The sequence below is a fragment of the Clarias gariepinus genome, chromosome 6 (genome assembly GCF_024256425.1).
Source record: "Clarias gariepinus isolate MV-2021 ecotype Netherlands chromosome 6, CGAR_prim_01v2, whole genome shotgun sequence".
NCBI lineage: Eukaryota > Metazoa > Chordata > Actinopteri > Siluriformes > Clariidae > Clarias > Clarias gariepinus.
In genome coordinates this window covers 15,063,677-15,198,325 of record NC_071105.1, presented here as the reverse complement: position 1 = coordinate 15,198,325, position 134,649 = coordinate 15,063,677, and the positions used below count along the sequence as shown (strand labels likewise).

Below are 134,649 nucleotides of genomic sequence, written 5' to 3'. Positions count from 1 at the left end.
ACAAAGCTACCTGATTGACTCATTTTCTCAATATTCTTCAATAGCTATTTTATTTACAGTACTGTGAAAATGAAGAAGGCCATAAGCAAAGCCAAAGCAAAAAAGGCCTTTGAAAACATTTCTGCATAAAAAACTATAGGGGTCCATAAAGTGTAATAAAATTAACCCAGTCAGAGTTTGGTGTGCAAACCTCATAATCAGCATTGTTAGGTACAGGTTTGTGCAGTTTTAATAAGCATGCTGGAAAATCAGACAGTGTTCTTCTGGGAACTTTGTCACACTTGCTCCATTATATTTTCATGCAAAACCCAGGAGCCTACATTAGTTTTTTGGCCCTAGCAACATTTGGCATTATATTGTGTCAAGGGTCTTAGATAGGTTTTGGACTTAGAACAATAGTTTTTCTAAGGATTTTTTTCTCAGCATTTCGGGCATCCTAAGATGCTCTTTGTTATTTTTTTTATATTTGTTTTTTGGCAGCTCAATGTGGCCCAAAACCTTTCTAAGACCCTGTACACTATTTAGCCATGATATACTCTATTTAAAATGTGCTTTAGGTTTACATATATAACATTATACCATACATTATTTAAATGAAAAAAATTGTTAAAATGTGTTTTTTCATTCACATTTTTCCTAAAAAAAAAAAAAAAATGAATACAGTATTGTAAATGTTCTTCTCATTACATAATGACTGGCAGTGGCATTCCCCAAGTAACTCCTCAGCTAGTCCTGGAATGTGCTCATATTTGAAATATGTATGAGAATGCAGAAGTGGTATTGTTTTCACAAACTTGTTGCAGATCCTGAAGCTTTCATGCTATCATTACCTGCAAATAGAGTGTGCTGTCAACTTGCTGCCATTCCTCAAACTGCTCCAATATTTAATTAGCCCTTAATTCTACTTACTGTTACATTCAGTGAAGAACGTCTGTGACACGCTCACATAAAAGCTGACGATGACGCTGCCTACTGTTACATAAGCAGAGAAATGCCTATGACATGCCTGTGACAGAATGCAATATAACATGATATAGCAATATGCTGTAATAAAATAGGATTATGAGATTCATTTGGAAATCTTGGAAAGATTACCCTAGATATATACAGGTCCTTCTCAAAAAATTAGCATATTGTCATAAAGTTCATTATTTTCTGTAGTGTACTGATAAACATTAGACTTTCATATATTTCAGATTCATTACACACAACTGAAGTAGTTCAAGCCTTTTAATTGTTTTAATATTGATGATTTTGGCATACAGCTCATGAAAACCCAAAAGTCCTATCTTAAAAAATTAGCATATTTCATCCAACCAATAAAAGAAAGGTGTTTTTAATACAAAAAAAGTCAACCTTTAAATAATTATGTTCAGTTACGCACTCAATATTTGGTCGGGAATCCTTTTGCAGAAATGACTGCTTCAATGCGGCGTGGCATGGAGGCAATCAGCCTGTGGCACTACTGAGGTGTTATGGAGGCCCAGGATGCTTCGATAGCGGCCTTAAGCTCATCCAAAATGTTGGGTCTTGCGTCTCTCAACTTTCTCTTCACAATATCCCACAGATTCTCTATGGGGTTCAGGTCAGGAGAGTTGGCAGGCCAATTGAGCACAGTAATACCATGGTCAGTAAAATATGTCATATATATCATGAATTGAATTGAATTGAATTGAAGTCAGTAAACAATTTACTAGTGGTTTTGACACTGTGAGCAGGTGCCAGTTGTGCTGAAAAATGAAATCTTCATCTCCATAAAGCTTTTCAGCAGATGGAAGCATGAAGTGCTCCAAAATCTCCTGATAGATAGCTGCGTTGACCCTGCCCTTGATAAAACACAGTGGACCAACACCAGCAGCTGACATGGCACCCCAGACCTTCACTGACTGTGGGGACTTGACACTGGACTTCAGGCATTTTGGCATTTCCCTCTCCCCAGTCTTCCTCCAGACTCTGGCACCTTGATTTTCGAATGACATGCAAAATTTGCTTTCATCCGAAAAAAGTACTTTGGACCACTAAGCAACAGTCCAGTGCTGCTTCTCTGTAGCCCAGGTCAGGCGCTTCTGCCGCTGTTACTGGTTCAAAAGTGGCTTGATCTGAGGAATGCGGCACCTGTAGCCCACTTCCTGCACACGCCTATACACGGTGGCTGTGGATGTTTCTACTCCAGTCCACTTCTTCCGCAGGCCCCCAAGGTCTGGAATCGGTCCTTCTCCACAATCTTTCTCAGGGTCCGTTCACCACTTCTCGTTGTGCAGCGTTTTCACACTTTTTCCTTCCCACAGACTTCCCACTGAGGTGCCTTGATACAGCACTCTGGGAACAGCCTATTTGTTCAGAAATTTCTTTCTGTGTCTTACCCTCTTGCTTAAGGGTGTCAATGATGGCCTTCTGGACAGCAGTCAGGTTGGCAGTCTTACCCATGATTGCGGTTTTGAGTAATGAACCAGGCTGGGAGTTTTTAAAAGCCTCAGGAATCTTTTGTAGGTGTTTAGAGTTAATTAGTTGATTCAGATGATTAGGTTAATAGCTCGTTTAGAGAACCTTTTCATGATATGCTAATTTTTTGAGATAGGAATTTTGGGTTTTCATGAGGTGTATGCCAAAATCTTCAATATTAAAATAATTAAAAGGCTTAAACTACTTCAGTTGTGTGTAATGAATCTAAAATATATGAAAGTCTAATGTTTATCAGTACATTACAGAAAATAATGAACTTTATCACAATATGCAAATTTTTTGAGAAGGACCTGTATTTTACCTTTCATAATGTCATGATGTATATTAATGCACAAATAACATTGCCTTGGATTTTTTTATGTACATACAGTGCTGTAAAAAACTTTTGCCCCTACTGATTTATTTTTCTTTTTTTATTTGCATATTTATCACACAAATATGCAAATAAAAAGATTGAACAAAGTATTATAAATCATATAGAATTTGACATTAGATAAAATAAAGCTTGGCTATATTTGAATAGTTTTAGGTGTAGATCATTATTTCTGTCATACACTAATTAAAAGAATAAATAAAATGGCAGTATCACTACTCTTTATTTGAGATGAATAGTAGGCTCTCGACTGTGTATTTTATCATGCGAGAACATACCACAGATCCCTCAGGGGAAATCTGTGGTAAAAGGAATTGAGCGATGTTTTCTGCTCTTTAGCTGTGCAAACATAGTTATTAGCTGTCACATAGTGTTTCAGGTTGGTTACCACTTTATGGTTGACTGAACAAGGTCTCCAGTAAACTGTACAGTTTGCCATGTATTCCCTGCCAAAGACAGGATTGTATTTCTTTTCACAAACGGACACTACCTCAACAGGCCTTTACCTCTACTGTCTCTTGAATCTCATTGGAAAACATTCTCTGGTTTGGACAGAAACTGTGCTGATTGTGCAGCATTGCTTATGCCCAACTGGCAGCCGGATGGCAGATTTAAATCTAACTTTAAAAATGAATCTGACCCAATGCTGTCTGCAGCGTAAACAACATGCTAATCATAAAAGTTCTTGCCAAACTTGATTTCAAAACTGAGTTGGAGCTTAGTTAGAGGAGAGTCTCCTCCTAGGTATGTGGACAACCAAGCATCAGACACAGCTGAGCTGAAATCATTGTCACACTTTGCATGCAAGTGCATTACCTTGAATATATAGTCAAATTTAGGTTGCATTTTTATTATTTGATACAACAAACCAAAACTAAGATTATCAAGCCTATGTTTCCAATGATCATTTCAAACGCGAAATAGGCTTGTTCCTTTGGTAGATAATCGGGTTATTGTTTGTATTTATTTCTAAAAAGAAAAAAATCATTGTCCAATAAGACAAAACAGATCCTGAAATAAAAATGTCTATAAACAGCTTTAAAATAGTATATCTTAGGCTTCATTTTTACCTTATTGTCCAACAGTTTTTTATTGGGTTTAGGTCTGGAGATGACTCAAGGCCATGGCTCAAAAAAGCGAATACCATTGTCACATAGGCATCCACTAGTTTTTTAGTTAATTAGCACAACTCCTCAGAGAGATAGGGTAGAACTAATCAGTATAATCTGTATACACCTGTTTTACTCTTGTAATGCACCTGTTTTGTGTACAGCAACAGACTCTGTGAAAATTAACATAAAAAAATAAAAACTTTTTTAAGCATAAAAAATTGGTAAAAAAGCCCATTTTTCTTATACAACTTTATTTTATTACATTAAAAAATGAAAGCAAATCTTTTATTTTAACCAGTTTTCTGAAACGGCAGGGGATGGAATATACAGTTTTCTGAAGGAAGTCGTTTGAAAAGTCGAGAGAGATTTGGAGATTGCTGAGAACCTCCTAAATCTGTGCCTCCAAGTCCTCCAGTGTGCAAAGCTTTGTCCTGTACACCTCCTCCTTTACGTAGCCCCACAGGAAAAAATTGCTTGGAGTGAGTTCTGGGGTTCTTGGAGGCCATTCATGAGGTGTGTGCATTGTCCCAGCCAACATTCTAGAAAACGCGGGTGTAACCATGCATGCACAGTAATAGCAAAATGGCGTGGTGCATCATGGGGTGGTGGTCCAGTGATACTATAAGTTTTATAGATATTAAAGTTTGCTTATTTACCTTAGTATAATTTAATTTAGTTAGTTAATGGCAAAGGTTGTCTTCATTTTTTTAGGTTCATAATCTTATAGTGAAATACTGTATTGCTGCAAATGACTTGCATTTATTGCAATGCAACTAACTACACAAATAATTCCTACAAATATTAGTATTTGAGATTTCACTTATTCCTTACCCATGCACTTGTAATAAAGAAATAGCTTTGTGCTGTTTACCAAAATCAGGGTGAACATTTTATGAACCTGACTACTACAAAACACAGGTCACATACTTTTACCCATGCACATTTTTTTTCCAGAGAAGCTACTGTAAGGGTGTGCTACATACCTCAGTTACACATCTATTTTTGTGTATATACCATTTTTTCATAATTGGTGGAAAAAGACTAACTCGAAAAAGGAAAATATAATCTTTATCAACAGAATTGATAATGATTTACTCTAATGCTAACTCTGGGTGCGACAGAGGCACAGTAGTTGTTTGGAGCCCCAACATAAGTATACTAGCTCTCAAATACTTTTACCTATTTCAAAGACACCATGACATTCTGGTGTTGTAATGATCAGACACTACATCACTACATCAATCCCCAGGGAAAGTTGGACAGGGCTCTCTACTTTGCACAACATGTCTCAGAGAGGACCAAATGGGTTGAAAGGTGGGACATCCTCTAAAAGGTTACCTGTAGGTTTGGCCCAATACAGTGAAGAGCATGCTAAGAACTGTGACCCAGCAACCTTCTAGGGAAGGGCACAGAAAAAATTCTGCCGCATTGAAGACCCCGATGAGTACAGTGACCTCCATCATCCGTAAATGATGTGAGAGAGAAGAACCTTCCAGTAGAACAACCATCCCTGCAGCACTCCACCAAACAGGCCTGTATGGTAGAGTGGCCTAATGAAAGCCACTCCTCAGTAAAAGACTTGTGACAGTCTGCCTGGAGTTGCCAATGACACTTGAAGGACTCTAACAATTTTTTTTGTTGCAGCACCTTTGGCACCAATTACAGCCTCATGTCTTTTTAAATATGGTTGTTCTTCTGGAAGGTTCTCTTCTCTCCACAGAGAAGTGCAGGAGCTCTTTCAAACTAACCATCACCACCCTGATTAAGGCCCTTCTTACCCGGTTGCTCACTTTGGCCGGGCAGAGTCCTGGTGGTTTAAAACTTCTTCCATTTATGGATGATGGAGGCCACTGTACTCATCAGGGTCTTTAATGCTGCAGAAATTTTCTGTACCGTTTATTGGATCTGTTACACGATACAACCCTTCTCGGGGGTCTGCAGACAACTCCTTGGACTTCGTGGCTTGATTTGTGCTCTGACATGCACTGTTTAATGTGGGACCTTATATAGACATGTGTATGTCGTTTGAAATCACGTTCAATTAACTGAATTTACCACAGCCGGACTTATGTGAAGTTATAAAAACATCTTAGTGGAAACAGGATGCACCTGAGCTCAATTTTGTGTGTCATGGCAAAGGCTGTGAATACTTTTGTACTGTACATGTAATTTTTTAAATGTTTAATAAATTTTATTAAAAATATAAATCAATTTACAAAGATTTCAAACAAATTTCTTGCATGTTATCATTATGGGATTTTGTTTGTAGAATTTTGAGGAAAATAATGAATATGATCCATTTTGTAATAGGGCTGTAACATAAAATGTGGAATAAGTAAAAGAGCTGTGAATACTTTATGCTCTGTATATAAACTACAGTATGTTATATGGCCACTTTCCTTGCTGCTGGTTTTCACAGAACCAAAGTTACATATCTAACTAAGTTTATTAAAGATAATTGAATAAATCCTTATTCCAATTTTAAAGGAATACTTTGGCATAATTTATATGTATAAAGTTGGCCCCCTTACTCCCCTTATGTGATTATTGTAACAAATGTTTTTTGTATCTACTCTTAAACCTAATTTAATTGAATGTTTTCAGGCAAATTTATCAAGAAAAAAGTGGATTGTATTTATAATTAACTTAAATCCCTGCCATTTTATTTTCAGATTACCATGTAGTTCAACAATATTGATTGACTAAATTATAGGAAGATTTTTTGCTTGTGTTTATGAAACATAATATGGGTAAGAGGAGAAATAAAAAAGTAAATGTCAGCGATTTTGTGTCCCAAGGTAAAAAAAAACGTCTATTAATTAATGGGGTTTAGGCAAAACAGGGAGAGACTTTGATTCCCACCTCCGGTCTGCTCTGGGTCTACCCATGCTTGGTGGGTTTCCTCTGGGTGTAGTGTGTGAGTGAGTGTTTGCCCTGTGATGGATTGGCACCCCTATCACCTGGCATAGGCTCCAGGCCTTCTGTGCCCTTGTACAGCCAGGGTTTTCAACCTGGGGTCAGAAGATCCACACAGGGTCTATGTGCCCCTCAAAGGCACCAATTACACTTTTGGTATAATTAAAATTCTGCAAAGAGAACCATATAAAAAGATCAGTTTATTCTTTTTTTGTGTGTGTATGGGCTGGGCTTTTCTTGGATGTAAGCAGGAGGGCTCTAAGGTAACCACTGCTGTACAGGAAAAGCAGTGGAGAGAATGAGTAAGCAAGAATAATGTGGTTTATTTTATGATTCCCAGAAGCTAACCAGAATGAAGTACATTAAATCGCCTAATCTATAATATCATTTAATAATGCATACATTAAAGCGCAGTAGGGCTAGAAGGTATGGATATTCAGCAGTCAATTTAGCACATAATGTAATTATTTGATTATATGGCAATGTGTACAGGGGTTTAGTGGTTAGCACTTCCTGGCCAGGTTCGATTCCCGCCTCTTTGTGCATGAAGTTTGCATGTTCTCCCCGTGCTTGGTGGGTTTCCTTCGGGTACCATCCAAAGGCATGCGAATTAGGCTTATGGCATTCCCAAATTGCCCGTAGTGAATGTGTGTACCCCACCTAATGGCTTAAGTCTTCTGGGATAGGCTATAGGTCCCCCTGAATACAGAATTAAGCGGTATAGATGATGAGTGTGTACAGGTTATGTGAATTTACCCTATTAACCACAAGAGGGAAGCACATGCCATATAGTTGATTAGAAAAATTGTGTGGCTGTTGATGGGCAAGACTCAAATCAAGAGAAACCAACATGGTAAATGCTTTAGTTTATGAATTAATTAATTAGTTTGTTTGTTTAATAATCTTGGAATTGATTGTGTTCTGTAAACCAAGGTGTTACCATTGAGATGGGTTTGTAATAAAACGATAAGAAGTTTAAGAAGTCTAAGAGGTTTAATACCTCCTTTTATATTTGTATTTAGCGTGAGGTACCCGAGTGTAGTGCTTTTGTAATATGGATGTGGTCGGTGTGGGAGGAACTGCTCTTACCTGCAATGGCTTCACCACATCCTTCACTGCGTACAGTTCAGCTCTCAGTTTGTGTTTCCACCCTCCAGCAGGCCTGCAGGCTCTCATTCTCCATAAATGCACTCTATTTACTCGAACAGCTAACACTCTTGATTACCTTCAGGCTTAGGTTTTGGACTTGGACTCACACTCCTAATCCCGTCTCACGTAGATAAAGTGAATAAATGTCTAAATCTTATAACGGATAGAACTGTGATGTTAGCAAATTCAATTTATTTGTTCGAGATTAAGAAAAAAAGAGAAGGTTTTGAAAAGATGATCATAAATAAGATTGATACACAGAGAAGATCATAAAGTAAAAGCAGATGTTTCATGTTCAGGGCTTCATTGCATCTTGTCTTGTGTGTAGTTTTCACAAACTCTTCCACTGGCAGGTGATGAACCGGGACATGGTGCTGAGGAATACATATGTATGAGGAAGTGGAAGCTGATAGCAGCTCTTTGAATGTGTTCTCATCGACATTCAAACAGCAGCATATCAGGGTCCCCCCCCTTTTTTTTTTCACAAACACGGCATGTAGCTCCAATACAAAGTCTTCTGGCATGCCACCTCATTAGTGGCAAATCACGGCCTTGACATTTACTCTGTAAGCAGCCGAAGTGCATTTCCTTTTCCCCAGGAGCAAAGCAGAGCAGAACATTTCAGTCAGATTACATGAAAGATGTGGCAGAAAAGGAGGCAGGAGCATCATGAAGAAAATACACTCCAAACAAATCACATAAACAAATATAACCAGCAACAACACTCACACTTTAACAACCTAGAGATATTGTATTACTGAGCGGAACAAAAATGTCTTTCGCTGGCGGACTAGTTGCTAGAGGAAATTTATTGTCAACGCACTTGCGTAAACAAAACGCTCAATTATGCAAGGCTTATGTTGTTTTCGATGCTAATATGACATATTTTCCATCATAAATCTCTTTCTACCTTTTTTAGGAGTCAGATTTTCCATATTAGGCTGAACGGAGATGGAAAGGATGAAAGATTCTAAGCTGTTATTTCGACCATGACTGATAATCTATCCCTTTAGAGAAGATGGCCTTGGCGTACCCTGCATTATGTTTGATCCTGTTGGATTCAAATGCCTTTGCTGATAGTCGCCAGGCAAGGTCGCACATTATACCGTCAGCAGGCCTTGAAGCAAATCAGATGGCAATGACCGCAGAGTGACATTGTTATCACAACATACTTTGTAAGATCTGTTAATGATAAAATCTGTCCTTTTCCATCAAGAGAGTTTAACACAATATCTAAGATAAAAAAAGACTGAAAGTTGTTGATTTACACAATTTCACCACTAATGTAACAATTTTGATATTGGTCTTTAAGCTGCTCCTGGCAAGGGGTCACCACTGCGGAATATCCAGTCCGCACAACAACTTGGCACAGGTTTAACACCGGATGCATTTGCTGACACAACCCTCCCATTTTATCCGGGCTTGGGACCGGCACTGCAGTAGCTGGGGGGTTAGGGCTCTGGCTGGGAATCAAACCTGGGTCTTCTAATGTAACAATTTTGATATTTATCCAATAAGAAATATGAGTTCATGATGTTTACATTAACCAACAAATATAAATTAATAATAATAAAAAAGGGTTTCTTAATGGTTTGTAAATGCATACCAGTTTTGGTTCCCTAAAAGGGTCTTTTTGACCTTTTTTCTTTAGGTGAAACCCTATGTAGTAGAGCTTTACATAGAGCCTTGTCCAGAAAATGTCCACTCCCCCGGCGGCATGCTGGCTTAGTGGTTAGCGCTCCACGGTCTGGGTTTGATTCCTGCATGGAGTTTGCATGTTCTCCCTGTGCTTGGTGGGTTTGTTTCGGGTACACCAGTTTCCTTCCAAAGACATGCAGATTAGACTATATTGGCAGTTCCATATTGCCTGTAGTATGTGTTTACGTTTGAGCTCTGAGATGGATTGATACCCCTAGAATAGGCTCCAGGCCCTCAGCGATCCTCTATATAGGATAAAGTGGTATAAACAATGTGTGAGTGATCGTGCCCAAAAAAATAAATAAACTGTAAACATAATAAATTTTAGATTTAATAAACTGCATATTACTTAGAAGGCTGTAAGTGTGTTTTGATGGAAAAAAATATGATCGGTAAGCCTACGACCCTGGTAACATAGATACAGTGCCCTCAAACATTATTGATTAAAATAATTGTTCAATCTTCTTTATAAAAAGGTGTAAAAATTATTGCAGAAATTTAAACATTACACCCAATATTCGTGGTATAAACTTAAATACGCATTCACATGAACAAACCACAAACCAAAGAATACAAATAATTTGTTTATTCTGTATGGACAACTGAACCAAGATTCTTGTATAAGTGTCTCCACTGGTATTGTTTATATGATGTACATTGTGACATGATATGCTAGATTGCACCTTACTTGGAAGCTAAAAATGATGAAAAAAAAAAGATTGGTGAGCCCATGACCCCAAACCTGGCTTTGTGAACCTTTTCACAAGGTAAATTTTAACAAAAAATTTTGTGACATTCTTTATAAAAATAAACATTACAAACGTTCCTACAGAAAAAAAAACAATACAAGCACAAGCATAATTCAAATTTCCTCTTAAATAAGAGAAGAAAATATTTATTTTTGTTTTAAAATTTAAACTTGGTTATCACAATAATAATTATTACAATAATAGTATTTCTCTTAATAATGTGTAAAAATTATTTAAATAATTCACGAACAGTTAAAATAAATGAAAATAAACTATAAATTTTGATACAGCTATGTCTTTTTTTTATTTACTCTCAGTCCTCAAGCTGTCTGTTGTTTTATTTTTAATTTAGAGTCTGCTTTTTTGAGGTTGCATAAAAGGCAATATATATTTTTACACGGCAGACAAAGTACATGCGAACAAGTAAAAATGCATTACAGTTTTTTAACCCTTGCAGACCAAGTTACTCGCAATCCAAGGTTTTACTAAATATGAATTTTACATTTTAATAGAATCCTTAAATTTTAGGACACAACCATTAATTGACACCTTTATAACAACAAGCTGCTTGGATGTATTCTAAAATCCGATCCAGATAGAATATCACAAATCAGTGCCTGAACATACAGTAACACATCACTTGGTAGTAAAACTAAAAAAGGACCAGGGGTAGCTCAGTGGTTAAGGCATTGAACTACAGTTCAGAAGGTCTCAGGTTTAAATCCCACAACTACCAAGATGTCCCTGTTGGGCCCTTGAGCAAGGCCCTTAACCCTCAGATGTATAATGAGATAAAAATTTAAGTCGCTCTGGATAAGGGGATCTGCCAAATACCTTAATGTAAAAATGGCATTATGTGACACAATCAGACAAGACCAAAGTCAAATTTTGTAGTCAAGCACACGATCAGTATGTTTGGTAAAAAAAATCCCGCCTGACTTACAAAAACCCTTGAAACACTTTGTCTGTTTTTTGGCAATATTTTGGCAGGTGGTAAAAGATTTCTTCTCCAGGATAATTTGTTCTGATAAGGATGGTATTTTTAAGCCAAAAAATGCTTGTCTCTGCCAAGTGGTTTAAGCTTGTCCATATTTTATAGACAGAACTTTAAATGAGATGAGATGAGAACTTTAAATAAGTACTAGAGATACTATATAGATACAACAAGGCGACACAGAACCTTTTAAACAACACAATGTTAAACAATTTTTCATTTCAGTCATCTCATTCATCTCAGTTTTCTGAACCTTACTGAAACCCTGGTCTAAACTGAAGAACACATCCACATGCACAAACCACAAACCAAAGAATACAAATAATTTGTTCTGCATGGATGAGTAAACCAAGATTCTTCAACAAGTGTCTCCACAAGATTCTTTAACAAGTGTCTCCATTGTCTATAGCATGTACATCATGAAATAATAATAGTAACAAGCAGATAATTTGTTGTGGAAATTTCACATTGATTATTTTTCATTACATTAAATCAAACTTCAGCATCATCACAAATATATATTATTATTATTTTTTTTTTGGAAAAAAAATTCTATCTAAAGTGCCAACAATTACGGAGGGCCGTATATGTTTGTGGTTCTCTTGGATACAATGCTACTGTATATGGAGCATACATTTAAAAGAATAATCAAATGTGGCTAAAAGTGAATAAAAGCTAGTCATAGCAAATTGCATTACTTCATATATGCAAGTCTAATTGAAGGCCATTTCTGTACAGTTACATTCAGGCAAATTCTGACAAACTCCAAGAATTTATTCTTGGAAGAATTTATGCAAGAAAGGGCTTCCACCAATCAGAGTATGGCCCAGAGGTTGACTTGAAAAAAAAAAAAGTCAACACTGCATAATAGCAATATTAAAGGCAATAAAAGCCTTTGAAACTTATAAAATGCTTGTAAATATTTCAGTACACCATAGTAACATCTGACAAAAAGATTTAAAAGATACTAAAGCATCCCGCAGACTTTGTGAAAATTAATATTTTGTGTTATTCTGAAAAACATGGCCACAGCTGTATACATGTGCTTACAAAGAGCGACGCATTTTCTACACCAGCCTCCTGCTGATCTCTCAACGCTCAACTGCAGAGAAATGGTGTGAGCTTGCACGCGCCTTCCTAACAGGCCCCGCCCCCAAACGCGTGATTGAGTTTGAGGAGTCATTTTGCTTTCATGAGTCGATTCATTTGAACAAATACTCGTGAAAAGCAAGAGAAATAAGATCATATTAATTAGCTTGATTAATAATAATAATAATAATAATAATAATAATAATAATAATAATATAATAATAATCTGCATTTTAATCATCATTATATAACATTATATAGTGTAATGAGAAGTTAACGCTTAGGTTTTGTGCTATTATCTTTAAAAAAAAAATTACACATACTTGTATGAACAAAGGAAGCATATAAAAGACTGCAATAACAATAACAACAATATAAAAAAAAGGGCACATTTTTGGTCGTGGAGCTTTTTTTTCTTTTCTTTTCAAAGAGTCGTTTAAAAGGAAACGGTTCGTCGCGAGTCTCTAATAGCAACAAGCCCCGCCCCTGAATCCCATTCCCATCCTAGTAGCCCCGCCTCTCCATGGAGTTACACACTGCGCACGGGATAAAAGTTTTTGGGAGCTCTTGCTCACATTATTATCCCCAAATCTCGACAGCTCGTCGTACAGTAGATGACATTAATGCCCGGAGACCGCGGGATGCGCGTGTGACGCGGACATAAACTAAAGGAAACCGTTAACTCTGGCGTTGGGCTTTTTGCTCCTGCCGCGGCTCCAGAACTCCTTCTTCAACTTCAACCAGAAGTTTGTGCTGACTGTGAAGACTGGCTGGTATGTCAGTGTGTTCCTCGCACTAACAGTACGGTTAGGTGTTTTACAGCCGCGTGTATGTGTATGTGTGTGTGTGTGTTTCTGCATACTTCCCCGAACACCCGTAACTTCATTTGACAGATGCATCTCGCGCGCGCGAGCATCGCAGCGTTTTAGATTTCTAAGAAAATAACCCGTATCTCGCATGATCTTCAGGCAAAGCACGTTTACGATCATGCAGTACTTAGTTCCTTTGCTAATTATTATTTCAGTAATTCAATAACGACATGTTTGTACAGTAAAAGTTCTCAGAGCATCCCTATTTCAGGAACAAGTTTGCTTCATCTGATCTCGTTCTGAAATGCCCTAAGACCTTTGCTTCCCAGTGCTACCATGCACATCATGCTGTTTAACTTGCTAAATTGACCTTTAAACACGTGCAAACGAATGCATTGTAATGCGTTAGAGCGTGGTCCTGGAGTGCACATTTTACTGTTTCACCTGCTCCAACACACCTGAGTCAACACATCATCAGCTCAGTCAAGTGGGTGTGTGTTAGAGCAGGTACAACAATGAAGTGTCCAAGACTTCAGGACTAGGCATGGTAAACTGCATTAGAGTGTTAGATCAATGTTTTTATCTTATATACAGTATGTGTGTGTGTATGGATTTAGGATCAGTATAGGGAAACCCTGTACATGGGATATGTATAGCACTGAAGCCTTAAGGGTGCACATCTGGGTCTTGTAGACTTCATATGGTTTCTGATCATCATCATGCATTTCTTTGTTAGTTGGAGTGCTCCAGTAAGAAATCTTGTTAAGCCAATAAGTGAAGGGAGTTTAGAGATGCTTCCCGCAGCCATGCAGTGTGGATGATCCTGTGTATATAGATGCAAGTTTCTATCTGAATGGCTGTTTGCAACACCTGTTATATTCCCTGACAATGTCACAAAGCAAAGACGAACACAATGCATGAAATATTGAGCTAAATTAATGCACATCATGCACCAGATCTTGCATAGTGCATTCTGAATTCACGCTACTGATTCATTCTTGAGCGTGATGAGTAAATCATATTTGCAGAGCAAACAAGTAAAACTGATCTGTTCAAGTGCTTTTATTTGAGTAGATACTGCACAACTTTATTATTTATTGCACAAGTTTTCTAATTCATAGCATGAATATGTAGCAACCTATAACTGAAAATAGATTTGTTCTCAGCAAATGGTGTGTGTTAAAATGACAGGCTTTTTCTACACATGTTGAATGCGAATATTTGTTGAGTATTGATTCATGTATAGTTGTTATGTGTGGTGAGAGGAACTTCCATTTATGTGTGCATCATGCTTCTTTTTGTAATATATTATTCAGTGTAGTGATGCTAGGATGTTAGAGCCTGAAGTGGTTATATAAGATAAAACCAGTCGTTGATAGATATTTGACACAGAAGGTGTTTTTATTACGTGTACAGCACAGATGCCGGAGAAACAGAGTTTTGTTATGAGACATCTATGAGTCGTTACTGATTCAAGACCGTAATGGTGTAGATCAGGTGTTCAGATAGTGGAGATACTCCCTCAGGGAGTAGAAAGAAGTTTAGACACGCATTTCATGCTCACGCTTTGCCTCGTTACACAGCACAAAACTATGTCGCACAGTGACCGCAAAGTGTTAAACCAACTAGACTGCGAGATCAGCAATTCAGTGCCTTAACTATTGAGCCACCACTACCTTGTGATTTTTATCATTTTATTAAATGAATAATGAATTCGTACATCAGCATGAGTATGTGCTGTTAAGTGCACTTTCAGTATAAGTATCTTTATGTACTTCATATCTAATAAAACCTTATATACTTTTAAATAGGTAATGTTATAGAAGAGGAAGCATTAGTGCACCTTTAAAACATTAGTGCACCCTATTTAAATGAATAAGCTAAATCGCTTTAGCAATTTCACTTGTTTAATCCATTTCAGGAAATTGAAACTTGCAAGTGTGTAATTCATTTTATTCCATGCACAGGGGAAACACTGAGAATACTACAATGCTGCCGCATGCACTCACACTGGCTGATGTTTGTTTCCTCCTAAACCACTTCGCCTGTATGACTAAAACATGTGATTGATAAAGGTAGTTGGCTAAAAAAACGAATGCCTTATAACCATGCTGTCAAACGATGTCTGATGAGCGAGCAGAGAGCGAGTGTGAGATTAAAAGAAGGGAAGAAGGGGTTGTCATAGCTTGAAAGATCTACAGGTCAGTCACTCTGAGGCTTTTATTTCACCTTTAACATTTCAGTCTTTGTACCAGTTCACTAACTCTGGATTTCCATGTGATTAATGACTCAAACCGAGGCCTAGAAGTGCATTCGCATGCCGTTCGTGTTGGTGCATGTGTGCGCACACATGTTTTTTGTCCGTGTACATTGATGGGAAGTGACTAATAAATAGTGGTCATACAGAAACTTGCATTAAGATGTTCCATGTGTGAAGGTGATTATTTGTTAAGCATTGTGTACTCTGACTCCAGTGATCTCCTTTAGTGCAGATGTTTGTGTGTGTGTGATAATGTTTAATTGCATACGTGGAAGCAGTTTTCACCAGAGACCATTAAGTGACTGCAGCGTTCATCCAAGTTTGCATTTTACTTAACACATAGGTTTTTCTTGCAGCCAAGTCATCTTTAATCCTGATTTTACTCAGTTAACAGCCTGACTCATATGTGCAACTGTAAAGTCCTATAATGTACCCCCAGGTTTTATTAGTGTGTTTCACTCTCTTTCTACCACTTGGTGCTAATGTGAAAAGGGTGTGGCTGATCAGTGCCTGTCAGTCTTAGTCAACAGGGTGTAAACCCCATGTCTGTTATTTTCAGGAAAAGAGGTCTGGCCAAGAAGCAACCTCCGGTTTTAAATAAAACTAGTCCAACATAAAGTGCAAAAACATGCAGTTCCTTGAATGACCACTAGGACACACACGCTAGCTACAAAAGTGAATCGATCCATATAGCTTTCCCATTAAAGACAACTGTACAAGGGAAGAATTTTTTTTAGTAACACATAAGTTAAAATTACATTATGTTCTAAAATTATGCTTAATTAGGGGTGTGGTCGATTTGAGTGACAGCTGCCTTTTTGAGTGACAGGTGTCAAACTACTAGTTGTCTGTTGTGCATCACTTTAGCTAACCAGCTAGATGAAATGATTGTAGTTTAATTGAACTTAAGTAATGTTGGCATATAAATGAACATTAGCCACATTAGCGTTTTACCTAAGCTAATGCTAAGCTAGCTATCTCGTAGGCACTGAGGTAAGTAGGCATGTTTCAACCGACAGCCAATCACCGTTTGTTCTGCCCATGTGCCCCTTTACAAATGAACTAGGGTTTAGATGGAGTCAGCTCAGGCCAATATAACCAAAGCTCACACAGCTGAGCTTCAAAACCCCTCTGTGGGTGGCATCAATGACGGTTTGTCCATTTCTTATACAGTCTGTAGTCTGTTAGGTTTAGAGGTGTGTGTCAGTCTCAAGTGATGGAGGTGTGTGTCAGTCTCAGCAATGGAGGTGTGTGTCAGTCCCAAGTGATGGAGGTGTGTGTCAGTCCCAAGTGATGGAGGTGTGTGTCAGTCTCAGTGATGGAGGTGTGTGTCAGTCTCAGCAATGGAGGTGTGTGTCAGTCGCAGTGATGGAGTTGTGGCCACTGTGTATGTGTGATGTAAATCAGGCCTAAAAACAGTATTTACAGTACTAGGACCTACAATTAGTTGATTTTATTTTATCCATGTTTTTATTTTCATTTTTTAGCCTCTTGTTTTTTTTTATGTAAACACTTTAGCTTTTATATCCCTGTATAAAGGGCTTTGTAAATTACCTTATTATGATTAATAATATTATGATGATGATGATGATGATTATTATTATTATTATTATTCATTTTTAGGAAGATGTGTTTCCCTCTGTCCTTGTCTTTCTCCGTAACGGAGGCGTGTCTTTTTTGTCTTTCAGTGCTCCAGAGATATGTGCTCATAGTTTTAAAACTAATTCTTAGTTACAATTTTAGATTGTCCTCTTCTAAGTTCAATGTCACTTTATCACATGTTTTTTTTTATTAATAGTAAGAAGTAAATGCTGAAATAGACTGAACAGTGTATTGTGGAGAAGCCATGGTCAGTGGAACAAGGATTTAGCCTTTGGTCGTTCCTTATCTTGGACCCGGCACCTTATCAACATTCCTTCTGTACACATCTGGAAGGCTATTACGCAAACTTGACTTAATACATGACATACCTTGATACGAGTACTAAAATCTGTGGTATATTTCGGCTGCTCCCGTTGACGGGTCACCACAGCGGACCATGCAATCCGCAATCCATGCAACCTGGCACAGGTTTTACGCCAGATGACCTTCCTGACGCAACCGTCCCATTTTATCCAGGCTTGGGACCGGCACTGCATTAAGCGGCTGAGGATTGGGCATTGGCTGGGAACTGAACCCGGGCCTTCCACATGGCAGGCGAGAAACCAATCACTGAGCCGCCAGTGCCTGCTTTTAATGTGGCTGCTTCTAAGAGTACATTTTTAGCAACCCTAGAGTGAGGCAAAACAAGTTGTTAATAGACATTTGGTGTAAGTATACAGTAGGTAGTACAATACCAGTTTGGATTTATTTTCTACATTCTACAATAATACCGGCCTTTTTTTCATGTAACTATGAAATAACACATATGGCATAAGGTGCTTGAGCAACAACAACAACAAAAACAGTTTGTTGTTATTTTAAGACCTGAAGGTCAGATGTTGACCAGGAGTGATTCTTGTAAGAACAGTATTGTCCAGTGCATTTGCAAAACCCATCAAGCACCATAATGAAACTGGCTCTCATTAAGACCATCCCAAGAAAGCAAAACCAAAACTTACCTCTGCTGCAGAGGAGAAGTTCATTTAGAGTTACCAGAGTTATAATCGCCAGACATATCACAATATCACCTGTTCAATGGAGATTATTGCGTTTTAGATGCCTCCAGCATTGTTTACAATTCAGACAAAAATTCAGTCCATGGAATTAGAAGGTGTATCCAAACTTTTGACCGGTAGTGTGTATTGCTTATAGTCTGATTCATCATTCATTTTGCAGCCTGATCTGGTTATGCGCGAAACCATATGGCAGCCTCCAGTCCTCCTACACCACAATACAGAACAGAGTAACTTGTAGCTACTTATTATTTTCAGTCTGGGTTAATTAATGAGTTTCCCAGCCTGTGGCTCATTGTGTATGTGTATGTGTGTGTGTGTAAAAGAGAGAGAGAGGAGAGAGTCAAACAATTAAAAATTTTGCTACAAATACTCACAGGTCAGATCATGCGTGCTTGCTGTTAGCACTCGTGTTAAGCGTAAACCGAAATTCGTTTAAAGATATCAGAATTCACTTTTTTGTAAATGTTTTAGTGCACAGGTTTGCTGACAATAGCCACTTCTGACCTGGAGCTGCTGTCTGATCTCTGGCTTCCTCTGATTGTGAATTAAAGGTGTCGCACTCTTTCTAGCCTTTGATAATACGCGCACAGAGTACAAGATGAAAAACCTCACTCTGCATGTGAGCTGAGTGTGTGTAGTGTGTGTGTGTGTGTGTGTGTGTGTGTGTGTGTGTGATTCTGCGGCACAAATCAAACATGCAGCTTGCTGACCCAGGCCAAGGTGCTAGAGGTGTGGTATTTGTTGAGATCCTCCAAAACGGCTTCCCCGCTCCAGCAGCTGCCGCTGTGTATAAATGCCTCTTTGTTACTACAGCTGTTTGCCGAGAAAGAGGGATGAGTGTACCTTAGCCCTTCTCACCAGAGAGAGATAGAAAGACAGAACACAACAAAAGTACACAACATAAAAAAGGAAGAAAGAGGAGAAGATTGCAGCAAGTTTTTAATCCCCCACCACAAGGCTGTATTTTATTAACCGTAGTTCGGGTCTGGTTGATCATGAAGTCTGCACACTTGGCCATTTATTATAAGGGTGAGTTAAATGCTGACCTCTTGAATATTTTTATTAGCATTATCATCATTATTTTTATATGTCTCTTTATGAGACAACTTGATGGCACAATTTGCACATGCGAAGTAATATGAGAAGCCACTTTGATGCTATCAAGTGCTGTTCTTTGATTTTGCAGTCTGCTGTTTTAATGAATAACGAACTAACAAAAAACTAGTTACAGATACAGATGTTTGCCTCCATCATTTGAAATAGGGACTGAGACAATATTCAACTAGTTATTACATGCAACAGTTAATAAGTTATTAACTAAGTGGCCAGGGGTAGCTCAGTGGTTAAAGCATTGGACTACGGTTCGGAAGATCCCAGGTTCAAACCCCACAACCACCAAGTTGCCACTGTTGGGCCCTTGAGCAAGGCCCTTAACCCTCAACTGCTCAGATGTGTAATGAGATAAAAATGTAAGTCGCTCTGGATAAGAGCGTCTGCCAAATGCCTAAATGTAAAGTGGCTTCTCATTTCTTGAACAACCATATCAGAAGATTGAGAATAGGTGTTTTGATATGTTTCAGAAGGGTCAACATAATGTCTTGAAGCAAGCAAAAAAAACAGGAGATTGAGGAAATTATTGCAATTGGGTTAAGAAATGTGCAAGACATCATGAAAACTTGGAAGGATCGTACAGAACCATCAACTTTGTAGAAGAAATGTGGTCGAAATTAAATCACGAACGAGTGTGTTCAGAGATCCCTTAAGCACTTGGGGAATTTAGAATGTAAACAAAAATAGACATTAGAAATCACAGTTATCTTTAATGGCTTACAGGATTGGGACTTAACAGATGTGTGATCATAGGAAAACCACTTGTTAGTGAGACTAATAAGAAACAAAGGCTTCAGTTTCCTAGTGAGCACAAACATTGGACTTGGACGGAAATGCAAAAGGTCATGTGATCAAATGAGTGCAGATTGAGCCTATTTCAGAGCAAAGGGTGTGTCAGGCTAAGAAAGGAAGCGCATGAAGTGATGCACCCATTATGCATAGTTCCCACTGTAAAAGCATCTGGAGGCAGGGTTATGATCTGTGGTTGCTTCACCTGGTCAGGTCTAGACTCAGCAACGTTATGTGACCATAAAGTGAATCTGCTGACGAGAGGACCATGGATGAACATGATGTAATTCAGTGTTCTGATTTTCCACTTCCAAGGTACGTTGAATGCAGCGTTGTGAGCACAAAGACACTCAGTCTTCATTATTGAAAGGATATAATGCTTTTCTGGGTTATGCTTGTTCACAAGTTTTTAAGCATGCACTTCCTGCTGTTTTGTGCAGTGCTGCAGGTGATACTGTTTAAATTGTAATGACTACAGAAAAAGCATTGTCTTAATAACTACAAAATAAATCTTGGTGATGCGGAAGTACACAAGGAAATGTGAGAATGAGGAAGAGCTATAATAATTGTTACAAGTGGAGGTTTGAGGATGGCAGGTTTAGCATGCTTAGAAAAGCTTTGCGATACTTAAAGTGAAATGGTTTGTGTATGTTTCTTTGAAACGACCAATCACAAACAGGCTTTTTCTCATAGCGTGCCTATAGTGTCTGTGGAACTCACCAAGCCACTTTCTTCTCAACAGGCAAGTCGATTTGTTCTCTTTCTGAAAGGGATGCTAGTATTAAACAAAACCGGGCTTATGAAATATCATTTTTATTAAAACAGTGTTGAGTGCATTGCTTCTGTCACCATTTTAGCACGATTTCAGATTGGTTGAGTTCAAATCCCTGCTACTTACTGGCAGCGGAAACCTGTCGTGTAGTTCCGATATCCTGGAAACATCTGATTTCCAGATGTTTCTGCCAAACGCGTTTTCACGTTTATCACCCCTGTACACATACTTCTTCATACACATATATCATTCCATAGAGCTGAAGACAAAATGGAAATTCCTGAAGGGTTTTCTCCTTGAAAGGCCTTAAAGTTGTGCTGTGTATTTTAGCTAAAAGCTGGACACTCTCTTTGCTTGAACACAATGTCAGCATGACTGAGTGAGTGTTGTAGGCGGGACGCTGAGCAGACGCACAGCGGACGTTCCTGTTTATGCCATCGGCCTCAAAGTCCTGCAACACCCATTGCATTCATTTGATTGGCTGGATTGTTTCTCTACAGAGTAGGAGTTCTTGTCATGAGCAGAGTTTCAGAGGAATTTGGCTTCTACATAGCAGGGGCTCTGTCTGTCTATGCATATGTATTCATTTTGTTGTGTTCTGTTTTTCTTGAGAATGTTACTCCATGGTGATTGGTCCAGGGAGACGGTGCATGCCAGGATTTAAGTCGTGGTTTAAAATAGCAGATAATGTGATACAGTTGCATGCAGTGGACTCATACTTTTGGACTTGATTGGGGTAGAAGTGTGTGAAGTGTAATGGATGACATAAGGTTGTGTGCTGCTGTGTTGTGTTTAGCTTATGCTGGATGGAGCATGACCTCTTCACTCTATCCTAGGGGTCAGTTGGGGTTCTGCCAATTAGCTCTGGCCACCTGTTAATCCTTTTAGCCTGGACACCCCCGGTGGCTCTTCAGTCGGGTGTCAGTTTCATCTATTTTCTCCATCTTGCTCGGTATCACAGGACCCAAGAGGGAGAATGAGAGATGGATGATGAGAGTGTGTGTGTAAGCACAAGGGAGAGGGAGGGAGAAGAAATAAGGGAGAAAATAAAGCTGGGGTAAGAGTAAAGTTCTTTAGCATAAGTTGCGTTTTTCATTATGTTTAATAGTCATGTAAGGATTTCCACACATTCTTGCATTACCTTGAGCTGCACTTGCTCTCGTCCCTTTGTGAGCTGCTCTCATCCCTCGTATGTAATGTTAATTTTTGAATATGTACACAAAGTTTATAGGAGCGTGTGAGGTGCAAAGCAGCCAGATATGCCAAGCAGCCATAACATTAAAACCACCTGCCTAATGTTATTTTTGTCCCCCTTGTGCTGCCAATCCAGGTCTGAGCTATTGAGACATGAACTCGACAAGACCTCTGAAGGTTTGCTGTGGTATCTGTTATCAAGATGTTAACCCACAGAAGCTTTAAGTCCAGTAGATTGAGAGGTGGGGCCTCCATGGATCAGATTTGTTTTTTCAGCACATCCCATAGACGCTCGATTGGATTGAGATTAGAGGAATGTGGTGGCCAAGTCAACACCTTGAACTCTTGAACTCGATCCTATGCTTTAAACTATTATTGACAGGAAGGCCACTGCGATTAAGAAATACCGTTGCCGTGATGGTGCGTCCTTGGTCTGTAGATGGTACATGTGAACTATCATTCGCATAAAGGCCAGCACTTAAGGTTTCCTAGCAGAACATTGCTCAGAGCATCGTTTGCTTCCAACTTCTTGACTTTTTGTCATAGTGCATTTAAGTGCTGTCTCTTTTCCAGCAAAGCGACACACATGCACGCTGGAGTTGACATACGGCAAAAGAAAAATATTTACGAGACCAGAGCGCCTTTTCTGCCATCGTTTAGTTGTACTTCTCATGTGCCCATTGTAGGCACTTTCAGTCATGGACAGGGTTCAATACAGGCACACTGACCCTCCTGTTGCTATGTAGCCCTATACACACCGAGGTACAATGCACTGAGGACAGATTTCTATCATTGTCAGCATAATCTTTTTTATTTTTTATTTGTGTTACAGGAGCTCTTCTATGGCATCTAGTGCAGATAGCCTACCTAGCCTTCGTTCCGCACATGCATCATTGAGCTTTGGCCATGCATGACCACGATGTTGATTCATTGGTTGTCCTTCTTTGGACCTCTTTTAGTAGCTACTAAACCTAGAAAACAACAAGACTTGTTGTTTTAGAGTTGCTCTGACCCAGCTATCACAGTTTGTCCCTTATCAACAGTGCACAAATTCTTGTGCTTGCCTGTTTTCTTGCATCCAATTTAGAAACTCATCGTTCACATGCTGCATAATAGATCCCACACCTTTACAGGTGCCATTTTAATGACATAATGTTATGAACTTCACTTTTCAATGGTTTGAAGTCCCAAATGAGAACATATATTTTTTTACTCTTTATTCGTGTTCTTGAGGAGAGGACATTTTGGTGGATATAGGCAATGATCCCCCCGCCCCCCATCAAAAACACACAGTTAAATAAAACACTTATTTAATTACATGACACATTCATTACATTACTGTTTGTTATGATGCAAAACTTGCTGCCATTTTAATATTCATTCATTCATTCATTCATTCATTTATTCATTCATTTATTCTTTCTTAGCAACGGCTTTATCCTGGTCAGGGTTGTGTAGGATCCTGTGCCAACCTCAGTAACATTGGGTTTGAGGTGAGAATACACACTGAATTGGACACCAAACTCTCTTATTCACCCCAAAGAGATTAGAGTTACTTAGTTATTAACCTAGTTAACCCAGTGTAAGTATGTATCCAATGTTGTAAACATTAAAGCACTTTTTGTAAGTCGCTCTGGATAAGAGCGTCTGCCAAATGCCTAAATGTAAATGTAAATGTAAGAGTTAGAGTTCAGCATAGCCAGTCCTCCTACTTGTATGATTTTGGGAGCTATAAAGAACTTCACACAGAATATAATCCCAGTATGTTATCTATCTCAAGCTTGTGCCAAGCTTGTAAACCCCTTAATTTCCTCACTCACTCAAGTAAGAAATTGTGCGCTTTATAAATAGAGAAACTTTATAACAAAATAATAATAATAAAGAAAGCAGTATTACTAACTGGTTGACTGTGATTTTTTTCTAGTGGTGTTCCTGTGTGGAGTGCACTGAAGAGAAACGTCACCCCACCCACTTGTGGAAATCTCTTGTGTTCAACTTCCCCTAGATGATGGGACACACACAACTGGGTGTCGTCCTGCTGCTTGCCCTCAGCAGTATGGTTTCTGCAGGTAAGACTGTTTTCTTCATCACTCCTCCCTTCCTTCTTTCAGCACTCCTAACCATAAACCAGCAAAACTGCTGGAATATGGCACAAAGACCCTTTATCATCACGCTTTTCCTTTGATTGATTGGTAATTTATTACCAGTAGCACAGAGGGCTTTTGCGGCCTGCCTCTATCTCATGGCTCATAAAGACAGACATAAAGGTGCTCTTTCAGTCTTGGAGATTGCTGCCGTGTTGAAAAGTTAAGGGAGACTAATGTGTGTGCTTCTGTTTAAGGCTATAGCTAAAAATGGCAGGTGGGATTTTAGAAAGGCACTGAACACCTCCATGAAAACACTGAGCTGAGTCTACATAAAAATAAGTCAGTTGCTGAGGTCTTAACCTAAGACATTATGTGCGTGTGTATGAGTGAGTGTGAAGGGTGTGTTCTCAGTGATTCCTATTTCTGGATCTCATGTCGAAGTCAGGCAGTGTTGCTTGTTTTGTCAGGTCCTCACAAATTGCCTTGCGTTCGGAATTTCCCCACTCCCTCCTATCATCAAATCAGAAAGACTGTGGTGATGTGCATTAAAAAAGTGATGACAAGCCCAAATCCTAACGCCTAATCTATCGGAATATCCTGATGGTGTTCTTTTTCTTCTTTTTTTTTGGTGTAACATGTTTACAATACTAGCACACTAACAGGTAGTAACTATCCTGGAATGAGTTGGCTCTGGAAGTGTTTCTGGAATGGAAAAGCAGGCACACAATGTCTCCTCGGTCTGAACAGCCCATGGGTTAAGTACAGTCTCCTGCTGTGACCTGCTCTTTAAAACAATGAGCTCACTGAGGAGCCTCTTCCTTCACATCCTTCATGCCAGCATTGTAGCATTCCTCCATAGCTCCAACATGCAGGAAATGCAGTCATCTACGTCAAATCATCAGTTTGCAGATTTTCGTTGTGGATAATAAACTTCTGAACATTCAAGAACGAAACTTCTTTTTCCCATGCATTAGCTTTGTTAATTTATTATTCACAGTGACATAGAGGTCATCACTGTCACCTTCCACCTCAGGGTCCTGGTTCGATTCACAACTTGTGGTCTGTGTATGCACACTTCGGTTTCCTACCACAGTCCAAAGAAATGCAGATTAGGCTAATTGCTGTTCCCATATTGCCCATAGTGTGTAAATGCACGTACTGTATGAATGTTGACTGCCATCGTAAAATGTAAAAAAAAAAAAAAGGTCTCCACGATCCCTAGTTGGACTACAGAGGTTCCTAAATGGATTTAAATTTTCTGTCGATGGAAAAGTATCAATCATCGTAATATATATATATGTTTTGTTGTGTGAAAGTCTTCATATATCATCATGTTTTTGCCATCATGCCCATCGCTGTTTTCACTGCGATCTGTAAGGTCCTGGTTACTCCAAGAGCAGCCTGGATTTACAGTATACAGTTTGAATGGTGTGGACAGCTGGAAATCAACAACACAGTTCTCACCGTTGTGAAAGATCTATTTGCTTGTTTCCAACAAGATAAAATTCCTTATTCTCTTTGCTTTTGGTAATCTAAAACCTGCCCATAATCTAATCCGCTGCATCAGCATTTTGTGATTCATTCGACATGGACTGCTGAGACAATCACATTTCAGTTGTTCTTGTACTTTCTTTGATAAAGTCCATTCTGTTCTGCGTAAATATATCTGGTCAGCCTTCATAAGCGGTTTCACATATGTTTTATAATTGGCACATTGAACGGAAATGTAATTTATATCTGTGTTCTTTATTTAAAAAAAAATAGATGTGCACTGTGCACAGCAGCAGCAGCAACAAGTTTATGAAAAGGCCAGATTGTGTGTCCTCTGTTCGTGACTTTCAAGAACTCGAGCAGGAGAATTATGGATGGCAGGTATATTGTAGGACCAAGTTTGGGAAACTAAGAAGAACCATGAATCAAGACGGTCTTCATTTAGACGCTGACAGCACAGTCTGACTCGCCTACAACGCGGAATGCCCCAACTGTGACTCACCTAGTGGCTTTTTCAAATCTGCTGCCAGATGTTCTTAACGCTTTCCACTTTCTTCTGATGGTTTACACTGTCACTGCAATCATAAATCGCTTAAAAAATCTAAGTGCTCCATGCTGTTTTTTTTCTAGTTCCCCACAAAATTAGACTTCAACCAATAAGCGAGTTTACATGATTTTTTTTGAGCCCATTTAACATACATTTATTAAATTGATATCAGCAGTAACTGTGCATTTTAAAATGACACGGTAATAATTCTCTCGTAAGTAGAGTGGTTTAGAGCTTTCGGAATGATCTTACACTAGAAGCAAGAAACGAAAGTGAGTAAATATGCTAAGTGTGTGGTTTTTACCTTTTTCTCACCATCTCTTGCTCTTTCTCATCTTCTCTCCATGCATGCATGCACGCATGCACACACACACACACACACACACACACATACACACTCTCTCTTTCGGTCTCACTGTCTTTTTCTCTTACCTTCTAAGAGCATTTTGTACCCCTCGTGTTAAGAGTGTACGTAGCTGCATTATGACACCAAAGCGCTCAGGTTTAAGTGCTGAATTGGAGACTTTACTGGTAGTCAAGCCAGGTGTTGGTCTGTGCCAATTGCCAATAACAGCTTGGGCAGTTAAACATCTATCGTACCTCCTCCTTCACTGTCATCACGCTATTTATTTATTATTATTAATAAATAATAATAGGGCAGCAGGTTGGTGCAGCTGGCATCTATATACATCTATCTCTAGTGTGGGGAGTATCCAAAAATATAAATGGACCTATATATATATATATATATCGGGGGCGTGGCTTGTGAATCACTGAATCACTGCTGCCTGGCTCACCGATTACATAAATTGTCTGAATTATGGATTAAAATTTTTAAAATATAACTAAATAACTGAGTACCTACATGGCGGACCTAACACGTTAGATTGCACATTACATAAAAATGAAATTACTACAAAGTAACGCGTTACACCCAACACCGTGTCAGAATGGTCATTATGCTAGGCTATTAAATTAAAGAACGAAGAAAAAACAGAATGAACTGATCCTTCTATAAGAACAGTGTCAAAGGGTTAATTAGTCTTGATTATTAGTATGAAGCAAGGGTTTATCTGGCCGGGGGAAAAGTTGTGTTGTTGAGACAACAGACCCCAAACACTGAGCAAATCCAGCCGTTGTTGCGAAAGCGAGCTGTGTTTGTTTAGTCTGGCAGTCTGAAAAACGACAGATTTAACAACATTGCGCTTTTATGTTGCATTTAAAAATCCCCTCCAGCTTTCCATTTTAGCCTACCTGCCAGAGTGTACAAAAATGTGTGTATTGTATGAAATCTGCTGCCTGGTAATGACGTTCAAATGCACAAAGTTTGTGTGTGTGTGTGCGTGTGTGTGCGTGCGCGCGCGTGTGTGTGCGTGTGTATAGAGTATTGCGCAACCAGTAATGTGTGCCAGGGCACTGGAGTAGAGGGGAGACGGTCCAAATCACTATATTACACACACACACACACACACACACACACACACAGCAATGAGAGAGGGAGGATATAGAGAAATGTTGCAGGACAGAAAGCAAGGGGGACAAAAAGGGAAAGGAAGCACAGAGCAAAAGATAGGGAGCGCATGAGCGAGACTGGAGCGAAAAGGTGGAGAAAGATATTTTGAGCGACTGAGAGTAGGACAGATGGGATAGAGAGCTTCAATGGGGACAAAGAGACAGTGTGTAAACGAAAAAGCAGCAGATTAAGAAATAAATATGAGAAGGAGAGAAAGACCGAAAAGAACAATGAGCAAGGGAGAGAGAAAAGGAGGGGAGAAGAGTGAAGCACAGACAGACTGTGAGTGTGACATGAGGAAAAAGAGATAGTAGGAGGAGAAAGCAGCCCCTACTTTCTAAAGCAGATGTTGCCAGTTGTTCATTAACCACACTCTGCTGCTGCGAGGCACGTTGGGATGTTTACATAGCAACCGGTCCACACTGCTGTAGTTACAACTGACTGCCTTATACACCGCGACTGACAGTCTTAACACGTCTGTCAGAAGGATTCTCTCTCTGTCTCGCTCTGTTTTATACACACACACACACACACACACACATACGATAGTTTATTGTAAGCCTGCAAACACAGAAATCTCGTACTATTCATTAGACATATCTGTCATTCTCTCTCTCTCTCTCTCTCTCTCTCTCTCTCTCCTCTGTCTCTTTTTGCTCATAAGTGTGCATATGGTTATCAAGCGCCAAGACCCTAATCGAACACAGCTGGTCTGATCCTGCTCTTTCCATTTTGTCTTTCACTTGGTTTAGAGAAATAAGGAAAAGAAAAACACAGTCTGCGAGTGTTGAGGTCTAGTGAGCATGCAGTCTTTGCGAAACACAGAGAATAGAGTTCGCATTTACATGACTATGAGTAACAGAGGTATTTCAGACCCCCTACGTTCTCTCCAGTTTGCCTCAATGCCACTTGCTTTCTTCCTGTGCCTAAAGAAAGATGATTATTCTTCTCTCTGTTTCTCTATTGCACTAGCTTATAATTCATATTCTTATCACATTGTCTTTTTTCTGGTTTTGGCTTTCATTCAGAGGTGACAGAGGAAGCGAGATAGAGAGCGAGATAGAGTTTGTCCCAGGGGCTAATTGCAATACAGGTTTGATTTAATACACGTGATTGAGGTTCTCCAGGTTGTGACTCCTTTGAGAGTCTATAATCCTCTCCTCCATGTCTTCTCTCTGCCCCTCTAGCCTCAAGATAGAGTTCCAACTCATGGATGGAAAGATTTGCAGAAAATGTGTTCTGACTTTCCCGAAAGGGGAGTGAGTGCTGCGATATTGTGCAATAAATAACTGCAATCACTTTTATAGTGTATTGCTCAGTTTTTCATGTACACACATGAATCTGTTTGTCATGCTGTAGCTTTTTAAGGATTTTATTAGGATAGTGTATTTCTCCATTCCAGGTGATGAGATGTGCATCATGATGGAAGAAAGACACAGCTGTTAAATCAATATAATATATTATATATTATATAAATAGTAATATATTGAATAATGTGATACAGTATAATAATATTATATAGAGTTTGGAGGTTGTTCAGTGCAGTACAATGGAATTTAATCAGAGTGACACCTCCTTTATTGACACGGACAGCCATAGAAGCTGAGCCTTGTTTAAGGCTACTGAAAGGGCTCTTGCTAGCGTTTTTTGCTCTATGCCTCTGGCCTCTGGGCTTCTCCTCGAAATCTTTTGTGTTGAACGAGAAGGAGGTCTGACTTTTAAGTGGCCTCTGACATGAGGTGAATGCCACCCTCAAAAGTCAATATAGAGTGTTCACAATGAGCTCTTTTGGCTTTTTAGAGTTTCTACTGTAGTAGCCTCCTACGGAGTGCTTGTTTCACATTCCCTTTCTCTGTCTCTTTCACTGACAGTCTTTTATAGTTTTTCTGTCTCACACAGGAACACTTTCTGACATGACTCAAATGTCTTCATGTCTATCTGGTGAATGTGGGAACATTTAAAAGGCCTAACTTCACATTGTTCTTCCCTTCAAAGTTCAAAGCTCTTTTTGATTTTTTCCCTTACACACACACACACACACACACACACACACACACACGTATACACGTACACATACTTAGGTCCAGTCACCATTTTCACAATTTTTGCTACGAATGGCCATGAATTCACAAATCGTGAAGAGTTGTGTTCGGACATTAAGATCATGGATTACCTGGGTGTGTCAGGGTGACCTGTAGTGGTTCCAACTTTCAATTCATTTCAATTTTATTTCATTTTTATAGCGTTTTTAACAATTGTCATTGTCGCAAAGCAGCTTTACGTCTAAGCAGCTTTTGTGAAAAATGATTTGTTGCATAACAGTAACTGTTGTCAGCTTTACCGTGCTTTTACATAGCTTAGATTTTGAGACCCTAAATCATGTAGGGCACCCTTTCTAGCAATTTAGTTGTCTTTATCCCAAGCGCCCAGTGATCAACGAGCAGAGCCTCTTTGTTTGTCAGTTTTAGTGAGAAGAAGTCGCCTTTGTGCCTGTCAGTCAAAGGGAAGGAGGCGTGGCCTCTGTGCCTGCCAGTCTAAATGAAGGAGGCATGGCCTGTGTGACTGTTAGTCTTAGTGAAGGAGACATGGCCTCCGCGCCCTTCAGTCTTAGAGAAGGCAGGTGTGCCTTCTGCCTGTGCCTGTCAGTCTTGGTGAAGGAGGCGTGACCTCTTTGCCTGTCAGACTTAGAGGCGTGGTCTGTGTGGCTGTCAGTCTTAGTGAAGGAGGTGTTGCCTCTGTCCCTATCGGTCTTAGAGAAGGAGGTGTGGCTAATCAGTCTTAGTGAAGGATGCAGGGCACCTGTGCCTTTTAGTCTTAAAGAAGGAGGCGTGGCCTGTGTGGCTGTCAGTCATAGTGAAGGAGGCGTGGTCTGTGTGCCTGTCAGTCTAAGTGGAAGTGTCATGGCTTCTGTGCTTGTCAGTCTCTGTGCTTATAAGTCCCACAGAATAGGGTGTGTTTTTTTTCCTTGTCAATTTTAGTAAATGATCTGCATAATCACTTCTCTCTCACTATCTGCCAGTGTGCTCTAAATTCCCTGGAATGCGCAGTGTGTATCTGCAGACAGAATGGTGTGACTCTTTCCACTCTGACAAGCATGACATCGTTGTTTATGTGCCGAGAGCGGTTGCAGCAGAGTAGAAGAAAGGACAGCTCCAGGCTTCAAGTTTTTTCATTCTAACACTCGACTCTGTTGCTCCGTTTTTACGACAAGGGCTGTCGTTAATGTATTAATTGTGCACTGTGCACGTGTTCTCATGTTGGGTATGACGGTTAAACACGCTCACAAGCTGGTTTACTGCTTCTTGTCCTTAAGGTGGCCTGTTTGGGAAAGTTTGGAGAAGAAGATTTGTTGTTTTACAAGTCAGATCACTTCCACAAGTTTATTTCTATTACATACTGCTGATTAGATGGTATTTAAGGTTAATGCTGTGATTAAATTCCAACATGATTGAATACTCTTAGCAAAATTGAGTTATTTATAGGACAAAGTGTTTGGTTGGCCATACCTATACAACCATAACATGAAGTAATAGATCTCTACCAGCCATTACTTTATTTGTGAAGGAAAACAGGAGTAATCTATGTAATAAATGGGAATAATATCTATAATATTTGTAATATTTGTATAATATCTTTAAGTAACATTTGTAATAATTGTAGCGCTAGTACACCTGTAAAGGTAGCTGTTGAGGGACTTTCCTCTGGAAACATCTGTACAACATTTATTATGTCTATAAATAGTGGAATGTGTGGTTAGCTATGTAACTGAGAAAAACCTAAAAAGCTACTAGGAAGGAGTTGTACACATGTGCCACTGACGAGCTCTCTTCCTCTCCACAGAGTAGAGGGGATGGATGCTGTGCAATCTGTCCATCATGTTTATCATGGGCTTTGATTGTGCATTTGAATAGTTGGATGACAGAATAACACATTCCCTGTAGGAAGTGGCAACGATGCTGACAGGAAAGATGTATCCCATTTCAAATCAGATACTTGTTGTTGTGTTTAGCTCCGCGTCAGGCTGTGAAGTTGGTCATCCACATGCATATGCTCGCCCAAGCGCAGCAGCTGTCTGCCCATGTGCTGAGAGACTCCTCTTCCTTCCTTTCCTTATTTCTTTCTCCTATGGGAAAGACCATGTCATCCCTCACTTCAGATACCACTGATTTATATCTACTGTAAGCACTGAAGATGAAGGGGCAATGGAAAGAGAAAGAGCCAAGAAAAAGCAAAGAATGTGAGCAGATGGGAGAGACTGTACTTGATCTAAATTATGTGTAATGCACTGTATCTTACGCTGTGTACTATCAGACCTGAGATTTTGCCTAGTAGTAACATCTTAAGTCAAACGCAAGTTTTATTTTAAGAGGAAATGATAAATTATTTTGTTTTAATTTGACAGATTGTGTTGGTTTAAATTGCACCTGAGTATAAACACACCAGGATGATAAGTATTTGCAACCGGACAACTGAATAACTATTGTCTATAGAACATCTGTGTGCGATTTAAACTGTTTACAAAGTACGGTACAGTGTACAGTATAGGCTCTCGAGCAAATTATACTCACAATCAAGCATTATATTTATAGGTGTAGTCCTGCTGCATTGTACAGGGACAATGCCCTGACACTTTTTTTTTTTTTTATTTAAGTGAGGACTGATATTGTTATTGTGATAATATTGCACAATGTATCAGGGCATGATAAAGTTCTATTGATTATTCTGTCAGCTCCCGAATGAAGGGGGAAATTGAAGTTGTTGATTGATTCACATCATCAACTTCTGCATTATGTAATGTTCAGAAAATGTTCCACCTTAAAGCCCTCCACTCAGCCCCAATGGGGTATAGCTGTGTTACTAGCTAGCGGTAACTCATCCATATAAGGTGGCAACTAAACCTTATTTAACTTTTTGGAACAGCTAAATTGGTAAGAGCAATACAATATAGCGTATGTGTGACAGGTGCTGCAATAATCGTGCATTTGCACACGTCTATCATAGGTGAGCTCTGGTACTAACAAATGGCACTATGGCCTATACGTCTGAACAATATAGAAATATAGAAAAATCACACATCCTGAGGATACATACTGTAAAACATAACCTACTAAACCACCAAACTATTTATAATTTACTTTACCGAATCCAAAACAGTAATAGATCATGATAACTCTGCCGAAATGGTAATAAACTTGTTTTTCATGCTGAATAAAATAGATGTTTTTGATGTGGGCTCAGTGAAAAGAATACCCCCACCAATAATACCACAGAATCCAATTAGGTTAATACATGCCATCACTTAGTTACATGGCAGGAGCTATAGGTTTACATTCGGTACAGTAGTTTTAAATTTGGTCAGTAATCATACATCCACAGCAGAGAAAAAAATCTGATTGGCTCAATTTCACATGGCCTCCCCCGCCATTGTTCTAAAGTCTGCATTAAAAGGCCTATAAGTTACAGTAATTAAAGTGACAGGAGTCTTTTAGGAATTGAAGGGCTTAAGATGTTGTCACTGATTTTAAATGTGCATATAGGTATGGTGGAATAGGTGTAGGTTCCACATATAAATAAGTGGAAAAATTTTTTAGTTCTGATCGTCCTGCACTTTTTGCTCACATATTCTTAAGTCATAAGTGTGTATACTTCTCTTCTCGGCCATATGTGTTTCTATATGTGAACTCTAGCTTAGTGGCCTCCTTGTCCCTGAACCTGCACAGAAGCTCAGATTTACAGCTGTGCACACCTGGTAATGTGCTTGGACCTGGAACAAAGGCCTACGGCGTCTAAAGCGCTTTTTTGCCTCTGGTTGTAATTTCTCCCTTATGTGAATTGTACTGTGACCCGATCAAGCTACCTCGCTGAGTTTATGGTGAGTTGCCTGCCATTGCGCAGTGACCCATTTGTGGGAAATTTTGCTAACCCATGCTGACTCGACACACCTGATAGCCGTAACAAGTAACCACTGAGCGCACACAGAGTGGCTGCATGACCGATTTGAGGTAAAACTGAACCCCTGAACTGCATGGCCTATCAAAGACTACTGAGGTATTCAATATCTCTAGGAGACTTGCTTGTGGTTTCTCACACTTTATTTCTTCCCTTAGGTCATCATTTAGTGTCACTTCATACAAGAATTTAAAGCATCTGAACATGGATTATTATAACATTTTATAATAATGTTTGATGCTAAGAACAGTTTTCCTGGCTATTTGCAAAATGTTGTATCTCTCAAGCTTTAAAGTGTCTTACAGACTTAGTAGACTGCTAACTAATTACGGTTCCTACAACGCCTTAAATTAGATCAGAAATGAGCAGCCTTTCCCAGCATCATGTAAACTTGTAGTGAATTGCTGGAAAAACCGTTTAAGGATAGAAAAAAGGTAATACTTCAGCAGTGGTTTGATGGGAATCAGGAAACAATTTTTGGGGATTATTTTTTTGTTATATTCAGTGTGGTCCAAAATTCTGAGATCACGTTTAAAAGCTGGGATTTTATTCATTTATTGGAAAAAGGAAATGTCTAATAACTTTAATATTTAATATTCAAAATTTAACACTGGTTCTGGATTCCTAGGTAAATGTTAGCAAATGTGTACAAAGTAGGGATTAACAGTTACTACACGATGCAATATTATCACTATATCTAGGTGCTGAGTTTCATAAGTATTATGATTTTGCTTTGAATTTTTTTAAAAATGGTCATAACTCAAAAGTTTGGTACCTTAGATTTATTCACCAGCTTTACAAGTGAATTTAATATGAATAATTAAATGTATCTCATTCCTTATAGCATTAGTTTTTTCACCTAAAACCAAGGGCAGCATTTATTCAATACAAACTAACTTCAAATACAAGAGTTTAACATTTAACTTAAAGCTGTAGGAGGTTTTTAACTTGCTCAACTAACACCATAAAAATGCGTTTTTGTTTCCACTCATAAGCTATCACTCATCACAGAATTGCTAATAGCTCATGAGATCGAGTTGAAAATGGTCAATGGTGATCGACCGGTGCATTTCTTTTTAAATATAATAAATCATTTAAAAATTGATTTTGAAGTCAGCGATACATAAATCAGCAAACAAAAGAACAGTGATTCATAACTGAATCGATTTTCCCCCATCTCTAGTACAAAGCCTCTTAACTGCTTTGTACGAAACATCAGGGCATCATGTGCTCAGACAACACTCGGATAGATTTAATTTGAGAATCATAAGCTTTTTTCAAAGGAATAAAAGTTTTTGTACAAAACCTATGGAGTCCATGCCAGTTTGAGTGTATACTTTTTATAAAGCAGAACAAGTACGTACCAAATCCTCTGAAACACTGAAATTCAATTAAGTTTACACTTTTCAATACAATTGTTAATAAAAAACTCTTATATTGAAGTGAAAATAATGCACAATCAAAATGTTTGGACAACTCTTTATTTCTAAAAAAAGGTCTATTTGTGAAACTATTTAAAAAATCTGCACTGATAACACATGATTGTATCACAGGTGTTTCCTCAATGGCCCTACAGCAGTGTGGTTAATGTTTCTGGCATGAAATGCGCCGAGCTGCAGGCTAATAAACAAAGCCAGCAGGTGAACAGGGGAATAAACAGTTCTTCACTTGTTCTTAAAGGGTTTCTTTGTCTGCTAAGGATTTTTTAAGGACTTCTTTCTAAGAATTCAAAGTTGAAACATTTTCTAGAGCAGAAACACCCTGCTACAGGGTTCGACATGGAACCGTTAAGGAATCTGTTGGACAACGGACAGGGTTCTTGCTCACACTATTTTTAAACATGTGTACATATTTTGGGAGTCTCCTAAAGACTAATCTTCTTCTAGTCCAGACACACTATTAAATCCTGTTTCTTGAGGTAGCCTCTACAAACACTTATAGACTACTAATTGAAAATTATACACAATTTATAACTGTGTATACAATATATCTACAATGTTCCACAGATACAAGAGGCTAAATGAGCAGGACAGAAATCAGTTATATTTTAGTGTCGGGTTGTTCATTGTCAAAACATTTGGAAGGCACCAAAGCATTTGGAGCATAAGGGAACATTTTTGAAAGGGTTTGAGCTCTTGTTTGGCCTTGTGTTCAAGTACTTAAGAAGCACAGCAACTTCTTGTTTTCACTCTTTGATGGGCCACTTTTTTCCCTTGAATGATTGTCGGATTGACTACTTCTCTTTTATTCTATCCATCTGTCCCATTTTTCTGTCTGTCATCTGATTTCTCATGTCCTTCTTTCCCTGGCTTCTCTTTTAGTACGGACAGTTTTACAGCTCATTGTTGATGATGAAACTGTGTCTCACTAAAAGAGAAATATGCCCAAGTTTCTCTTAATAGCCAGGTACGCCTAAAGCTGACACAGAGGTAAAAAGGGTTGCTACCTTCTTAATCTACAGTACATAAGGAACTAATGACTATTTTTTTTTATCAGTTAATAATATACGTATACAAAAAAAATGGGAAGGCTGTTCTTCCTTAGTGACTCACAATATAATACAAAGCATAATATGTTTCAGTATAGGACGACACTGTTTAATACGGTAAAGTAGTTCAGGTGATGCTTAGTAATGGATGTTGTATGTTAAAAAATGTTTCCCCCCCCCATTTTCTCCCTAATTTAGTCGTATCCAACTCCTCCCTGTCACTAGGGGGCTCCCACATTAAGCTACTACTATCACTCAGTCGGGAGGGCCGACTGAGTCACTTTCATTTGTTACACTGAAATAATGAATGTGGAATATTGTGTACAGTAAGGGGCTTGGTGTTGAACAGGAAATTTTAGCATATACCGCCATGAGCATGGGTGCAGGGCCGATCTAGACGATCATGCTTTTCTTCCTCCTGGTTTATGCGGATTGAAATGCTCATCCGTGAGCACTGACCTTGCCTTCCTGCCCCGCCTTTCCCAGATGCTGCCATCCACCCAAATCCAACTTGTCTGTAGAACAAAAAACTGAGCTTTTCTACAGCGTTAAGCATTATTAAATGTTTTGAGATCTACACAGGTCACATGCAGCGGTTTTTCCTGTGTATATTGTGAGAAGAAATCAGGTCAGTCAGATGTTGTTTCAGCCTGGTTTAAGTTGAAAAGGGAAACCCTGAAGCTCAGTAGAGGGATTTTGGGAATGTAGCCTACAAGTTTGTGTGTGTGTCTTTAAGGAGGGGAAGGGTCTGTTTGTTTCCCTTCGGAAACAGATCTGTGGGATTGTGGGAATATCAGATGTGCTTATAGTTGGCATTTGGAAAGTGACATAATTTCCTGTGCCCAGCTCTTGGGATGTGTCCAAATGCAGAACCAAGTGAAATGTGATCCATGCTGGGTTAGAATGAAGTTATTTACACAGCCTCTGTAATTTTATCATGTTTTTCTTTCCTATGTATACATTTTATTCATATTTTGCTTATTTACTTAGTAATCCTTGTAATCACATGAACATGGATGAACACGATATGGCCAATAGTATATGGACATCCTACCCAAGTAACCACATATGCCTATTAAACATTCCATTTTAGGTTAAGTTTCATATCTGCTGTTAGAACAGACTCCAATTTTCAAGGAAGGCTTTTAACTGGATTTTGTAGTGTGACTCTGCTTGGGGGTTTCTGCTTGTACAGCCGTAAGAGCATTTGTGAGGTCAGGTGTGGAGGTGAGGTGGCTTGGTGTGTAGTCCACATTCCAGTTTTTCCCAAAGGTGTTCAGTGGGGTTCAGGTCAGGACTCGGGTGTGCAGGCTTCTCGAGTTCTTGTACCTCAACCCTGGTGAACCATATCTTTATGTTTTGGCTTCGATAACCTGCTACTGAAGGTTTTTGTGCTGGAGAGATGCAGTTCCATCCAGAGATAATAATCAGGATGTCTGTGCGACCGTTTTATCAGTCTAAGGTCTATAGTTTTTTTGTTTGTTTGTTTGTTTTTTCTCCCCACCCTCATAACCTGGCTCAGCTCAAGTGGTACCTGAGCAAGCAGAGTAGGATAACCGAATTATGTATGGGTTTTTAAGTATGGCATGGCGGTGGAACTAATTTGGGGGATTACAAGTGATGGTCTGAGTTGTGGAACTGATCTGGTGGAAAATTTGTTTGCAGGTACTGTACAGTAAATCTTCAAACCCGTACTGATTTTACTAATGTAAGAGTTCACACCCATACACACACGCTCACGCACAAGCACACAGACATGAGGAATGGAAATTTGAACGTCAGTGAGCTTCCCTCAAAATGTTCTCAGGTGAGAAATAGACACACACACACACACACACACACACACACACACGCACACACACACATTTGACCTACTTATATTTGGTCCAAACCTATTTTACTCAAATAGGGGTTAAGTTAAATGTCAGTCATATTTATCTCTGCGATGTGTGACATAATTTGCAGAACCTAACAAATTTTAGCTTGTGAAAATGTTGCATGTAAGAAGTTAGTTGTTTCCAACATATCTTTAATGTTACTCTTCTTTGTGTCTGACTCTTAAAAGACATTTTATTAGACATTTGCTGCATTATTGCAGTTCTAAAGTGCCAGTATTTAACTATAGGGAGGCTTAGTATGCTTCAGAAACAACACAAACTGTATTAAAAGTACACAATGGCTGAGCAATAATATTAATTTGATATGTTTTTTTTAGGTCGGGATTGAACAAGGGATGTGGCCATAAATCCCAGCTGAGTTTCTGTAATGTGCAAGTGATGCGGTGCCCAGGATTAGTCCGTGCATTGCCCTGTAAAACAAAACGCCTTCGGTGATCAAACCAGGAAAGGAAAGGGCCATTAAAGGAGTTCCTGGGAGGCTAGTATTTTAAGTGAAGCAAGCAGTCTGATCGCCTCAGTCATACTAAGAAAATGTTCTACATTAATAGTATCCAAGCACTAGGGAAACACAGTGCATCAATGTGGGAGAGGATTATATCGAGGAATATGTTTCACTCTCATGCATTTGTTTATATTATTTCTTTAAAAAATCTAGAGAATTTCTTTACAAGATATTTTTCAAAGTACGTAGTGCACATGATGCACCTACACTGTAGCTATACATAGCAAGGACATAAAAAAAAAAAAGAAATGTGCCTGCGGGTGCAGGCTCGTTTTTGTGGTTTCGGTTTTTCATTCAGCATCACTGCAACAGGTGCAAGTTGCCACACTTTGCTCTACCTACTGGCTTTGCACAACACTGTGAAGTGATCTACTGAAACCCTTCAAGCTCCTGCCCCACTATTTCAGTTCTCTTATTAAATATTCTGCATTGACTTTGTCCTTTCACCTATAGATCAGAGTTTTAATCTATTGATGTATGTCTGTATTTATGTCTGTAAGCTGTTTGTTTTATCAGATCTCTTGAGTCTTTTGTGTCCTGAAGGAGGGAACAGAGAGAGACAGAGAGAAAACCAAAGAGCGTCCCAAGAATGGGAAAGGTGAAGAGAGTATGAATGGGATAGCAGTAGACATGGAGGATACACCAAGTGACATACGATAAAAAACTGCTGCAGATGCATGCAGATCTCATTCTCTGTCTTTCTGTCGCTCTGAGACAGACACATTCATAGTTTTTCCAGATGTACTACGAGAAACATACCATTTGTTTGACAGGATAGTGAAATATACAATATTATCATTACTCTGTCCGTGTGCTTAATGCATTTTACCCAGCATTATGGAAAAGAAACGGTTGTTTATTTTACCGTCTTTCTTGCTACACACTACGCTGCATATAGCTCTCCGGACTTTATGAGCCCTCTCTGTTTATCAGCCCCTGATTTCATTTCCATTTTAGGTTGAGGATTATAAAACAAATGCCTGGCTTAGTTCTGTTCTTGTAATAAAAATGTCTGTATTCTTTTGTATAATATCTTTCATTGTCTGTGGAGCGTTTTTTTTCATTTAGGCAGCTAAGTAAAGAAACTCTGCTCAATAAGTGCTGTAATCTTTTGGCAGTCTTCCACATTTCTTTTTTTCCCTCCTCTGACTGGTGCTTGTAGTTTGCAGCTCCACAGAAAAGGGGAAAAAGTCAGTTTGAAGGATTTCAGAGTAACAGGGAGTAAAAGTAAGAGCGAGAAACGCTGAGAGAGAGAGAGAGAGAGAGAAGTGTTTGTTATAGTGTGTACTGTAAGTGAAAGTGAGTGACTGGGGTACAGCAAGAGTGGTAAAGAGAGAATTTGTGTGGTCATCCCGATGTGTTTGACAGAGAAAGTGAAAATGACAGAGAGAATGACACAGACGTGCGGAGAATGATAAGAATGATAGGATGATTTAGAAAGAATGACACTGCGTGCTTCATCATAAAGAGTGAAATGTTGACAGCCATCGAGACAGAAAGAGATAGAAAAATAGATAAAGAGAAAGACCAGAATCTGCTTATTTAAATGAAGGTAATGAAATGACTGTTAGTGAAAGACAAAATGATTCATTTTGGTAACTGATGGTAAAGTCAGGGCTAGGTGTGGGCACTGTACTGTAGGTGCTGCATTAGTTAATGGAACAGGGCCGGTTTGTGGCAAGGGCGACATAGGCGGTCTCCTCCGCTATATTAAATGGCCTTTTTTAATCAGTTTATTCCATTGACATTTGCATCCTCAAATCAAACATCAAACATTATTTATCAGATTCGCCAGTATTTGGTAGCGCTGACGTCATGTGTAATGACACACGCAGGATATGTTAATGATTCACTACTGTCTTCAATCACATTTAACACTTGTATTTTGCTTTTTCTAATCAGAAAAAAAGATTTCAGCCTTTGAGTGGCACAGTGGTAAAGTGTTCGCCCTATCATTTGGAGATTGCGCGTTTAGCCAGAGGTCTAGAGAGAGCTGATTGGCCGAGCTCTTTCAGAGGGGAGGGATGAGAGGTACTTCGTGCTCCCACATTAATTACGGCTCTACAGCCAATCAGGCATCTGTGAGCTCACGCAAGCAGGAGGAGCGGATAGCGCTCTCCTCCGAGTGTGTTACGCCGCCCCCAGCGGTGCGTGACCGAGCAGTTCGAAAAGATGCGGTCTGCTGGCGTCATGTGGTTTGGAGGAAACACGTGATAGTCTTTGGCCCTCCCAACTAAGTGGTAGTAGTAGCCTTACTCCCCCCCTAAAAAAAAAAAGATTTGGCACAAGTTTTATCACAAACATTTTTTAGCTTTCTATTAGCTCTCTTTAGATTTCTTTTGCTAAATGTGTAGCAAAATTTGTACCATCTTTCACATAACTTTCAAGAACTGTGCATCAGATACCCAGCTCAGCGGCAGCTGCTTAGAAATAAACTATGTCAGCGGGTATGTCTCGAGTCCTGAACTGACCTCATACTCATAATCATTTTTTTTTACTGCTTTATCCTGTATTCAGGGTCGCGGGGACCTGAAGCCTATCCCAGGAGGCTTAGGGCATGAGGCAGGGTGCATCCTGGACAGGGTGCCAATCCATCGCAAGGCACACACACATACCCATTCACACAATAGGCAATTTGGAATCGCCAATTAGCCTAACCTGTACACCTTTGGACTGTGTGAGAAAACCAAAGTACCCGGAGGAAACCCATCAAGCACTGAAAGAACATGCAAACTCCATGCACACAGAGATGGGAATCGAGCCTGGACGGGAATCGAACCCGGGCCCTGGAGGCGCAAAGTGACAGTGCTAACCACAACACCACTGTCCCGCCCTGAACTGACCTAATATTTCTTTCCTTTTTTCCTTTTTTTTTTTTTTTACATAGAACGTTGATACTGTACTTCATAGTCATTCTGTAGTGCATTAATATTTCTGCTTAAAATTTCCTAAAATCAAAATGCATCATCATGTCTGCTTGTGGAGTCATTCTGCATAGTTTATGAAAATTATTATTATTTTAAAAACACATAATATTGGATGAGTATATAGTTGGCATTAATCCAGTTCAGTTTCAGCAGCGATGACAGAGAAAATGACACAGATGATAGGATGATTTAGAAAGAATGACACTTTGTCTAGGCCGGTATTAGGGGAGTTGGGGGCACCAACTGACCCAGGGCCAGATCTGTAATGGAAGGCTCTCCTGCAACGGAAGAATAGTAAGACAAATGTGTGACGGTGAAGGAGAAAGAGAGATATATATCCCAGTTTAACATGATGACATGTTGGATTAAGAACAGACTGTAAACTCATTAAGGAAGAAGAGGAGGGACAGGTGGGATCGCACACATGACAAGTTAATGAAGGTCATGCAGATCATGTAAAAGGTCAAACAACAGTAAAACAAGGTGAGTGAAGAGATTTACTTGTTCATTACAGGGGTGTAGTACAGTAGGGTGTGACGCACTCTAGGCTCTTCACCAGCAAATCTTGGCTGTGCGCTTTGGAATATTTATGTTCAAAACAGAATTAAAGTCATGCATGGGTGTGGATGATCCAGTGATGTGTCAGGGTAAACAAATGGACCTGAACCATTCACATTTTTCAAGATTCAAATTCTAAGATTTAAAATGAGTCGTTTCGGTGATTTAGATGACTCACAGTGGCTGTAGATAACATGCTAGAAAAGAAAAAAGACTGCTGAAGTAGTGCTGGGCAACACAAACTCAAATCAGTACAATGATTAATGAACGATTACATTTTATTTTTTTATTTATTACCCTCATGGTTCACGGTTCATGGAAAAGGTTTTATAGTTAGTATGTTTTAACTATCGAAGCTGGATTTTTTTTTTTTTTCATGAAAGATTCTCCTCCATGGCCATATAGTACACGAGGTTGTAGTGCATTTTTAAAGGGACAGTATATGAACACATGCAGTGGCGAAAGTATTAACAGAATTTTTATAAAATTAAATAATTTACATGATCATGTCGATTAGAGATTCTGAATGTTTTACTTACCTGTTAAAAGCCAAACTTCAACAGCTAAATAGCTACAGTATCTGGGCTGATAGTTATGCAGTGTTAAATAAGCTTAGGGGCTATATCTGTACTAACTAAATATACCATAGGTAACTTAGCTAGCTAGCTATATAGCTTAGCACTGTAGTTTAACTTTTTCTTTCACTATATTGTCCAGACACCTGACACAGTACATGTAAGATGCTTTTCAAAATGCCAAATATGTTCCAAGTTGTGCATTCCATGTCAAGCTTACGGACTACTACAACCCTTTAGCTTGAGCTTCTGCCCAAAATGGCCATTGTGGTAAGTCTTTTGAGATTTTGTTTGTGCTAAGGGCTGGTTCTCGTCTTGGTACGAGTGAGTGAGTGTGCTAAAAGGAAAAAAAAACTAGAGTGGTCTAGAGCTTTCTGAGCTCTTGTTGCAAACAATTCTCTCATCCCAGTAAACACAGAGAGGAAACCGTGGCTCTATCCCGATTCCGATCACTCAGCAAAGGCCACATGCATCTTGTTAGTCACGAGGCATTGAATGTGCCTAAGCCCAAGCCGTACACATGCACACAATCTTTCCTTTCGTACTTTCTTTTTTTCTCTCACTAATGATTTCCATATGTTTCTCTGATCGGTGTTGCGGTGGTCTGGCGTGTATATTGTGGCCGGGCTCTGACTGCGAGGAGCTTGGTGTGTGGCGGGTGGAGAGGCACTGACGTGCAGGAACACTGGGCCAGGAGAGATGACATTCTAATAGAAATACAAACAAGAATGAGGGAGATGGTGAGAGTTTGAGTAAGATGTTTGTCCCAAGGTCATTGACTTTTCATTCATGTTTTTTCTTGCCTGTTCCTCCCAAGCAGGAGAAAAAGGGACAGGAGCTGTTTAGCATTTTGCTTGGATTGCAAGTTTGTGTATGCCAAATGCACCTTATTCGTCGAATTTGGTCATAGAACAAGTGTATGCAGATTTCACAGACAGTTCCCTCACTCAGCAGTTCCACCTTTGCTGTATCTGTATGATTAAACTTATGTATGGTCAGAGTGTGCGCACTTCTGAACACAGCGTTTTAACTTCCTGAAGAATATTTAAACGCAGTGTACTGTAGGCTAATCTGTAACCAAGAACGTGCAGACGTGGATCTTTATAAGCTCTTTAGGTTTTTAAATAATAAAGTAATAGGTGTATTTTAAACCAATACATTTGTATAGTGCTTTTAACAATAGATATTACCACGATGCTCCTCTTTGGAGATTCAGGTGTATGTTTAAATCTCTATTCTGCAATAATGACAAAAGAAAAGAATTTACATACATGGTGAGAAACAGCAATTAGGGATAGCATTGATCAGAGTGACAATAGCCAATCATGGGCATTTGTGAGCATCTAACAGAGAAATGGGTCTGAATTTGCTATGACTGAAATTAGAAAAAAAAATCTGGGAAAATGCCACAAAATATAATAATAAAAAAAAAATTAAATACTTGCTAACACAAAACCTAGTTAGGCCACTCGCTAATAACTTTTCTGGTCATGCCAATTCCTCGTTATGTTCAGAGGTAGAAACCCAAATTCCTGTGCTGCAATCAATCTGTCATAAAGTTTTAGCTTGAAACAGTCATGGATTTCTAAAGGAGATGTTTGTTCTGTGAGAATAGCGAGTTGAGTTTTGGCAGCTTGATAGCTATTCACATTCATACTTAAACGATCTATCAAAATAGGATCCTCTGCTTACTGGGGAAACCAAGAGCGACTCCAGGCTCCAGAGATTAGGACAAGCGTGCAGACTAATTGTTGTAATGTGAACACACAATTCACCGCTCATTTGCGTTCAAAACAAAAGAATTAGTCATCGTCCAAGCATCACAATCCAGAACTTCTTGGTCTCTTTTTGTTTGTGCATGATCTTTTCATGTTAATTGAGCCTGGCTCTGATTGTGGCCTGTTATGCTCCAGTGACGAAAGCCATGGACTGCTGTTTCTTTTGCTGTGTCTTTGTGATGTTTCAGCCCCTTTTAAAGTCTTAAGCTGTTCGAGCCTGAGATTCCCCTCCAGGATGAGAAGTGATATAAATGGCGTATGATCCTTAGAAAAGAAGTTTGCACAAGGTTTGCAAAAAAAATTCAAGAATAATAATAACTTGGATAAAAGAATAACTTCCGATAAAAAATTTAAGATCCTTTACTTCCTGTTATTTTTGCATAATAGTTACAGCTTCCTGCCATAAGTAAGACAGAGTGAGCCATGGCATCTTTTAAAGCCAGACTGGTCTTAGGCTATATGTATCTGACAGGCTGGTTTTGTTTAAAATTGATCAGGACTAGCACAGCATACCAGACCATCTAGTTTTGCCCTTAATTGGAGGTATGATACAAAAGGTGTAGTTTCCTTCCATACTAACCAATGATCCTCTGTCCTGGGCTTCAAGGCCACGGCGCAGAGACTTCACGAGAGCTTATGTGTCTTAGCTTTACCAAGCCAAGCGTGCTCACACGATACATTGTCTTGTCGTCATGCTGTTTCTCCTGTTGTAAGTCATTAAGAACAGGTCAACATAGCCATGTAAGGAGTGAGTGCGAGAAAGAGTTCATGTGACAGTGGAAGCTATAAAGGAGGACAAATGGGTCAGAGATTTTTGCTAATAAAGAGGGAGTGCGGAGAGCGAGTGGGAGAAACTATTGGATGTCTGCCTCCCTACACGTCCACACTCTCGTCTTATTTACTGGTATCTATATCAATTACTGACATGGGAGTTACAGCAAGAAAAACAGCACTTGTGTTTACGCTTGTTGAGAAAAGTCACTAAGCACTGTTATCTCATCTTTGCTTTCGATAACCCACATGGTGGGTTTTCCGTTCTCCTTGGGCCCATTTGGAGTTGAAACGACTTCAGAGTTTTCTGTCTAGCACATGTGCGTTCCAATGATAAGCACTAGACGGATCCAGTCTATCTTAGAGACAGACTAAGACCATCATTGCACTTAAATTATGAGTATAGTTGCCATATTGCACATGGTCAGAGTTTACATACTTAGTGGATGTATGTCAAGATGTCTGGTTGAACTAGGACTGACTAGAATTAACAAGGATTAGCCAGACAAACAAACCTGGAAGATGTTTTGCTACATATCTGTGTGACAGATCAGCTCTAATGAGATTATCAATATTGGTTGAATGGAAGCAATTTTTTTCGATTTCATGTGAGCCAAACGTTCATTAAACCAGTTTAGATTCCTGGAAATGGGTACTTCTATTATAATTCATAGGCAGCTTTGTAATAACACATGCACATGGCAACCTAAGCTAACTACAATCTGTTACAGACTGTCGATACACTAATCAAGCCCAGAATCACTACAGTCTCAGAAATATTTCCTGTGTATTCTTTTTTTCCACATATTGACACATTAAAAGCAATACAGCATAAATCATAGAACTTCTTTTTTTTTCCCTATCATGACTTACAACAAAAAGACAGATGTTTTATATTTGGGAAAATAAAGCCTCCTCAACTCCTTAGTCTGATTAGTAGCATCAGATTGCTTCGCCTCTCCTTCTCAATAGATAAAACAGGACTTATCATGTTATTTGCCCCTGCCTGTTTTTCTTTTCTCACTGGGAACCGTAATCAGATGCCAGTACGTATATGATTCTCATGTTCTCTTTGTGCGTTCTTGTGTTCCAGGTCCAGTGTCACGTAGTCCATGTGAGTTATTACCTGTAGGTGAAGGTCACCCTGTGCAGGCCCTGCTGAAGAGCTACACAGCTCTATCAGGATGCGCGAGCCGCGGAACCACCAGCCTCCCTCATGAAGTTCACATCATCAACCTGCGCAGCAGCAACACTGAGGACCTGCCAGAAACTCCTGAGGTGAGGTTATTGTTAAGAGACTTCCTTACAGTATGGCACTAAAGGGTTCCTGTGATAGGTGGGGTCGTCAGGTGGTTTTTTTTTTCTTTGCTTCTGTCAGCTGGGTTTCCATCTGCAGTTGCATCAAATTCACGTGTTTACCTTGCACATTATATCACTAGAGCATAGGATCCTCTTTACGGCATTACTGAGCAATATAAGTACACAGATCCAGGCAGCACTGTGGCTTAGTGCTTACCACTGTCATTTCGCATCTCCAAACTTGAGGGTTTGAATCTCACCTCTGGTCTGTGTGCATGAAGTTTGCCTGTGTTCCTTGTGTTTAGTGGGTTTCCTCCACGTACTCTGGTTTCCTTCTACAGTCCAAAGACCTGTAGTGTACTGTAGGTTGTCTGGGATTTACAAATTCAAGTATAATGTATAATTGGGTGTAGTTGTGGTCTCCAGTGGGCTGTCACCCCATCCAGGGTGTACCTCATTTTGTGCCCTGGGAAAAAGCTCCAGATCCAGATCTTTGGACACTAAATATGCTGGTGGATTCAGACTAAGAAAAATGTCATGGTTTAAATTTGTAGCTGAATCTTATTCCTAGATCAGTGGTTCTCAACTCCAGCTCTGGAGGATCACCTGCCCTGCACATTTTTATGTTTTTCTTGCTCTATTACATGACTTCAGTCTTCAGACAAGACTGTCAACACTAAGATGTGCAGGTCAGGCAACCTTAAAGGGAAAACCACTGCTATCGATGACACTTCCAATCTGTTAAACACACTCAACCCTGGACATCTGTGAAGGGACTACCACTGACCTGATACCAGAGACAAAGCTCAACAGTTAATGATTATACAACTTAACTAAAGGTCCCATATATTACTTACTATTTATTCCTTCATCAAGTTAAAATAAGTCCCAGAGTTCCTCAAAAGTGTGTGTGTGTGTATAAATGCTCCAGCTAAAATAGTCTCAGCAAATGCACTTTTTAAACCTCAGAAGTCCTTTGATTTCACTCCTATTCTAATTCTGCCATTTTATTGTAAATGTAAATAAGGTATTGTTGAGCTTCTATTTCCTAATTTCTAGTTTCTAATTCTAACTGGCTTGTTTAAGCCCTGAAAAATACATAAAAGGACATAAAAGTTTCCACTCACATTTTTGTCGGACTAAGGACCAATACGAATGTCTAAAAAGTTATTACAATTTAATTTTGCATAATATGTCCCCTTTAGGATTGCATGTACTGTACACATGAGTAAAATAGATAAAATGGCCAGCCAGGTGGGTATTTTCCAAATAGACTGAAAATTTAGTGAATTTCTCCTTAATTCAGTCACCGCAGTCATCTTACTTTTATTTTACAGACTTTTCTCCGTGTTTTTCAAATGAGAAATAAATTTTTAAAATGTGTGGAACATCCTTTAACATGAATAGAAGAGTCTCTAAGCTGTCTTTTTTGTTAAAAAATATCTTAATAATAAGATTAGTGTGTGCTGGGACAGCTTATTCAGCTTTTAATGGCGTTGATGGAGTGGAATGAAAACAGGTTCCGGGCATTGCATTCTGGGTGGGTTGTTAATAAACCGTTTGATGGTTTGTGAGTGTAAGGGGAGGTTGGAGAAACAGATTGAGGCGGGTGTGCGATCACACTGCGACTATCAGAGGAATCGATGTTGTAATTGCAGGACCGCCTTGTTGGCAGAAAACGGTGCTGACTCGGATAATTTCTGGAGGAATGGCATTATTTTTGTGTTTCCATTGTCCTGACAGGCCTGCGGTTGAAGCCTGTCCTCGCCCACACACACACACGTGCACATGCGCACACGCACACACAGCAATCACAACTAGTTGTCTGAAGGTGCTCAGTTTTATTATGACCAATGAGTTTACAGAGGAAAAACCACAGGCTGGAAAAAAGAAAAAAAGGCTCGTCATCAACTTTCCTGTGTGCACACATCCCAAGAATAACAGCAGCGGGCCTCGAGTGAGGGGGCTCTCATTTGGTGGTTTTGTTCAGTGAAGAGTGGGGGAGAAAGAAGAAGAGGAAAAAGGAGTGTATATCTTGGCAAAGTGGCTGCGGCTGTTAGGCACTATCAGCCATGCGGCTCGAGGAGAGCTCTTTAATGTGCCCGAGTGCTGTGGGCTTTATGCTATTGAAATACAATATCAAACCCTGCTTGCATGCACAATCACTGCACAGCGTGGCCTTTCTTAATATGAGCAGTGACATTTCTACATTAGCAGATAACGCTAAAAACAGAACAGAAAGTTGTGGTCGCATCAAAACTTAGGGTCCTAATCATCACCTCTTGACTGCCAGCATTTTGTATTCATTCCACTTGTAGGAGGTTCGTTTATCCAGGATAACACTTAAGGCAGAAGGATTTATGATGGGTTAGGTGCGAAAAGCAGTGACATGGAGAACGCGTGGAATTTGTATTGTGGTTTTGTTCTGTAATTAAAAAAAGCCAGAAAACTAGACTGACCCATAGCAATTTTCCAAAAGTTCAACAATGTGTGATACCAATAATTCATGTTCGGCGTTTATCATACTATATCATATTAGTTCAATCTTAAGCTCAGGTTTCTGTCTATACAAAGTTCCACATGTTTTCCTTTTGTTCAAGGGTTTCCTCCCAAATACATCTGAGAAGATGGATTAGGTACACTAAACTGCCTAAAGGTGTGAATAAGTGTGTGAATGTGTGCCAGTGAGTTGTATGAACCAAGTGTTGGACTGGCGTCCTATTCAACCTTATGCCCATGATGGACCCAATATGACCATGACAGTATAAAACGCAGTTATGAAAATGCATACAGAATAGAATAGAATAGAATAGAGAAAACATATATATAAAAAAGAAGCTACCTAATATAATATTATTATACTAAACGTTAGCTAGTTAGGAATGCTTTCTGCTCGCTACTTAATGTGGCATAGAAAAAAAATCTTCTTTTGTGATGTACACCTATGGTAATGATGTACTCTTTGGCACATATAAACCGATAAGCCATACCATTAACACCACAAAATTATATGTATAAATTATATACCAGTAAACTGATAACAGGATCCAGCACGTCCAGTCTGACCCCACAAAAAAGCCAATGCATTGGAATTTGGCAAAAACCGTTAATGCTGACCACGACATAAAGACACAAAAACACAGTATGCACTTCAGCCAGCTACACATGGGGTCCAGCAGGCAAAGTGCCCAAGAGTGCTGCTCTGCCCCCCAAACTCCCCAGGTCTCAATCTGACTGAGAACCCATAGGATTCGGAGGCTCCAGTCCACAACCCACAGCACCCAAAGTATCCACTGCCAATGTCCTGGTGCCAGACCCCACAGCAAAATGGGAACCCAAAACCTAGGTGATTATAATGGTTTTAATGTTATGGCTGGTCAGTGTACAGTACATTACAGCATAGTGGATTTTTTTTTCCAGCTTTTTAGGAAACTGAGGTCAGAGTAGTGGGTCAGCCATGACACAGCACCCAGGCACAGACTTAGGGCTATACTCAAGGGCCTACAGTTTAGCAGTGCTGGGGCTTGAACCCCCAACCTTCCATTTACCCACACAAATTGTTAATTATTTATCTACAACAAACACTGTTTAGATGTTTAATCAAACAGAAGTTTTAATGATCTTATATTTTAATGAAACAAACCATCCATGCAATACAGTCTAATGTTCACATTCTTGTTGTCTGATCTGTCATCGTATGGAAAGGTTTATTAAACAGTGCAAAGAGCTTTGTGCAGATCAGGTCAGTGCAGCTTTGTTGTACAATGACTTATTTCATTAATCTCGTCCCCCACAGTGCTGCATTATTGAATGCGATGTTGATCTGATGTTGGTCTCTTTTTGGATTAGCGCAGGCTTTATGCATTAGCAGAGTTCGACCAGTTTGCGTGGGCCATGCCATGACTCATTGGTATGACTTTAAAAACCTTTAATGTGATTAGACTTTGGTTTTGTTGGCAATGGAAAGAATTCACTTTCCTCTTCCTATGATTCTGCTGTAGTGTATTTGTGTTTGTAGCTTGGCAACGGGCCTACGGTTTTCCTTGCTGTGTATCACAAGGTCCGCAAATCACTGAGTAATTGAGGCAAATACTTGAACAAAGGCCAACTTTTAGTTTACTTAGTGCATATCTGAGCAGGTATATCACAGTTTATACAGCTATCTGTCTCTCTTCATTACTCAGATGACTGATTATAGAGCTTTCATTTAGTAAAGAAACTGTGATAATGAAAAATTTGACATAATTAAAAAATATTGGCAGACTGTAGGAAATGAGAGTTGTTATTACAAGAACAAGAATCCACTACCTGATTCCAAGCTATTTCAACACAGGACGTTCAGTAAAAAGAAAGAAAGAAAAAAAAAAAAAGAGTTCATCAGTTTCTCTGTGCAGATCTCTGATATGACATATGAAAGATATATTTAAAACTAACAAAGTTTTAATAAAAGGAAATAATAAAAATGAATACTCCGGTCCTAATAAAGATAACAAAATTGATGGGCACAGAAGCCTCTGTAAATGGGATTGGTGGGCATAAACATCACGTCTTCTTTACTGAATGAATGTAGACCTCGTTCACTATGAGCGCAAGACACAGAAGCCATCCATGTCATGTTTTTATGGGACTGATAGGCATTATATGCTACATCTCAATCAGTGGAAATGACAGACACGGTGACTATTAATAATCTTTTTAGATGATAAACACATGAGAGCTGTCATCACCTTAAGAATTAGGGCTCAACACAAATCCCTCACATGATACCAAGCTAGTTTGTGCCATGTGTTTTCCATATAAGGCCTTATTGCCATTTATATCATTGTTTTGTAGGAAAGAACTCCTAGCGCACTGTGTACAGTAGGGATTATGGCATGCTAGTGCTCTTCCCCATGTGAGTTTTGTCTAAATACACTGACAGAGAAGGTCGTTCCACTCGGCTTGTGCCAAGCCTCAGGTATTTATTCGACTTTAAAATCCTCAAGCTGATTATTGAGCTTTCTGATTGAAAAGAGAGATTAAGGATCTAACAACAAAACTCAGGAGACACCCTTTATGTACATACACATCCAGAGTTATCGAATCTCGACCTAGCACATCGATCATGGACATTTGGAAACAGAAGCTTTCACGGCCTTACTATATACACATAAATATACTGTACAAGGCATAAATTCAAGCACAATCTGTGAAGCTGTGGGAAACTGGGGCACTGTTGGAGGCCCCAGGCAGGAAAATATAAGAGGCCTTCCTAGTTTATATTCTACTATAGGATAACTTTCCTATCAGCATGCTTATTATAGTTCCAGGTCAAGCTTCACTGTTTAGATACACTACCACTAAATCCACATAGGCGAAACCAGAACACTGTTGGTCAAGTGATTGACAAGTTTTTGTATTCTGTGTATGTTTTTCTAGATCTAAAGATATTAAAACAATATGAGCAAATGGACTGATTCTACCAAGAAAACTATTATTACTTATAACTGACCATACTTCTGCTTCCTTGTTTCATCTTCTTCTTGTTTTTAACTCATTTTTAGTTACACCATTTTCCTCTTGTTAAAAAACCAAAGATGTGTCCAAATTTGCTTTTGTAAGGACAAAAGTATCCAGAAACTATTTCTTTATCAACACATAAATCAGTATCACTTAGCATGAGCATCAGATAGCATGGGAGCTCCGACCACTAGTTGAACAACCTTCTAAGACCTGGACACCACCGTTGCGTATATTGCAATTTCTGTTCCTTTATATTAGCCATTGAACTTAATCATGAAGATATATTGACAGTGTAGTTGGGAGAAAATGTTCATGTTCATGTTCTCATACATGTTATACTACCTTGTGGAACCTGACCAGACCTGACCAGAATTATGTTCAGTTGGGCTTGCACATGATTCCATATGCACAATGCATATGTATTGTCAACTATAAGCCTTTTTTTAAATATATGTTTGCAACATTTGAATCATAGTGCCACTTAAAACTAGCTAGACTGATAGTAAACATATCTTGGCAGATTGAATATACAGCGTTTGGGGCAAAGGTAAAGGTTGATCCATGGCCAAACTTTTATCTCAAGGCTTTTTGTAGCTGGGCATTTCCTTTTCAGTTTAAGTTTTCCATTCCCGTATACTAATTGTGCTTCAGGACGTCCAGCAACTGGGGTTAAGGTTAAACACAATAGTCTTCCAGAAGAGGCCAATGACCTCTTAAGACTAAACACTGCTGGGATGTTGTGAAATTCTCGAAAAGCTCAAATCTCATTAATTCATTTCGTCACATTAGTCTCAGTTAAAGTCGATGTTTTTCCGTAGCATTGTTTTGTTAAACGGACAAATCTCATGCCGCAGTGATTTCCTTCCTCCGGGGGCTGATGACCTGGAAAACTGTTTGTTGTATGTCATGTGAAACTGTTTGTTCTTGACACGTTCAACTGTGAATGTGTGACTGGGCTTCACACAACATTATTTGTGGTTTTACATGGTTTCCTCCTTTGTCTCTGACTGTTTGGTTTGGATCGTGTTCAGGAGGTCTTCATTGCTCTTCTGTGAATTCTGTCACTGGAGTTAGGGCTATACATGTTTTTTTTTTTCATCCAGAATGACTTACGCCCAAGATACAATGCCTAAAAGTCTAGCTGAATAGTTGCCAGTCCTGGGCTTACATTAAGCATGGACTCCTGTTGACCAACAGTATAAATCATGTAAAGAGCATTGTGTATAAAAAGCGAGTGCACTTTGTGGCATTGTACTTGCAATGTGTTGGTAAAACTCTGTCATGAATCAAAGCCAGTGGGATAGAAATCTTGTTTGCCCATGCGCTTTAAAAAGTAAGATGGGCTGATTCATAGAAGCGGAAGGCAGACAGAGCTGAGGATCAGAGTGAAATCAGAGATAGAGATGAAGGTCATGGTGAAACCAGTGGTGGAACTGAAGGTCAGCGTGGAACGAGGGATGAAGCTATAGGTCAGGGTGGACCAAGGGTGAAGCTGAAGATTAGTAGAAAACCAGGGATGAAGGTAAATGTCAGACCTTCATGTGGGAAAGTTAGCAAGTGGCCTTGGCATTAATCCCGCCTACTGGCACAGATGTGGCCATCTGGATGGTGAAAGAAACACATACGCACACGCTGCAAACCCATATCAGATAGACTTCAACATGTATACACACACATGCACACTGTCCTTCTGTGGTACCGCGTGTACCTCCTAAAATCAAGGTCGGGTTTCGTGCGTAAAGGCGCCGCTGGTCGTTATTAACAGATGCAGCAGATCCTTCAGGAGGTAAACAGTTCAATGCCATGCTGATTTAATGCCTTCAAAGCCAAGGTCGAAAGCCTAGAACAGGCTATAGGGTTACTGGCAGTCTCCAGGGTCGCTCTGCTCACTAACGTATTTGTAATCAGCCCTGTGTTATAGAAAGACAACCAGCCAGAAGAACTTAATCCAGCCATCTTCATACAGTATTTTGATGATTTTAACTGATGGGTCAGTGCTGAATATGCAGCACTTGTTACTGGGTTAACTCTGCCTCTCGTATTCATTTTGACTGTTGCGGCAAGCTTTAAATGGTTTCCCATCACTCTTTATCATTCTGTCTCTCTCATTTACTCGTGTCTGGTTGACGTCCTGCCTTGTGCAACCTCTGTGCTCAAAACATCCAGCACCCTCTGCCCCCCGGATCGGGAGGAATTTGTGGAGAGCACTTTGAGCACGGGCCACTGAACTTTGTATGAAATCCGAAGATCCATTCCATCGTTGTTTAAAAATGGCTCGCACGCTGTTTGTTTTGGAGCGAGCTCTGGATGGATTCAGATCAGAGGTGACTGGGCGGTCAGTGATTACAGGAAGCCCACTGTCCATACACTCTTGATTCCACCTGAAACTGAGCTGTAGAGAGATGGAGGTGAAGGAGGCAAGGAGGCATGCTGTGTAATAGCAGCATATACCAGCTGCAGTAATTTACTGCTGTTTATTTAGCATGGTGTACTGAGAAAGGAGATTATTCAACACGCTGTATTGAGTTAGAGGGATATTTATCATCTTTTGTGAAGTCTGCTTGCCTTCTGAGCGCCTTGTGCATTTTTTTTCATTTTTCGACCGGAATGAAACATTGACTGCCTGGCACCCTGTACAAACACGATGAATCCATGCACACGAATGGCTTTACTGTTTAAACAGAACTGTTCGGACTTTTCTAGTTCTATATGCTTGTGACATCATTGTTGTAAAGAAAATGAAAGAAATTCTCCGTCTTGTTTTTTTTTTTAAATCACATCACACGCACGCACAATGCACTGCTACTGTATCTGGTGTTTTGATGCTTTTACAGGATGTTGTGGTTTAATCCCTGATTGCTACAGTAGCATGACTTAATGGTGAGGAACCTAGCGCTCAGTGGGTAGGCAGAAAGAGGACAGGAAACAGGAAGTATAGCAGGAAGAGCAGGCAAACTCTTGGCACACTGGTTAACCTCATGGCATAATGAGGTTAAAGGAGGCTCAAATGAAAATTGAAACAGTGTAAGGCATACAGTATACAGAAGCAGTACACACACACACACACACACAAACTCAGCAGCTGCAAGGTGTCACAGTTTGCCCCCACATCCGCACTAAACTAACATCCTTGTGTGAAAAGTCTTCGTAAGTCCAGGCCCCCTCCCACTCAGTGTCACACATGCAGTCTGCCGCACATCACTTCCACGCTTACACTCATTCGTTTTCATTTTTTAACTGCACCACTTAAATGAATGGCTTCCTGTCGCTCTGTGCCCCTTCTCTCACTCTCGCGCTCTCTCTCTCTCTCTCTCTCTCTCTCTCTCTCTACGATCCATGCTTTTGCTTTAATAATGAAGGAAAGGCCCAGCTGTGCGAAGCTGAACGTAGAGGGCCCTGGCTGTCCTCCAGTCTCTTCGACTTTGCTGTGCAATTAAGTGAAACTGAACACCTGGCAGTGAGCGTGTGTATGTACTGAGCCTACACTTTATACCTAACAGACTAATCACTCACGCTGACAGACGGCAGCCTTCTGTACTGCTCAGAATCTGAGTCTGACTCTGTACGATGTCGGCACGTGTGTCCTGATCTTCCAGGCATTTCTTCATCAATTTTCCTGAACTGATAGATTTTCTCTAAGGAGAAACCCATTGATTGTCCATGCTTATAAAAGTCTAGATGGGGACAAAAACGATTTAGATTTTCAAACTAAATCATCCGCCTAAACCGCCAGTGTGGCTGCTAGATGTAAACACTGTTTTTTTTTTTTTTCTTTCTTTCATGTTTGGATCGAGGCATCCTCACCACATAGGGCGCGTAATAATACACTGACAGAATTCGGCAAAGTTTTTTTTATGTTGTCTATCAAGTTGTCTAGGCTTTTTTCGCTGATGAGCTTCACAAACGGATCGTTTTCTACTTGTAGATTTGACCCCATGGCTGTTTAGTCCCAATCCTGTGAGTTCTAGTCATATTGTGTGTGTGTGTGTGTGTGTGCGTGTGTGTGTCTGTATGTGTGTGTGTGTGTCTGTGTGTCTGTGGAAACGCTCTTACTTTCACTATTAAACCATAGCTGTGATTTCAACTCTTGATTTTATTATGATGCAAATTCATCAAGTGTTCTTCATTCATATCTTTTTCTAATCGCATTTCTTCCACAACACTTACCTTCCAGGTTTTTAGTCACGTGTCAGACACTTCTTAACCCGACGCCGATCCTTTTAAATATCCTTAGTTGTTTTCTTTGCTTGATGCGAACCAATTATTTCCTTACAAGCTGGGATATGTAAAGAAGAGAATTTCACTGTGCTGTAAAGTACAGTGTATGTCACAAATAAATGTTTTTTTATTCAACCCTTCTGGAACAGTGACAATTTTTGGACAGACAATTATATATACTACTGTATTTATATTTTTTATATATATTACAGTATGTTATGCTTCAACATGGGATATTGCATTTAATTCCCTTTAAATTATATTTAACAATGTTATTAAAGGTTCCAGTTGTACTTTTAGCAATAGACGAAGCAGCCTTACAGAAATCCGGATGTAGATGTTGATTTCGATGATTTTTTTGGTGCTTCTGGTCACGGGCTCTTGAATGAAGAATGACGTGCAGATAGACATGATGACGTTGGACAGTGTTATGGAATGTGATATTGTAAGGAGGGGGCCTCTTAAGAATGCTCTCTTTTAGAGAGAAGGAGTCTCCCAGTCACCTTATCTAAGGAGCATGGAGAGTGTGCTTCAAACACACTCTTCCTTTTGATCACTTCCATCTGTTTGCTCTATCAAAGTGCTTTTTGGACGCTCTCAGGGCAAACGTACGGTCTGATCTCTCTGAGCGTTTTTACCCTTTGTTACTTATAAGAGGTATTTTCTGATTTATAACGGCCATGATGTTTTCTGTACTATCACTTGGCCTGCATTTGTGTGTGAGTGTGTTAAGTGTAGTTGAATGGAATGGAGAGGTAATCATGATAGAACAAAGCGCCTATTCTCTGGCAGTAGACGGAGATAAGAGTGGGTGAGTACCGGAGCAGAAGAGGATAAGAAAGGAACCAGTGGGTTAGCACGAGATCACAGCAACCCTCACGTTAATTAACATACCAGATGGAGACAGAAAGATATACTGTAAGTGCTGGATGGAGAGACGCGGCAGAGTGAAAAAGGAGCTGTAAAAAAGTAAAAGAGAGAAAGAAAGAAAGGATTATAAGAGCAGACAGCGGTGAAACCGAAGGTGTTGCGCTCATGTGTCATTTTCACCCCATTCAAATGATGACATCACTTTCAGCTGCTTGCCTTTATGTAGGGTGTACATGTGTGTGTGTGTGTGGGTGTGTTGGATGGTATTATTATGTATAGCTAGCTGACTCGAGTTAACTTTTCTAAAAGTTGAATAAGTTCATGCGTTTCATGTGCCATTTTTGTATTATTATTATTATTATTGCTATTACTATTATTATTATTATGAATAAATATTAACTCAATAACAGGAATTCTACAGTCAGCTCCAGAAAGATTGCCATCATTTTTTTCAGATTTGTATGGTTATGAAAAATGCATTTGTGGATAATTAGCTTAGAAATGTGAAATATGAAATATGGAAACAAAACTTTTATATTATTGTTGCTGATATTTGTAGCAAAGAGCCTGCCTGTCAGCTTTAACTTTGGAAAAATCCCACAGGCTGTTTTCAAAACCAGGTGTCTGCTTATGTATTTAGCTTATTGTTCTCTGTAATGTTTCTCGTTATTTAGCCTAAAAATAACTAATAGCATGTAGTTATGATTTTCTTTTTTTGCGCTTTTTGTTTAAGTACCTTATACTCCAGTGCATCCATCATTCTCTATACTGCTTATCATGTGTAGGGTCGCAAGGGTTCTGGAGCTTCGCCCAGTGAAATCAGGGCACAAGTCACGGTGCACTCTAGGAAGAGTGCCAGATCATCACAGGCCACAAATATATAATAATAAGTACTTTTTTCTCAAACAATATTGTGTTGGATCTAATTACAATATATCATATGGAAAACTTTAATACACACTTTCCTGTAAAACAATTTCAGTCTGCTGTAAGTATTCCCTAACCGCATAGAATGCACTGTACCAAGAGTGGGCCGAATTGCATTTGAGACACTTGAGGGAGGTTCTAGTCTGAACACTAAAGGCAAACATTGACTTTTCGTGTTGTGGTTCCATTTCTGTATCTATTCACCTTTTGTCACTGTCCTTTCCTTGCCCTGTGGATTGCTGGAGGTTATCGTCTCTTTCCTTCTGGTGTCATTTCCTCTTTTGCAGTAAAAAAAAAAAATCCCAAGGGATCAGTATCTATTTTTTAACAAACAAGCAAAATTCCTTCTAGCGACATCAATGAAAACAGAGGAGAGGCCTGAACTCTTATCCACAGCTGAAAATAAACAATGCCTGGCAAAGCTGTAATCTCGCTCGCAGGCCGTCTTTGTCTAATCAATTTAGCGAAAGGCAAACATCAAATGGCAGCTCTTGGCGGTGGCTGTGCAAGAGATTGAGTTATCAGGTGGAATTCACAGATAGGGAGGCGAGAGAGAGAGAGAGAGAGAGAGAGAAGAAAAGCAAACAGTCGAGTGTGACACAGCTGAGTTAAGGGCGGCAGTGGTGCCACCTCGGGCTCGAGTAAGTTTGAGCTACTGTAGCTGAGCAATGTCTGCTTTTACTCAAACACACATGCACACAAACACCCACACACTCTTACACACTTAAATGCTTTTAATATTGTTATTATAACAGCATTGACATCCATTAAAGTATATTATGGTGAGTTACTGCTATGGCTCTAACAACATGCTGCTGCGGGTTTTTAAAAAAACAAACAAAAAAAAAAAACAGACTTCTTCATATTCTCCTCCTCCTCGTCCTAGATTCAACGAAATTCCTCAATCCCTGGCGGAACTTCAAAGTGTACTAACAGTAAAAAAGTGCAAACATTGTACAGTAAATATTGGTAATAAATGCATTTAAATACATTTAAGAATTTCTCAAAAAGGTAACATGGGGAAAAGTCATGATTACGACAGTAGTGGTTTCTCAGCATACGAATTTCCTCCCTTCTGACTTTTCAGCTTAAGAATTAAAATTTTGCCAGAAATGTGCATCGTTAGCATTTGAAAGAACCGAACCGAGCCGAATCGAACGCCGGATAAGTTCAAAACTTCAGTAGAAAGCCAAGCGAAGCAAATTTACTTATTTTAATAATTATTGTGTTTTCTTTTTTCATTTTGTGCAAGATTTTGTTAAGACAGAGCACCATGGGTTCCAAAAAGGTAGCAATGACGGCAGCATGAAGAAGCAGCCACTTTAAGTGGAAATTAAGAAAGAAATCTTCTCTAAGAAAGCAGCAGGCGCTGAGAAGAATCATAAATTAAGGTTAAGTGAGGTTTAACGTTTAGGGTTATTTTATATTTTCCATTTATCAGTATTTTGATTGTTTTTACATGCAAAATATATTTTAGATTATGGTGTTAGAAATTGAACGGATTATCTGCATTTGCATTATTTCCCACACGAAATCCTCAACGCTAACTTAGACCCTACTTAAGCCTTAACCTTAAGCCACAAATCCCCAAACCTTTAATTTTAATATAAGCTTACTGTCTACTGTAGATGCTTGTAATATAATTCAGGATTTTGTAAAATGTAGAGATGTAGGAGAGACAGACACAAAACAAAGACAGACAGAGGGAGAGATGCATGTTTATCAAGGTCAGGTTTAGGATCAGAGACACGCGCACACATACACACACACAATGTGTTATGGTTATGGGTCCGCCTCTGGGCTCCGGGAGGGCACCGCACTGAGCTGATGAGGTAGATATGGCCGTGATCATGATGAGGGTCCATGGCAGGTTGTGTGTGTGTCTGTGTGTGTGTGTCTGGAGGCAGACTGATTACTATCACAGCATCATAAGGCTTTATGGCTTCAGATCACTGAATAGCTGTGATAGGATCATTCAGTACTTTTTCTCTCCCTCTCTCTCTCTTTTCTCTGTCTTCACCGCTGTAAAGAGATCTTTATTCTAGTCCAGTCATCTAGAAAGAACCAAGATGCTGTCTTTCACTCGCACACAAAATGGGTCAGAACACACAAACAGTGTCCTAGTGAAATACACACAAACACAAAGCTGGCATTTAATATATATATATAAATTATTATTATTTTTTTTTTTCGTTGCAGAGCAGCTTTAGTGCAGCTGCATTGGGGGGATTGCAAGCAAAAACCGCTGTTTTTTTTCAGTTCTTTCCAGAACATCTTAATGGGGTGCATCAGGTCCAGGATTTGTCTTATTTCTTTTAAGCCATTCAGAGGTCTGCCACTTCCACCTCTATGCTTGATTAAAGCTTTAATGGTCTTTTTGTGAAATTCTGTTTCTGTTTCATTTATTCCCAAATGTAACTTTGGACTTATCAGAAATTCAGACTCCTTAATGATCTTCACTGTTAGCAGTGTTTTTCGTGTTTTTCACATTTCTATGGCATGTACACTGAGGTGGGAGAGGCCTGCAGTTATTCGAATGTCTTTTTGGATCTTTTGTGACTTCTTGGATGAGCCATGCTTTTGGACTCAATTTTGGAAGCTTGGCCATTCAGTTTACTCACCAGCGTTGAGGGAGGTCTGGAGTCTATCCCAGGAGACTCAGGGAACTAGGCAGGGTACACCCCGGACAGGGGGCCAATCACAAGCACATATACACTCACACAATTTTTGGAAACACCAGTTAGCCTAATTTGCATGTCTTTGGACCTTGGGAGGAAACCAGAGTACCCGGAGAAACCCACCAAGCATGGGGAGTACATGCAAAATCCACGTACACAGACCCGAGGTGAGACTCGAACCCTCAAACCTAAAGGTACCAGGCTGCAGTGCTAACCACCAGGCTGCGATATTTAGATATTTTATATTTATTTAGATATTAATTTTAAAAAATTAAAAAGTAGATTTATAAATTTATAGCTTTAACAGTTTGTCCCCAATGCTGAATGCATTAGTGGAAAGGGAAAAAAAAAAAACTCCCGGAAATGACATGAAGAAGAAACCAGATTCAAAAAGAAAGTCATGGGTGATACCTGAGAACGTGACTATAAGCAAGCATGTTTTGTAGCTGAGGGCTGTATGGTCATATGTGCAATTGTTTAGCAGGAAATGCATTTCAATTAACATTTGTAGATAATGATCCCTTAGATGATCATGTCTCATTTTCAGAATTTTTTTATTTTTTATTTTGGCGTAGTGTGCTGCTGGTGAGAGTTTAATCCAATGTCATGCTTTTAAAAACAGTCTATTTAAGTGTTTATTTGAATAATTTTTTATGGTATTGCATTGATAAAAATATAATTATCACTTAAAACTTGTATTTTATGTTTGCTCAGGTTACATTTGGTTTTGTTTGAAGATCCGAAACTGTTTGAGACACGTACAAAAAGAGAATAAATTAGGCGAGGGCTGAATCCAGTTCCAGATCGTTAAACACTTCAGGACATGCTGTTATAGGAAATCAATCTATTTCTGGGTGGTATTGGCTCTCTGCTTCGAGTCAGGCTCACCCGACCCAACCAGAATTGCGTCACTTGCTTTCCTGTAGGATTATTCAACTCTTTTATTCCCAACATATTCTTTAGTTCAGTATGATGTAGAGCCGAACACAACATTACGAAGACATTCTGTCAGGCAATTCCTGTCGGATCATTTCCTCTCCTCAAGAACAAAAACTAGAGACATTTGGCGGAATCTTTATTCCAATACTTTCCCACATCCCCGTGGTTCTCTGATCACTGCCAAACATGCTGCTTCCCCCGAGCTTTTGCTTTAGCAGGAATCAATTATGCCATTTTCCTTCATTGTGTCTTACTGTATTTGTCTCAGGTTTAATTTGGCCTCCATAATGTTGCTGTGCTGCCAGTCGCCTGGGTGTTTTGCACGGCTAGCGTTAGCAGGAGGCAGATTGTGCTTTATGAGTTTTTCCTGGAATCTGCAAATGTTGTGGGTCAAATAATGGAACTTTGTCAACAGAGGAAATACCCTTGTACAGCAGGACGTGAAAGCTAGCTGCTGTCAGAGTTCAGAGAGAGAGAAAGAGATTTTTACAGGCTAGTAATTTATGCTTGGCCTTTTACAGGAGAATGAATGAATCATGAGGGTGAAGTTTTCTGGCCCCATTCAAAGGAAGCTCTGATATTTAAGGCGTAGTGCTTTTTGAATCATTTCTTTTCTTGTCAGTATCTTTGTGTTGTTAAATCTGAGTTAATACCACAGATTCAGCAAAGCACAGATAAGCAGTCATTTTCTCAGGAAGTGGACGTGACTGCTGGCAAATATGACAAAGTAAATACAGATTGTCACCATTTTACTTGAATTTCTTTTAAGGCAGTGAACCTGAATGTGGTTCACAATATTGTTATTAATATTATTATTACTGTATTCGATTCCTATTAAGTATTGATTGTGTCTATTCAACGTGTTTAAGTTCTTCACGCAGTTCAGCAGTTAAGATTTGTTTCCAGGACAGAGAAAACATGATGGTATGGGATGGTAAACTGTAATGTTGCTAAATAAAATCCGGCCAATTGATGAGAAGCGTCCGAGTCAAACCAGGATTTGTGATATATTTGTGACATATGCAACTGAATTAAGTTAATTCTTTTTTTTTGTTATGTTATCAGAGATTGTTATTCAGTAGAAAAAGTGTAATGATATGTGTAACATAAATAAATAACAATATCAATGTGTTAAATAAAGAAATGTAGAAAATCTATACTGTAAAACTTAATAAAACATGCAGAAGGTTAAAAACAATCCAGCAATAACCCTAATATTGGATGACTGATATAATAAACAGTTGGATTGCGAGCTTAATTCGTTCTTAATTCGTTAATGTAGTAATCCAAAGCACTTGTATATCTAAGTGATTTTTTTCAATAAAAAATAATAGAAACTTGTATAAAATAATATGAATATAATATAAAATATAATATTCATATAAAAATTATTTATACAGAGTACAAATTAACCTGCACTGTAAGATGAGAGATGAGAGGAGGAGGAGGGGGGCTACTGTGTAGGATGACTTTCACACACACACACAAATGCACACACACACACACACACACACACACACACACACACACACACACTAACATAATCACTGCTCTGTAACAAAGAGTCTCTTCCAAACATATTTTTAACAAGGAGCCTCTCTAATGACACTTGCTTTTGCCTCCTTCTGAGGTCATTTGTTTAACGTTATCCTGTCATCACGTAGCTAGCGTTGTTCTGACGTCACTTCAACAAAGCAATTTAGACTTTCAAAAATATTTTGAAATGCCAATATTGTCCCAATGTCTGTAATGTTGCTGGATAAACATCACCACAACATTTTGACAGCGGAAAAAGTTCCTGCTGCATTCTTATCAGAGCTCAGGAAACTGGAGAGCTACTTGCATAGACGTAAGTGACTCCTTACCATCATAAGGGTTACTCAGGGTTACACTCTTAGAGTCTGGGTGCTATCACTTTGCGTGTTATATTGATTCGTCTCGTCTCTGTAAATTAAGGGATTTGTGACCGTTACTGTAACAGACAGCCTGCAGCTGTTTGGCTGTTGTTTCTGTGCAACCCGATCAGTCCAGACGAGCGAGACAAACTCCCACGTCTCACCTTTCAGACAGAGTTTAATGCTATAGCCAGCAAAATTCTGCAGAGTCTTACACCTCCTCATGCCCGTCCGTCTGTCTTCCATCCTTCTGTCTCTCTAGGGCTTGTGTCTCTTACTGAACATTATTCTTTCATCTCTTCCACCTGTCATACTGTACTGTACGATGAAAGGGTTTAATAGTAAATAGTCCTGGGACACATGTAGTGCACACTGGTCAAACGGTTGAAAAATTCCGGTGGTAGAAAGTTTAAGAGACCGGAGGGTTTTAAATACTTTACTTAAGGGGGAAACATCCTTAAAGCTGTTTAGCAAAGATGAGAAAACCAAAACCTAACTGTGAACTATGGTTTACTGGAAAAAGTACTAGATTTCATTAGATTTTACTAACGTACAGTACCATAGCAACCTTCATTCATCACCATCATCATTTCTAGCAGTTGTGTGTGTGTGTGTGTGTGTGTGTACAGTATGTACCTCCCAGGAGCCATCACCTAGTCCAGTTTTACATAGCTCATTATCGGAAGTATGTAGCTTTCATAATAGTTTTACTGTAATATCAGAACAATTCAACTTGCATTAAGATGAACGAATGAATACCAAAAGTGGTTGAAGAGTTAAAGAGAGGAAAGAGAGAAAGTAAATGTGAGCATATCACCGGTTTAATGGAATTCCGTTTCCCCTCCGTACAAGAGGATGAGATCAGTCACACATGACTATGACACGGAGTTCAGACCCCCGTCATTAAGCTCTCCTCAGAGACGCTGTTCTGCTGATGGATCGAGTTAATTGCCCCAGTGTGAGCTGATGAGCTCATCTGTGACTCGAGTCATCAGTAAAGTGTTAACTAGACGCGCATGTGCGTGCATGCATGTGCGTGAGTGTGTGTTTGTGTGTGTGTGTGTGTGTGTGTGGGGGGGTAATCTATTTCTCACCTTGCAGCTGGCTTGGCCCATCAGGACCGAGTGTATGCTGTGTGCTCATTCTGACTCATACTTTTACTCAATAATTATGCAGTTTTTACGGTTGAAAGTTTCTGGTCAGGCGTCTCTAACTCTCTCTCTCCCATTCTTCCTCTCTCTTTCTCTCTCTCTCTCATTCTCTCTCACATTTTCTTCATCTCATTCCTGCTCACTGTCTCTCTCTTTCTCTCATTTTCTTCTCCTCTCTGTCTCTCTCTCATTCTTTTACTCTCTTCATCTTTGTCACTCTGCTTGTCTAATTGTTTGTTTTTCTGCATGTCTGCCTCGTTGTCAAGTGTGTCTGTTGATCTATCCGTCTGCTGTCTATCAGTATGTCTGCCTTGCTGTCTTTCAGTGTGTTTGTTTTTTCTCATCCTTCTATCTATTTGTATGGATGTCTGGCTGTCTACTGTATTATTCAAAACATAATTAAATCTTAAACATTATAAGGGTGTGTTTCTCCGAGTCTTTTCCTATCAATGTGGTTAACAGCCTTTTATCAACCCTTTCGAGGAACCTTTTTATACTAACAGTATAATCAGTGTATAATTAAGTAAAAGTGTGCTGGATGTCTACAGGTGATGGCTCACCCTCTCTTTTCTCTCATTTCTTTTCATTTCACTCATTCCTCATTTTTTAGCCACTCGCGTGTATATTTCTCCTCTTTTACCATCAGCCAATTATGTATTCATGACTCACCACTGTTTTTTTTTGCTAATTTCTGCCTTTTTTTTAATTCCCTAAGCACTTCTGCTATAGGAGGTTTACTGACATCAGACACTTATCACACATTTTCCACTTACGACAAGGGAAGATGAGGGGAAAAAGTCATCAAGTAGAAGAAAGGAGCGAAGTACTCATGGGGCCTACGTGTGTGTGTGTGTGTGTGTGTGTGTGTGTGTGTGTGTAAGAGTGTGCGTGTGTGTATTCTGCATCTGCCAAGCTTTCCCTGTGATAAGCACTCAGTAATTTGTTCCATTTGTTCCTTTTCGAAGGCCTCTCTCTCTCTCTCACACACACACACACACACACACACAAAGATTATTTATTAAAGTTGCTCAAGAGTCCTGAGATTAGTTTTTAGTTTGTCGTGATGCAAATATCAAGTCTGGTCCTGATTGATGTGGTTTGTGAACTTCGCCTTACATTTACACATTTTTGTGTTCATCTCATTAAGCTAATGCTTTTCTATAATGCTGAGACGGACAAGGGATGAGGTGGTTAAGAGGTAAAGCATCTGTAGGTTTTATGCAGTTTTTATTTATCTTCTCGTGAACGTTTTTTATAATAAATATTTTGAGTGTAATGGTACGCAAGTTACTGGTAATGGAACGTTTGGATCGGTACTTTCTGTCATCCGAGTAAATGCAGTCTAGCTTTAACTAGTGCTTGGTGATTTTCTCCATAACATTGTTTAATTCTAATTAATTGAACAGAAAGTACTTTTCTGAGGATAAGTACTTCCTTGTTTTGTAGCCAAGGATTTACAAGGGGCGGTCAAGACAAACTGAGATTTGCAATGAAATTTCTCGATGAGACTCTAAGCCGCAGTGAAACTTTGAAATGCTGCCAATTCCGTGAATGATAATCCCGGCCGAGGTGGCTCAGTGCCCATTGTTATCCCCATAAACATTCAGCAAGTGGAACACCTGATCCTTTAAAAACGTCCTTGATAACTTGTGGAATAGATGCAACTTTCTGTAGGAATTGGTCACACAGTCATTCAAGAGCTTATAGGAACTCACTCCAAGCCATTTCCACATGTTTGGGACATTACAGGAGTTCTTGAGAGGCCAGTGTTTCAGGCATGATCATGGCTTCAGTGTACTGAGAAAACTGTTTAGCTTGATAGTATCCAAGCACTAGTGAAACGCTGGGATAACTGCATAGGATGCGATACGAGTTGTGCTATTCTGCACAATCAAACGTTTTACTTGACCACCCCATCCCATCCCAAGTCTCAGGAAGTTTTTCCTTTCCGCTGTCGACGTCGCCCTTGGCTGGCCCATCAGGGACAATCTTAACATTTCGATTCATACAAACTATTTCTATTTTTATTTCTATTTTTATTTTTATTTCTATTTTTCCTAGCACATTTTTATTTTTAGTTCTATTTTTCCTAGTTTAATTTAATTTTTCTATTTAATTTTCTATCGTATTTCTTTTATTCATATTTATTTCTTATTTGTAAACTTTAATTCTCTTTTAGGGTCAATGGCAGTCGTATAAGCATTTCACTACATTTTGTACTGTATATGACTGTGTATGTGACAAATAAATTTTGAATTTGAATTTTGAACTTCCATAATTCTTTTAATTGTGTAAAGCTGTTTTGCGACAATGACAATTGTTAAAAGCGTTACACAAATAAAATTGAATTTAATTGAATAGTAAATATCATATTAAAGATATGAAATTCATACAAGTTTAAAGAGTCAGGTAAACAAATTAATTTAATATCTGTAATTTGCCAGTCAGAATTTGGTCATTCTTCACTTGGTGATTGTTGTATTCTCAGCCAGCGACTTGTAAAGACATTAATTGGGATTATTTTACTAAACATTTTGTCAGCATGATGATTAAAACCCTGAGTTGATTAGAAATTTGAAATTTCATGTAACTAAAGTCTCTTCAATTACTTGTTGACTCATTTAGCACAACAAATCACCATGTGTCTTTTTGTGCAGTCCTTATGTGTTTAGTTTGACTCACTCATTCCTTATTCAGGGTCATAAGTGGCCTGGAGCCTATTAAAGGGGACTCAGGGCACCCTGGAGGAGGTGCCAATCCATTACAGGGAGCTCACAAGCATGCACATACTCGTACACTTATTCAAATTGATGGTGCCAATTAGCCTAGTTAGCATGTCGTCTGACTGTGGGAGGATACTGGTGTACCTGGAAGAGAACCACCAAGCACGGGGAGAACATGCAAACTGAATGCAGGACTCGAACCCTTGACTTGGGGGGTGCGAGATCACATTGCTAACCACTACACCTCTGTGCCACCTAATAAATGCCTATAGGTTTATATGAGTATTTGCTCCAAAGTCTGACTTGCATAGACATGACAGATCTTCCTCAAGCCTCTACAACTGTTTTATTTTTGTTTTTTGTTAGCTGATGCATTGTTAGTTTAGCAGTTCTTATCTCACTGTTGTGCTTGGATTGTGTTCTGCCTCTTGTGTGAGTCACTTTGGCCAAACAAATACAAGTGAATAAAAGGAAATGAGATCATGGATATGATTGAGTGCTAGAGAAGAGTCAGTGGATTCTCTGCGGAGATAGAGATCTGTCCGGATGAAGCGCGCACACACACATTTCTTTGTAGATGAACTGTAACGTTAAAAACTAACAATGAATGTGTAAGAATGTATCTTTATTACAGTCAGGTTTACAGACATGGCTTCATACAGTTTGTTCTCTATGTGTGTTGTTGTTTGTGCCATATTTGGGGTTAGTCATCTTCATTAATTTGTCCCAGAGTGAGAAGAAGATTCGCTCACTTCTTGAGGTGTTGCGTGTTTTGAAAGCTGACGGTATTGATAGGTCTAGCCAGAGAGGAGTTACAGTGGAGCTTAAGACCAGACATGATATTTCAGGGGTTTGAGCGTTTATTTCTCATATTTGTCATGCTCAGGAGGTCAGATTTCTGGAGTTTGGTCACCATAACTAATTTTACAGATTACGTTCCCTCACATATACAATATTAGTTTGAGAAATACAGAAATAATAATGCCAAGAATACTTTTTTTTTTTGCACTTTCTGTAGTACTGTAGTGAGATTTCCGATATCAAGCTAACAAGTTGTTGTTGTTACTTATTACTAGCACAGGGTGGGTGGTTTGTGGCGGGGTGTGTTTGCATGATCATGGGAAGAACTAAATGTGTGTTGAGTCTCAGCACTTTCACATCAACAGCCTTAATTTGGTTTCCTGGATCTCTTTGGTAGTTTGAGACCACTCTGATCTAATCAGCCCAAGCAGCAAGCTCAGCAAAAAATTCCGCAGTGTGTAATGGGAGGGGTTTCTTTGACAGATTTTAACAAAAGAGCCAGTGTGTAAAAGTTAAAACGCCAGTACAGCCCACATAATTTTTTTTTCATTCTTCCCAACGGCATTGCTTTCTTGCAGTCACTCTGAGGTTATCAGGAAAGGGTTTGCATAAACAGCAACACAAATCTGCGATAAAAGAGAAGCAAGCAACAAGAGGTCTGCGGTAATTACGTGGGAACGGCCAACACAGCGAGCCTGCTCGTCAAAGCATGTGACGTCAAAAAGAAATGAGAGGAAAGCCTCATTTATACTAGTGTGGTTTAGGAGAGAGGGAGGGAGTGGGGGGGATTAGTTTATTTTCTTTACCAAGATATGATTGTGATCCAGTGTGAAACAGTGCTCCCTTACAGTAAACCTGGAAATAGAAATGGCTGTATTGTGGTTAGTGTCACCCGATGCTGAGTGTGATATATCAGTCCGGTAATTACGCAGATATGTTTATGTAGTGCATAACAGGGTAAAAATAATCCATCTTAAACTGGATGCTTTACATTTGAGACTCCATGTGTTCTTTTTGTGATTTGTGAAGCTTTTTCTTGTTACGCATATTCTCCTAGCCTACAGTATCTGCTCTTTCTTTCTCTCTAACTCTTCATCTCCCTTGTCTGCAGGTGGCGTTACATTTGCGGCCCATCCAGTCTCTATCCGTGCACCAGAAGCCGCTGATCTTTGTGCTCAACTCGCCCAAGCCTTTCCTGTGGAGGATTCATGCAGATAACCTGGCTCCCGGAATCAAAAGGGTCTTTTACGTAAGTCAAACTTTACCTTCTGTGTTATCTCTTCAGCTTGTGCACGATATCCATCTCTTCCTCCGCATAATGAATATAAACCAGCAGCTCATTCCAGGACAACACACAACACTTGGCGCTTCTAACACGAGCCCGTCTTCCCCTGGAAAACACATTCCCTAACACCTGCCTGCCATCTTTCCATTTGCTCAAAGCTGCATTCAGGTGCATTTCCCTAGAGGAAAAACACACAGACAGATACACAGATACACACTCAAGTACACATGACAGCGTGCCAAGGTAATCATCCATCCCAGACAGATGCCTGTTGTTTGCCTGATTGAGTCTGGCCGCGGCTCACAGGTTGGTATTGATTTGCCGCAGTCTGCAGACACTACCTGCACCCGGTGGCGGATGGTTAATTGTCAGAGGGTGTTGTGAAAGTTAGCTGGGTGCTGAGGTTTGGCCTTTAAACACTTTTACACTCCGTTTCTCTCCATCATGCTTTCCTTTTCCTGTTTGCCTCACAGCTGGAAAGAATCACAGTGGTACTACTTTTAAAGAAACACCCTTAATTGCAGTCTGCACTATATTTTTTGCTATCTTGGCATGACACTGAGATTTCCATTACGGCCACCCTAAAACTTTCACAACCTACCTTTAAAGATCTTACATCACATTTCACCTGTGACTTTATCTAAAGAAAGCAATTTAGAAAAGACTCGGCTGGTTTAAGAGATCAGCTGACCTCGGTTTTTTATCAGCATCACAGTAATTATATTCAAATGATCCTCTTAACCTAACAAGGCCCTCTGGACTCCTTTGTCCCAAATGACATCATAGAATGATTCAGGCCAATTTCTTTCCTCCCATTTTATTGACAGGGAACTAAACAGTTATTCGGTGGTTTTGAGCCATTCGAATAGGCCACTATATAGTACATATTCAGTAAAGCGGCTCTCCCAGTATAGAACGCTTAAAATGCAAATAGACTGACCAGGACATTTAGGCTTCAGCTTTCCTTTTCCTCAGGAGACTCGGTTCAATGAAGCTGGCTTTATGTCCTCTTCATTTCTGATGGATGCTGGCAAAAGCTTTCATCTAGCTGGCAGGTTGTGTGCAGTAATCATTTTCTGATGCACCTTAGCGTTACACCATAGCATTGCACAAGAATGTAGCGTTGGGAGTCTGTATTATTTCCATATGCGGCAATGTGCTCTGCTCAGCCGCCTCTTTCATGGACCGAGTTCAACTTGCTTGGAAAATTGGAAACAATACACAACACGTGCATCTAATCCTTGGCACATGTAATAATACCTTTAAAACATATTTGCTAACCGTCTTTGAGAGGAGGTGAGAAGAGGTCAAAAATTAAATATAATATAAATACATCCCTCTATCCACCATCTTGCTCCTTAGGAGGCATTGTGAAATCAGAAAACAAATGACGCAGGTTTTCACATCTGGACCTACAGAGAGGATTGACAGCAAAATTGACCTGCTGTGCGTGTGTATTCATGTTAAATAAAATTGGTATTTAAAGTGTATTTTTGCTGCATGTGGATAATTCAGGTAAATATTCAGTAATCTCATCTGGATACTGTTCCTAATCTATACCAGATGTGTACTGTACCTGCTGCCTTCATCATGAGGACTGACCTGTAATCATCCCAGCACTCTTATTCACAATATTAACATGCTTTCAACACACTTATTACTGTTTTACAGTTGTAGAATAGTAATGATTAATAATTACACTATGCCGTGTCACCAAGAAGAGTCTGGTTGCTCTCAGGGTTTTTTCTTCATGTCGCCTTAGAGAGTTATTTCTTACCACTGCCACCTCTGGCTTGCTCACTAGCGATCTAAATCTACATCTAGGTTTCCGTGAAGCTGCTTTGTCGCAATGTGTGTTATGAAAAGCACAATACAAATAAAAATGAATATGTAGCTTTAATAACTTTACAAAAATAGTATTTCTATTGAAAACATGACTCACCATCACAACAGATACAAATCAGCTATAATTGTGGCAGTGAAGGGTGTGTTTCAATTGTACTTTTCTTATATGCCATTTCCAGAGGCATAGCGGTAATAGGAAATGTTTCCATTTCCAGCCCGAGGGCTTCTCGGTAATTACATGGATACGTTCACATACACAATGCCCTGGCTCAGTGTCATATTCCTGGATGAATGCGGTTACACGCGCACATTGAGTGTACCTGATCTGTGTGTTTTGGCAGTCAGATTTGTTTTGACAGTTGGAGGGAGGGAGCGAGCGTTAGCCGTCTGCTCAGTTATGCTTAAATAAGTCTGTCTTGCTATGGTGCTGGTGACCGACAGCGGGAGACATCTTGTTTTGTGAGCAAGTTATATATTTTTGGCCCGTTTAATCCACCTAATCAATTCCATGCTCACCTGGGGATTCCTTCTCAGCATATAATAAGGATAACCTCCTTATCCTAGGGCTGGATGATTTGATCGAAAAATATTATTGTAATTCTTTTGACAAATTTTACGATTATCATATTGCAGTTATATTGCATAACTGCAATATGCAACTATTAAAAGTCCTATTTTGTCCTCAATCGTATTTACAGTACCAGTCGATTTATTTTTCTACAAAAATGAAACATATGGCATTAGTTAATTATGTAACAGCAAGTCAGCTGTTCTGGAATGGTTCTTGAAAGAACAGTATTGTCGAGTGCGTTTGCAAAACCCATCAAGCACACCATGATGAAACTTGCTGTCATAAAGACCATCCCAGGAAAGCAAGACCAAAACTTACCGATGCTGTAGAGCAGAAGTTCACTTAGGGTTCCTAACCTCAAATATTACCAATAACGGCATTCCAAATTAGAGCTGTCATGAAGGTTTTACAGAGCATAAGTAGCAGACACATATTAATATAAACTGTTCCAAGGTGATTTTTGCATATTTTCAATGCTTTAGCATTGGTGTACAGTATAGAAAGAAATAAAAAATCATGAAACATATACTTAAATTATTGAGAAACTCTACATAAATTGTCGACTTTGCTTATGTTGCCTGTAATAAATTGTAGATGGTCCATGCTGCGTTTTAAATGTTTTATGTTACTAATTGTGCAGCACTGCTTTATCCACTACTGACCATGTCCAGTGTTGTGCTTTATCCTTCTTGCTGCTCTGGGTTTCCTAAGCTCTTGGCATGAGTTTGTTCTCCAGAGTGTGAAGATGACATCACTCCGTTGAGGCATTCACACGCAGAATACTGTACAGTACCTCACACGGTACACTTCATAAATAGGATACCTAGAAGTCCTTTTCTTATTCAGCCATTTGTTCTTCAACTGTTTCCTGTTAAACACTTTACTTTTTAAGTAAGGTTGGAACTTTGACACTTTTATTGATTAAAACAATTAAAGTAGTAGCATTCTGGAGGGAAAGCTAGCTCATATTGTGAGAAAAAACAGAACGAAGAAAAAAGGAGTAGGAGAAAACGAAATGTACCTGTTTATAATTTATGCCGTTTATAAGTTAAGTTAATTGAAAAATGCTGGCTGTTCAGGATTAACACTTTATACCCTTTTAGATGTCCCTGGAGACCTCCTGTTGTTCTTTAAAAGTTTTTTTTTTTTTGACATCTGGCTATTCTCTACCAGTCCACATTTAGAGGTCCTAGCCCACAGAGGGCCAGCGCCACAGACAGGCGGCCTGGAGCCTGTACAGACCTGGTGAGCACAATGTTGGTGTTGGCCGCCACAATTGAGCTTCTCGCCTCTAGGAGAAAAGCCGGAATAACGCAGACCTCAATGTAAAACACGCTTCACAGACTTTCCTGTCTGTTGGGATGGAGACGTCGACATTGAAATTATACTGAAAGGAATCTTATCCAGGTTAAATGAGATGTGCAGAGAGTTTTGGAGTGTTGGTTGTAACCGAATATACAGTAGATCTGGCCTGGTTTATTATATGATGGTATGTTACTATATATGCCATTGCTGTTTAAGACATTTGATGGAAATTACGTCTTTGGCGTCATTTCACGAAACAACATTTGGCTGATTGATGTGTTTCCCTTTCTGTGTTTGCCAAGTAACTGTTTGCTTCATTTTTATTGCTCAGAGGACACTGCTAATTGAAACCATAGAGGCGCCAATATGTTTTGCCATTGATGTTTTGCCATTGATGTTTGTCCTTTTGCGGCGCTTGCATATAGTTGGTGTTGTTTACCACTCTGCAAGGCCTTGCCAGTTTACAGAAACACAAGCCTCTGAATCTGTGCCAGTGCCTTGGTTTGGCTTTTGTGAAGTGAGCGAAGCAATCTGGCACAAATATATTTACTGCATTTTGTCTTTTTGGCTTGTTGGGAGATATTTGTCACATCCCAAAACGTTTACATCTGGTATCAAGCACATTATCATTTTAGCAAGATGTTCGTGCTTTCTTGAGATTACTGCTTGGCGATAATTGATATAAACCATTCGGCCTGGCGTCTCCACTTATCCTGCACATATGGCAGTAATATATAGATGCTGATAGGCAGAATCCAGGAGACCCCTGTGAAATATGTGCTTTTAACGGTGTGGAGTACATAGTTTGTTTATTTTTCTTTTTTCCTGCCTTAAGACAACCTTCTCAGCTAATGACATTGTACTGGAAGAGCTGTTGCAGGGGGGAAAGCACTCTGTTTTAAATTTCATAGATGGGATTTAGATCCACTGAGAGTATCCCGAACCCAATGCGTCAGCAAAGATATTTCCATAATGTGCAAGTTAAGTGAACTACAAACGCGAAGGTTTGGATTGTAATACTGTAATGATAACTTCTCTTACTGTTTTAATTAGCAAAATCTAAATGTGTTTTCTGCATAGGTCCCTTTCAGATGAGAAAGGAAAAGCCCAGTGTAAAACCTGGTTCCTGTTGGTCCAGGAACTCTTTATATGGTCGATAAAGAGGGATAAATGTTGGATGAATGTTGGATGAATGTCACCTGAAGTACCGTGATATTTTAGTTAATATATATATATATATATATGTGTGTGTGTGTGTGTGTGTGTGTGTGTGTGTGACCTTCAGCTCCACGCTGAACCCCTGCAGAATGAGCAGCTGCAGTGTACCTTTCTGAAGGCGTGGTGTAATATTTCATAGGGTTGTATTTCATACTTGGAGCTGACTGTGGAACTGCCAGATGTCAGCTGTACTCGCTCCATCAGCACAAACAGATCAAAACACGTTTCCTCGCCTGCTCTGCATGGTGTGATCACACATTGGCTTTCCTAGGGTTGATAATTCCTTTCTGGACCCTGGACCAGGCTGAGGGTAATGGTCTCGTACGAGGCTAGCGGGATGATGTGAAGTTTCCGCTCCGCTCACCTTTGCAGACGTTAGCTGTGAGTCAGAGACCCCAGAGAGCGACTGCTGGACATTAGCTCAGAGTGCAGAGCTAGCCCAGCACTAAAGTGTTGTCTGGACCTGTTTACTGCCAGATAAGGGATAAACATTAAGATTTATAGCTGTTGTATAAGCTTGCAGTGAGACGCCAGACTCCTTCCTCCAACAGAGACTGTCAAGTACTCTCCAAAAACCAAAAGTTGTAAAGGTGTTGTGCACCGGTTTGCAAATAATCTGTCTTTTTCAATGTTTTGGGCTTATTTTCCGTCTCAACCTATTAAAACGTTTTAATATTCTTGATTATGGAGTTTATGTTGTGTTTACAGCTCTCTTGAACAAGCAACGTCTGTACAAGCAACGTGAAGTGAAGTTCAAGGGGTTGGAACCTTAAGTGAGCGTTGTGGACCAAGTGTGAATTTGAGGCAGGAGAATGGGATCATTGGAGCTTTTTTTTTAGCCTCAGTTACAGTAGTTGCTTCCTATGAGAAGTCCACACCACTAATTGTGAACAATAAAATAGGAGCATGGCTTTAATCAAATAGCTAACCTCAGTCAAATGCGTTACACCACAACGCTCCCAGACGTGTTAGATATGCAGGTGTTCAGCTTTGACTGATTTTAGGGATCTGACTGCTATTCCTGCAGTTTGTAATCGAGTGTGAAAACCGGATTGCTTAAGAAAAATATAATTGGCCGGTTGCAAACTGGATTCTTTAACACATGTTTCCTTTGTAGAGCATTTTTTTCTCTCATTTATTCATTGATGCATTGAGAACCTTAAAAGTATATATGCTCGTATTAAAACTCGAGCTCTTATAATCATCTTATGATGTGGTAAACTTTGACACCTTTTGGCATCTTGTATATACAGTATTTTATTCGATTTTTTTAGTTACCATAAAGATGTTGATGCTATATTTCCAACATGGAGCCTCTGTGTCACTTCTTGAAACTTGAATCAGCACTTAAAGTGTTGTTTACTGTCCCGGCAGTGCTTGGCAATCAGTTTGGTTTCCTCAGCACCTCAACAGTAAAATCCTGCCGAAACACATTCTATGTTTAATTAGCTTGGCTGTGTGACTTCATCAATGTCGTTAAAGTCAGTAGGACCTGGCTTTCAGGTCTATTCTTGCTTGCGTTACTAGACATTACTCAGAGGATTGTGGGGCTGCCAGGCTGTCAATCTGTAAGCTGGCATGGTGTTTGGATGGGTTTGAGGCTGAGGGGGGGTTCTATGGAGCAGAAACGTTTTATCTGAGCTTCAGAGTGGTCTTTAGTGCTTTCATATCGCTTTTAAGAATTCCTGAGGTTTGAAATGCGCCTCGAAACCTGGAGCTGATTTAGCGTCTCGGGCAGTTCTGCCTAATGCCTTGAGACTAATTACAGCCCTTATTCCTGCAATTAAATCGATAAACTCTGCTGCGCTCAGCGAGACGTGCCAGTTGATTTTTGAAGGTCTTTTCTATTCTATTTTTTCTTCCCTCCCCTATTTTTTTCCTCTGTGTCGTAAATGTATGGGCCCCACACTCCTTGCTCGGCCTTCTCCAGCTGTAGTAGACCACTAAAAATAACATGAGACGTAGACCCGAATTCTTCGACATCCTCCATGCTTTTCTCTTCCTTTATTATAATTCTCCTTTCTCGAAATTTATCGCCCCTGGCGAGGATAGCAGGGAGCCTTCCAGAGGTCAGGCAGATGTTCCTCTCTCACTCTCTCACTCTCTCACTGTTGCTCACTTTTAATTCTTTGCTGACACACAGACCCTTGGCTCAGGTTGGAGCAGACTCGTAGTCTCACTGAAGGAGTAAGAAGGCATCGCTGGAATCTTATATATGATCGTATATAAGGCAAAAGGTGATCTCACCAGCATGGAGGCAGTTGCTGATGCACCACCAGCAGGCAGACAGGAGTGGGGAAAGCAAGCACAGAGATGGAATAACCCTGAGCTGTCCAAGCTGTGTGTATGGCCGTGTGGTCTCATACAGTGGGGTTTTCAGCATATGTGATTGTTTATGTCTGTGAAGTGGAGCATATGTGTTGAGTCCCAAGTCTAAAGTCTGAAGGAAGACACATACTCCCAACCAGCTAAATTCTATCTGGCTATGATTTCCGCCTTACTCTAATCATAGCACAATTATTATTTCTGCTATTTACTGTATATGGTGCTTTTCTCATACATACTTTATATATATATAAATTATATTAAAAACCACAGATGCTGGTTGAAATTCATATGCATTTTTCAAGCACTCAAAGATCCAATCAATAAAGTTTGTCATGCTAGAGAATTTCTAAAAACAAAATAGTGTAGATATAGTGAATTGTTCCTGTGCTGTAATATTCTGTATCAGCATTTAAAGAATGCCTCTTGTCCAATCAAATTACTTAGTCATAACTAACTGTTGTATAATACTCAATAGACTGCAAGATGAAGTGCGACATGTGTGTTATCCCTTTGTTCAGGATTTTTTTGGACAAACTGTGTCTTTTATATTTAATGCTAAGATAAAAGTTATCTGTACAAGGTGTCACATTTGTATGATATTTCTAACATTGTTAACGACATTACTGTGAAAGTGTGATGGAGAGAGGAGCGTAAAGCCGTTCAAACATGTGCAGGACAGATGGCGCAGTACTGACACCACAGTACATGAGCTCTGTCCCTGGACTGATTGGTACTGTTCAGCTCATACACACACATTTACACATACCATACCAAGAAGTGACAGCAAGTTATTGTTGTTATAAGGATCAATCAATTCAGAGTTTAAGCAAGATAAGTATCACAAGGAAAGTTGTTAAATGCAGTCTAGGTTTAAAGGGCCACAGTGTTTACATGGACAATTTTTCTTCATTCCGATTAGAAAATCCAACTTAACTGTTTACATGAAAGCTGATCTGATAAGATGTTCGTTTACATGTCAAGGCACTTAATCAGGATATAAATAGCTTCTGCCCGCTTTGAAGCATTTAATCTGCTGAAAATATAACAGAAGAAGTATTTTTTTTCTTCAGTTTTAAGGTTAGGTTTTCCAACAAATCCTGCATTCTGTGTTATGATTGGTAACAAACATTCAGTCGCATCTATGATTGGTTAGATGCTTTACTACGTATGAAGTACGGGAACCAGTCAGTGCCTCTTGCTCAGCCAGAGGGCCAGTGGATGAAAGTAAACACAGGTGGGAGAGAGTTCTTCTCACAAAGTTTATATGTCAGGAATAGAAGCTAAATTTATCTCCTGGAAAACTGTTAAATAATGAGTCAGGCATGCACAGAAAGAATACATTTATTTCGACAAGAGAGAAAAATGCTTAGATCAAGGGTTTTTGCATGGGTATTATTTACCTTCCAAATTGAATATCAAAGGTTTACACATCGCCCCTCTTATTCCTACAGAAAATTCTGATTGGCCAGACTTTTCCATCTCAGGTGTTTACATAATGTGTTTTTATTCAGATTCCGCTGTTATTCCCATTATTAGTGATCTAAATCTTTCTAAATCCACCTAGATATGATAATCCAAAAAATCTAAATATAATCCAAAAGCGAGGCGAGCAGAAGAGGGCCAAAAACACACAAACTGGTGATTGAAATGGCTCAAATGTACTGTATATTAACAAGGGAGGATACCACACAAAGTACTTTAATGAACAGAGGGTGTTGACAGGTGAGTGTAGGTACATTACAACTGCAAAAGTTGTGTGCGGACCGGATGGTCCTCTGTGGTGACCCCTTAACGGCATCAGTCGAAATATAGTTACTAGTACTTAATGTTATTTATACACTATTAGTTTGTGTGTATTTACTGTTTCTACATTCTTCTGATCACTGGTTTAGTAATAATATTCTGATCTCACATACACCCTACAGTAGATGAAGTGTTCAGTGAGTGACAGGTGAGTGTATTGTAAGCCATTTCGACCACATGTCTGTCAGCCTGCTTGATGACCAGCTGTGTTATATAATTTAAAAAAAATAGATGCCTTATTGAGCACATGTGTGAAAATTTGGAGAATAGCTTTGGAGAGGCTTTCAAATACCAATCAGAAGTCAGTCAAAATGATGTCTGCTGGCAGTGGAAGATTTAAGTTTGGAAAGTCTGTTATATTAAAATAACAAAACAAACAAAAAAAAAAGGCCTCATCCTCATTTATTGCTTATAGCCTCTAAATTTTATGGGCTAAAATTTCTCTTGCTGTAAAACTTTTGCATCGACCCAGCGTCCGTTTTATGGACATATCTTTATCAACAAAGAAATCTTTGTTTCTAGATGTCTTGAAAACCTGCTCCACAAGCCCAATAAAACAGATCTCCGTCTGCATTGTAAATCAGGACTCTTTTCACTGCCAAAGCTGCCCTCTGTCTCTCTAACATACTGCCTTGTGTCAAAATCAAATCTGATATTGAATAATGACTTGCTGTTCAAGCGTTCGTTCACAAGGGAAGCAAATCAATATATTAGCCGTGTGAGAAATCTATCTGAACGTCCTTTTTGCATAGTGTTCACGTTGTATAAGTCAGTATTACATTCAAAAACTGAAACTTGTACATTCATAAAATGAAGCGTAATTAACTGCAAACCAGTGTGCATTGTGCATTACATAGATGATATTAAGAATAATCTAAATGATTTACAAACTGCATGTTGGTATAAATTCTCACAAAACAAAAACAGTGGCAAAGGTTAAAAATGTACAATATATACAGTACAATCTGGGTTGACTAATCTCTGTCTTTTCTCTCTCTCAGGTGACAGAGAGCTCTGTTGTCCAGTTTGAGGAGAGAAATCTGTCTTTCTCTTCTGAGGTGCACACAGAGACGTTACCACATGGAAACGAGCACCTGATGTCCTGGGCCAAACGCCAGTACCGTGCCATCACATCCTTTACCGAGCTCAAGATGACCCATGATGTCTATGTTAAAGTGGGAGAAGGTGTGTATACGTGTGTGTAAAAGTTCTAAAGAGATTATTATGCCTAGCCATAAAAGTGCATATTTTCACGCCACGTGCCGTGTCCCACTAAACCCTAATCAAAGCAGCACTTTTGCTAATTTGCTCTCAATGGCAGCCATTGACGGTGTGTGTAATAACTGAGCCCGAGAGTAATAAAGTAACTCCCAGTGAGCCTCAGGCAAGTCTCTCTGATCGACACAGGCGAGCATACAAGACCGTTAAATTCTCTTTCATTTCTCTCGTTCTTAATTTGCAGTTATATTTGCATTTAACTTTTAATTTTACTGCAGTTAAAAAATAAAGGGCAATAAACAGGCATGTTAGAAGAAGTAAGTGAGTGAGTGAGGCACTGAATACTCTCGCAAGGCTGGACTGTGTGTTCTGCCAAATCTGTCCAAATCACAGAGCGAGAAAGAGAAGGAGACATTGGTGTAAGTAGTGGAAAGAATCTAACCTAATGTGTAAAATAAAAAAGTGGATGAGGCGGAGGAAAAAGGAAACCACACTGTCCGAACTATGGACTACCAGGAAATTCTGCAATTCTCTGCTAATGAAGTAACGCAGAATTAAGATCTCGGCCAAAGTTAGCTGCTTGCCTGCTGACATTAGCCACAGAAGGAAAATTGGCCGTTTCTCAAAAGAAACTGTTTAGATGAATTAAACTAAGCTGTCTGAGGGACATGTGGTGGTGGAAAGTAGTGATTACCACAGAAAAAGAGCATGCAAGGGTGCACAACATCTCCTGTGTTTCTCAAGTCAACATCAACATTTAATCTGTCTGATTTGTTCTCTGTTTAGGTCGTAGTTGCATGGTCACATAGGAATCAACAGGCCACACTGCTTGCAAATATCCACTGTTTGTCCATGCTTTCTAGCACCATCGAAATGCTGCTTAGACCTGAACTGAAGATACTCACCATTAGTCTCACCATTAGACGTACCCTATTTTCTTCTAGTTTGGTAATTTGCTCGTTCCTAACCACTACCTTACTCTCCCCTTGTTCTCTTCCCACTTAGACGCCAACAAGCAACTGTTGAAAGTAATCGCTTGCACTCTGTTCTACTGTACAGTATATGTTCCTTATCTTTAAAAGTGTAGTATGTTTACAATCCTGATCCAAAGTCACTTTCCACTTTAAATGAACAAAGCAAAGAAAAGGTGTGAGCAAACAGGAAATATTGGGCTGTTTTTTTTATGGTTTTTAATGGTATGTAATTAATCTTACACTGGGGCAAAAAAATATTTGGTCAGCCACCAATTATGCAAGTTCTCCTACTTAAAAAGATGAGAATGGCCTGTAATTTTCATCCTAGGTACTGTACAGTATACCTCAACTATGAGAGACAAAATAAGGGGGAAAAAATCCAGACAATCGCATAGGAAAGACGGTAGGATTTTTAAAGAAAATATTTGCAAATTATGGTGGGAAATAAGTATTTAGTCACCTTCAAACAAGCAAGATTTCTGGCTCTCATACCCCCTTAACAACTTTTTTAAGAGGCTCCTCTGTCCTCCACTCGTTACCTGTATAAATAGCATCTGTTATCAGTAAAAAAGACAACTCCACTATGCCCAAAAGAGCTGTCAAAGGACACCAGAAACAGAATTGTAGACCTGCACCAGGCTGGGAAGACTGAATCTGCAATAAGTAAGCAGCTTGGTGTGAAGAAATCAACTATGGGAGCAATGATTAGAAAATGGAAGACATACAAGAGCACTGATAATCTCCCTCGATCTGGGGCTCAAATCCTGCAGTGCCAGGCGTGTCACCCTGTTTAAGCCGGTACATGTCCAGGCCCATCTGAAGTTTGCTAGAGAGCATTTGGATAATCCAGAAGAGGATTGGGAGAATGTCATATGGTCAGATAAAACCAAAAGAGAACTTAGTGTTTGGAGGAGAAAGAATGCTGAGTTTTATCCAAAGAACATCATACCCACTGTAAAGCAGTGGAAACATCATGCTTTGGGGCTGTTTTTCTCCAAAGGGACCAGGATGACTGATCCGTGTAAAGAAAAGAATGAATAGGGCCATTTGTCGTCAGATTTTGAGTAAAAACCTCCTACCATCAGCAAGGGCATGGAAGATGAAATGTGGCTGGGTCTTTCAGTATGACAATGATCCCAAACACACCGCCCGGGCAATGGAGGAGTGGCTTTGTTAGAAGCATTTCAAGGTCCTGGAGTGGCCTAGCCAGTTTTCAGATCTCAACCCCATAGAAAATCTTTGGAGGAAGTTGAAAGTCCATGTTGCCGAGCGACAACCCCAAAACATCAACAGGAATGGGCCAAAATACCAGCAACAGTGTGTGAAAACCTTGTAAAGACTTACAGAAAACGTTTGACCTCTGTCATTGCCAACAAAGTATTGAGATGAAATTTTGTTATTGACCAAATACTTATTTTTCACCATAATTAGCAAATAAATTCTTTCAAAATCCTACAATGTGATTTTCAGTTTTTTTTTTATTATTATTATTTTGTCTCTCATAGTTGAGGTATACCTATGATGAAAAGTACAGGCCTCTCTTATCTTTTTAGGTGGGAGAACTTGCAAAATTGGTGGCTGACTAAATACTTTTTATTTATACTCTTTTATTTCCTTGAATAAACAGTGCTGTGACTGGAAAAAGGTTGATGACAGACCAGTGACGTGCTCACTAACCACAGCATCGGCTATAAGATCGCAAGAGCTCCGAATACTCTGACTTTCTTAACAGTAAACCCCAATAGGCCACTTATATTCATCATTTCTCATCATGTTGGCTTCAAGCTTAGATTCTTACCCAAACAGCTAACTCTTACTAGCTTTTGGTTAAATTTAGCAATGTGATGTGTGTTAACTAAACAGACAAATCGGGCTAACTTTAAGATGTAGCTTAAGCAACTTGGGTGAGCGTAAAGCTGTAATGTTTCTTCACTTGACCGAGAGATTTTCAAGTGGTGAGAACAGTGGTGTGATTGTGACTACTGATGCATTTAAGTGGCTTTATTTAGTCCAGTTAAACACTTGTGTCGTGTTATTAAGGAGTTTGGCTGTGATTTTAGACTTTGTGTTTATCACTGCAGGAGAGCTCTGTCTTGAATGTCCTACTGGTCCCTTTGTAGCTCAGCGTGAGAGTGGGACATGTTTCCGATCTGTTTTTTTTACAAAGTGCAGGCACCTCAAAGAGACAGGAAGGTCCAGAGTAGGAAGAGAGGTGCCAACCTTTCAGTTAATATACGCTGTCTTTGTGCACAGACAAAAAGCTGGCTGTCCAAATAAGGACAGGATTTGTTTCTTAGTGTCTCTTACAGTCTTTTATTGTCTCCTAAAGTATTTTACTCTGTCTTAGAGATTAAATTAATAAAATGTTCTTGATCCTCTCTTTGCACTCTTTTAATATCACTCTCATTTACACTCATTCTAATATTTCAAAGTTTCTCTCTCTCTCTTTCTCTCTCTCCCTTTCTCTTACTCTCATCACTTCCTTACTCACTCATACTAGCTGGGTTGTCTTCATTAACTAATTGTCTTTTTTTTTTACTCAAAAGTAGTGAAAAAGGTTTTTACCTATCATGACTTGAGGAAAATACTGTATGCAGTTAAATGTGAGAGACAGCAAGCAACCAGTTCCACATGTACCGAAAGGACAGAGAATTAATAGATCAGGTCAGCCAAGAAAAGAAAATTACACAATTTTGATCAGCGCAGACATTGCACACGGAACAGTCCTTTAGTAATCGTCTACTTACGGGTGGAGTGGGGAAAATAGTCAGTTCTGTGGATCATCAGCTTTCATTTTAGATGAGCTGCAATAGCTTCAGTACTTGGGGTCTAATATTCAACCCATATGTCTGTAGGTTGGGACACAACAGCTGGATTGATATATTTATCACTGTGTTTGACATGTATCAGTTTGTGTCCTGAGTGTTCTTAATGCCCCAGAGCTGTAGAATCGTGTTTCAGAGAGAACTAGAAAAATAGGCATCTATTTATTAGGTTTTTGTAAAGGTTTTAAAATCCAAATTAAAGCTTGGCCTATACGTACATGCTTCTTAACAGATGAAAAATTTGTGACTGTGATAAGTATTAAGCTTCAGTAAATACCTGTATATTGATCAATTAAGTTTTTATAGTTTTATTAAAGTTATCATTCTTCTTTTCACTGTATTTATTAATTTTATTTATTTAATAAATTAATTGGAAAAAGGTGGCTAAAATAATCATATATATATGTATATATAATATCTGTATGTCTATTTTATTATTTAATACAATTTTAGTCTTACTTTTGGCATGGTCTTATTTTAACCTTCATTTGTGCACAAAACATTTCAGACCCAGTATTTTCTGATACCTGCAAAATCGACAACAAGTTCCTGTCGCTGAACTACCTGGGGAGTTATGTCCAGCCTCAGGCATCCACTGGATGTGTCCTCTCTGGTCCAGATGGTGATCAAGATGTACACATCATCGAGCTGCAGGCCCCGAACTCCAGCAGGTGAGGGTATGAAAGGTGAAGTGTCAAAGCATAGAACTGGTATAATCTCGCTATCCTGACTAAGGATACTAGTAAGTGAAAGTAACTGGAAGATTGTAAGTTTAAAGCACAGGGACTGAAAAAGATCCATTATTGGTTCATTGAACAAAACCCTTAAGATGCGGTAGTTCGACTGTACGGATTGGAGTCTGCAGGTAGAAGAAGTTACATTTATTTGATTTTTAAATTGAACCTGGTGTAATTGTTTTAAACCTCTACTGCTATCTTAAAGTCTAAACTGAACTGTGTAAAGTGTTATATCCTTATAAAAAATTGCTCTCTCGTCTTAGTGCTCTGATTACACAACAATGACTCAGACATCCCAGAAAGCTTCCCGAGATATTGCCAAGATTGACTAATAGTATTGCGTCAAGTGGTGTGTTGCGCATATGTCCTGCTTTTTCTGGGAAAATGGCCAGAGTTTTAATCAGTTGGCCAGACGCAAACAGTGAAGACATTTTTCTGTTGCACTTTCTTGATATATCTTTCTCTTTCGTTCTGTTTTTCTGAGCAGTGCGTTGCAGGTGGATGTGACAGTGGATTTAAGGCCAGTGGAACCAGAAATCCCGATGCATCGTAACATTGTCTTGCTACTCAGATGTGACAAGTCTGTGAACTGGGTGATCAAGGCCCATAGTATCATTGGCAAACTGCACATAGTGGTATGTAGGCATGTTTATCTCAAATGTATTTATGCAGTCAAAACCAGACAACCTTATTTTACCATGCCGTTATTTGTTCAAGGAAAATTAAGCCAAAAAAAAAAATCATGCAGGCAATACTAAGTACCCTCTTACTGCTTCCACAGGATTTAAGACGGTAAGTTACAGCCAGGTTCTGCTAATCATCAGCCCTTAATTAATAGATTATTAGCAGGTGTGCAGAGCTCTATAAAAGCAGAAGTTTTGGCGGTTTGTTGGTTTGAAGCATGCAAGTGTGTGTTAACTTGTTGCCAGCTGCATTGTCCAGAGAATAAAGCAATGGTCTTTGAGAAGCAATTGTTGCTGCACATCAATCTGGAAAGTGTTATAAAACCATTTTCAAACAATTTGGAGTTCAATGTTCTACCGTGAGAAAGATTATTTACAAGTGAAAAGCGTTTAAGTCAGTTGCCAATCTTCCCAGGAGTGGACGTCCTAGAACATTCACCTTAAGGTCAGACTGTGCAATGCTCAGAGAAATACAAAAAAAAAACACCAAAGCCCTACAGTATATCTTGGACCTCACAGTTCTCATTGATCTTATTAAATATTAAAGAACATGACATCACAATTAGAAGAAGAGCGAAAAAGTAAGATTTCCTTATTTCCTTGTTTCTGTAAAGAACAGTTAAGTGTGTCCCATGGAAAGATAAGACCAAAGTAAAGTTGTTTGGCCTTAATGCCAAGTGCCATGTTTGGGGAAAACAAAACAGCATTTCAGCACCAACACCCCATACCCACTGCTAAGCATGGCATTGGAGGGGCGATGATTTGGGCTTGTTTGTTTAAAGCACACAGCCACAGGACCTTTTGCTGTCATTGATTTGACCATGAGATCCTCTGTATTCCAGAGTGTTCTAGAGGCACATGTGAGGCCATCTGTCTGACATGTAAAGCTTGGTAGAAATTTGGTCATGCAGCAGGCCAATGACCCAAAGCACACCAGTAACTCTATATCAGAGTGGCTGAAAAAGATGAAAAAAATCATGGTTTTGGAATGGCCTAGTCACAGTCCAGACCTCAACCCAATTGAAATGTTGTGGTTGGACCTTAACAGAGCTGTAAATAAGCAAATTCCCCAAAACCTCAATGAACTGAAGCAATGTGGTAAAGAAGAATGGACCAAAAAACGATGTGAAACACTGATAAAGTCAGACAGGAAACAATTACTTCAAGGTATTGCTGCTAAAGGTGGACCTACAAGATATTGAATCATGAAAGTTGCCCACGTGGTTTTTTTTTTTATTTTTTGGCTTCATTTTTGTTAAATAAATAATGACATGGTGAAAAACCTCATATGTTGTTGTTTATCTGAGGTTGTATTTGCTTAATACTGACCCACGACCTCTTATGATTTTTATTAGGTTTTTACACAAACACAAAAAAAAAAAACAGAATCAAAAGAGGGGGATTTACTTTTATATGTAACTGTATTTGCTGATGTGATGTAGGACAAAGCCTGACTTACTGTTATTATTAAATGTGAACAAAAGAATTAACTGGACCGGTGGACTAGTGTCCCAGCCAATGTGCCCAGTCCTCCTGGGATAGTTCCTGGATTTACTGTGACTTTATTCAAGGTAAACCAGTTACTAAAGATGTCATGTATGGATAAGGAAAAATAAACAAGATAAGTGATCTTAACTTATGTGCCTATGGAAAATGTGCCTGAGATACAGTAGACTTTCATTACTTAAAAGCAAACTTTGAACATGTAAGCTAATTAACTACATTTGCAGCAAGGTGTGAATTTACCCATGTCGTATTCACAAACTATATTAGAATAACTTTGTATTATTATTATTATTATTATTAATCACTTCTCTTCAGCACAAATAATACTCTGATATGCAAGAGCTTTAACTATGCATGTAATCAGCAAACAGCCCTGAGTAGAGTTCTTCATTTCTCTTTGACTACCGAAGTTACTTGATGGGAGTTTCATGACTTGTTTGGACCAAGACAACACTGACAGGCATCAAATCTGTAAACCTGTTTTGACTTCTGACAGTCACTCTTGTCTTTGTGTAGCAGGCAGACAGACCATGAACACTGATAGAAAGATGAATTGTGACAGGCCCACAGGCGTGCTGCATGTTGAAATCTTTTGCTGATTTCTCTTTAAAACTCTTTCTCCTCTGGCTAATGTCTACGCAGTCTACCAACGTCCGGCCTTATTTGCAGTTCTGTAGAATTATGATCCTCTGTTTGAAGTTTTCTGAAAGATTAATCCACTCAGGGATATTGCGATCATGACTGCCTTGTGTGGGGAATTACCGTCATGGATCAAGATAGACAAGAACATCTGTCTGGATTACAAATAAAGAAAATTTTTGGTTATAGGACAAGTTTTCTAATTCAAATGATTCTCTTCGGTACAATTACAAAATGCTGATTTTTAATGTAAACAAAGGAAGGAATTTCTGAGAAACGATGAACATGAAATTAATCATTTTGTTCATTTTGGAACTTGGACAATAACCTTAATAAAACAGAATCAAAAATCAGTAAGGCAATATTGTATGATGATATTCTCATTCTCCAAACCTGAGTTAGAAAAAAAATGTACAGACAATGTAATAATAATATTTGTCATAAATAAGTTTATGTATTTTTTCCACAAATTAGTATATTTCAATCAGTTCATCTTAGAGCTTTATTACTTTTGTCCATTCTCTGGACAATGTGGCGTAAAACCTTTGGAGTTTTTTTTGTAGTCCGATTCAAATGTGTTTTTCAAATGTGCGATTCAAAAAATGTCGACTTCACTGGCATTCTCAATGCACATATGTTAAAAGATAGCCGTGACAACCTCTGTGTACAAGTTTTGCACATTTTCAGATGCAGAAAAATTTGTGCTCTCCTACTTATAGCAGCTTGAGCCAGCACCATCACTGGCTGAACCTGATAGTCCAAATGGCTGTATCAGTGCAACAGAGGACTAGGAAATGTCAACACGTAGCAGGTTAAGCTACTCCAGACTGTATGTATGAGTCTGTGTGAATTGGCCACTGTGTTCCTGGACAAGAGGAGAATGCCAGCTATGCATGTGATATGATATCCTCATAAACTCAAAGCCCTGCTACTGTGGGCAGACTGGTGGCGGGTGTGAGAAAATTAGCGTGGGAAATGAAGGTTTATAACCCACAGTTTTAATCAAATTGCCAACAGAGGACAAACAGGAACAACAAATGTGCAATGCCTCTGTAATCCAATATATTGAACCCTGTCCAGATGCTAATTAACAAGATTTTGAAATGCAGTGTAAGTTTATGTTCGGTACAATGATGTGCATTTACAGCAATGTGCATGAGTTATTATCTGTTGCTATAAGTTTCAAAGCTCTAGGGAATGTGTATTGTGTATTGTTCTTAGTTTTTGTTTTTCTAACTCTCTTTCTGTCTAGTAAAGTTGAACCTTGGATTACAAGCATAATTAGTTCTGGAAGCGGGCTCGTATTTCAAAACACTTATAATCCAAATTGAGTTTTCCCATTAGAAATAATAGAAACTCAAATTATTAGTTCCACAGCCCCAAAAAATAAGTACATACTTTAAAAAAGTAAAGTGCAGGCGCTGCGTATGTGTGTGTGTAAAGCTAAAGTAAGGAGCCCCTCCCCCTCTCCCCCTTCCCGTTACCCTTCTCCAGTCTTTTCACAACTGACACACGCACACAGCGTGCACACAACGTGCACACAACGGAAACACTGTTTTATCGGAAAAATAAACAAGAAATCTTTCTAATGACACTTGATTGAGCGACACACTGAAGGAGTCACTGCTGTAAAGTGAAAATAAAACAAATTAACCTGCACTTTACCTTTGAAAAGAATCGCGGCAGAGCAGTGTTTCTGTGTAGAGCAGAGAGAAAGAGTGTGTATGACTGTGAAGGCAAAAGTAGAAGGGGTCTGTGTGTGTGTGTGTGTGTGTGTGTGTGTTTGTGTGGATCTTTAACCTCTCTAATGAGACTGGCTTTTGCTTTACATGCGCGCTGTACACACAGACATGCAGACACAAATAAAATATGTTTTACGCGCACACACGTTGTCACAGTGTTAGAGTAAACAGTACACGCATGCATGAATGTTGATTATACCAGAAAGAGACGCGCACTAAGACACAGCAGGGGAGACGATTACCCACAATTTCCTCAGCGCAAGAGAGAGAAATAACATTGGCTCAGTCGTGATCAAGTGATCCTGATGTGTGATACATGATACTCGGTACTCGTAAACCAAGCTTGTTAATTTTCCAAGTTAAAATTTATTTTAAATCTTTGCTTGTCTTGTGGAACACTCGCAAACAGCGTTACTCGCAATCCGAGGTTTCACTGTATTAGAAAATATACATTGGACAATGAAACTGAAACACCTGGTTTAAGACCACAATAATTTATTAGTATGGTGAAGGGCCTCCTTTTGTGGCCAATACAGCATCAATTCGTTTTTTTTATTTTGAGCCATTTTCCTTGCAAAATAGTGGCCAGGTCACTATGTGATGCTGGTGGAGGAAAACATTTCCTGACTCGCTCCTCCAAAACACCCCAAAGTGGTACAATATTTAGATCTGGTGACTGTGCAGGCCATGGGAGATGTTCATCAAACCACTCTTTCACCAGTCTAACTGTGTGTATTGGTGAATTCTCATTCTGATACACGGCACTGTCTTTAGGATACAAATGTTTGAACCATTGGGTGCACATGGTCTTCCAGAATGGTTCGATAGTCCTTGGCATTGACGCGCCCATCTAGCACAAGTATTGGGCCTAGGGAATGCCATGATATTGAAGCCCATATATTGATCCACCCTATGCTTCATTCTGGGCATGCAACAGTCTGGATGGTACACTACTTTGGGCTTCTCCACACCGTAACTCTCCCGGATGTGGGAAAGACAGAGAAGGTGGACTCATCAGAGAACAATATATATTTAACATTGTTCACCGCCCAAGATTTTTGCTGCTGGCACCATTGAAACCAATGTTTGGGAAAGGTTTGGCTATAGCAGCCCGGCCATGTACATTGACCCTGGGGAGCTCCAGACAAATAGTTTTGGTGGAAACAGGAGAGTTGGGTTAGCACCCGTACATCCCTTTCAAACAGCTTCCTCTTGCATCCACAGTTACTCCTTTTGGATGTGGATCGTCCTTTTTGGTGGTCTGCTGACATTAACCTGGATACCGTGGCTTTTGATACATCACAATGATTTACTGTCTTGGTCACAAATGTGTCAGTGGGATGCGCACCAACAATTTGTCCTGTTTTGAACTCTGATATATCATGTCATGTGCATTGCAATATTTTAAGCAAAACTGTGCTATTACTCTGCTAATTAAACCGTCACACTCTGCTCTTTCTGGTGGAATGTGCAATCAATAAACATTGGCCACCAGGCTGGTCAAATTTAGCCATGAAACCTCCGACTAAATTTGCCAGTATTTCAGTTTTATTGTCCAACCCATGTATATGTATATATATATATATGTAGTGTACCCTGTTTAACCTTAATTTAGAGCTTTTTTTTCTTTTTAATACTACAGACATCAGACAGCGTTAGCCTGAATGCTAGTACTGAGCAACTGATGCAAGTGACTAAGGCGGTGAAGCAGAAGCTGCCTGCAGGAGCCCAGGCTCTGATCCAGTGGGCTGAGGAAAACAACTACAACCCCGTCACTTCCTACACCAACACCGCCGTGGCTAACATATTCCACCTGCGTATTAGAGAAGCAGGTACTTATATTGATTACATGAAGATTACATAGATAATCCACTGTATCTCTGGGGGGTCAATATGTAAGAGACCACACTTTAAAAATTCTAAATCTGGGTTTCATTTTAAATGGAAGTGACTTTGTTATATTGACAAATTTGTAATTTTTGTCTACCATTGACATTGGATTTGATCAAAGTTGGATCCAATGTGCAGAGTCTTAGTGAGCTCACTGTTGACAAATTGTCAAAGCATACTAGGGGAACTACTATATATATATATATATATATATATATATATATATATATATATATATATATATATATATATATATATTCAGCCACCGATTGTGCAAGTTCTTCCAGTTAAAAAGATGAGAGAGGCCTGTAATTTTCATCATAGTTATACCTCAAATAAAATAAGAAAAACAAATCCAGAAAATCACATTGTAGGATTTTTAAAGAATTTATTTGCTAATTATTATGAAAAATATTTGGTCACCTACAAAAAAAAAAAAGAAAGCAAGATTTCTGGCTCTCACAGACCTGTAACTTCTCCCTTAAGAGGCTCCTCTGTCCTTCACTCGTTACCTGTATTAATACCATCTGTTATCAGTATAAAGACACCTGTCCACAACCTCAAACAGTCACACTCCAAACTTCACTATGGCCAAGACCAAAAAGCTGTCAAAGGACACCAGAAACAAAATTGTAAACCTGCACCAGGCTGGGAAGACTGAATCTGCAATGGGTGAGCAGCTTGGTGTAAAGAAATCAACTATGGGAGCAATGATTAGAAAATGGAAGAAATACAAGACCACTGATAATCTCCCTCGATCTGAGGCTCAAATCCTGCAGTGCCAGACGAGTCCCCCTGCTTAAGCAAGTATAGTCCAGGCCCGTCTGAAGTTTGCTAGTGAGCATTTGAATGATCCAGAAGAGGATTGGGAGAATGTCATATGGTCAGATAAAACCAAAAGAGAACTTAGTGTTTGGAGAAGAAAGAATGCTGAGTTTTATCCAAAGAACACCATACCTACTGTGAAGCATGGGGGTGGAAACATCATGCCAGGTACCAGGATGACTGATCTGTGTAAAGGAAAAAATGAATGGGGCCATGTATCGTGAGATTTTGAGTGAAAACCTCCTTCCATCAGCAAGGGCATTAAAGATGAAACATGGCTGGGTCTTTCAGCATGACACTGATCCCAAACACCCTGCCTGGGCAACGAAGGATTGTCTTCATAATAAGCATTTTAAGGTCCTGGAGTGGCCTAGCCAGTCTCCAGATCTCAACCTCATAAAAAAATCTTTGGAGGAAGTTGAAAGTCTGTGTTACCCGGCGACAGCCCCAAAACAGCACTGCTCTATGGGAATGGGCCAAAATACCAGCAACGGTGTTTGAAAACCTTGCGAAAACTTAAAGAAAACGTTTGACCTCTGTCATTATTATTTACTTATCTATCAAGTATTGAGATGAAATTTTGTTAGTTGACGTATACTTATGATGAAAATTACAGGCCTCTCTCATCTTTTTAAGTGGGAAAACTTGCACAATTGGTGGCTGACTAAATACATTTTTGCCCCACTATATATATTCTTGTGTAAGTATTTTAACAATTTTTCATTCCATTCAATTAATTTGTAATTAAAACTATTTTACTACATTAAAAAATAATTTTATTTCTTACACATGATTTTGAGTGCGTGAAATGATTGAGGAGTGAGTGAGTGAGTGATAACCGTATAATTCTATGACTTAAGATACTATTTCTTTTCCTTTCAGTTAAAGGGTTTCCGTCCTCTACAGAAGTGTTTGGTATATTAGAGAGCATGTTCCCCCCAGATCTTTCTATCCTTCGAAACACCGACTCTCATGAACAAACCCGTCCCGACCTGCCCTTCTTCTTTCCTCCGGGTGGGGACTATAATCCATCCTTTCCGTTCTCAACTTCTTTGGAGGAGCAGGAGTTGTCACGTCGGGGTCCTGAGGAGCACCGTGGAACTCTGAGTGGGCTTCTCAGCGTGCAGTGCGAGGAGAGCAGGATGTTGGTCAGCATTGACAAGGAGAGCCTGCAGGTAACCACTATAAATATAGAACATTATAGTTCAGGTATTATAAATATGTGAAAAATAATATCCATGCAGAAAAAACATGCAAGCATGTGCCAAGATTTCAGTATACAGCCATCATTAAAGCTTACTGCACATTAAAAATAGGAAGTGAGTTGTAAAAAAAAAAAAAAAAAGCAGGATTGCCGCACTGCAATCATTTCATTACTGGCTGGAATTAAACATCCAAAAATCTTCAGATTGTGAGCAGCATCTCTAGATTTCAACTCGGCTGGAGCCAGGTGTGGGTACAGATGTTCTTCTGATGGGTACAAAAGTTCTCGCTTAAAGGCATATCCTTTTAGTTCAGGGTTGAACATCTGATTCAGAAGGCAACCAGTAAGCGAGACTATAAAAACCTTAAAAATGTTAAAGCACTGTGCCTTGGATTGCAACAAAAAAAAAGATCATCTTATAAATTGCCAATTGCAAAAGTCTGTTTTTGTCCCATACCATACTTTAACCTGTTATAGGGCACTGATTGAAATATTTGGATATTCAATTTTACATTAATACATCTTTTCCCAAGAACTTTTTTTACCTTGTGAGTTTTTTTTTTTGTTTTTTTTTTTTACAAAGTTTGGCTTTAAAGCTAAATGCATGTATGGTAAATATGTGCATAAATACAGGTATCAAATGTGGTTCTTCGTCCGATTTAGAGTTAATGTACAGCATGACAGTATACAGTAGCATAAAGACATGCTATTATTAATATTTCTGATTTCCTGATTTCCTTATTCTAGGATATGTAACTGATTTAGAAATGTGAAATAGTACTTGTAGTGTATTTCACACTGATGCATTCAAGTGAAAAGTCACTGATGGAATTGGGGAAATTTTATAGTAAGCTACATCTGTTGCTGCTGACACACTTTTTCACTCATCGACTCACTGGAACATCCTGTATTTCTTCTCACATAGGAAGCTGTGTGAATATTCCCAGAATTTGTGTTTGTGTGTGAATGATACTCTATGATGTCAGTCCTTGTAAAAAACAGCGAGGTTGTGGTGCACCACACGTCCTCTGTACTGCAACCAATCTGCTTTAGAGGCATCGCTCACACTTAAAAAATGTGCCAAAGAAGCACAGTATTTATTATTTATATGTGGTTTTATGCTTTCGACTTTTGGATTGAGCCCTAAGCCCTTGTCTGTGTTCAAATTAAAGACCTGCTTATCTCTTCTACATGCAAGCGATGTGAGGAATGTAGAAAGATGTTTAACGTTTTGGCTCAGCCATTATGTAGGCAGGACCGTTTCCTACACATCTGTTTATAATTATTTCAAAATCGTATTTGTTTTTGGTTTTTTTTGCAGGCGGCAGGTATAAATAAAGCCAATATAACCCTGCAGGACCCACAATGCAAAGCAACATCTAACGCCACACACTACATCCTAGAGACTCCACTGTCTGGCTGTCAAACGACAAAATACCCCCCGCACAACCCCAGCCCAATAGTTCTCTACATCAATTCAGTAAGTATAACAAATAAATGTTTTTTAGAAATAATAGACAGTAATTTTGTACTCATATAAATCATAAAAACATAAAAAAGAAAATGGATGCAAACATATCAAATAAAATATGGATCTAGAGTTTGTTAAGGTTGTTAACAAATACTGATATATTCATTTATTTATTGTACTGAACTCTAAATTACAGAAATATATAGTTATAGTTTGGTTAAGTTTAAAAAAAAGACAATAAAAATATATATATATATATACATTGGCCATTAAACTTGATACATAAAATTGGTGTATCATTAATAAAGTCAGCCTTACCATGGGGAAAAAATAAACATAATTCATACATTTCTTACCAAAGCTTACTTGTGCACTAAAAAATACTACATCTGCTTATGTTGCTTATTTTTTTTGTCCGAAAACCACAAAAAAGCACAAAAAAGATTAAAAGTGCAAAAAAAAAAGAGAGGGATAAATAAAGAGAAAAGTTCCAGAAAAACAGTTCTCATTATTTACCGATTGAATAATTTCTTAGTTAGCGTTTTCATAATTAATATTTAAACTTCACGATTCCAGCATATTCTTTAAATAATTAGTGAAGGGATTATTCAGACACACCATTTTCAAATTATGGATATAACGTGTCAGAATCAGCACTTTACTAATTATATGCTGAAATCAGGAATTTTACCATGAAACATTTGAAATAATAATATAATATAGTATATAATATGATAATAGCAGTAAAACACAACGTGTCCTGAAAGTTTAATCGCATTTCTTTTATCTGTCATGTGAAATTACAGTCTGGGCAAAATAGTGGCTGACATGAGTGGGCTAAATGTATTCAGTGGACTTTTTTGAGAAGCCAAGAAAAAGACGTTTGCTCTCAGTTGATTGCCTCTGCGGATTCTCAAGCAGTCATGAACTACTATAATAAGAAGTTGACATCAACTACGAAAGTTTAACTGGTACATACAGAGGCTAATGATGCATTGTAAATTGAACTTTTGTCTTGTTTTTAATTAATCTTATGATCTTCACAAAACATGGAGATTTTGGAGATCAAAACAATACAGAATGTTAGCCTCCTTCTCTACCAGTTTTACTTTAATGCTTTTTTTACTTTAATTTGCTGCCAGAATGACGTGCTACAGAAACACAAACAAAGCATGAATTTGCTATATGTTTTGGCAATGAAGATGCATTTATAGCGTTTTGCAAAATCATACAAAATTCACACTGATATTACCGTAACAATTTTTAACGTAACATCTTTTGGCATTTGTGCCTTTTAACACCCTTGTGACTCAAAGAAAACATGCACAAATCAGTTTGTAGTAACTGCAAAAATTATTTCATTTTATCAGTCAAACCCTTCATATGGAAAGCCTTAAAGGCAGTAATAAACCAGTTGAAGAAAATGCATATAATCATAAAATGATAAGGTTACATAGCTAAACCCTCAACAAAATAATGTTCTGCAATTTTCTAAAACAAAGATGGTAATTTACCAGTGTATTCTACTGTTGCTATTTATGTTTATACTTGTACTGTATTTTAATAAACTGGTCTATGATTATGTTCAGTCCTACCATTAAATAAACCGATAAAGATTACAGATCATTTAAAAATAAAGACACCTTTAATAAAGTGTAGACTTATTTTGAATTAAAAAGAAAGAAGGGCGATCAGGGTCAGCTGAGGCTCTGTGACTGCTCTGACTCTTTCTGTCCGAGTTCTGATCAGATTCGCTAGTTTTCCACTCAACTTCAATGAGTCACTTCCTCACTGATGTCCTGTGATAATTCACGGGGGAAATTTGATACAACGCATTTGAGCCCTGCTCCATTAGATTCAGGCACATTCCCAACTGTTGCAGCTTTGGTGTGAACGAAGGGTCTAGATGGCGGCTGGTAATCGTGTCCTATGTGTTCAGAGCAAAGATGTGGCCAAGTCTAAGCTGAGAATCATCTACAAGATCCCAGCCAATAACCAAGCTTAGGATTTCATTTTGATTAGGCGACATTCTCAAAGCCTTTATCACTGCTGAACTCATAAGGGTCAAGCTGATTCCATTTATTATGCGTTAAAATGTGAAAAATATGCTCAGGATATCCACCCCGGGACCAGCAATGTTAAAACTCCTGAGCATTTCCACGTCTTAGTTCCAGCTCATATGGTTTTGAGCTCTTCCAGGCTCTTGCAGGCTCCTACATGCTCTCACACATTTACACAGACATAAGCAAATTATAAAGGAAAGACTATTATTCATGTATTGATTGATTGCGTCAGTGTTATAGGACTGCAGTGGATTAAAGTTCTTTATGATCAACAGATTGTAATTAAGCAGTCAGAGAGCAGCTATGGCAGCGGCTGGCCGTCGGACGATGAAGAATTGGAGTCAGGAGACGTGCTCCTCCCAGAAAGAACATCGTCTGGACACCAGTCTACCATCATGGTATGATTTTCTAGCATAGAAATCAATCAGTTATAAATTTCTAAAAAGTTCATAATCCAAATCCATATTTTTCAACAAAATGGATGTCTTGATGCTGGTGCCAAAGCCACTGGACTTTTTTCCACTGGATGCAGAGCACCAGTTTTATTTAATCATGTGTGTGAATTTTCCACTGTGTGATGTTTTTTTTAATTTTTAATTTTACCTGAGTAGTTGCATAAAGGAAGTTTTCATTAGCAATACTTGGATTCTTGCATTTGCTAGTAAAATGTATTTTTCTTTCCCAAACCACAGACTCACAGACGTCATGATTTTTCCACATGAACTTTTTATAATGATCATGTAAACAAGTTTAATTGTTGGTTTCATCCAGCTCAGCCCGCTGATCACTTCCATTTTCTGACATTCTGGTTCTTTAGCATGAAACTAGTTGGTTAAAACTTAATACATTACACATTGACTTCAACAGCATGGGCTTTGTACCACACAGCTGTCTAAGTTTCACAACTGGAGTCCATCGGATGTCACTGCCATCCAAGACCAAATAACCCCATCTCCAAAGCGAGCTACGTCAGTGAAACTCTATTAGCAATTAAATATGTGTAGTGTGCACTGTCTTAGGAACTAGAACACATAGACAGTGCAGACTAAGTGGATTTTCCCAAGGATTGCAAACCTAACCTTTAGTCCACAGTGATATAAATTTTAACACAGAATATTACTATTTGAGATCCCTAAAAAAGGCTATTGTTACAAGCCATAAAACTTGTGCAAAAATATGTACAATATATAGACGTAATTTATGATTAGATAATGTTTCAGATCAGAAGTTTCATCTGACCGCTTGTATTTCAGCCTATAGACTATACAAACACTCTTTTGTGTAGCCTTAACCATAAAAAGGCATTGTCCGTGTTGGCATTGTCAAGCATACCAATTGATATACACATGCATTAGAAGGGCCTGCTGAGCTTCAGCCCTAGGACTACATTTCCCAGACTCCCATAGTGATAGTAAAAAAAGTTCAAGGGCTCAAAAGGACTTTCATGTTTTTTTACGGTGTCTGTGTCTAAACTCCTCTTGACATGCTGGTCTGGATCACTGCCACACTCTTTTACCATTGCAACGTAGTGTTCTCTCTCTCTCTCTCTCTCTCTCTCTCTAAACACATTGCAGCCCAGCTAACTTGTGCTGATGTTTTTACAGTATCTCTTCCACTCTGTGTTTCCATCTCTAGTTTAACTGCAGCTACCGTCAGGCTGAAAATGCTCTTCCAAACCTTCCTAGAATTCGGCTAAATGCTCAGCATGAACACATGGAAAACGTGACATTCAGCATGGAGCTATACGACACCAGCCTGTTTCGACATCAACAAGCTTCCTCCTTCTTCCAGGTCACGGAGAACAAGTCCATTTATGTGGAGGTAGAATACAGATACAAATAAACTCTATTCCATAAACACTTTCGTAATAATATTTAAAGCTTACCACTTTCTAAACTGGTGCAAGTTAATTCCAGTATGGAACTGGAGCATACTGATCACGCTCCAGTTCCATATGTCTTTTCTCTGTGTTTACAGACTGGGAAACATAGATGAACAGGCAAAAAAAGTACATTTAGATTTCAACAGTTTTGTATAGATACATCATATGTTTAATATCTAACCATACAGTATGTCGTTTACAAGGAGAGCTGACAATTTACAGTGACAACAGCACTAGAGGAAAAAAGTGCCTCAGGCAGACATTGTGAAAGCCCCTAATCCAGCCACTGATACTCACTGTGCACTGAAATGTTTCTTGTACTTACATAATATGGGGATGCTTACTTACTTATTCATTTACAGAGAGCAAATAGACAGCAGCGATCACAAAGAGTAAATGATTCGGGTTCCCTCTGACAACAGTAGACAACACATGTGGGTCTAATTTATACACAAGCATTTTAATCCAGAAGTTGTAGTTTAAATGAAAAGGCATGTGTGGTCACAAAGGGCTAGGGAAGTCTCCTTTTTATAATGGAAAGTTTTATTCATAATTTCCACAAAATTGGTTTGGGATACATCATAATACAATTGATTTTAAAATGTAAAAATTTTAAAGGTCTTGTGATTTAGGCATCAGTTTGCAGGATGGTAAATCTACGTTTCTATCTTAGCAGTATTAGGCAGGTAGATGTAGGCAAAACCACAGACGTGAACTTAAAAAGTGCATGTCCTACAAGGTGATTTATGTAAATATCATATTTGGCTGAGGGTTTTCTTTAGACATGGACAAATGTTAAGTCAGTTTTGCTATCTGTGTGTGTCTGAGGGATTCTGTATGTTTTTTATGATGTTTTACATTCAAGTTTAATCCTTTCTTTTCAGTCTGACTCGAGGCATGAATTAAGGCTTTAAAGTAATGGTTTCTATCTAAAGTTAACAAACACTTCCTAGAAAGCATAGCATCTGTCTTAGACTGCTCCTTGCACTGAAAAGCTTAGATTACAGTTAAACCATACCTGTATGCCTGTATGCCTATTTAGGTTACAGTTAAACCATGCATACCTATATACCTCCAGAATTTCATATACAGCATATGTAGACGCCCTGGGTTGGGATGTGGACCTTTGATCCCTGTGACTTGATACAGATTTATTCATAATACTTTAGTTCACTGCACAATGAGACCTCAGGCAGTAAATGGCTTTAGTGTCATTTTATTACATAATCTGCAAATAAATAACAAAATATTCACAAATACATCTACAAAAGAAAAGAAAAGAAGCAGTATGAATATATTTTCCATGTTCACATATCTGAATTATCTTCCTGGGAACATTTGACACACTCTTGTCCATCATCTATTTATGGAACACAACATATGCACTTATACATTGCATGTGTTTGAAATCCATTTTTGGATTTTTAAAGCAATTTTTATGAATCAAGTCAGTCCATCTGTGTGTTTTATGTCCCATTTGATTTTAGCTAGACCAATCATGGCAGAAATGTGCTTAACCAGTCACCCTAAATGTTACAAACACCACAATTCATGCTAGACACTTATTATTGTTTGCAGAATTAGTGTAATAGTACCAAGGCAATTAATTAAGGTATTAATGTATCTTATAGTATATATATAGTATGTATAGTAAAATTACATTGATTATAACAATATGCATAATAAAATATAAGAAGATTTTTATCAGATTATTAAGAAAAAGAAGGTAACTTGTTTGTCTCACATTAAATTTTTATGTTAAAAACTTTTTTTAGGCAATTAGAGCAGGACTGTAAAGGATGAAAAGGTGATAATTTTAGGTTTCAAAACAGCAAATGTTTGGTTTGGAAATGGAAATGTACCTGACTGTACAGCAGTGTGAATTAGTACTTCTGAGCCATAAAGGGCTGATTCATCAACTTGATGCAAAACTGCACTGAGGTTATGAGTCTGTTTTCTTTATCGCTCCATATTAGTGCTATGTACAGAAGTTCTTATGTATAGAAGTTGCAGTATTGTAGGTATTAGAAATAGAATACAGTATATTAATATCCTGTTTAATTGTATAATAATTGTGCAGAATATCCAGAATTAAAGAAGAATATGCATATGTACATATATAGCTGTTTGTATAGTATATAAGTAATACATTTGGGTAAAATATAAAGTATTGCCATAACAACATTATAGATTATAGATTGTGCAAAGATGCAATGTGATTTAAAAAGAATATATATTAAATTGTGTATTAAAGCAGTTCTACTCCATATTATGAAAGAATGCTGTGTCCAACATGTCTTTCTTTCTCCTTTCCAATTAATTCTGTTAGATTTATTAAAATAACCATACTAGGGTACACTATGAAATATCAGAGAACACAAATACCATTTACTTGAAGATTTGAAGATTGTGGTGTGTGTGTGTGTGTGTGTGTGTGTGTGTGTAATTGTATATGTGTAATTGTGTGTTTATATGCTTTTTGGATACTGAGTGATGGTTATTTCTTTCTGTCTTTCTCCCTGTCCAGATCTCAGCTACTAAAGCAGATCCTGATCTGAGCTTCATGATTCAGACATGCCACATCTCTGCCAACTCTAATCATGAGGTGCCTTCTGATTTTACCCTCATTGAGAACGTTTGTCCCAAGGACGAGTCTGTCCGTTACTACCCTCAGAAAGTGGACAGAAAGCGCTTCAGCTTTGACTTCAGGACAATGTTCAAAGTACCCTTGTTGTTCCTGCACTGCGAAATGTCCCTCTGCTCGAAGACCAAGGACACACATCCAGAACTGCCAGAGGTACGGAGCGTAACTCTTCTCCTGATCATGTCCTCTCATCGCCTGTTTTTTTCCATCTTGTTTTTCTTTCCTCTTTTACTTGCTCGTAATTCTCTCCTCCCTCTCCTTTTTCCATTTTCTCCTGTCCTTTTTCGTGTTTACCTTTTATCAGTGTTTTATTTCTCCACTGATTTTTATTGCTTTAAGAAACTAAAAGTCTCAAAGTCATTCTTTTTTTTCTTTTTAAGTCAGAGCTGATTTTCAGCCAGAAAACTTTAGTGGACCCATAAATCAATGAATAAATGGTGTTGATGCAAAAATATTTTGTTTAAAATACACACCTGACTGGCCACCTTCCGTTAGAGGTTCTTGTGAGAGCAGCAAAACGTTTCCTCTGTCACACGCTGCCATCGTGACTACCCCATTTATTCTGAAGGTTTGTTTTTCACGTCAGCACCTTGGCACTGCTTAATCTGCTCCAGCTGCCAGAGTCAGCCTTCTCTTTACTAGACAGGGACACATAAATCTTGGAGCCAAACTATATTCATCTCCCTCTTTTAATTTCATCTTCATCAGTGGGTTTAATGCTGTGTACACTCGGCTCTGTTTCTTCCCAAAGATTTACGTTTAAGTTTTAAATAAGACAGCTGCACCTGCAGCATCGGAAAAGATTGCCTTCCTGTATGTTACGCTTTATAAACATGACCCCCAGTATATTCTGTCAGTATGGATATCTTGGTAAAGTTTCCAATATGGCCTAGTATTATTTTCAGTTTTTTATTAAGTAAAAAGGCACTCCAGGTAGTGTGGATCTTTTGTGCATGAATGAACATAAAACCCGGTATTGATCAGGCTTAAAAAGTTCAACAATGAAATCTAGATGATGCTTGCCAGAGAACTTATGTGTCCTTGGGGTTTCATGTACATGACCTGCTAATAATCAAGCGCAGCTTGCTTGGCCACAAGCCTTCCATGTGTTTATCGTGAACGGGATATATTAAAAAATACATTACTGTATTTTCCATGTCTGGACACGTGGGATTTGTTTTATTTTTTTTATGTGATATACATTCATAGATGATGAAGATACTTCAATCTGGATAATGCATATACTGTAGAGTTCACTTATTCAATATAAATGATTTATAATTACTTAACAATACTTAACGGGTATACAGTGGATCTACAGTAAGGCTACATTAAAAATAAGTTCTTTTTCATTTGAAAAGGAACAGTTTGAAGTTTTTAAGAATTAGAAAAATATGTAGAACAACATTTAATATATGATATCATAAATATTTATTATTGAAGATTTTAGACCATTTAATATTCACAATAATCCCCTCTGATCTCTTTTTTTAAAAAGTACAAAGGTTTCTGTGCAAAAATAGGACAAAAAATTACTAACAAACAATTAACTTCCTGTGTACTATAAGAAGATTTTAATTTTCACTTAAATTGTCCTCAGTATAAAATTTTAAAAAAATTGTAGTAAACATGTACTAATTAAATTAGAAAAGATTATAAAATTAATTTTCATTAGTGTTTTTTTTATGACCTCTGTGGAAAGATTAAGTAATTGAACAGTGATTATGTGGTAGGTTTTTGTCACTATCATGTCAAAAGCCCAGGTTTGATTCCCAACCAATGCCCAATTAATACCCAAACCTCTGCAACTAGATGCAGTGTCGGTCCTGAGCCCAGATCAGATGGGAGGGTTACATTAGGAAGGGCATCCAGCATAAAACACATGACAAAGTTATATGTGGATCGAAGGGCCAGCTGTGTCCGCTGGAAAAACCAACACAACAGACCATAATGGTTTTTAGACTGTATTATTAGTACAGATTTCAACTGTATAATGCCTAGAAATAATTCAGAAGTAAATGATCTTTACTTAAAGTATAAGAATTGAGACACCTTGATTATAAGTCCATTGAGACATGCTTTATTTCTTTGGAAGAATGTGTCTTACATTCGATTGAGTCCTACAAGGGCTATGCATGTCACAGCTGACTCAGGTTAACCTTGTTGAGTGAGTAAATTCAGCACCGACATAAGAACACTGAAATGATAAATAGAGTCACATGTATCTAAACTATTTAAATTAAAGCAACATTTTTACTTTGCTCTAGGATTGAGAGTCTTACAGCTAACTTTTTTTTCAATATTTACGCCATACTTGCCTTACATCCGTTTTTAATAAAACCTTCTGACTAAAACATTCAAACCTCAAACAAGATGACATTTCTGCTCTGTGTTATATATGGCATGTGGTATTTTTCATTTCCTGAATGCATATGATGGCGCTGTGTTGTATGACATATATGGGGATCGCTCTCAAATTAATGGTTGATTTTTTTCTTTCTCTCCATACAGTGCATGCATCATAAAGAGGCCTGCACGTCTGTCAGTGCGGAAACCGTTATCAAAATGATGATGAACAGTAAAACCTGCACAAAACCACTGGTGGTCATTGAAGGCGGCAACGAAGTTGATGATGACATCAATAGTGAGTACACAGATGGAAATGTGCCTGGTAAGACTTATTTAGATAGAGGAGGCCTTATGTGCTAATTAGTGTCTGATTAATTAAATAATTCATTTTTCATAATTCAATAATAATTCAATAATTCATTGAAACTTAATTTGAAATTAATTTCTCCCTTTTAATTCTAGCTTCTGTAGTGAACTAGTAGTTTGTTCGTAAGAATTGTAGAAAAATTATATATAAGAATATATATTTATATTTTTTTTCTAAAAAGAGAGAAAATTATCAAATACTTTTAGAGAATATATTTTTTTCTTCTTTCTTTTTTTTATTTTAGTGTGACTTTACAGGAGAAATAAGGTGAAATTCTTGGTTTAGCTAGCTATAATTGGTTCAGGAGGTTAAGCCACCACAAAAATCTTGAGCCACCCCTCATCTCTTCTACCTGATCAGTTTCAGATAAATGTTTTCGTTTGTTAAGCCACACAGTGACCTATGAATTATTTAAGCATAAAAAAACATTTAACTTGAGGCATGCAGCATTGAGAAACTGTTGCAGCTGATGACAGATGATCAGGCCGGTGATTAGTGATCACTGAATGCTGAGTGGTTGGAACAGATGAGAGGGGAAATGAGGTTGCTGCTGAGGTTGTTAGAAAACAACCAAGTGTAAAAAAATTTATATTTAGGCACTTTGCAGTATTTTACAGTAAAACATTTCCTTTCATTTCTTTAATTTAATATGCACCGTACTGTTTTATTACCTTAGCAGACTTAACTACCTGTGTCGTCTTCTTCAAACATTAGACAACATTTTAGTATTACCCCATGAATGGTATAAATCATTTACTGTATAACATCATTCTTTCCCTTTTAAATAAGACTTTTTTATTCTTGTGTTCTTCTGTAATAAACTTGTTTTGGACAAAGAAAGATGATGTCAGACAAGTACACAAGAATATGAGAACAAAAACAACACGTATTGTGAAACAGGCTGTGTGTGTCAGAGGGGTTGATACATCACAGCGTTCCTGTCTTGGCATGGATCATGGTACACTACTACATCTGGAGCATATTAGTGTGCAGCAGTGTATTATATATACTGTGTATATCTGGGTGTGTTTACTGAATGAACTGTCCGTGCCGTGTGCGGTTGATTAGAAAAACGGAGCAGGGGGCCCAGCGATACTGATTTGTCCCAGAGAGAATGGAAAAAGGCCAGTTGGTTTCATTTAGCCATCTACTGAGCCAAGCCTCTTCCCGGCACTGCAAGAAGGAGGGATACAGTGATGAATTGGGAGAGAGAGGGATGCTCTAAAGGAAAGGAGGAGTATGCATTGGGTTCGGGAGCACAGCCAGAGAAAGCTTTGACGTAATGCATAGTCATGCATTAGGAAATCGAGCATGACAAACAGAAATTTTATTGACCTCACATGGTTATATATCATAGATAAACAGTTACGCCATTCTGTACTGTACAAGACTGGTTTGTTTGTTGCCTGTTTCGTGACAGCCATGTCTATTCCTTTTTCCAGCTTGTCATTAAAACAAATGCCAGATATCTTTTGTCCAAACTTTTTTAATGTGCTGATGTCTATTATTTTTAAATTTCACCCATATGTAAAATTCTCTAAAGACAGTTTCAGTAAAAGTGTTGGAAATTAAAACATTATAGCATTACCAGAGTATGCTACTGTAGATCAGTTTTTGTCTGATGCCTAAAGATCACAGAGGATATCCCTACAGTACTTATATACGTTATCTTCCCAAATGGAGTGGGGTGTGTATCCAATCTTACACACCAATCTCCAATCCCACTGATCTTCGTTTACAGTAGTCCAGTTGTGGCCTCCTTTTCTGAGAGACAGGATTCTTTGTCGAAGAGTGAGCATGATCTCGAAGTGATTGGTGTTTTATTCTTGGAATATCCTTTAGTATGGAGCGTTTGACAATATAAATAAATCCATCATCGTTTCTGCAGTATCTCACATATCACATGTGTTAGATGGATGTTTAATGGATGTTTATGTAATGGCTTATAACAATTAACTGGTGAATCATTATCACCATCCCATTGCAAATATTTTACAGCTTGACAAAGGATTCACATCAGGTCTAAAATCAATCTTAAGTGTAGAGTTTCTCAAGTTGGGTTGGAGCACTGATGAGGAGTGTCCTTACACGTGCATTCATTCGGTTCCCCTTTTGCTCTACAGGAGATCTGGAAAGTTGCCAAGCATCATGTCTTTATAATAATGACCTAATCTGAGCCTGGGTGATTTCAGCCTGCTCTTCAGTCTTGGCTGAGTTAGATTTAGTTAGTGAGCCAAATGTGACTCATAGCACTGCTGGAGATTTCAGCATGCTAATCACCCGTCTTGGTGCCTATATGAAATGAGGCATGGTGACCATAAATTAGTTCATTAACCTCACTCAGATCCAGTTGGTAAACGATGCGTATGTGAATCTGTAAGCGACTGCACAAATCAAAACACATTTTTCACAACACTCACCAGTCCCACACATGCTATCAGCTAAATTGTATGTTGAATTTTGTCTAAATCACTATTACATTAACAGAATTTGCAGATCCATTCCTGTTGAAGAGATTATGTTTAATTTGCTGGAGCCGTGACTTCTAAATCCCTGGTGAGGATTAGAAGTGCAAATATGACGTAGGCATACTGAAAAAAAGTCTCAGAGCTATGCTTTGAAGACAAAGACATCTCTTATGCAGAGATGGCAAAGAAAACAGGCTTCTTTTGAAAAGACTGGATAGTATCCCTGGTGGAGGCTCATCTACAAATCAAAGCGGACCGTTTGAGCATGCTGACCAAATGCTGCTTTTACTGCAGGGAGATTATTTCTCTTAACTTTTAGTAAATATGAAGTTTTGTTGGAAAAAGCGAAGCTCATATTCACATCTATATTAAAATGATATCATATACAGTTTGCATAGTTAATGCATAATTAATTTGATGTGATTTTCCAAAAATAACACTTTGTTATTTAAATTAAATACTTAAATAAATATTTAAATACATTAAAATGTATGTTTTTTTTAAGCAAACAAAATTGTACGAGTGTTGCATTTAATACCAGAAAATACAGTTCATTCTGAAATACAGCCGTATTACAGGTCACCTGGTTTGAATGCAGTTTAGTAGTGCAGTGTTGTGTAAAAGTGTTAATCATTCAGCAAAGCGAAGAGTTTGGCCACCTTGTAGAGCTGGCTAGAATACAGACATATGCACATGGCCTTACTTGTCATTCTCCTCCCTTCTTTCTCTATTGGGATCCAAACTGACCACAAAAGGTGGTGGAGAGAACAGAAAGAGAGTGTTTAAACTTGGGGTCAGGAACACTGACCGAGTCCTAAGTTGCTTGGGCCAATCCCTGCAACTCATGTCTTTATTAGAGCTGCTAGGTGGAGCAGAGCTGGGAAAGCTTGAAATGTTTGGAGGAGTGAATAGACCTCTGTGAGAACCCTGACAGTTTCTTAGGGAGCTACTCATCATTTAGCCTTTTGTGTTCCCTGCCTTTATGAGGCATTCTGTAAATCTCTTTAAGTGATCCTGGGATTTATTTTGATTGTTAAGGTTCTGGGGTGTTACATGTGCAGAATGTACAGCTATTGTGTTTTTTGATTCCTATGATGAATTTGTGCATGTTTTTGGATTTTGTGAGAATGTACACTCCCTTCTACTTGCCCTCACAAATTCTTGTTTGATGGCTAATGGCATGACACTACATTTTCCACGTTATAAGCTGGACAGAAAGGATAGGGTGTCTGTGTGAGTCTTTCATTCAGTCTGTCATCAGCACAGTTGAAAACCTGAAGGTGTTTCTTCCAGAATAGCTGCCTTTGTGCCCAGCTAATGGCACTGTGCCAGTGTGACCCTGATGCCCGCAGCTACACAGAAACTATTGTGAAGCGTGATCGAAGATCATTAGGGGTAATTAGAGGCCTGAAACCCATCCACTCGGATCGCCAGGCAGAGGAGTCGCTCAGGGGTTTGGCCTGTTCTCTGGAATGAGGAGCTTTTGCCAGTTCTTGTATGTCTTCAGGTTCCTGTGGGCTCAATTCCAAACCACATGTGACTTTTGAGAGTAATTTGTCCCATCTGCTGTGATAAGAGTGTAGCTCACTCTGCTATATCATTGCTGTAGTTACTGTACAGTATGTGTTATTTAAAGGTATATTTTTTTATTTGAACCCCTCTTTCTTTTTTTTTCAGATTCCATATCCAACACACCTGGGCCTTCAAGTGACAGTAAGTTTTTATAATTCTTTAAGGCTTTTTATAGATTGTAGTCTGAAGGTATATGGGTTCACCACTGAGTAGAGTTTAATCATTTTTAAATCAAAGTGTATGATAATGAGTTTGTAATATAGGTTTAATCAAATGTAACCAATATATAGAGAAAAATATTTGAATAAATCTAGAATAAAAACACAGCAAAAGGGACATAAAAATGGACAGTCTTTAGGGATGTGTGATATGGACCAAAGATTATGGCTGAGTATTTTAAACCGGATTCATGATACATCTATATCTCAGTGTTTTCTACAGGTATGTGCGATATTACAGGCAATGTTATTTAATTAACAGTGATTGACAGAAGATGCAAAAAACATGTTTTTACTCCTTGTTTGAAACATGCTGCAAACTATAAAATGAAGTATATGTAAAATAAACACCCTGCATAAAGTACGAGAATGCCTCTTCAGTTCTGAATAACAATAAGAGATTGATGAAAATAAAATATAACATTAAAAATGTAAACATAAAAATTACATCAGGCTTACTTGCTCTGATGAAGTAGTTACGTTTTCTACTAAGTTTCTGAAATTGTCGTAAAGGTAAATAAATACACACATTAAATTTATGTTTTATTAGACCAACCACTCGAAATATATATATATATATATATATATAGAGTACTGTGCAAAAGTATTGATCCCACCCTCCTTTCTTTCATATTTTGCCTACAAAGAGCATACTTATTAGAATATTTTAATTTCTTGAGGAATAGTTCTCCAGGCTTTCTGATTGATTTTTTTTGGTACTCCTTTTTGCTCCTTTACTCCTTTCATTTTCAGTCCAGTCCCTGTACTTGACCAGTTTTAGAGAAATTTTGAGGTTCGTTGAGCCACACAGTGACCCATGAAACATTCAGGCATAAAACCCTTTTCATGGTGACAATATACTGGTGATATCGAACGTTGAGTGGTTGGAACAGATAAGAGGAAAAATGAGGTTGCTGCTGAAGTTGTTATATAAACAAGCAATTTTTTAATTGTATCTTTGGACATCTGCAGCCAGTCAGAGTAAAATTTGTTTTATTTAATTTACACTACCAGTCAAAAGTTTGGACACATTTTTTAATTCCATTTAATTTCTTGATTTTTTTCTACATTGTAAAAAAAAAAAAACATGCCGAAGGCATCTAAAATACATATCTGAGGTGCCACAGTATAAATTGGGTAATTTCAGAGGCTGGTAACTCTAAATGAACCTTTCCTCTGCAGCAGAGGTTATTTTTGCTCTTGCTTTCCTAGGATGGTCTTCATAAGAACCAGTTTCATCATGGTGCTTGATGGGTTCTGCAAATTCACTTGACAATACTGTTATTGGAAGGACTCTCTCAGAGCAGCTGACCTTTGTGTCTTAAACTAACAACTGACAGTTGTTACCTAATTAAATAACTCCATATGTGTTATCCCAGAGTTTTGAAATCTCCAGTATTGCTCTTGAATGTAGAAAATAAATCTCTAAACAAATAAACAATGAACTAGAAGTTGTGTCCACACTTGACTGGCGCTGTACATGATTTTATTACATTTCATATAAGGAAATATATGTAACAGTGTGTGAAGGCTTTGCAGCACAAAGTTTAAGATGCTCTTTGTACTGCAGGTTACAGTGTTAATGCCGTGCTGAACACATTATATTGTCATTGCAACTATTCGACTTTTAAATGTCGTACTATTGGTTTGAACTAGCATGGTAGCATCTGCAACTAGCAAGACTAGCAACAAGGTAATACAAGTCAAGTACACCACCAAGAGTACAGAGAGTGTGAATAAGGAAGGATGTAAACACTCGTACAGTTTTAGGAAAGGAACAGGTCTTGCAACACAAAATCTAATCATGCCGATATAAATTATATAGTCTCATTGTCTCATGTCGTGTTTTAAAATATATCAATATACCATAAAATTTCCATAAATAGTATGACCCAGCCCTACAGATAGATAGATGGATAGATGGATGGATGGATGGATGGATGACACTGCCTTAGAGCAGTTGGACATAGTAATCCCTTTTAAACATCATAAAAAAATGTCATAAAAATAGTCTTTTCCATTGGCGATATTAAGCATGACTTAAGTAATAGGAAAAACAGTTCAGTTGGAAAAACACTTTGTTTGACAATTGTAAGCTTCTGTGTGTTTCAGTTTCAGGCGCTCCTGAATGTTTTTGCAGGTGATTGAATTCTTTGTCATGAATGTTTATCAGCGTTTAATATGCTATATTAATTCTTCTCTTATAGCACACGTTTATGTCCTGGACACTCCTACCGTGGTTGGCATTGCCTTTGCAGCCTTTGTAATAGGAGCTCTCCTTACAGGCGCCCTCTGGTTCATCTATTCACACACAGGTCAGAGTCTGCCTAGATTAATGCATCTCTCTCTCTCTCTCTCTCTCTCTCTGTCTCTCACACACAAACACATACACATGTACACAACCTGGACTTTCACTGTTAATGCATTTCTAATAGAAGGTTATGGAAGGTTATCGTCCTGTCAAAACAGGAAATGGGAAAAAGTTCCCGTTTTGATCATGGAAAAAGCTACCCAGTGCTGACAGAATAATAACAATAACATAAGACTCACTGTGATGTAACTACTTCTTGTTTATAAGCTGAAACCTGGATACTTCTCTGTTTTCAGCTATTGGAGGTGGCATTAATGATCCAAAAGGCATTCAGGGATATTCTGGGTACAATAGAACTGGGACTGGAATTCCCCTTTGTTTGCTTCGAAGGTCTCACAGGAAAACATGTACAAACATACTGCATATACCCACACACATACACACATGCACTCTATACTGGATGCCAGGATTTTACACACACAGATTAATGCCATAACATTACAATCACCTGCCTAATATTGTGCAAGTTCCCCTTTTGCTGCTAAATCTGTTCAGACCATGCACTGTAATATATTTTACCAAGATATTAGCGCTACCACTTGATCTCTTTTCCATGTTCCACAAACCATTCCTGAACAGTTTTTGCACCGTGACAGGGCACATCATCTTGCCGAAAGAGACCACTGCCATAAGGGGACACCGTGGGTATGAAGGGGTGTACTTGGTCATGGACACTTTGACCAGAGTGAGTCTACACAGCTACTGTAGAGACAACTTCATGTCTCTATCCCCATAAGCCTTAAGCATCCATGACCCTGTTGCGAGTTCACCGGATGTCCTTACTTGGACTGATTTTGGTTTGTAGTAAACAATGCATATTTGAAACCTAGACTTGCCATTTTGGAGATTCTCTAACTCAGTCATTCAGCCAGCACAGTTTGGCCCCTGTCAAAGTCGTTCAGATCCTTGTACCTGACCTTTTTTCTTTGCTTTCAACACATCAGCTTAAAAAATTGACTGGACAGGTGTTAGTGCAATAATATATTCAGTGTTATTCATGTAATATGTCAGTGTTTTTAATGTTATGGTTAATCATGTATAATAACACTTCTTGCTATGGTTTCTACATTAACACCAAATGGTAGCATTTCTTCCCCAAACAACAACTCACATGTGCACATTTTGCTGTTTAACAATACAAAAATAATAAAATGATTTTATATAACCACAGCACCTGCTAGGCAAAAATAAACACGCAGAATGTCTTAGAGCACTCTCAGAACGTCCAAGGGCAACACGGTCGATTTCAGGGGAATGCTATGTGCAGAATGTAGAGAAAGAAGCTGCTACACTGCTCCAGCAATTCCCTTCATGGTTTTTTTCACAGTGATCAATTTAATTACACTCAGGAGGAGTCACATCCAGAGTTGGTATAGTGCCAGCAAGCTGCAGCACCATTAATCTGCTTAATTTTGAGTAGTGGTAGTAGATCATATTTCCTGGATCGAACTAAAGTCAAACTAATAATAACCGTTAGTTTTAGGTCTTCTTGTTAATCTTCATTCTTATATAATCCTGGCAATGCACGAGGGTTTGTGTGTGGAACTAAAGTAAACGTGATATTAAGTGTCGGGGAGATTATCTTTATCCACCTGTTTGTGCTGGAACATCTGCAGAACATCATGCAATTTTATCTTACATGCTTCCCGCAGAGACACAATTTAAAAGGTCATTTGCTTATTATAATTATAAAATCTTGAAGTTTTTTAGTTTTGGCCCTCCCTAGCTTTATACTCACCAGCCACTTTATTAGGTACACCTTGCTTGTACAGGGTTGGACCTCATTTGCCTTTATAACTGACTTAATTCTTCATGGTATAGAATCAAGAGGGTGCTAAAAACGTTCCTTAAATATTTTGGTTCACATTGACATGATAGCATCATGCTGTTGATGCAGATTTGTCAGCTACACATCCATTACACCATGTCTATAGGTGCTCTTTTGGATTGAGATTTAGTGACTGTGGAGGCCATTTGAGTACAGTAAACTCATTGTTATGTTCAAGAAACCAGTTTGAGAATTTAGCTTTATGACATGGCATGTTATCATTTGGTCATAAGGGAATGGCCATGGTCAGCAACAATTTTCATGTGGTTCGGAGCACAATGTGTGCCAAAAAAAGATCCCCACACCATTACACCATTACCAGGAGCCTTGAAGTGTTACAAGCAATACAAGACATGAAACACTACTATCCACATGTCACAGTAGAAAATGAGACTCATCAGACCAATTTTTTTCCAATTATGGTGACGCTACAATTAACATAGGCTCACCAAAACTGGACAAATAGAAGACCAGATACCTAGACTGGTTCAAGCTGATAGAAAGGCTTACAACTGTTGCCTGGCCATTCTCTCCTGACCACTGCCATCAAAAAGGTACTCTTACTCAGAGAATTGCTGCTTACTGGATATTTTCTCTTTGTCAGACCAATTGCTGTAAACCTTAGACAAGTTTGTGGGTGGAAATCCCTATGGATCATCAGTTTCATTTTAGAAATACTCAGACCAGCCTTATCTTCCTTATTCTGATGCTCAGTTTGAGCAGCTTAAGCAGTTGAACAGGCATACCTAATGAAGTGCGCAGTGAGTGTGCTGTACATCTCACTTTCATTGCTGAATGTGCTCTAACATTATGACATCATACAAAGCTCCTAAAGTGCTCTTGTATTATTACATACAGTATACTGTATGTACAAAACCAAAGAATTGACATGAGGGTAGACAGTTTTTTTTTTAAAATGAAGCCCATTTCTGTAATAATAATAAATAAAAAAAAACACAGGCTGCATAATACTGGTTTGGGCGAACCACCATGGTCATTCTTCCTGGGTTGCCAGGTTCAGTGGTTAACCCTTTTCAGTCATTTAACTTTTTACATAGCAAACTGTTGCCTCATCTGATTGGAATACCCTTAAAAGGAGTTGTTTGGTACATGAACAATAAACTGCAAGATGTTACGGTTTTCAGAGCAGCCTAAAATATTGCAGTTATTTTAAAGATGACTAAAACATGAGCAAAAAATAAGACGGTGTTCTTTTCCCTGGAGGCAAAAATCAACCAAATGCCAGATAAAGCCTAGCGGGTTCAAAGTAGAAAAATCTGACTTTTTTTTTTTTTTTTTTTTTACACTACATGCTCTCTATATACAGCAGTGTTTCCATTTAATCTATATTTACATTTATTTAATTGGCAGGCATTCTTTTCCCAAAATGGCTTACAAGCGACGTACAATCCAATTGAAGCACAGAGTGGAATTTCATATTAAAGAAACCTTTGGATCCAAATGTATAGTACACATGTATAGTAGAATACTACTGTAGTTTGTCAATCAGTACATGTCTACTGTCTGTTTTAGGACATAAAATCCCAACCTTATGGTTTATTACGTATAATCTGAACCACTGACAAATCATTGCAGTGATAATGCACTAATACACACTTATATGTACAGATTTCAGTGTGTACAGACTTGTATGTACAGATTTAAGTAGTGCATGTCCTTTTGTAAAAGTCTTTTGTTACGGATTGAGAACTGAGATAAACGGCATAGTGCTTGAGTTAAATGCTGTTTACACCTTATTTAGTGTACACGTTTAACTTAACCTGCATCAGAAAGGAAGAAAAATACTATTTCAATTGACATGTGTCCATGAGGCGAGGGGAAAGAGTTGGTGTGATGAGGTGAGTAGGAAGAGAAGAGGATACAGTACGAGTTGAGGAGGAAGCGAAACAGATATAAGGTAATTAGGAAGCATGTTGGGAGTGGAAGAAGAAAACAGAATGTCAGGTGAGGAGGAAGAGAATGTGATGTGAGCTGATTAGGAAAAGAAAGGGATGTACAGAATGTGAGCTGATTAGAAAGAGAGGAAGATGTGAGGTGAGGAGGAAGAGGAACTGGTTAACTGCAGGCCAAGGGAGGAGCAGGGCTGATTCGGCTCGAGCTGCTTGGCCAAACATTTCTGGCAGACATTAGCGGCAGTGGGGCCTAGAAAAGGGAGAGGCAGACCGAGTGTGGGTTCAGCAGTGGGGAGCCCGGTCACACACACAAGAACATAAATACACACACACATACTCGCATAGAAACACTTATACCGTTCCAAATTCAGCTGCTGTAATTACCCAATCCAATTACTTTTTCACATTCTTTTCTCTTTCTCTCTCTCTCTCCCTCACACATGTTGGTCTCACAATTCTTATTAAAAAAAAACAACTTTGTAAACATTTCCCTTATGCAGAAGTTGCCCAATATACCCCATCAAGATATAAATCATTGCACAACCCTCTTGCCAAGACCCATACAACACACATGGTTGCCTCACACGTCTATTGTGTTGGGTTTGAATCATGATCTCCCATGTGTGCAGGGACTTTACATGTTCTCCTTGTTCTTGGTACTTTTCCCCTGGGGGCAGTACTCTGGTATCTTCCCACAGTCAAAAGACTTGTGTAGGCTGACTGGCATCTTTGCATTTTCTGTAGTGTATGAGGCTATGTGAGTGTGTGCACTTGTGTCCTACAGTGGGTTGGCATACACCTGGTTGTACCCTAGCTTGTTCACTGATTTCCCTGAAATGGGCTAAAGACTCAATGTAATTGAGTTACACTTAAATTACAGGTTTACAGTATTTAAATGGTGTGTTCTAACTCCCTATTGTTTGTATAGAAAACTCATATACCAATATGACCAATAACAAACAATGGTGTTTAGCATAGTAAAACATATAATTGTTTTACAATATTATTTATTTATTTATTTATTATTTTTATTTATTTTTTTATTTTTTTTTACATCTGAGGAAGGAGACTCAATGCTTTGTAACAGCCATGATGCTCTCAGCATGAAAAAGTCTTTAGGAAAGAAGAGTTTACACTTTTTTGTTACCAAATTTTTGGGTGTTTTATTTTTGTGAAAGAGACAGAGCGTAAGAGAGACAGCGGCACTGTGGTGAGGGTTTATGTTCCACGATGTCAAATCTAACAATAAACTATTAAAATGCCTAAATTCTTCATAAATGAATTAAAGATTGTAATCATTGGCAAATTGCTATGGCACAGGTACAATAACTCACTCCAGACCTTGCGGTCATACAAAAACAATAACTCTGCTTGATGCAGCGCTGCATCTCATCAGCATCCATTTCAGATAACCATATGGTCAGTCATGTGTTATTCCTTCTATATTAAAACAAGTTTACTCTCTCTCTCTTACTTTTTTCTCCAGGTGATCCTGCGGTAAGGCAGAATGTGCCCAGGTCTCCTCCTGCCTCTGAGAACAGCAGTGCAGCTCACAGTATCGGCAGCACTAAGAGCACACCATGCTCCAGCAGCGGCAATGCATAGCATGTGCACAAACACACACACTCACACACACACCCACACACAGAGCGAGGGCCCGGCAGGTCACCACATGGGGCTCGGATCACATGAATTTTTCAACATCATCAATCTTGGATGCTTTCTGAACATAAAGAACCGAATGCGTCTTGTAGAACATCACAGCTTGTAACCTGCTCAATTTTTATCCTAAAATAGTCGGGAATGTGAAAAAGGAGAAGAAACAAAGCCTTGACAAAATGTGGATGAAAGATGATAAAATGCTGTTGAGGAACCAGGCATGAAAAACCCCTTACAGCAGCAGGTTTAATTTTTTCCCCAAATACGGTTGGAAACGTCTGTTGATAACAAAGCTTGTTTACTGCATTCGTTTTTATGGTGTGGAAGAAGCTGGAAGATGAGGGAGTCCGATGCTGGGCGTGTGGTTGCACAACGTTTCAGTGCGCCAAAGCAAGCATGATTTCTATTCGGGCAAGATTTCAGCCAATTCGTAATTAATACAATGCCTGTCTGGTTTCAGAGCAATAATAATTCCAAAGGGAAAAAACAGACTGCATATTTGACACAAACTACTGCATTTTATCCGTTGACTAGACATTTATAATCCATGTTCCAGTGAAAAAAGCTTTCAAGAAAGTTTTTGTTTTTTAATTTTATGTTCCACAGGTGTATTTTTTTTCTGCAGGACTTGTTAGAACTACCATAAAAGCATCACAGCCAAACCAGCACTTAATCCAATAATATATACATATATGCACTTATACATTACAAGTGTTATAATATAACAGAGCCTAAGTGCATTAACCTAGCAAAAGATATATATATACTAGATCAAAGTATTAAAAATACAACCAGCAATGAAATTGTGTTTCCATGTGGAACAGGTTTTTACATGACATATACATGGCATGATTTTTAGGGATACTGTTGGGTTAGTATTGGGATTAGTAGTCAGGGTTAGAATTGGGGAGATTAGTCAGGAAATTATCATTCTGTAGTGAAGAACCTCTTCAGTTGCATTTTCTGAGCCATCTTTAAAATGAAATGATTATAGTTTTTAAAACATAACTTGTAGTTTGTTCCATCAGTTTAAAAATAAGCATTAATTTTATTATTTAGCATCTTAATTTAAACTGATCACTATGGACCTAATATAGTATTATTCATTTAAATATCATTATACCTATTATATTGTTGTTTTTTTTGTGTTTTTTTTTACAATTACTATTATATAATTGGTCACGTTTTTTCTTTTTTTCTTTTTTGTCTTTTTACAATACGGACTATTGGTTATTGCATGTTATTGGTTGAGACTAAGCCAATATTATACCAATAACTTGTCAATAATAGGGAAAAAAATCTTATTACAGTATATGGGTTCTACAGGTTTGTGATATTATTTTTGAAATAGAAAAACGCAACACTATTGGGTCCTTTAGTGTCAATTATTTTTTATTTTTTTATCAGATAGTACACTTTATATAAGGATCTATTGTAAAAAAAAAAACATATATAAATATACATATATAAATATATTTTTGTACATAAAATTTTGATAAATAATTTCACAATGAAAATTATCCCACAATATTTTCCTAAAGCTGTCTAAATTTTAAGCCAAGCTAAATATTTTTCTTTTTACGTTTAATATGCGTAGTATAAAGATATACAGTGCCTATATAAGAAATCATTTGAAAAAAATATTTATTTATAGATATATGTGCAACAAATATATAATGATTTTGGCTTAAACATTAGAGCAGTCTTCCAGACATTTGGAAACATTTTGGAGCATCTTTAAGAAAAAGCTTGATGTACTGTAGATATAAGGAGAAGCTACAGGAATATGGAGAAGCAGAGCTTAGAGATTGGGCTGAATCTATTACAGACCCTATCTGACCATTTATAAAGAGAGAGTAGTTTATTAACAGATTACATTATCTCTGTCGTGGCTTTTATGTATTATTTGTGTATAGCATGCAATGTACATTTAATGTATAAAAAGATGTAACTTCAAAATTATCAAAGTGATTCCATCATAAAAAATTCCCCAGTGTTGAATTGGAAGTGTTTAGCTATGTACGCTATGCAGCCAAAAGTTTGCGTGTGACACCTGACCATCATACTCGTATGTGCTTTTTAAACATCTCAGTCCTCCTTTATTTTTGTAATATACTTTATCAGTATGGGAAGGCTTTCCACTAGATGTTGGACCATGGCTGTGGAGATTTGCGCACAAGAGCATTAGTGAGGTCGGGCATTGAGGACTGGTTTCCAGTTTATCCCAAATGTGTTTATTGAAGTGGTGGTTAGGGCTCTGTGCAGGACACAGTTCTTCCTGGCAAACCATGTCTCTGTAGAGCTTGCTTTGTGCACAGGAGCATTGTCATGCTGTGACAGGTTTGAGCCTCTTAGTTCCAGTGAAGGGAAATTGTAATCCTGAAGCTAACAAGGCCATTCTAGACAATGTGTATTTCCAGCATTGTGGCAATACAGTGTTTGGGGAAGTACCACATACATGTATGACTGTGATATTCACCAACTTTTGGCTGTATAGTGTAGTTGAACACAGTAGTAAAAGAAAAATAATTGCTGCTTGATAGCTCTGTAGACTTAGAGCAACACCTTGGCCAAAAGGAAATTTGACAGCCTCTTTTTTTTTTATCTTGCATGAAGAAATTTTAATTTCTGCACCATTAATCTACTAATCTGCCACATGTAAATAATCCATTTTTTAAAAAAGCACCAGGTAAAAATAGGTTAAACTAACATTCCAACTAACATCTCATTATTGTATTATCATTGTTGTTATTGTATATTTCTTTTGCATTTCCATATAGGCCTTGTTTTATATGTGTTTTTGCTAGGTGTCCGTGCAAAGTGTAGCCAAAGCGATTCCCACCGTCACAAACAAACATGAATGTTGCCATTTTTAAACATGCCTTAATGTCAGATCACATACTTGTGAAACGATGTGACTAAAGAGGGGAGCTGGTTTGGCTTGGTTTGCTTTGTACACAGCGCTTAGCATGTGAAGCTTCATAAACTCTGTGCATCTCATAACTGGGTCACTTGCTGCAGAATTTGTAGAATGTATTTTATTTTAAAGCTTTGATGTGCGTGTAAACTTGTATAGATGTCTTTAAAACAGAGCAAACAGAGTATGAATATAGATATAGATAAATATGTATGTGTATAAAGATATATTTTAAGAAAAACTTTAACCTAGAGCCAAGCTATGATTTTATGATCATAAACTGTGAATTTTTTTTTCTTTTTTAGCTTATTTCTGTAGATATGGATATGGGACAATCCAAAATAACACTGAGTTGCCAGTTTATTACATCCACCTACCTGCTGTGCTGAAAATAATAAAGTATTAAAATTACATCTGCTCAGTGATGGGCCTGAAGTGGTGTGTTTAGGATGGAAGGCAGGATAGATGGAGGCTGACACATACGTAGCATTATACATAAGAGATTAGACTATAGCTCGTAATTGCTTTCATAACATGCGGCTGGGTAGTAGATTGATCTGATAAGCTGGAAACTCTGTGTTAATCTTTATTTTTGTTTCTTTTATGTAGCAATTTGGTGGTTTACATATAAAGTATATGTTTAATATATGTAATGCATATATGCACACACACAGATCATCCATAACATTGATACAAAGGCCGGTCTGTCTGGTCCGATTCCACAGAAAAGCCAATGCAGCACAAATTGAAGAGGAAAAAAGTTGATGTTGGCAGAAAAGTAACACTCATTGCATCACACCGTGTATAAAGCTTAGCGGGCAAAGAGTTCAAAGTTGATGATCTGGCCTCCAGATTCCTCAGATCTAAATCTGATCAAACATCCGTGGAATGTGTTGGACAAACAAGCCTGATCCATGAATGCCCCACCATGCAACTAAGCTGCTTTTAATGTTATGGCTAATTGGTGTGTGTGTGTGTATCTGTGTGTCTAGTTTGTGTGCCTTTTTTTTTACATCATACAATCATATGCTTTCATGTAAACGCTATACGTATGTGATGTATGTGAGTATGCATATGTGAATGATTTTGCCACGTCTAAAACTATAGAGATTATTTCTTTTTTCAATATTTTAATTGAGTATCATTAACAACTATTAACCAAACTTAATTATATCAAGCAAAGAAGCAAACGAAAACCAGTCACCCTATTTACTCCAATGCAAGGTTGGGTAAAATCCTGTGGTTTGCTGAGTGAGTGAGAGTGGGCAAGAGTCCAAGGATATTTTCTCAAATTCCAGTAACACAGAAGGTGTATGACTTCTTCGAAGACTTTCTCATTCATGAAAAATGTACCGAATGTCAAAACCATTTTAGAAGCAAAATACTTTTGCAAAATGTATAAACAACAAAAAAAAACTCGTTTTTGAGAGCTAATGAGAGCTAACTCTAAAAGCTATGAGAATAAAAGGATAACAAATGAGATTTTCTTCCATCTTAAAAATAAAATTGAGTTTCATTATATTCTAACTGCTCTAACTGTTTTTGTCTTTTTATTTTATTTTATTTCTACTCTGTTTGTTTAAGACTGTTGGCATAAAAATGTATTCCCAAAACAACTATGCTGTCATGCACATTGTGAAATTGGAAATTATTTAAACAACATATTCCACTGTAGTCACATTAAAAGCACACATTCCTAGAACGGCAGATATTTGTTTATGCTTTGTATTTGTCTGAATGTTTGTTGTATATCTACCTCATGTTTCTGGTGTGTATGAGTGATTGTCCAGAATGTGCGTGTGTGTGTGTGTGTGTGTCTATCTTATTCAGTTTGAGTAGCTTTGTGTGCTGTTTTCCATTACATGTGCATTGTAAGAATCACTAAAAGCTGGATTTTTATACCATATATTTAGTACATGTTAATGTGAAGTTAAAAAGAAAAAAACACTCAAAGCCGCTCTGTTGACAATTCAGGTCCGTCTGTTGGCTGTCGTTTCTAATCGTATGTGAAGCTTTTCATTTGTCTGTAAATAAACTGTGCTGTAAATATGCATTCTCTTTAAATGTCCTGTGTATATATATATATATATATATATATATATATATATATATGTATGTATAAAAATAAATCCGTATAATCATCACTAAAATGTGGTTGTACATCTTTGTGGTTTAAATTTTTTTGTGTTTTTTCAAATCCAGAATGTACAGCTTTAAATAAATCTTTGTTGCAACTATGGTGTTGTGAGACGTTGTCTCGGAATGACACGCATTCACATAGTGTTAGCATTGGCTCTGAACGCGTATAGTTGTACTCCCCTTTCTAGGGCGAGGTCGTTAAAGGATGTAAGTTGTGTGAACATTAAGCTTTATGAGTACACATGCACGCACTGTATTTTCTTTGAAGAATTCTAAACCAAGCTTTTATTAAAAGGAAAGTTTGGACAAAAAAAAAAAAAATCTAATCTACATAACATTCCCTTACTGTATATTCCAAATGTAGTTTATCACCCAAGACATGTTTGGTCTTGAGGGTTGCATCAGAGGCCAATATAGCTAAACAGTAAGAGAAGCTGATAGTCGTCGTTATAGCTGAAAGTGTAGTCTGCATCTGTAAGTCATCACACGGTCGCATTAAATCATGACAACTTGTTTATTGTGTGAAATAGGCTTGGCTTTTTTCTGGCACAGTGAATACGCTGTTATCAACTAAACTGGACAAAAGGACTGTATGAAGCTGGCATCGCTTTAATGCTCAGCACGTGCTCAGGTGTGAACTCCACACCAACACCACCACAAGCTCAGAATCAAACTAAAGACCTGAAACTGTGGAGCTGCTACGTTACTGTACACGCTAAAAGTGATTCAGATGATAAGTGTCAGTTGAATTTATTTAGCCGATTGCACAATTGCTGAACTGATCTTCCTGTCCTTCCTGTATGGAAAAACTGTAGACATCGAATAAGTTTCAGCCAACTGGCTAGATTGATCTAAATGTCATTTTTGGCCTTGAAGCAGGTCATATTTCCGTCATGTGTCTTTGAAAGAGAAGAGAGCAATGAAAAGGGAAAAAATAGAAAGTGTCTAAGGGAGAGCTGGACACATCTCTCGCTGACTTCATCTCCAATTTTGAGCTTAGCAACAAACATCTTGGGGCGGATCTGAATGATATCACCTCCACCAGACCCCAAAAGGGCTGTTAACCTCAGCAGCTCACGTCACTGGCTCTCAGATTTGCTTCACTTAAGAGTATGTGCCAGTGGAACTGTCTTACTAGAATCCCGTTTGTTGTGTATTGTATTCTTTCCAGTGCCTTTTCTTTGTTCCAGTAAAAAAAAATAAAAAATAAAAAAGGCCAGGAGATTAGATCACAGAGGAATAAACGTGCTGTGTTTCAAATGATTGTTATTCCTTTGCTCGGTCATTGTTTAGGATGAGTGACGACATGAGGAATCCTGGCCATTAAAGCTCCAAACTGGCAGGTCTGACGTGTTGCACAAGTTTAACATTAACACGGGGTCTCTAGTGCATTACTGCTTTTAGTTTTAGTAAGTTACAGTAGAGCCAGCATATTCCACAGTACTGATTTACTTACTCTGTGCTTATTTGTGTAGTCGGACATTGTAGAGAAATGGTTTAAGATGATTTTTGATTGCTCATGGGACGAAAATGAAATTTCGCAATTTCCCCCCTACCACATGTAGTCATTCCGCCAATACTTTTGTTTATTTCTTTAGTTAAGCACTGAAGATTCAAGATCAGTGTAGCTAGCATGTAAACAAGCAAGCTTCTGGCTACCATTTTATTAATGTAAAATTCATACAATGCTTATTTTATACTGTAATTATCGTTTGTAACAGTACAAAGGAAGTTAAGTTTTAGGCAAGTTCAACATTTTCATTTTACTTTAGACTATATCGCTCCTGTCTTGTTTTTTCCAGTGTTTGTGGTTCAGGATGGAGATCCTTTTTAAACCTTTTGATGTACTTGGACACCTTATACTGACTGTAGCTCGTATAGACATTCTAAACCATAGATATTCTGTGACACTTTATAAAACCTTCATACTGTATCTAGGTGGGTCAATCGAGATGGTAAAAGAAGGACAGAGAAGGAAAAAGAATTGTAGAGAGGGAAGAGAATAGAAAAAGGGAAAAAAGAGGAAAAGAATGATGAGGTGAAAGAAGGTAGAAGGGAGTTGGCAGATGATGTGATGCTCCAGATCAAAACAACCCAGATTATGTATTTTTAAAAATTGATAAATATAGATTTACTTTAAAGAAGTGATTAAAAAAAGCACAAATATATATTGTTAAAATATATTTAGTGATATGTCAGTTTACATTGACTAACAAATGTCTAAAGTTACTATGAATTGGGTAACTTCTACGAATTAATGAAACCTGATGAGCCTTGGGTTATGGTACAGTAAGACTGTGGCTTATACCTGGGTGTGTCAGCTTGTTGACATGGACCAGGACAAAATTAATTGATACTGAAATTCTTTTAGCTTATACAAACTGGCCTGCTTCAACACTTGAGCTGCTACAGTATTGTTTTCAAGCAATAAAAAGCTGTGCTATGGGGAGGCAAAACTCCAACAACCATATTCACCACTGGCTCCTCCGAGCTCTCTCTCTGAACTGTTATACAAAGCTATGCAAAAGTCTCGATCCACCCTGCGTTCTTTCATAGTAAATAATAATTCTGTAAAAATTATTATAAAATTATGTACATTACATTAAAGAAATTTAAACAAATGTTTCATTGTGACAGCGTGCAAAGTGCCTAAAGAGACACTTTAGAAATGGATTGTTTATGTAATGACCTAAGCAGCAACCTCATCTTCCCTCTTATCTGTTCCAACCAGTCAGCATTCAGCATCACCAGTATACTAATCACTGGTCTAATCATCTGTCATCGTCTGCACCTGTTTATTACTGATTTTTGTCTTAGGTTAGATTTTTTTAGAATGCTTGACTGATTGATAGGTCACAATGTTTCTTAAAAAAACAAACAAACTATAATTATACAATATATTAACTATGTTAATTCTAAAAGAAATTCTGGCTCTTTGGAAGCAAAATATGAAGACACATTAGTGTATGTGCACATTAGTGTATGAAGCAGTATGGTCCAGTGTGCACACTGACTAGTATCTGGTAGAATGGGTGTCTTAACTCATATGACTACATCCTGAATTGTCATTAATTAGTTCTGCTTAATCAGAAAAATATGTCCCACTTTGTATGTGTAACTGTGTACTTTCTGATACGTAAGTAATATTAGAAACACATGCTAACTGTATTTTACTTAGCTAGTATCTGTCCAGGAGATATAACCGGCTTTGGTGCTCATTGCTTAGTCATACCATGATTAACTATTATTTTATTATTACTTTCCCAGGATTCTTTAGAACTAGTGAGGTGTTAATATATTTTTATTCATTAATTAATATTTAATCTATGGACAGTTATTTGATAGTAAATTATTTAAAAGCAAATAATTTAAAGGAAACAAAAGAAATAAAATGTAAAGAAAAAATAGAGCTACAGTTTTTAATGATTACAACAGCTATTAATTATAGACCGAAATGAAAAGCTTTTTTCTTGTTGCTTTTAAGGGAACTCCACCCATGTGCCACACAAGCTCAGCAGCAACCCTGTTACCATGAAAACAAAAGTATGAGTCCTAAATGAGAACCAAATGCTGTACTACGACCAACATCCAGCAAATGAGCAAAAGCAGCTAATAATATTCAACTGCGCATTTAAAAGGGATAAAACAGACACAGATGACTCTGGAGACAATGCAACACTGAGATGTTAACAACTACACAACTACACTATCACAGCACTCATTTACTGTACTGTATATCTTACAGCATATATATACTGTATATATATACAAAAATAGCTAATAATATATATATATATATCAAAACAAAAATAGCTAATCATATCTTTGGTTATACTTAATCTGAACAAAATATGGACACAGATGACCGGACCTTTCGGCCAAGTACAGAGACGTGAGTTAAGTACTGTAGTGGAGGCTGGGAAATCTAGGAGATTGTACAGTGACAGATCAAACAACATGGTGGAAGATGGATGACCTGCGCTCTCAGTAGGAAAGGGACGTGTGGGTCTTAATCATTTGGCCCCTTCAACAAAGTAAGTGCACTTATCTTTCTAACTATTACAGACCAAACACTCCTTCCAAGAGTGTGTGGGGAAGCTGCTATTCTCATCTCTTCTGTTTGGATCTTTGAAGAGGGTCATCATCAAGTCTGGAAGCTTTGTTTAGGCTGACAGTCTAATAATCAGCATCAAAACATACAAGTCACAAATCCGATGGTTCTCAAACTGTAACACCTTTTTTGGTGAAAAGCTAAAAACGGCTCTGCAAAAAAAAAACTGGATTTGGACAGTTGCATTAAATATGTGTTTGTAGACTAAATACAGTTTTTCGTGGCTAAAGAACAACAGACAGTTATCATACATTCCATCATAGATTACAAGTCTAGTGCAGCCAGGCAGTTCCAGGTGGGTAGTGGAAAAATACTTAATAAAATAAGAGTGTTTGCTGTGCACTTACTGTATACTGATGTGTGACATGCTTGTCTATGTTAAAAGTGTGCAGACAGACAGTTTGTTAATTACAATTACATACATTTGTATATTCATTCGTTTAAGGTGTGAACTGGCATCAACCAGCATTATGCAGAAATGAAAAGGCCTTTAAAACAGTTCCGTTAAAGATAATTAAAGTATAATGTTAGACGATGATATTTTATCATAAGAAATGATATCTAACAGACATTGTCTTTTACAGGCTGTTGATACAGTACCTCCAAACTCCCTCAGGGTATCTAGTGATTCTGAAAGGTTAATCCTGTTTCTTAGCATTACAGCTCGCAGATAATAAACTGACGCATGACGGTCCTGACCGAGGTCAAGTGGAATGCCTGATTCTTGCAAAATAACGGATAACTTGTCACCAGCTTGCAGAAGAGACGCATTTGTCGGTGAGAACTGTACACACAATCATTCACCAACACCACTTACACATTACAGGAACTTGGCAGAGAATTCTTGCCACATCCCCTTAACAGTCCCGACCAAGTGATTTCCACATGTTTGGGCCAATAAAGGAGTTCCTGGGAGGCCAGCATTTTAGGGTTTACGCACATGTGCACATTTAACATCTATCTATCTATCTATCTATCTATCTATCTATCTTCTGTATCTATCTATCTATCTATCTATCTATCTATCTATCTATCTATCTATCTATCTATCTATCTATCTTCTGTATCTATCTGTTGACCAAATCTACCTTCCTAAAGCTCGATATGTATTGCACTGTCATAAGATTTTTCTTCAGATGTGGTTATCTCATTCCAAGCTGTAAAAAAATAAAAAATATGCTTTAGCGATCACTCATCAAGTTGAAAATGTCATGAGTTTTGACACCGCTTTCGTCCAGTTTTCTGTTTTGAGCTTTTGTAATATAATTTTTTTTTTTTCTGGAAAGCGTTAAACATTCATGGCCTCTTTTGAAAATCATCCAGTAAGACATGTACTTATTATGACTTAGAAATACCCTGCCAGCCTGACAGTCTTTGCCAGAGACACATGCCAGATGTTCCAAGAAGACCAAACCTTCATTATGGTTTGTTATTTAGTGTTGAAGCTCAGTTGCGTGTCTGGACTTCTGGATTCATTTGAACAATATTTCCCCATCCCCTGCTTTCCCCATCAAGCCCTAAACACTACCAGATGCTGTACCCACCTCCACCAGTGCCATCACACACACACACACACACACACACACACATACACACAATCAGTTAAAAGTAAAAGCAGATCAGATAGTTAAAGCACTGAGGTGTATGCTGACTGCCAGAACTCGGTTAAGGCATGCTGAACTCACACAACATTTAAAGGAATTACACTAAATTGTACTGTGATTCGCTTGGTTTCGTTTCATTAAAATGATATGTAATGCCATGAGCACTAACCACATAAGTCAGTTTCAATCTTTAACCAATTATGACTTTATGAAACATGTTTTTTAAATAGAGTTTTTTTTTAAAGGACAGACTTACATGTAAGTACATAATTTTTGAACACATTAATAAGTGTGTACTGTAAATACATTAAGTGCATACAATATCCCATGTACAATATTTGTTATTATTTTAATAAATATATCAAATCAGAACGATAAATTGTATAATAAATGTATGCAAGCTCTTCGATTGTATACTAAGGATTGATCAGTCCACTTGAAATAATATTTTATCGAATTATCAAATGCAAGCTATTAAAAACATGTTTAACTAATCTAAGAGTATGAGGATGCCTTCACTGAGATACATGAAGTGTCTTTTAGAGTCAGGAGACGACGCACAGATCTACTGACATTAGTACTACTTTTCTTTATTTAATATTATAATCGAGAAAATAATAACTAAAACAAACAAACAAACAAATAAATGAATAAATAAACTGTATTCCGAGCATGATCTGTATTGGATTAAAAAATGCTCACATAAAGGTGAAGCTACAGTTATATCGGCATATATAATACTGTATATTTAGAATATACTTTATACTATCCACAACTGGATTCTCACTGGAACGCTGGGCTTTAAGCAGAAACACACCCTGTATGAAATGCCAGTTTATTACAACATACACATTTAAGCATTGATTCACAGCTCCCCACTTTACTGACATGTTTTTGCAAGGTAAAAGGAAATGAGAGGAAACCTATGTGGAGGCAAAGAAAACATGCATAAATAAATACAGACAGCAACCCAAGTGAACCAGGACCTAGAATTTGGAAGGCAACGATATTTCCTGCCCTTAATTTAGTCATAACCAACTCCTTACTTGTTACCTTTGGTGAGCTGCTTATGTAACATGACAGGCTGGCTGAATGTGTTTAAAAGCACTTAATGCCCTGTTCATTATCTACATGTCATTACACATCATGTACATAACTCAACCATTATGTACAGTACAGATGACAGGAATCGGTAGCTGTGGAATTGTCAGGATGAACGATATGCAAAACCAGTCTCTTCCTGATAAAATGGGGTTTCTTGCAGCCTACAGTACCTCTGACCAATCATGGGTGCCTGCGTACACAGAAGAAGGCAGACAGTGAAATTATGTGTATTAAGTGTGTTATGTTCCCTTGTGTTGCCTTGTACTGTATGAGCAGCAGCAAAAAAGAAGAGGCTTGCTGTCTTTGTAGGTTGGTCTACACTATCCCTACTTGGTACAGTAGCTGTCATATGATGCATGAGCTGGCTGATGGCTGGGAGACAAACAGGGATAGAAAAACTGCAGTTGCCGCACCCTTTTGCCTGACACATTTCTTCACTTGAGAAGAACAAAAATGCAATTATGTGTGAGCATGATGTGTGATGCTTACATTTAGAAGGCAGGATATGGTCTCTTCGTTCTTTTGTTCTTTCTTTCTTTCTTTCTTTCTTTCTTTCTTTTCTTTTTTTGAAGAAGAGACCATTTCCTGTCCTCTGAACAGCTAATAGTCGAAAAAAAAAATTCTTGTCATATCCCTTTTTATACAATAGCATGGACAGACACTGAGATGAAATGCAAATGCAGCAAAAAGTATTTAATAAGAGCTGACATAGGCAAACAAATCCAAACCGTGAAGCAAGATAAAATCTTGATTAAAACTAGAATGTCAGTATGAAGAATGCAAGGCTCAGGCAAGTTCAGACAAATGTATAGTAAGCATTACTTCACTAAGTCTTTGTGTTAAGAGTGTGCTTAAATACTGGAGGGTGTGGTGTTGATTGGGGACTGAGGTTTGGGAAATCAGAGCTTGGATGACATGACCTTTAAGTGTTGTGCTGGATGTTATAGTCCAAAGTACCCATGTTTGTGAACAGTGGTATGTGATGGGATATGGGGTTCTGAGCAGATTCTGTTGATGTCATGACAGTATGTGACTTTTGTGTGTGGGCTCTTTTAAGCTCTGGTAGTCATCTCTGTATTAACAGATGAAAGATATGGCAAGGAGGTTTGAAGGTTTGCACAAAACGTGATGGGCTAATCCTTTTGCATGGCTCATGACTTTAACCTTTTTTTTCTCGAAGGAGTGTATCCCATGGTCAGACCACTCAAGGTGGAGCTGAGTCAGTTATTCTGTATGTTTGCATTACCTCCTGAGGGAACAGGGGCCGCATAGAGTTCAAAGCTAAAAATGTGAGAAATGTGTTGGGGGGAACAGACTAGCTGTGTGTGCGACCTCTGGGCCAGTAGAGCATGGCGTTTGATTGATGCTCAGCATGGAGAAGAAGAGAAGGCTTTGTCACTACTCTGCCGGCCTCATCCAGGGAGGTTTTCCCAAGCCTCAGTGTCTGGATTTCACGTTTTCCTGCTGAGGACTTTTCTCTCCCTTCAACAAACATCAAACAGATACCATTACACAAGACTACAGTATACTTGCTTCCAGGAACAACGTTGTGCATATGTTTTACTGGAAGACCATGAGGTGTATTCACACATGAGTGGACACAACTTGGTTGAAAGTGAAAGGGGTGCTGTAAAGAGGGTAGGTGAGAATGATTCCAAAAGGCCCTTAGTGACTGGGGGCCCTCAAAATTCTCTGGAATATAAAAATGCTTGGCTGCATCAAGGTTGGTTGGGGGCCCAGTATATTAGATTTTCAACAGGCCAAGAATCTCTAGTGGCACACTTAGATAGTGCTAAGGAAACAAGCTCCTTTTATCCTTATTTCAGCCTTTTATCCAGGTTAAAAAATTAAGGTCTTCATGTGATATGAATAGTTATGAATGTGAATTTTAAATCATTTATTTTAGAAGTAGGATCACAGAATGGGTGGCCTTAAACAAGGAATGGAAACCCAAGTCAAACTTTATATAACAACTACAGTAGATGTGCCCGTGACTTTGTTCATGTGGAATTTAATAGCACACTCATAAGCACCGTTTAAAAAATGTACAACACCATCTGTTGAATTTTGAACTAACATTTTTGTGTTACCTTGAAGTGCGCGGAATGAAGGTCTGAGATTGCATTTTTTATAACATTAGGGCATTTTCGATTTAAATTTCTAATTAGCGCGTCTTCTTTTCTCATGGGCCGATTGCCAAAAAAAAAGAAAAAAAGTTCTATAATGTATGTTACATCAAGCTCGGCCAAATACACCTTTTAAAATTAATTTAGTAGTTTTTACGGGATGCGCACACAAACTATTCTATTACTGTTCTATTACTTATCTGACGTCCTCCAAAATCATTTTTCCGCAAATATCTTAAATGTACAGACACAGCAACTTTACAGTTTTATTATATGTATAGATATTCTTTTACATGATCAAATCATCAGGTAGTAGCTCGGACAAATTTGAATGTTCTTTAAACATTGAACTAAATATTATGTTCCCAAAGGGTTTTGTCTTCATTTTATTTTTTGCAAGGATTTGAGAGACACTTTTTTTTTTAAGTTAAATTATAAAATAAATTGGGTACAATTAACCCTAGTTATAGCCCTTGTAACTTTATAATTCACTTGCTCACTTTCAGGAACCACTTCATTCTAGTCTGAGTAGCAGTAGATGTAGGTACTGTAGGAATACCCCCCACATGTTCTCTTTGTACATCCCAGATGCTAACAGGGAACACTGGGTATGAGGTAAGAATACATCCCAGAAGGGCCACTATTTCACTCAATGCCAACATTCAAATTCTTACTATAATAAAGAGAACACATACGGTATATAAACCCCACACAGACAGTAACTCAAGCTGAGATTTAAATCAGGGAACCTCTAACTGTGAGGCAGAAATGCTACTTGCTTTGCCACCACATCACCCTACCTTTGTAACTTTGTACAGTATATGATTGACATTTTGCAACCCAGTTGTTCAGTTTGCAAATGAAATGCCTACCTAGTGTCTACACTGCTCACTGGAAACCAACAGACTATTAAATGATATTTGAAGACAAATGCATCAGTTACCTGTGGTGGCCTTGTGTTGCAGCATTGCAGGGAATTCCATTTTATAGTTCAGTTCATATTGTCTTCGTGCATGGTACTTTGCTAAGGAATGCTGCAGGGATAGATTCTTTCCTCCTGTCCGGGATAAAGTGGTTATGCAATATGAATATAGAATACTTGGCAAAATTCTGCACTATAACAATAAATTGTCACAACCAAATGCCAGCAAAAGGTCGGAATATCTTCTAATTCCCTAAACCATTCATGCTGTATTGTATACACATGTATTACACTTGGAGTTTGATGTTGTGGTGTTTTAGATGTTTTGATGTTTAGGTTTGTGTAGCAGGTAATTAACACACATTAAATCTGTCTCTGTATATAATAATCACTCTGGTACTTTGATGATGGGAGCATCAGGATCTCTCTCTCTCTCTCTCTCTCTTTGGCTCTGTCATAGTGTTTTGTATTAATCATTATCTTCAGCTCTTAAATCTGATTTAATGTTCACTCACACTTTATTAGTCTGTAATGCTTGGCTTTGTACAGGCCAAATAAAAATACAAGAGCCTGTCACATGTTGATGATAAAACACCCACTGCAATTGACTGACTGAAAGCTGGTAGCTGTGAGTGGGACTTAACACTGTTTGGAGTAGAAGGTAAGGGCGCAAGGAGGTAATGAACTAGCTCATGTTGGCGTAATGGCTGGATTCCTCACAGCCGTTACCTTAAAGCCTCTCAGAGGAGTAATCATCCCTTTCCTCTGATGTCAATAACAGAAGCTCAGACTCTGTGTTCAGTCTGTGGAGTGCCCTATACAGAGTTAATGTCTACACTTTCTACTTAAGCCGAGCTAGAGAGAGACACTTAAACAGAGCTAGAGGAAAAGAGAGAGAGAGAGAAAATCTTCTTAGTGTTTCATTTCTTGCAGTCGAAAAGAAAAATGTCCTTGGGTTCAAATAAGAGAACATATACAGGATTGTGTTTAAAACTTCTATTAGCCAAGTCAAAGTAGAAGTATGGAGGTAATTCCACTGAGGCATTAAAGTCAGAAACTAGCCAGATTTAAACTGTTATATTTAAATATTCAAGAGTAAAAAGATAATAATCATCTGGCTTATCTTATCTGACCCAACATTAGTCAAGTACAAAAGGATTTGATCAAAGGAATCTAGAATATGGCTTTCTTTTTAACTAATAACCTTTTTGAAATAAATGATAAATGAAAGGGACATTAGCAAATATATATATATATATATATATATATATATATATATATATATATATATATATAAAAATATATATATAATTTTACAAGCTGCTTTGTAAAACCTGACTAGCAAGCTAATGTAAAATGACAACAGTTGCAACACCAACATTACTTGAGCAACTAATTACACACATAAGTTAACTAACATTAAACTGAGGTGCAACAATACCTACCCAACTTATTTCAGTAGCTAAATGACAAAATCACCTTTTATATTTGATAGTAAATTTTAAGGGCCAATATTTATTATTTAATGTGTAAGTCAATTGACGTAAGGAACTATCTCCTATTTGGTTTGGTATTATTGGATGTTTGGTATTATTAGGTGTTATTGTACCTAAAACTAAACACTTCATGCATACTGTAATCTAGATAGCTATTTAAGAGGATAACTTGTATCATAGATAGTAAGGGGACATAAAAGAAGGGACTGTACCAGTCAACATACAAGAGAAGAGAAGAGAAGAGAAGAGAAGAGAAGAGAAGAGATAACAGTTATGTTATAACATGCATATGCATACAGCCAGGTATGGCTACAGTGACATAATGTATAAGGTGTATTTATAGAGTGCAAGCAGGCACCCTGGGATGTAAAGCAACCAATCACTTCGCATCAACAAACTTGAGTCAATGAGAGTGGCGGAGACAGAATCCAAACATACTGTACCAGTTCACCATAATACAGTACTCTACTGTATACCCATGAGTCAACCAGATCTGCTTCTTTATCTACTGCAACTTTATTTAAAAAAAAAAAAAGGTTTGGCTAAATAAAGAAGTTTTTTAGCCTAGATTGAAACATTGAGAATGAGTCCGTGTCCCAAACATTAATTGGAAGAATATTCCAAAATTTTGGAGCTTTATAAGAAAAGCTATGCCTGCCACAACTTTTAGTTGTCAATAAAAGTATTTTATTATCAATGCAAAATGTGTGAATAAGACAGGGGTGATGTGCTCATATCTTCTGGTTCTAGTAAGGACTCTCGCTGCTAAATTCGGGAACTGGAGCGTGTTTATACATATAGTTGAACATCCAGACAGTACAATAATCCAACCTATAGGTGATAGAAGCAGGAAATTTTTTCTGCATCGTGTAGTGACAATTTATTTATTATTTTGGCAATATCTCCAAGATAAACAAAATGCTATTCTGATCATTTTAACTATATGAGCTTCAAATGAAAGATTCTAATCCAGTAACACCAAGGTCTTTTACTGCTGCACATGATGAAACAGAATAGCTGATACATCTGACAAGATGTCTGGAGTTCTAGATCATGTGCTGGAAGACATACGCTATTTGGCCAAAAGTATGTGGACACTTGATTATCACACACACATATGGTTCTTCCTCAAGCTGCTACCAGAAAGTTGAAAGTACACTATTGCGTGCAAACCTATCCCAGAACGATAGTGCTTCTGTACACAATGCAAGGTCCATGGTGACATGGCTTGCCATGAACTTAAGTGGCCTGCACAAAGCTCTTACCCCAACCCCACTGAACATCTTTGCAATTAACTGTCATACCAGTGGTGGCACAGTGGCTTAGTGGTAGTCGTACCCCCAGGATCTGGGTTCGATTACAGGCCCGGTTCGATTTCCACCTCTGTGTGCATGAAGTTTGCATGTTCTTGCTGTGATTGGGTGGGTTTCCTCTGGGTACTCTGGTTTCCTCCCACAGTCCAAAGACATGCAGATTAGGCTAACTGGAGCTCCCAAATTGACCATAATGTGTGAATAAGTGTGTAAGTGTGTGTGCCCTGCGATAGATTGGCACCCTGTCCAGGGTGTACACCGTCTCATACCCTAAGTTTTCTAGGATGGGCTTCAGGCTCTTGGATACAGGATTAAGCGGTATAGATGATGAGTGAGTAAGTGAGTGAGTGGAATGCCAATTGAAATCCAGGCCTTCTCACCTGGCATAAGTGCCTGATCCCACTAATGGTCCTGTGGCTCAAGCAATCCAAAATTTTAATGATTTAATTTCCAGGATGATCATTCCTATCTAATAGTCTGTCTCCTGGAATTCACTGTATTTTAAACAAGTAATATTTAAAAATTTTAATAAGTGAGTAATAAATCATGAGTGTAACCTAACCAATCCATATCTTAATGTGCACTTTGATATTTGTCTCATTGATATAACAGCCTAGAAATAGCAGTGCAAGGAAGTTAGGAATAGAGTGTCATAAAGTGTAATAAAGTAGTGCCAGCAGAATAATGCCAACGATTGTAAAAATTGAAGAACCTATAATTTAAACAGAGAAGCCTTCATATTTATTTTATTTTGCAGGTGATGCTATAAATGGGAGCCTTCTATGGTTAATGCAGCCTGACTGCATTTATTTATCTTCATCCATTTTTACCCCTTTTAATGAAGATATCACCTGCTGCAATAATACCTCCACTTGGCTTCACCCTTATTTTCCAGTAAAAAAATAAAAATAAATAAATGTGCTATTCATTTACTGCCTAGACTACGTGCTGCATTTCAAGTGTTTCTTTTGCAAACATATCTTCTGTGCCTGCAACAAACCATGACCTTGCAGATAACATCTTCCATAACAAAACTTTTACGTTAAATCAAATGATAAATTGCAATTGTACACATAGTCACTCGACATTATTTATTATAAACATTTTCTGAAATTGTCTCAATTATAGGTCAAAGAATTACTGCATGAACCCAAATGAAATCCAAAATAAGTCAGAAGGTTTTCTTAGCATGTTGTGGAGCATAACTAAATCATGTTTGCATTGTGTAATCATTAACTCGCTGGATAAAAAATAAATCTAGTACTGTGATATGAACATAAATAAAAAATATAT

The 134,649-nt window shown here is 38.4% G+C and overlaps 1 protein-coding gene across 2 annotated transcripts; it reads left to right on the top strand.

The window, feature by feature from the left end:
* The first annotated feature begins 13,111 nt into the window (after positions 1-13,111).
* On the top strand, positions 13,112-120,778 carry tgfbr3 (transforming growth factor, beta receptor III). 2 transcript variants are annotated; one of them, XM_053499584.1, is made up of 17 exons: positions 13,112-13,316; positions 24,059-24,203; positions 46,312-46,496; positions 69,333-69,470; positions 79,578-79,761; positions 84,102-84,264; positions 84,818-84,965; positions 90,543-90,732; positions 92,498-92,790; positions 94,141-94,299; positions 96,629-96,751; positions 97,989-98,174; positions 100,763-101,032; positions 103,391-103,523; positions 107,741-107,776; positions 110,061-110,168; positions 115,452-120,778. In XM_053499584.1, the coding sequence occupies exons 2-17, from the start codon at positions 24,140-24,142 to the stop codon at positions 115,568-115,570; spliced, it is 2,499 nt and encodes an 832-aa protein (XP_053355559.1). In that variant the 5' UTR covers positions 13,112-13,316; positions 24,059-24,139; the 3' UTR covers positions 115,571-120,778. The 2 variants fall into 2 exon arrangements, with proteins under 2 accessions (XP_053355559.1, XP_053355558.1); XM_053499583.1 differs by having other exon boundaries at positions 103,391-103,550.
* The last annotated feature ends 13,871 nt before the right edge of the window (positions 120,779-134,649 follow it).

Coding starts and splice junctions, on each gene's coding strand:
- tgfbr3 (XM_053499583.1), top strand. CDS start 24,140: ATGATGGGACACACACAACTGGGTGTCGTCCTGCTGCTTGCCCTCAGC. Junction 101,033..103,390: donor CACATCCAGAACTGCCAGAG/GTACGGAGCGTA, acceptor CTCTCCATACAG/TGCATGCATCATAAAGAGGC. Junction 107,777..110,060: donor ACCTGGGCCTTCAAGTGACA/GTAAGTTTTTAT, acceptor CTTCTCTTATAG/CACACGTTTATGTCCTGGAC.